The sequence below is a fragment of the Xyrauchen texanus genome, chromosome 1 (genome assembly GCF_025860055.1).
Source record: "Xyrauchen texanus isolate HMW12.3.18 chromosome 1, RBS_HiC_50CHRs, whole genome shotgun sequence".
NCBI lineage: Eukaryota > Metazoa > Chordata > Actinopteri > Cypriniformes > Catostomidae > Xyrauchen > Xyrauchen texanus.
Window position 1 is genome coordinate 49,641,180 of NC_068276.1, and position 105,344 is coordinate 49,746,523.

General features: G+C 38.2%; 6 protein-coding genes and 1 long non-coding RNA gene across 10 annotated transcripts; 3 read left to right on the forward strand and 4 right to left on the reverse strand.

Moving 5' to 3' along the window:
• Positions 1–4,733: 4,733 nt before the first annotated feature.
• LOC127643226 (uncharacterized) lies at positions 4,734–6,474 on the reverse strand. The gene is made up of 3 exons (XR_007970470.1): positions 6,085–6,474; positions 5,233–5,328; positions 4,734–4,995 (listed from the first exon to the last, which is right to left on the reverse strand). It is a non-coding gene; the product is annotated as an uncharacterized LOC127643226 (long non-coding RNA).
• Positions 6,475–9,122: 2,648 nt separating this feature from the next.
• On the reverse strand, positions 9,123–13,015 carry smim20 (small integral membrane protein 20). Its single transcript, XM_052130495.1, has 3 exons — positions 12,871–13,015; positions 12,219–12,275; positions 9,123–10,456 (listed from the first exon to the last, which is right to left on the reverse strand). The coding sequence occupies exons 1-3, from the start codon at positions 12,977–12,979 to the stop codon at positions 10,416–10,418; spliced, it is 207 nt and encodes a 68-aa protein (XP_051986455.1). The 5' UTR covers positions 12,980–13,015; the 3' UTR covers positions 9,123–10,415.
• Positions 13,016–13,267: 252 nt separating this feature from the next.
• plaa (phospholipase A2-activating protein) lies at positions 13,268–29,555 on the forward strand. Its single transcript, XM_052129754.1, has 14 exons — positions 13,268–13,493; positions 15,333–15,526; positions 15,674–15,774; positions 15,946–16,066; positions 16,300–16,467; positions 21,534–21,669; positions 23,390–23,559; positions 24,477–24,628; positions 25,569–25,788; positions 26,043–26,108; positions 26,209–26,277; positions 26,367–26,474; positions 26,615–26,785; positions 28,817–29,555. The coding sequence occupies exons 1-14, from the start codon at positions 13,345–13,347 to the stop codon at positions 29,383–29,385; spliced, it is 2,394 nt and encodes a 797-aa protein (XP_051985714.1). The 5' UTR covers positions 13,268–13,344; the 3' UTR covers positions 29,386–29,555.
• Positions 29,556–32,467: 2,912 nt separating this feature from the next.
• tdrd7b (tudor domain containing 7 b) lies at positions 32,468–70,681 on the reverse strand. Of its 4 annotated transcripts, none has more exons than XM_052134940.1 (18): positions 70,533–70,635; positions 65,964–66,200; positions 65,734–65,878; positions 65,079–65,156; positions 62,971–63,160; positions 59,708–59,790; positions 58,727–58,950; positions 54,232–54,791; positions 52,195–52,384; positions 51,877–51,988; positions 51,559–51,761; positions 42,757–42,891; positions 42,321–42,404; positions 40,892–41,026; positions 40,570–40,680; positions 34,697–35,211; positions 34,139–34,299; positions 32,468–33,807 (listed from the first exon to the last, which is right to left on the reverse strand). In XM_052134940.1, the coding sequence occupies exons 2-18, from the start codon at positions 66,168–66,170 to the stop codon at positions 33,587–33,589; spliced, it is 3,354 nt and encodes a 1,117-aa protein (XP_051990900.1). In that variant the 5' UTR covers positions 66,171–66,200; positions 70,533–70,635; the 3' UTR covers positions 32,468–33,586. The 4 variants fall into 4 exon arrangements, with proteins under 4 accessions (XP_051990900.1, XP_051990893.1, XP_051990906.1 ...); XM_052134933.1 differs by having other exon boundaries at positions 32,469–33,807; positions 65,964–66,170; positions 70,533–70,681; XM_052134946.1 differs by lacking the exon at positions 65,079–65,156 and having other exon boundaries at positions 32,471–33,807; positions 65,964–66,170; positions 70,533–70,681.
• A 2,096-nt stretch (positions 70,682–72,777) lies between these two features.
• Positions 72,778–91,424, forward strand: LOC127649686 (SH3 domain and tetratricopeptide repeat-containing protein 1-like). The gene is made up of 18 exons (XM_052134925.1): positions 72,778–72,931; positions 73,186–73,245; positions 74,133–74,263; positions 74,439–74,544; positions 74,662–74,802; positions 75,183–75,381; positions 75,466–75,542; positions 77,303–77,498; positions 77,951–78,081; positions 82,499–82,531; positions 83,371–84,284; positions 85,782–86,541; positions 86,986–87,166; positions 87,593–87,743; positions 88,470–88,592; positions 89,091–89,241; positions 89,581–89,777; positions 90,473–91,424. The coding sequence occupies exons 1-18, from the start codon at positions 72,778–72,780 to the stop codon at positions 90,737–90,739; spliced, it is 3,972 nt and encodes a 1,323-aa protein (XP_051990885.1). The 3' UTR covers positions 90,740–91,424.
• LOC127649726 (gametocyte-specific factor 1) lies at positions 78,482–79,447 on the reverse strand. The gene is made up of 4 exons (XM_052134957.1): positions 79,243–79,447; positions 79,017–79,100; positions 78,770–78,842; positions 78,482–78,610 (listed from the first exon to the last, which is right to left on the reverse strand). Exons 1-4 carry the CDS (start codon positions 79,310–79,312, stop codon positions 78,523–78,525), a joined length of 315 nt encoding a protein of 104 aa, XP_051990917.1. The 5' UTR covers positions 79,313–79,447; the 3' UTR covers positions 78,482–78,522.
• Positions 91,425–92,977: 1,553 nt separating the features above from the next.
• LOC127644343 (serine protease HTRA3-like) lies at positions 92,978–105,014 on the forward strand. Its single transcript, XM_052127484.1, has 9 exons — positions 92,978–93,673; positions 98,818–98,917; positions 99,205–99,427; positions 99,931–100,125; positions 100,812–100,844; positions 101,194–101,308; positions 101,429–101,486; positions 101,618–101,713; positions 103,599–105,014. Exons 1-9 carry the CDS (start codon positions 93,259–93,261, stop codon positions 103,765–103,767), a joined length of 1,404 nt encoding a protein of 467 aa, XP_051983444.1. The 5' UTR covers positions 92,978–93,258; the 3' UTR covers positions 103,768–105,014.
• The last annotated feature ends 330 nt before the right edge of the window (positions 105,015–105,344 follow it).

Sequence of the window (105,344 nt, forward strand, 5' to 3'; positions counted from 1 at the left end):
ACCTTCTCACAGACTGAAGTGGAGAATAAGGGAGAGAGATTACGAGGAGGAGAGAGAGGTAAAAGCGCATAGGGAATTAAAGTTATCCCTATCGGGTCTTGCATTGTATTGCTTTAGCACTTGTTGGCTTTTCCTCTTTTGTTAACTGTTTGGCTCACCTCTTCACCCATCCAGACTCCATTGCTGATCCTTGATGAATCATGCCAGTGGATTACAACAGATAATCAGATTGAAAATGTGGGTTGCGAACGCTCCCCTGTGCTATTCCCCGGCCAGAGCTCAGATTACAGTACCAGACATCTCAGCTAAACATCTCCTCTTCCTCCACACTCCACAAGTTTACATGGGCAAAGCACTCTCTCCCAACAACTAAAGAATCACCTAATTACACTTATACTCTGTTATTTTAAATGCTCTTCCATTCGCCCTGATTCATCCAAACATTGTTGAAAGAAAGGATCACAAGTAAATTAGTATTGCTGTGTAAATTCTCTGCGTGCCCACATACTTTAACAATGTCTCATAAAACGGTGCCTGCAAGTGGTTGTAAAAATGTTTTGGCCTGGTTGTACAGAGCATGAAAATGTGCTGGATTCTCTCTGAGTTCGTTTAACCCATTCGACATCCAAGTTTATTATCTATGGGAATTTCTTTTTTATGCATAAACACATTTATAGCTCAGTTGATAAACTTGTTTTTGTCATTATTTATAATAAAGTAGCATACTCATTTACCTTTATTTATTTATTTTATTTAATCTTTTGCCTTTTCAGGACAAGGACCCCTTGGAGGATAAAGAGATAATGCAGGGACCCGCTGATATATTGCATAAAACTGAGTGTTTTATTTGAAGCCTGGCCTATAACAACATGCATTTATTTGTTATAGGCCATTATTATCTTTTTGTATTTGAGTGTTTCAACTTCGAGCACTTTTAGCACTGTGGATTTGTAAATGATAATTTCTCATTAAATGATTTTTCACAATCTCAATACATACAATAGTTTATGTACATGCGTCACAGCAGAATTACGTAATTTTTATAATTTTTTCTAAAAGTCATGAAAATTCCCACTACAGTGTCATTTTTACATCTCCAGTACATCATAAATTCTGTATTGTTTTTAAAAGAGATCAATGGTGAAAATGGCAGTGATGGATTTTTTTAAATACAGTGGCCAGCTCCTTTGTCTTAGTAAAGCTAGTTTAATAGCTAACATTTGATTAATCCTAAATACACACAACTGAATAATATTTTCACACGTTTGCATAATTTGGTACAATTAGAGCTTGATTGGAAATAACATTCACAAGTATTTTATGCCTTGATTTTTTTTTCTCCAAACATCACTCTCATAGGTATTTTATTTCAAGCATGCTCTTCACTGTAATTTTTGTTGACTATACAAACATTTGAAGAAAAAAATTGAAATGATGCCATAAATAAGAGACAGTTGTAATTTTTAAAAAATATTATATAAATCAATTTTCAAACAATAACCCTCATATAACAAAAATAAAAACTTGGAAATCAGTTTATTTAGATGAAAATCAACACCTGGGATATGAAATGGGCCAAAGTTGAATGGGCACACATTTTTTTTTAATTATTGTATGGTGTATTATATAATGGGTTTTAGTTGTTTTATCTACTATTATATTTTAACCTGGATTTCACTATGAAAATTGCCTTAGATCCTGGCATGGTGTTAAAAACAAACAAGCAAACAATGAAACATTTTGCTGAACTTTAGCTTCTTCTTTGGTTGAAGTTAATTTAAAGGAATAGTTCACACAAAAATGATGATCCTTTCATCATTTACTTACTCTTATGCTCTCTGAAACTCAAATTACTTTCTTTTTTTCCGCACAATGACATTTTTATGGTTATTTGATGTTTGTTTGTTCATACAATGCAAGTGAATGATGACCAAATTTTCAAGCACCAAAAAGGATGTATAGGCAGCATAAAAGTAATCCACAAAACACCAAAATATAACTCTCTTTTCACTGTACATCTTAATTTCAAGCTCAACACTTCCTGGCACCATCTAGTGCTCTGTGCATGCGTCAAGCGCTAGGAAGTGTAAACGAGCTTGACATCATGATCATGCCTAGAGACTACTATGGCATACCAGTCATGATGATATAAGCATCAGTAAATGATGAGCGAGTTATGATTTTTTAGTAAATTATTCCTTTAGTTTTGTATTTTTAAATGCAACTTTTTTTCACAAACATTTGTTTGATATAAGCAATAAATGGCATACACCCTGTTGAAGACCTCTATTATGTAAACTCCTACACACGCACACGCACACACATACCCACACACAAATACAAACCACAATAAACCCAATGTCATTCATCTTAATTTTGATATATTTAAAGGGCATGCACATGCATTTCTTCATTCTTTTCTCTGTATCTTTCTCTCTCATCCCTCTGTTGCTCCACGCCACACGCAGCACAGTATGCCAACACCAGCACTGTGATCCCAGGCTGTGCGGCTCTTAACCAGAGATGACATCACCCACCCCTCCAGCCTCCCTCCATTTTCTCAAACAAAACCCAGTCCAAACCCAGATCTATAATTACAGTCCTAATCTGTACACTGCCAGAATCAGTATAGACCTCAGGTTTGGGGCTCAGCCAGCCTCGCAAACATGCGCTCCCAGTTTGGTCTACAAAAGGCCAAGCAGAATGGAGAATGGTCAATGTCTGAATCCTAATTTGAGGGCCAAGATGCTGGTTTAACCAGCCTGCCATGACATACTCCGCAGAATAAGTACTGAAACGATTTATTCAACATGAAATACAGGTAAAGCCGATGCTATAATATGATTGTATCAAAACTAAATTTTTTAAGTTCTAACAAGTTAATTTTGACAGTCATGCAGCTATCTTTGCACTGCGTATTACACAATCCATTTGCCATTCAGGACTCGTCTAATCACAATGTATGACTGACAATTATAGCTATACATGGGGGTTGGGGGTGCAGGCATTTTGAACACAGGAATTAAGGCTTCTACCAAACATGACTGTAATGATACCCTTTCAGTTGTGAACAGCACTTCACATTAAAATTCCCTATAACACACAGAGGAATTTGCTGTGCTTGTTAGTGATTGTTAATCCATGTACTAACATTCCAAGGAAAACACCAAAGTTGTCAGACAAATATATGACCATGTTGGTGCATGGTTACATTTTTCAGGTATACAGTGGCTTTGGGCTTGAGTAATGGAGAAAAGCTATTTATTTTGCTACATTATGGATTCAGTTACAGTACACTTCCTTCCAATAAGACCAATAAGTGCCACTCCAGCTATTAATCTTAAAACTTCCAATAAGACTAAAACAACATTCCAACTGTTTATCTGGAAACCTAACTTTTGGTCTCACTACTTCTAGATGGGCAATTTCTACACTGAAGTTCAATTTTGTTTCTTTTGTCATTTGATTTTCTCACCAGTGTTGGGGACTGCCTCGGATCCGCCTGGAGAGGCGCGGCTGTCGTCCGATATAGGGTGGAAGAGTGGCCGAGGAACAAGCTGCGCCGTATCGGAGAACTGGCGAGTAAGAGTAGCTTTTTTTTTTTTTTATCTCTCTCCTCTCTCTCTCTCACTATCGCTCTGCGTTGGCTTTTTCCCTCTTTTTAAATTTGACAGTTTTTGGGGGGGTACTACACTGTTACAGGAAGTACCCCCCATTTTAATTATTTCTGTTTCCCTCCCCGTGTCCCCTCCCTCGTCCAGGTAGATGGGGATGACCTGCCGGCAGTCAGCGCAAAAGGCGCGCCCTCCCCCAGGGAAGGGGGATGTACGTCAGGCCGGGGGCTCCCCAACCTGAGAGAAACGAGGGAGGAATGTGGCAGGGCGAGGGGGGGGAGCCGGGTCGTGATCATACACACCTGGTCCAGTATCAGGCTAATCAAGCCTATGAGGTTTAAAGGCCGACTGCAGAGGATCGTGCAGGAGAGAGAGATCGTTAGCGGACATGTCCGTCATGTGTGTGTTGTGTCTTCTTTTAAGTTTATCATTAAACTATTATTTATATTATCAAGCTGGTTCTCGCCTCCTCCTTTCCATTGAATACCGTTACACTCACTTATAGTATAAGTTTATTTGCACAAAAACAGCCAAACTTTTTTTTTCCACCCTCATTCTGATCCTCTGTCAGAATCGCTCGATTTTGGTGCTGCTTCTCCTTTAAGACTTGACAGTAAACACCCACTGTTATGACTGGCTCTCTGCTCTTGCCTGACCTGCTCTTTCCTTGTCATCTCAATGCTGACTGCTACTATGCAGGCTACAGGCGTGTTAAGGTAAAGTAGGCATTGATGTGTTGTTGTGGAGGCAGTCAAATGCAAACGTCTACCACAGTGTGACATCACAATGCTGTTTTTGCAGTGAGGAGGAAGTTTTGAGATCTGAAACTTACGGAATGTATTTATGGCCTCTTATATGTTAAAAGATCAAGGAAAATTGTATTTCTCATGTCATTATCCCTTTAAGTTAAGAGAAGCTTAGGAAGCTACAGCACAATTTCAAAGTAGCTTCCCTAACACAAGTTCAAAAGTTATCCTTATATAATATCCTGAAATATATCAGAAACCTCAGATAGAGTCAAATGTTTTAAACCACCACCAATTCTCTGGTTGCATGAGGCAGGAAAAGCTTTGGGTCTTTTTTTTAAATCTTATTTTATCTTTTATTCCAAATGGCAGTAGTCCTAAAAATGGATTTCCATCATTATTAACATTAGTCCAAAGGAAAAACCCATGACAAACACAACTCTTTTACTGCGAATGTTAAGGCTAATTTCTCCAGGGCAAACTTCAGGTGTGAGCAACATATGAGGGGTTCTTCCAAGGTCTAGCAGGCCAAGAGTGGACATAACTATGTTCCATTGCTTCTTCCAAAGTTCCTCTTCTTTTCCAAGAATCTCCAGTCCCTTCCAGGTCATATATTGTGCTGTCATGTACTTGCTCTAATGAAAAGTCATGGGAAACAGTGCATTAGTATATGTACACTTTTAAATACATTAATAGGCACTGTGTTAGTAGACAATACATACTGCAAGTTTATGCAGTCTGTGCATGTTTCTGCATATAGCATCCACTATATCCAGTATCTCTAGCATTATAATACAGTGGGTTTCATTAGCAAGCTTTTAAACTGATGTGTGATGGGGGATATCATTTTTTTTTTATGAAAACAAGCTTACCGTGCTTAGTAACTCAGCAACCGACCAATGAAAACACACTGTTGTCCAAAGCAGATTTTCAGTGATGAGAAAGGGGGGGCAAAATCTTCATCCTGTCTGTTTTGCATATTTAAAAAAACTTTCATTTATCTCAGAATATTTATTCAAAGACACACAATTCATATTGTGGTTGATTCCTCTTCTTCCATGCCAAAAATCCACACTTTCACCTAGACATTTAATAAATTGCCTGTTTATTGTTATTTAGCTCTTGAAGCCAATGCTGCAAACTCTTGCAAGGAATTATTAATAAAAGTCATTGGAACACATTAAATTATAACGTTAAGGTGGAATTTACTTTGGAATATCTCTTTGATTTGAAGTAGAGCTATTTGCATAGCTGAAATGAAATTTAGCCTGATGAAGCAACCCCTTGCTGTTTATCACCCCACTGACACAAATCTGAGGAGTCATATAAAACTTATATTGTACCATTTAACTGACAGCCAGGTTATGGCAGTCAGTCAAGCCAATCGTTCTTTTTTAAGAGTTTAGTTCTTTTTCTCATTTATTATCCCTCACAGATACAGATTCACATATCTAAGCCCAAACTTGCTGACACTCATAATCAGATGTGTCTCTGTATGCAAACTTACTCATGACTGCATTTATTTCTCCCCATTAAACGTAAGAAAAGTAATAAAATACACTTGGACTAAACAATGAGCAAAGTCTCTTTCAAGCTTAAGGGAGGACAAACTACCACAAAAAGACCAAATACATAATTTTGCAAGTCATATTGTCTTGATCTCTTCAAAGGCTATTTAAAGGGATAGTTCATTTAAAATAAAAATTCTGATATAATTTACTCACCTTCACGTTGAACGGAATGTGTATGACTTTTATTCTTCTGTGGAGGAGAAAAGGAGATGTTAGGCAATGCCATGCGAGTTTGGAATAACATAGGTGTGAGTAAATGGTTAAATAATTAAAAATTTTATGTGAGCTATCTTTTAATGCACAGCATTTATTAGACATCTACAGATATTCAGTGAAATTGCAAATAAAATATACAAAATGGAGAAAGTTATACCCGAAATACTTAAGAGACACAGATGCATTTTCCTTTCCATGTTCCCAGCATTACTCTGGTTCAGTACAATTTGTAAACAGCTCTAAACACATGCATACACCCCATTAGCTCTCCATTAATGAGACTCTCTAAAGATTCCTCTCCTGTCCTTCAAAAGCCTCTCCATTCCTAATCTATGCCATTAGGGCTAACAAGACCTCCCAAAGCTAATTTCCCAGACATTACTAAACAATGCTATATGTTTCTCTTTCTTCTGCAGGTCACATATAAAGATTTTAGAAGAATATTTCAGCTCTGTAGAGCCATACAATGCAAGTGAATGGTGACCAAAACTTTGAAGCTCCAAAAATGACATAAAGGCAGCATAAAAGTAAACTGTACAACTCCAGTGGTTTAATCCATGTATTTTTAAGCAATTTTTGGTGAGAACAGACCAAAATATAACTATATATAGTATATTAAATATAATATAAATATAATATGCCATTGCAGTCACATGCGCGATCATGATTTCAAGCTCGATTACACTTCCTATTGCTCTGCGCATGCGTCAAGCACTAGGGAATTTTATCAAGCTTAAAATCATGAAAGAGCCAAGATGAATAGAGGGAAAGGAATCATATTTTGGTCTATTCTCACCTAAAATCAATTAGATCACTTCATAAGACATGAATGAATTTTATGCTGCCTTCATGTGCTTTGTGGGGCTTCAAAGTTTTGGCCACCATTCACCTGTATTATATGGAGCTACAGAACTGAATTATTCTTCTAAAAAACATTTGTTTGTGTGTTGCAGAAGAAATAAATGTATACACATCTGGGATGGCATGGTTGGGAGTAAATGATAAGAGAATAAAAAAAATTGGATGAACACCTTTAATGTATATTATTAAAATTAGATTTATTAATAGATGGTTGTCTTCTTGAACTGAAGTGAACTGAACATATATATATATATATATATATATATATATATATATATAGTCCTGTTTTACCATACCATTGAACTCTCTTATTTTTCCTATTTTATCTCAGTACTCTGAACATAAACCCCACATGTCTTTATATCTATTGGTTTTGTCTGAGTCTGAACACTCATTTGTCCCAATGGAAATAATTTCTGTTGTTTCCCAATAGCTTTGTCTGTGGGGTCAGTCCAGTCCCATTGCTGTTAAAAACTCTGACAACTAGAAAAGTACAAAAGAGGCTTCAAGTTTATTTGTCTCTTGAGTTCATATCAGCAGTACAATCTGTGGACAGCTGTACAATAGAGCCTTAACAGAGACAGTAACTTATGAAACAGCCATCTGACTCCCTGCTGTTAGGGTTTAACTCTTTCATGACTCAAGCCTATTTTACTCCTTTCAGCAAGTAAAGGAGTTTGAGAAGACAAACTAAGTGGGAGCTCCATGCTTAAAATGAATCCCAGTTACAGAAATATGATTTTCCATGCTTTGCCTAAAGTAAAGGATTCTTCTTGAGGTATGTCTGGTAACTTCAGGAATGCTGCTCTGGTTGTTGAGGCAAAGGTTGTCATTTCCCCTTTGTGGCACCCTCTGCTTTCATGATAAGGCCCTGTTGTCATTTCAGGAATCTGGAAAACACTGCGTGAGTGGAATGAGAGGAATTTTGCGCCTTTCTCAGTGTCCAGTCTCTCCTTTTTCCTCTCTTCGCTTCAGGTCGTCAGCATGGCGCTGCATGGCCCTTAAGTTTTTCTTGTGTTTTTTTTGAACGGTGACCAACAATAACAACATCTCATAAACAATGGAGTTGGTTGATGGGGGGTGGTGGTGGGAGATGAAGTGTTGTTGCATTTGGCAGCTGTTACGCTGGCAGCCTCTCTGCTGAGGGTTAGCAATGTGCTCTTTGTGGTAGTGAGGAGATATTTTGTCAGTTCTTGGATATGCAGCAGGTCTCGCGGGACAGAGGACTCTGCATCCTCTAGTAAACTCCCTCACTCTCTGTTTCTTCCTTTGCTCCCTTTTCAAATGCATTCAGTTTAACAGGCACAATCCACCTTGAGTGTAACTTTTAAGAACAATATTTATCCTCAATCACATGTATCAGTTAAAGGGATAGTTCACTCAAAAAATTTTAATTCTCTCATGATTTACTCACCCTCAAATTGTTCTAAACCTGCATTACTTTCTTCAAAAAGATGAGAGGCTGTCAGTCAAAACTTTTTTTTGCATAATATCTCATCTTGTTTTCCATGGCAGAAAGTCACACAACATTTATTTTATTTTTTTAAAATCTTTGTTTGAATCCAATTCTTTGATTCAATCATAGACAGTGGTGTCACATGTTTGAAAAAAGTTTTCTTTAATTCAGATTATCATGTAGTATCAATTTAAATATTCCAAGTAGAGGGAGCCTAATTACATTTAATTAACCCAACCAAATTAGCCATGTTAAACTAACATTAATTAATAAAATAATTCTGTCACATACTAATTAGTTCGCTCATCGCTAGCATGCTGAATACTTGTTAAAAGGAAACACTATGCTTTGATTAGCATAGCAATTATTTTCTGAGATTTGTACCTGTCCTCAACCTAAATTTAAGCTCCACTATTCACCATAATGGTAACCTCCCAAACTCCAACAACAAGAACGCAGCACAACAAAACCTTAAACACTAACAAGTACAATGACACATTATATAACACTTAATTTTAACATTAATCTCCCTATTGAGTGCCATGCATAGCATGCTGGGCATTAGAAATCTCCTGCCCAGTTTCAGATAAACAAACCAAAAATATGAACACATTATTATCCCAACACAAATAGATTAATTAAAGCCTGAAAGCATTGAAACAACTCAGATTAATTTAATATGGGTAATTGAGTAATATGAACAAGGGTGGAGTTTTTTTTTTTTTTTTAAGAGCATACAGGTTTGGAACAACATGAGATTGACAGAATTTTCCTTTTTGTGTGAACTATCACTTTCTGCAGATGAATGAACTATCCCTTAATTCATCTGCAGAAATGAAAAATTTAGTGAAGTTACAAATGGTCTCTGGTTCTATTATGCACAATGATATTTTATGCTTAAGCCTCCATGGCTGAACCTGATATCATGTTTCGATAAAGAATATGTGGAGTTAACATTAGGCCAAGTCTGTGTATTACATTGTTGAGGATCCTTTTCATTGGACCCTCACACACAAAGCACTTCAGTAAAAAGTGTCAGGGCCTTGGGCTTCGCCAGTGCACAGGTGCTGCCCCAGTCATGTTGCCATGACAACCAGACTTGGTTGGCACACCGTTCTGGCCGAGGTGTGTGCTGCTCTCAGGGTACAGATTTTGTTTCAAAACTTTCAACTTTCAGTGCCAAAATAGCACGAGAAATCTAATGAAGAGCAAGTTAGAGCAACAATATTAGGGTAATTGCAAAAGATATTGCAAAATCAGGGCTGAGTTTAATGATGTTATGAAAGAGTGAAAATATACTATACACAATGTTCTCTGATATCAGGACAAATATCAAGAATAAAGCCCTGGTGTCCCTATTTGGGACGGTTTTAAAAGACACTTTGCACTTGAGTATGCAACAGGAATCTAAAACTAAAGTATGTCTAACAAGCTAATGTTATATATCCCTATTGTAGTACTCATGAATGTAGAAGAACTACAGGACCAATCTTTTCAAACATATTCCCACATGGTCCATTGTTGTCAAGGTGATGTGCATCATCTAGTGGTCAATCTTAGTAAATAAATAGAAAGCTTGAGGAAAGGTTCAAGATGCGGGTTTCATTCACTTAATACTCCACCATCCCATAAATACATTTGAGTTAATAAGCACTATGCTGTGATAGTGATTTATCCACAGAATATTTTAAGTGTTGACAAATATGTGCATCTTTAATTTAACAATTTAACAAGCAGGGAAAAAAAAAATAACAAAAAAAATTCGATCAGCCGTTCTGATTTCAATCAGCCCATTCTCCCTTACAAAACTCACACACACAGAAAGATTTTTCCATTCTTGAAGCCTCATTAGGTGCACGGTTGTACTGCATCAATGTTTGTGTCTCTTCCAAAGCACTCAAGCAGTGGAGTCTCAGGTTTCTTCTAGTACTTTGTTCCATTCCAACATGCATTATGACTTTGGCTTGAAGGGATCCGACCAGATTTTCACACCTAATTAAGAAAATGACAATTATATGGTGTGTATATATATGAGAGAGGGAGAGAGAGTGTCAGTATATTTGAAAATTATGTCTGTTCAATAATGTACATAAAATGCTCATTCATATGGAATAGAGACAATAAACTCAAACAATTTAGTGAATGATACTAGAATGTTCTAGTAAAGCTAAAAGGGTTAAAAATATGAATAGAGATACCATATGAATGACTTAAACCAATAATGCCAAAAATGTTTGTAATGAGGCAAATCATACAGGTTTCACTAGCTTTGACAATAGCAGGGGAAATATTGAAATATGAAATATGGGAAATATGCTGGAAAATATTGAGCAATATGTATACCTCAAAGCCAGGGTCTAAGAACAGTTCAAGGAACCAATATGAAAAATTATTTTGCTGTAATTTTCAATCGTTCCAGAGATGCTGGTTACCATTTAATAACTGGATAATTTTGTTCCAGTAATATTTTAATGAAACCAAAATCTAAATGGTTTATCACAGTCAATTTTCAGAATTACTCCACTTCCTGTTGCCCAAAAATGTGACTTCAGTCTTTTTAGTATAACATGATAAGCACGTGCTTGGACTTTGGCATGCTGTGACATGTCGAAGACCACGTATATATATTCATAATTACTACATTTACATGCACGGTTGATCCAGATGAAAGGAAAAATATAGAGGTAAAAAGCACATTTCTCGGTTGTTTCCAAGTCTTCACTGAATTATTAGATCAAATTATTAAATTATTGTTAGATATGATGCATTAATACAGATTTGATGATGCCCTGATTTGACTGAGAAGCAGATCAGTAATCAAAATAAATAGTTAAAATAAAATAATGAAGCAGTTATTAAATAAATTAATAAAAATAATTTGGCCTGCACAAGATGACGTTTAGTCCAGACATGCCCATGCAGTGTGTGTGTATGCAGGAAAGAGATTTTGACTATTAACAGATTTTAGATTTATTTTTAAAATATTTTTGAGAATATATTTAATATTAAGAATACATTTACTGAAACTGTATAAAATGTTATTTTATACAGGCGACTGTATTCCCCCATGGGTATTTTGGTGAGGCAAGTCCCTGTTTTTCCAGACCAGGTCTCTTGTTTCTCTTGCTAGATCTGGCAACACTGCAACTGTTATATCTCCCACCCTTTGCACATTCTATTGTTATTTTTTTTTTTTTTTAAAGAACGTTATTAACCATTCTATTATTTTGTTCTAACCGGTGACCATTTGGTAAGGAGGCTGCGGAATCCAGAAACATAAAATAAAGTACAGTTTCTGCTCAGAACAAACCAAAATGGAAAACATTTCATTTTTACTCCCTGCTCAAAACACTTTACATATGATACCAAATGTAGTTTATTTTTCGTATTGGTTCCTTGAACTGTTCTTAGTCAAAACAAAAACAAAAACAACATAGTAACCACAACTACTAAAGGTACCATAGTTACTACTGTGAAATCATATATGTATATGGGATCTCTTTCAAAAAGTGTAAGAATCTTTCAGAGTATTTCTGTAATTTTGTTTAATACCTTTCTTTATGTAAATGGTGTCAAATACCAAAATAAATTTAGAAAAGTTATATTAAATTAAAAAACAATTTTAGGAACGATAACTGCAATAATGGCACTTTGGAGGAAACCAAGGCTTGCAAGTTATTTTGTTTTGTAAGAGAATGCAGAAAGAGCATTATTTTAATCGGACAGACATCTGAAGTAAATGAACAAGACTCACCAACAGGCTGAACATCTGCTTGATTTATTCCAGCTCGATTCGTCTTCTGGACCTGCTCTGTTTACATAAATAAAGAAGTAGTGAATGTTTGCACAACTAAACATTTAGTTTAGTTAACGCTGCACTCAGTAATTTTTTTAACATGTCCTCAAAGACTAGACATGGACACTAGTTTTGCAACCAGCACCATAGTATTTATTTACTATTCACAATTAGCCATTATAAATGTTAGGTTACAGAGATTAAGTGAGTAGTATTTGGCTGGTCACGCAATTCAAATATGGCAGCCCCTATAAGGGGACCCTCACCATGTAAAATAAAACAGCTTTTATAAGGTAACAGATATGACTTGAGTCCTCATCTCATTTGATTGGACATGATTTTATACACATGTTTCAAATTTTCAATGAATTTCTTTAAGAGTAAAACTTTTTATTTGAGGAAGAAATTCTGAGTGCACCTTTAAGAAACTTCACGTTTTCGAGATAGCTCCACGGGCCCTTTTACATAGACCAGCTAGGAATGTTTTCACTAGCTAACCTGACATTAAACTGATTATGAGACTATTGCAATACAATGTCACATAATTTGACGTGACGTATGTTATTTAGGTAAATTTTGTAACACGCGAGCAACGTAATGATACACTTACTGTAATCTTCACTGTGAGAAAGAGGATGGAAAAATATAGGGTAAAAAGCAACTGCAACAGCTGCAATGAAACCTCCAAATATGAGCGTTATCTTTTTATTACTGGACATGATTGTTACATGTTCACCTCATCCGAGAAGGACAGGAAAAACCTCAATCATGCTGTTCCGGTGTAAAGTTCACATATTAACAAGTCTAATGTCCATTATTAGTTAGCTCTCGCTATATTTAAAAATACACTTTTATAAAAAGTAAATAAATATGCGGGATGAAAAAATATTGTACTAAATTTATTTTTACTAATTTATTTACATTTTAAAAGGTTATATTTTCACTGTATGTCATTGTGTTATTTAACAGCAGGACTTTTATTGTGTCGTGTGTTTTCCCATCATGCTCGAGTGTGTATGGTTTAGTGTTGCTGTGTCAGTGTGTGCAGTGCTCGCTGTGTTTCATTGACTCTTCATCAGTAATAATGGCCTGCAGTAACACATACAGACTGCGCTGTTCTCTCCCCGCACACGAGATGGATGTCAGGGGTCTCGCCGCTGCCGCATATCCCGACGGAGCGTTTGTGTCTGTCTCCAGAGACCGGACCGCCCGGGTCTGGGTTCCAAACTCGAGGTACAACATCACCAGCTTCTTCTACACATCATGGCTAGTAGAGTAATTCATATCTGACAGTTAGGCTACTTCACTTTTGGTATTCGTTGGTTCCTAAGATGAGTGGTTAACAGCAGTCCGAGTCTGTCAATGTACTGAAATGGGTTGCCAAATCAAGCGAATCGCAACTCAAGAGCATCTTAACGAGAAACGAAAGTGACATTGTTTTGTTACTGTCAGGGACCTGTATAACACTCCATTGACGAAACGATAACCTGTTCAACCAAATATGAAAATTCTCTCGACATTACTCGCCCTCATGACATCCCATACGCGTATGAATTCTTTCTTCTACTGAAGACAAATTAAGATATTTAGGAGAATATTTCAGCTCTGTATGTCCATACAATGCTCGTGAATGGTGACCAAAGATTTGAAGTGCCAAAAAGGTCATAAAGGCAGCATAAAAGTAATCCATACAACTTCAGTAGTTAAATCCATGTCTTCTTTAGCGATAATATAGGTGTGGGTGAGAAACAGATAAATACTTAAGTACTTTTTTATTTTTTTATTTTTTTTAACTATATATCTCCACTTTCACTTCCAGTGAAATCTTTGGATCTGAACTTTAATGTTCAGCATAAACAATGTTTTTTCTGCATCTTTGAGACCTATTTGGACATGAAAATGTCAAACCAAAATGTTGCCAAAGCGGATTTTGAATAGTATCTGACTACTCCAAGTTGTGGGTGACATCAAAGGAGTACTGTTCTGTCTCCGTGGTAAGGCATAATACCTGCGCCATCTAAGGGACTATTGGGACTGTACTTTGCTGAAGTAAATAAAACTGTTTAAAAATTTAAATAATAAAGATTTTTAGTGCGTGAATATCGGTACAAGATCGTGAGGGAAAATATTGCAATACACCAACAGATTGATTTTTTCCCGCACCTCTATTAAATATTGATCTGTTTCTAACTCACACCTATTATATCGTTTCTGATGACATGGAGTTGAATGAATTACATTTATGCTGCCTTTATGTGCTTTTTGAAGTTTCAAAGTTCTGGTCTCTACCATTCACTTGCATTGTAAGGACCTATAGAGCTGAGATATTCTTCTCAAAATCATCACTTTTGTTTTGCCAAGAAAGAAAGCCATACACATCTGGGATGGCTTGAGGTTGAGTATAGGATGAGATAATTTCCATTTTGGGTGAACTGTCCCTTGAAACTACTCTAGACATTCTCTTTAACTCTGAACTGAGTTCAATTCAACTCATTTTAATTAAAGTTCAGTTAAATTCAGTGAAGCTTAATTGTAATTACTATTGGTGTAGAGCATTGCCAAGCATTCCCTCCCTGTTGAAAAAAACAAAACAAAAAAATCTAAAACCAGTGTAAACTGGTTGTAGCTGGTCTCCCAGCCTTATCAGACCAAAAGTGCATAAAACACCTAAAACCAGCCAAACAACAAGCCTGACCAGACTAGGTGAGCAGCTAACCAGCTTTTTTTTTTTTTTTGCCTCTGCAGGGAGAGTAGTTTTACCGTTTATAGAATACATGTTTAATTTAAAATAAACGAGCCAATGAATGCATAAATAAGTTGATTTTTCACTACAAGTAGAACAAATTAATAAAAAAGTTAAACATTTTTTTTAAAACAAATGCATGAGGTCGTATATAAAATGTAAGTCAAATGTAAAATAAATGCATGGAATAAAATGCATAAATAATTGCTTAAAAAGTAGACTATAAGATTACATAAAAATTGAAAAATTGAAAATATAGAATGTGTTATACATAAAAAGATATGTACATAAAAAACATAACATGTTTCTCTCTGGGGGTTTTTCTGCAGTGAAACCATGGGCTTTACAGAGATGCATTGTATGAACGGCCATGCCAACTTTGTGTCTTGTGTGTGTATCATTGCGCCCAATGAAACATACCCCCGAGGATTGATCGCCACTGGAGGACACGACAACAACGTCTGTGTGTTTTCACTAGACCGACCAGACCCCCTGTTTACCCTGAAGGGTCATAAAAACACAGGTACTCTCATCTGCAGATGATTTTGCTTTATTATGGTGGTGAAACTGCATGCAGATAGTCTCGAGTTTGCATTGATAGATTCCTGTAAAAGTAGAATGGTTTACTCTTAAGATGCAAGCCATTCCTGCTTTTTGCTTGTGTTCACAGTTTGCACACTCTCAGCTGGCAAGTTTGGCACATTACTGAGTGGCTCATGGGACATGACAGCCAAAGTTTGGCTTGGTGAAAAGTGCATGATGACCCTACAGGTATAGTGACATAGTTCTCACCTCAACCGTATATGTTTTGTTTCTTCTGTGTAATTGTTTCCTGCACTGTACCTTTAAGAGGGATCTCAGACCTACCCGCATTAACTGCAATCAATATCTGTACAGTGTGAGGATGCATTCATGTGCTGAATGCTTTACCTCTCTTTTCAGGGACACACAGCTGCTGTTTGGGCTGTGGTAATTTTGCCAGAGCAGGGCTTAATGCTTTCTGGATCAGCAGACAAGACCATCAAGTTATGGAAAGCTGGTCGCTGTGAGAAGACCTACACTGGTACATTGGCTTAACTGACACCTTTAATGCTTTAACAAGGAAACAATCTTTCTCTGATGTGCATCACAGTAATTATGTGAAGCTCATTTCATTCCAGAAGACCTCCAGCAGGGGTCACCATTCATAGTGAATGTTGGGAGAATTTCTTGGAGGAAATGGCACAGAGTAATTGTTTCTGATTTTTGTTACATGATTTTGTGAGATGATTAAAATATATATGGTGTGTCCTGTAGGTCATGAGGACTGTGTACGAGGACTTGCAGTGATAAGCGATGTGGAGTTTTTCTCCTGCAGTAATGATGCCAGCGTAAGACGTTGGATGGTGACGGGTGAATGCGTGCAGGTTTACTACGGTCATACTAACTATATTTACAGCATTGCTGTCTTCCCCAATGGGCAAGGTGCTTATCTTTATTTTCTCAAAAACTCAAGGTTTGGCATGATATACAGTACCAGTTATACATTTGGACACACATACTCATTTCTAAATTCATTTTTCCAAAGTTATCAAAACAATAAAACAACACAACTTGAATTATGGGCATTATGCTGTGAACAAAAATATGATATTTTCTATATTTTATCTCCATCAAATTAGTCACCCTTTGGGGCCTGAGTAGCTCTGTGGTAAAGACGCTGGCTACCACACCTGGAGTTCGCTAGTTCGAATCCCAGGGCGTGCTGAGTGACTGCAGTCAGGTCTCCTAAACAACCAAATTGGCCCAGTTGCTAGGGAGGGTAGTCACATGGGGTAACCTGCTCGTGGTCGCTATAATGTGGTTTGCTCTCATTGGGGCGCGTGGTGAGTTGAGCGTGGATGCCGAGGAGGATGGCGTGAAGCCTCCACATGCGCTGTGTCTCAGTGGCAACGCGCTCAACAAGCCATGTGATAAGATACATGGGTTGACGGTCTCGGATGCGGAGGCAGCCACCCGGATTGAGGCGAGTCACTACACAACCACGACGACTTAAAAACGCATTGGGAATTGGGCATTGCAAATTGGGTGAAAAAGGGGGAACCCCCCTTTCTCTACCAACTTTATGAGGTATCCATCTGGGATGCTTTTACTTCATAAAGTATTGAAAAAGGTTCACATGGATTCTGGCCACTTGCTGGCTGGTTTTCCTTCAATCTCTTGTTCCAATCTTCCATTTAAATAAAAATATATACTGTGTGTGTAATATATATATATATATACACACACACACATATAGAGTTGTGGCCAAACATATTGGCACCCTTGGTAAATATGATAAAAGGCGGCTGTGAAAAATATATCCTTATTGTTTATCCTTTTGGTCTGTCATTCAAAATATTCACAAAAATCTATCCTCAAATAGATATCAAACAATTCTAAACACAACACAAGTTTTATAAAAAATATACCATGGGTACGGAAAGTATTCAGACCCCCTTACATTTTTTACTTTGTTATATTGCAGCCATTTGCTGAAATCATTTAAGTTCATTTTTTTCCTCATTATTGTACACACAGCACCCCATATTGACAGAAAAACACAGAATTGTTGACATTTTTGCACATTTATTAAAAAAGAAAAACTGAAATATCACATGGTCCTAAGTATTCAGACCCTTTGTTCAGTATTTAGTAGAAGCACCCTTTTGATCTAATACAGCCATGAGTCTTTTTGGGAAAGATGCAACAAGTTTTTCACATCTGGATTTGGGTATCCTCTGCCATTCCTCCTTGCAGATCCTCTCCAGTTCTGTCAGGTTGGATGGTAAACGTTGGTGGACAGCCATTTTCAGGTCTCTCCAGAGATGCTCAATTGGGTTTAAGTCAGAGCTCTGGCTGGGCCATTCAAGAACAGTCACGGAGTTGTTGTGAAGCCACTCTTTCGTTATTTTAGCGGTGTGCTTAGGGTCATTGTCTTGTTGGAAGGTGAACCTTCGGCCCAGTCTGAGGTCCAGAGCACTCTGGAGAAGGTTTTCGTCCAGGATATCCCTGTACTTGGCCGCATTCATCTTTCCCTCAATTGCAACCAGTTGTCCTGTCCCTGCAGCTGAAAAACACCCCCACAGCATGATGCTGCCACCACCATGCTTCACTGTTGAGACTGTATTGGACATGTGATGAGCAGTGCCTGGTTGTCTCCACACATACCGCTTAGAATTAAGGCCAAAAAGTTCTATCTTGGACTCATCAGACCAGAGAATCTTATTTATCACCATCTTGGAGTCCTTCAGGTGTTTTTTAGCAAACTCCATGCGGGCTTTCATGTGTCTTGCACGGAGGAGATGTTTCCGTCGGGCCACTCTGCCATAAAGCCCCGACTGGTGGATGGCTGCAGTGATGGTTGACTTACTACAACTTTCTCCCATCTCCCGACTGCATCTCTGGAGCTCAGCCACAGTGATCTTTGGGTTCTTCTTTACCTCTCTCACCAAGGCTCTTCTCCCCCGATAGCTCAGTTTGGCCGGACGGCCAGCTCTAGGAAGGGTTCTGGTAATCCCAAACGTCTTCCATTTAAGGATTATGGAGGCCACTGTGCTCTTATGAACCTTAAGGGCAGCAGAAGTTTTTTTGTAACCTTGGCCAGATCTGTGCCTTGCCACAATTCTGTTTCTGAGCTCTTCAGGCAGTTCCTTTGACCTCATGATTCTCATTTGCTCTGACATGCACTGTGAGCTGTAAGGTCTTATATAGACAGGTGTGTGGCTTTCCTAATCAAGTCCAATCAGTATAATCAAACACAGCTGGACTCAATTGAAGGTGTAGAACCATCTCAAGGATGATCAGAAGAAATGGACAGCACCTGAGTTAAATATATGAGTGTCACAGCAAAGGGTCTGAATACTTAGGACCATGTGATATTTCAGTTTTTCTTTTTTAATAAATGTGCAAAAATGTCAACAATTCTGTGTTTTTCTGTCAATATGGGGTGCTGTGTGTACAATAATGAGGAAAAAAAATGAACTTAAATGATTTTAGCAAATGGCTGCAATATAACAAAGAGTGAAAAATGTAAGGGGGTCTGAATACTTTCCGTACCCACTGTATATGTGTGACACAATTATTGGTACCCTTGTATTCAATACTCCCTTTGCTAAGATAACAGCTCTGAGTCTTCACTTATAATGCCTAATGAGGTTGAAGAACATCTGACAAGGGATCTGAGACCATTCCCCATACAGAATGTTTTTTCTTCTATCAGTTGGTATTTGATAGTCCATTATGCCATGTGTCCAAACAAGTAATCCAGGACCTCTAGCATAAAAACAGCCCCACAATGTTAAAGATCCACCACCATATTTAATTGTGGGCATGACGTATTTTTCCATATGTCTAACTTTCTGTATACGCCAAACTCATATCTGGTATTTACTGCAAAATAGCTCTGTTTGTGTTTTGTGTGACCATAGAATCCGGTCCCATTCAAAGTTCCAGTAGTGTCTGGCAAACTGAAGATACTTAATTTGTTGTTGGATGAGGGCTTTTTCCTTGAAACCCTCCCCAACAACTTGCTGTGATATAGGTGACATCTGACTGTAGTTTTGGAGACTGTCTGGCCCCAAGACCCAGCAAATTCCTGCAATTCTCCAGCTGTGATCCATAGAGAATTTTTGGCCACTCAAACCATCCTCCTCACCAAACGTGGAGACAATATAGACACACGTCCTCTTTCAGGCCAATTTGTAACATCTCCAGTTGATTGGCACTTCTTAATGATTGCCATGATGGTGGAAATGGGTATCTTCAATGCTTCAGCTGTTTTCTTATTGCCACTTCCAATTTTGTGGATCTCAACAACCTTTTGCTGCACATCATAACTTTATTCTTTGGTCTTACCCATTGTGATGGATGATTAAGAGAGTTTGGCCCATTTGTTACCTTATATTTATACTATGTGAAATAGGTAGTCATGGCTGAACAATTTCATGATCCTTGTCACCCAGGTGTCCTAAAAAAATTATAATATGAATGGGAATATACTATAGATATATTTTACTCGTAAGAATTTCTAGGGGTGTCAATAATTGTGGCAAACGTGTTTTGGAGAAAAATATTTATTTACTTATGTGATTTTTCCCAACTTTCAATTACTTTACTTCAATTAAAGGATTAGATTTTTGTGAATATTTTGAATGAAATATCAAAAGGATAAACAGCAAAGACATATTTTCCACAACCTTCTTTGCTTATATTTTCCAAGGGTGCCAAATATGTTTGGCCAATATTGTATATACATGCATAAAAGCTTTGTTTGGTAAAGAAATCCATACATAAGCACGATTTAGATTTGTAATATTTTGTGTCAAGCATTTAGCATAAGCCTTCAGTTCAAAGGGTCTTTAAGATTATGAGAAACATACAGTCAGGTCATGTGTGTTCAAAAGTTTTACTGGTATAGTACAGTGTTTCCCCTATATACATTCAGCAGCCGCGCACATTCAGAGTTTGGCGCTTTATACGCACTAAATGTGCTTCTCATCTGCAACACAATATTTTGTGGTGCGTTTGAAGCCTGGTTTTCGCACAAGCATTACAGAACCATTCACGGCAATTATCTGCTCTGCTATACACGTCAGATGCGCGGGCTTCCCTCGATATTGCGTCACAAAACTGATGTGACCCATTTTAATAATTTTGAGAATTTTCTAGTTTGAAGTGCTATGGAAGTCAAACCTCTCAAACAGTAGACAGCCCCGACATGCTAAACCACTCTTGAGGTGTAAAAGAGCTCTTAGGCTACACATCATTATCCTTTTTAAAATTCTTTATGATTTTACAGGAGTAACTGTGATATTTTGACAAAAATGTGATGGTTTCATATGAAATAATCAATTAAAATCATAATTTTTTTTTTTAAATGTGGCAGTTGTAAAGTTTCTAAATGTGTTTAGGCTACTATTGTTTTCATAACAAATACAATATATTTGTATTATTATTATTATAAAAATGACATAATCATAGTAATGAGGAACCATCCATGCTCCTACCTGTGCTTATGGCATTGCCCTATAAATAGTGTGGGTCGAAGCAAAACCAGTTGAGAACCACTGGTGTGATTCAGTAGTGTTGATAGGTGTTATATGTGTATGTTCTGTTAAATAAGCTTCTATTTTCAATTTGTATTTGTGATTTATAAAGATAGTGTAAGTAATTTTCATTATTTTACAGGTTTTAACTACAGCTCTCCGGGCTTCCAGAGCCCCTTAAGCGTCTAAAGCTCCCAGTATATAAACATACACATGACAAGGCGAACATAATAATAACCCATCTATAATAATTCTTAAGTCGTTTTAAGCTATTCCTCCACTGACGCGCCTAAGTACAGGTCTGGCTTGCGTGCTCGCAGACACGTACACAACAGCAACGCTGCTTAAAAAAAATCGTAGGGGTAACACTGCTGTATATTTACAAACTCAAGAGAGATGGATAGACATATACATATATTTACAAATTGTTTTATTGAGATCCAATATTGTTTTCTTTTACTCTAGACTTTATAAGCACAGGTGAGGACAGATCCCTAAGGGTCTGGAAAGAGGGTGAATGTTCTCAGACAATCCGTCTGCCAGCTCAGTCAGTGTGGTGTTGCTGTATTCTGCCTAATGGAGACATTGCTGTTGGAGCCAGGTACTCATACTATCTACAGTGAGGAAAATAAGTATTTGAACACCCTGCTATTTTGCAAGTTCTCCCACTTAGAAATCATGGAGGGGTCTGAAATTGTCATCGTAGGTGCATGTCCACTCTGAGAGACATAATCTAAAAAAAAAAATCCAGAAATCACAATGTATGATTTTTTAACTATTTATTTGTATGATACAGCTGCAAATAAGTATTTGAACACCTGAGAAAATCAATGTTAATATTTGGTACAGTAGCCTTTGTTTGCAATTACAGAGGTCAAACGTTTCCTGTAGTTTTTCACCAGGTTTGCACACACTGCAGGAGGGATTTTGGCCCACTCCTCCACACAGATCTTCTCTAGATCAGTCAGGTTTCTGGGCTGTCGCTGAGAAACACGGAGTTTGAGCTCCCTCCAAAGATTCTCTATTGGGTATAGGTCTGGAGACTGGCTAGGCCACGCCAGAACCTTGATATGCTTCTTACAGAGCCACTCCTTGGTTATCCTGGCTGTGTGCTTCGGGTCATTGTCATGTTGGAAGACCCAGCCTCGACCCATCTTCAATGCTCTAACTGAGGGAAGGAGGTTGTTCCCCAAAATCTCGCAATACATGGCCCCGGTCATCCTCTCCTTAATACAGTGCAGTCGCCCTGTCCCATGTGCAGAAAAACACCCCCAAAGCATGATGCTACCACCCCATGCTTCACAGTAGGGATGGTGTTCTTGGGATGGTACTCATCATTCTTCTTCCTCCAAACACGGTTAGTGGAATTATGACCAAAAGGTTCTATTTTGGTCTCATCTGACCACATGACTTTCTCCCATGACTCCTCTGGATCATCCAAATGGTCATTGGCAAACTTAAGATGGGCCTTCACATGTGCTGGTTTAAGCAGGGGAACCTTCCGTGCCATGTATGATTTCAAACCATGACGTCTTAGTGTATTACCAACAGTAACCTTGGAAACGGTGGTTCCAGCTCTTTTCAGGTCATTGACCAGCTCCTCCCCTGTAGTTCTGGGCTGATTTCTCACCTTTCTTAGGATCATTGAGACCACACGAGGTGAGATCTTGCATGGAGCCCCAGTCCGAGGGAGATTGACAGTCATGTTTAGCTTCTTCCATTTTCTAATGATTGCTCCAACAGTGGACCTTTTTTCACCAAGCTGCTTGGCAATTTCCCCGTAGCCCTTTCCAGCCTTGTGGAGGTGTACAATTTTGTCTCTAGTGTCTTTGGACAGCTCTTTGGTCTTGGTCATGTTAGTAGTTGGATTCTTACTGATTGTATGGGGTGGACAGGTGTCTTTATGCACCTAATGACCTCAAATAGGTGCATCTAATTTAGGATAATAAATGGAGTGGAGGTGGACATTTTAAAGGCAGACTAACAGGTCTTTGAGGGTCAGAATTCTAGCTGATAGACAGGTGTTCAAATACTTATTTGCAGCTGTATCATACAAATAAATAGTTAAAAAATCATACATTGTGATTTCTGGATTTTTTTTTTTAGATTATGTCTCTCACAGTGGACATGCACCTACGATGACAATTTTAGACCCCTCCATGTTTTCTAAGTGGGAGAACTTGCAAAATAGCAGGGTGTTCAAATACTTATTTTCCTCACTGTATATTGCACCATCTTCTGTGTGCCCTAAATGTGTAAATTAAACGTACACTTTACCCTGTATGAGTTTCACATGACGATAGCAAATGTCTTTTCCAAAGCGATGGCATTATCCATGTGTTCACGGAGAGTGAAGATCGTGTAGCAAGTGCTCAGGAACAGCAGGCTTTCGAGGATGAGCTCTCCAAAGCCATCATCGACCCCAAGACTGGAGACCTTGGTGACATCAAAATAGAGGACTTGCCTGGCAGAGAGCACCTGGATGAACCAGGTAACCTGCTCTCTTTAGCTGTTGTTTTTATTGTTTTAAAATGACATTTTATGTACTGTCATTCTGCCAAATTGGTTAAGGTCAGTGGTTGTCTTTTTTTTTCAGGCCCCCCTTTGAAACATGAACCCCCCCATATAGAGATATGTCCATTGCTTGTTTCTGTGTATGATGTATTAAGAATTGGATTAATAGTTTTTTTTTAATGCATCTGAGAGGGCCAATGTTAGTCTTGATTTACTAATGCATAAAACAGCAATAAATTAATTTAAGAATACAGCTTGTTTTGGATGTGTAGCGGACAAAGCATCCATTTGATCCACCTCAATATAAATATTTTAATTTAAATTCTTTTAACCTTAATTAATCACAATTACAATATCAAGGGAAATAGTCGAAAATTATGATTTTTGTCATAATCGTTCAGCCCTAGCTTAAATTTATTTTAAGAAAAAAACATGAAAACTAAATGAAAAGTTACACTCTTCATTTAAAAAGGATCTGAATGAAGGAACTTTTTGTTACTAGCCCTACATTGTTAATTTGTGTATACAGTACTTCTGAAATTACCACTGAAAAAAAGTGGACCAAATACAATTTAAAAATGCTGTTTTAAAAAAAAAAAGAAGCTAAATGGAGACCAAAATTCCTTTCACTAACTGGCTAAATTGCAGGGACGGATTATGACTTGCAAAGGCCCTGGTGCCAATTATCTCCAAGGACTCCCCTCCACCCAATAGTTTGTTGTTCATGCCCAAATGTTGTTGAGCGTGGGGGGGGGGGATCACCATACTAGGTCGTGCAGCCTTAAAGCCCAGGGCACTGGCCCCATTGGCCCGGTCGGTAATATGTATTCTTTGTTGATGTACAGAATTAATACAAAGTATTACATACATATTGGATGTTATATGTGTGTGTAGGTAACCGTGATGGGCAGACGAGGCTCATAAAGGAGGGTTCTAATGTCGAGGCGTATCAGTGGAACATGAGTGATGGCCGTTGGATAAAGATTGGAGATGTAGTGGGCGGGTCTTCTCAGCAGAGCTCAAAGAGAGTGATGTATGAAGGGAAGGTGAGACACTTAATATGCCTGTCAATCCAATGGAATAATTCATACACAGTAGAGCTATTATATAGCCACCATTTCATTTTGTTTTTTATAATGGTCAAATTCCAAACAGCAATTTTGCACCCTTTAAGGGCATTGCAGGAAGGGGACACCACAAGAAGGCGTGTTCTAAACGAAAGTGGGCAACTCAAGCCCTCCACGGAGGGCCCTTCCAAAAGGCTGTTACTTCAAGGAAGTAATTTTACCGTTTATGATCACGTGACCCTGGGTGGCATGTCCTCGGGATATATTTTAAAGCAAGGTTGTTGATCAGACATAATACATGTTCAAATGCTCGGGCAAGCGATATAGCCCCTTTATAACAGATACTTCTCTGCAGTTTACATTCGTCCTCAGACATAAGATACTAGACAGCCATAAGCAGAGAGATACTCCAAAACCACGGTCCATTTTTTCCTGTAGGCAAGTCTAAAACCTGTAGTTTATTATTATTTATTTATTAAGACCTCTCGTGCATCAAATAACTTTTGGCGAGAAATTTTCATTTATGCATTTTATATTCATTTATGTACAGATATATTACTATTATTATTATTATTATTCAAATGGCAACAGGTAGAGATTCCTGTTGTTAGAACAGCTGTGCTACATTGTCATGTAATGGTTCAGGTGAAGATAAAGTGGAAGTGATGTCTTTCATTACTACCTTCATCAAGGGTGTCCTAAATGGACACACATGAGACACCTAATGCCCTGCTCTCTTCAGAGTTCCCACATAAAGGGCTAAGCTCTTCGGAGGGAGTAGGGCATAGGGATACTCACTTCTGTTTGGAATTCGCCCAATATCAGTTTTCTATAATTTGACTCAAACACTATACATTTATAGGCCTAAAGGTTTAAATATAGTTAATATATGTTGTTTAACATCCCCCTCTGCTTAAAGGAGTATGACTTTGTATTCACCATTGATGTGAATGAAGGAGGTCAACCCATGAAGCTGCCTTACAATGTGACGGAAGACCCCTGGCTGACTGCACACAACTTTCTGCAAAAGAATGACTTGAGCCCCATGTTCTTAGATCAGGTGGCTAACTTCATCATTGAGAACTCTAAAGGCCACACTCTTGGGCCAGCTCCTGCCACATCCACAGACCCCTTCACAGGTAACCAGCAGAGCTTTGTGAGCCTCTGAACTAACCCATAACCACACTATCTGAAACTCAACATCATGTCGGTAGAAATTCCATATCAAGGCCCCAGACTAAAGACTAAAGTGATTGCAAATGAAATACATGGAGAAATATTATTGTGATGTGTACTTTAGGTTCGAGAAACATTCTTATTGATATTATTTTAGAACCTTTTTCAGTTGACGCTAAAGACTGCAGTGTGTTATAAATCCCTCCTCTCTTCTCAGGTGCAGGGCGGTACATCCCAGGTTCAGGAGCTGGCAGCCAGGGATTTGGAGGTGATCCGTTCACAGGTAAGCTGTTTTCACAAGCACTTGATATTTGCTCATTTGAAACCAAACTTTGTTTCTTTCTTTTTGGGAGAGAGAGAGATTTTTGTGTTGATTTGTGTAGGAGCAGGCCGGTATATACCTGGGGCAGGATCGACAGGCACAGTACCTTCAGGCGCTGATCCTTTTACTGGTAAAAAACATAAAAATGTACAGCTGCATTCACATTAACAAGCGCATTAATGGATTTTACACACTAATTAATTTCCTGATGCCCTTTAGGTGGTAGTTCCTATTCCTCTGCTTCACTTCAGAAAGCTACAACAAATGTCTACTTCCCCAACACTGATGGAGTTATGTTTGAACAGGCTAATGCCACTCAGATTCTTGGTAAGTGACATGTTTACACCAGAATGCCAGAATTTCTCCTGTATTGCCCCTTGAGTTTTCCCTTCTTTGGTGTGTGGAAATGTAGTGCAGTTACAGTGCTTTAAAAGACTTCTCTTTGCTGGTCATCCCCTATATGATAGGTAAGCTTCGGGAGCTGAATAACACTGCCCCTGAGGATCACAAGCTGAGTGAGGGAGCACTGCACTGTCTGGAGAAGTTGTTGCTCGTAGTTACAGACCTGAATCTGAGTCAGGAACAGCCCACTGCAGAGCAGATCAGTGTTCTCTGGAGGACCAGCCACTGGCCAGAGGGTACAGCTTTAAAATTAAGATAATGCTCCAGATATGTCAAAGCAGTTTAATTACTTTAAAGCAATAGTTCACCAAAAATGAAAATTGCCAATTTTTTCATCCTCCAATCGTTCCAAACTCGTTTGACTTTCTTCTGTGGAACACAAAAGGATAAAATTAAAAGGGTGTATTGAAATCGCTGATTTCAATACAATAGCAGTTGATAGTGACTCGTTTTAAAGCTTACAAATTACCCAAAAGTGTCATAAATGTAGTCCATGCGACTCACGTGTCATATTCTTCATAGACTTCTGAAGGAATATGATCACTTTGTATGAAAAACAGACCAGAATTTAAAGCATTATTCACTAAATGGATCATAAATCCAATATGGTGACACATCAATAATATCAAACTTCATTGGTTCTCGTGTCACAATGTTTGGTCACTAGATGCGCAAGAACCAATGAGATTTGATATAATTGACTTGAAATAGTACATTTTTACTTTGATTCTTTTTGTGAGTGAATAACGACTTACATTTCAGCTTAAATCATACGAAGTTATCATATGCCTTAATAAGACTTAGAATAAGATGCATGTGTTTCATGGACTTTTGACACTTTTTGGGTGTTTTTAAGATTTAAAGTGAGTTGCCACCAACTGCTATTGTATGGAAATCAGCGATCTGAACATCCTTTAAAATATAATTTTGTGTTCCACAGAAGAAAGCAAGTCATATGGGTTTGGAACAACATTGAGTATATGATCACATAATTTTCATTTTGGGGTGAACTGTTTAATAAAAATAACAGAAATGAACCAAGATTGTTTTATTGTAAATCAGAATAGTCTGTCCTGGACACAAGTATTCTACAACAGCTAGAGCTGTCACGATTATGAAATTTGGCTGATGATTAATTGTCTGTTTTAGGGCTCTTTAAGGACTTTCACAATTAATTGTCATTTAAATTGTAAGTTTTCTCTGCATGTGTGCTTCATACACCTTAAGAAATAATTTTTACATATATTTAAATTCAAATATATTTAAAGAAAATAATAAAATAGGAATAAACTGTGATTACCTTTTAAGCTTTAAAACTTATGAATGACATGAAAAATAATGTTTTAAATATCAAAATATTGCTAAACACTTAAAATATGTCTCTCTTTTTGGTCAATTTTACATTTACACTTGTTTGTGAACTCATGAATTTAATTTTAATTAAAAAATAAAATATTTTTTATATATTTATTATTATATATATATTTTTAATTATATTATGTGTAATGATAGCCAGCTGGTAGGTAGCTGTGCAGTGTGTAAACCTCACTCCCCTGGCCTCAAGTGGCGCACTAGCAACTTTAGCCTTTAGCCTCATCGTTAGTGTGCCTGCCATGTCGGAGACCCCGGTTTGAATCCCGCTTGGAGCAGGTCGAGTAGGACTGGTTACATATACAATAATAAAACATTTCTTTCCTAATTTCTAGACTTTCACACGTTATTTTAATGCTCTGATTAAACTCATGAAGCAAACCCTTTGAGATTTCGTTTCATAATTGTATCACTCCACTGAAATGCAGCATGCACCTCCTCCTCCTCTGTGTCACTGCATATCATTAACACTGAGTGTATGAACCAGTAGAATTTGTCATCAACACGATCATTTGATAGGGAATGCAAAGCACTCCGGTTTCACTTTTTAAGTTTATTCTTGTTAGTTTATATTTTCACAGGCGTTTTGCTTGAACCTCTGCTGACAGCACATGCATGAGATCGCTCTTCAGGACAGTAGTTGGTTGATGTCCACGGTGCGACTCAGTGATGCTCAGACTCTGAATTGACACTGAATGACACAAACGTGCCGTTCAAGGCATTAATACAGTATTTTAACTTAAAATTCCTTTATTTGGCATTAAAATGTAATTGGAATTTGAATGCCATCATGATTGCCTCAAATAACCGTGGTTAGATCGAAAATGGTTATTTAATAATCGCGACAGGCCTATCACAACAGCTCAATTAATTTTCTCATCTTATTCCTCTCTCAGATATAGTCTTCCCTGTGTTGGACATCCTGCGCTTGGCTGTGCGCCACCCTGAAGTCAATGCACAGCTTTGTGGTGGAACAGAGGGTGCCAGTCTTTGTAACCATCTCCTGGGACTCATGTCCCCTGAGGGCCGGCCTGCAAATCAGATGCTGGCACTCCGCACACTCTGCAACTGTTTTTCCGGGTCCCACGGCCGTGCTCTGCTGTTAGGTCAACGTAACTCTGTCTTATCCCGGGCTGGAGACCTCCGCACTGTTTGCAACAAAAACATCCATGTGGCGTTGGCCACCCTGGTGCTCAACTACGCTGGAAGGTTATACAGTCAACCAGCTGAGATAGAGGCAAAAGCACAGTGCTTGTCAGTGGTTAGCACTGCCTTAGAGGTAGTACAGGACAGAGAGGCAGTCTTCAGGCTGCTGGTGGCCCTGGGGACCACAGTGGCTGGGGACAGCACTGCAAAGGACCTTGCACGATCTTTGGGTGTCAACTCTCAGATTTCAAAATATGCCAGTGTGTCGGATCCTGCTAAAGTGGGCGAATGCTGTCGACTAGTACTTGATCAACTGTAGTGATGCCACAAATTGGTCAAGTGATTTAATCAATTTCTCCTTCCATCACAAACCTCCACAAGATCTGTCTCCCTTCTTTCAAATCTCTCAAACATCAGTTTGTATTTAAATTTTCACATTTTGATGAATGGATATGAATGAATGCATGATGTGAATAAACGCTGGTGATTAATCAATCTTTTTTTTTTTTAAAACAAGACTCATGTTATTGATGTATATCAAGAAAGCAATGCTCAACATCAGTATGTTAATGACAACATGAAATGGCATTCAAAATCCATTTTATTTCTGTAACGTGATATTTAATAAGAGAAAAGTAGGGCGGGACATGATTTTATCTATGAGCAATTGATAAGTGATGTCTACTGAAAAGGGAAGTAATTTCAGAGGAAATTATGATACATTTTGATAAAATATTATAAAGACAAACTTTTTTATTTGGATCCAGTATGTTGTTTACAAGCTGAAGTGTTTTAAAGGGATAAATCACCCAAAAGTGAAAATGAACTTGGAATTTACTCACCCTCATGCCATCCCAGATGTATGACTCTCTTTCTTCTACTGAACACAAATGAAGATTTTTAAGAAGAATATCTCTGCTCTGTAGGTCCATACAATGCAAGTGAATGGTGACCAAAACTTTCCAAAAAAGCACAAAGGCAGCATAAAAGTAGTCGAAACGACTCCAGTGGTTTAATCCATAAATCTTCAGAAGAAATATTATAGATGTGGGTGAGAAGTATTTAAGTCCTTTTTTAATATAAATTCTCCCTGCTCAGTAGGCGGCGATATGCACAAAGAATATGAATCGCCAAAAACTAAAGAACAATGTGAAAGTGGAGATTTAACGTAAAAAAGGACTTAAATATTGATCTGTTTCTCATCCACACCTATCATTTAGCTTCTGATCACACGAATGTAATCACTAGAGCTTTAAAAGTTCTCAACACCATTACCTTGAATAGAATGGACCAACAGAGCTGAGATATCCATATACAAATGTTCATTGTTTTCTGCAGAAGAAAGAAAGTCACACATCTGGGGTGGCATGATGGTGAGTATATGATGAGATTGTTTCCTTTTATTTAATTAGCATTAAATGTTCTTTAACAGCGTTTGCTTCAGATAAAGAAGTTAGAGATCAGTTAAAGCGGTGGATTTATTAGCCATACTCGCTAACATAGCCAGCATCTGCAGTTTATTCTCTCTCAATTGATTGGACTATTGATTGATTCTTATGTTTACTTTATAGATTATAATTGTCTGTACCATAGTATGTTGTCTTCTAAAAAAATGTAAACTCCATATTTAAAAATATATAAATGTTACATTATCACTGTTAAAGGAGACAATAAATAGATTACAAATAAAAAGTTAAACGATCGTAACAAATAAGCATCCCAGGAAACGATCTACAAACAATAAAAGAACATCACTTATAATGTTAATTGTGCAAAAGCAAAACAAATTTAACAGATTGATTCTTAAGAGTAGGTGCTGATAACCTGGTTATATCCTGCTCTACTCGAGGCAGAGAAACAGCAGGAGAAAGCTGTTGTTGTTGTTGCTGCTGACCCTGAGCTGCCTGAATATGACCGAAGCTTTGAGTCAGAACACTAATAAGATTCGTCACGACATCTGGATATTCTCTCTGCTAAATGTGACATGGCAAATCATTACATGAGATGACCTAGATACACGTACATTTACTGTGAGCATTGTAAGAACTTAAGTAGCTTGTGAACAGGTTCGTTGAGCAATGGAGGAGTCAGGAGACAGCGAAGCAGGTTTGAAATCAGCACTTTAATTTCTTTCACGAACATACGACGGTAACCGCCGTAGAAATGTAAACATAAACAAAACAATATCACACTCAGTCTGTGGAGCTTTCTGGATCCACACTCTCTCTCTCTCTCCCTCTCGACACTTGGCGTCCCTTTAAATGTCTTTCTCCGTATCACTACAACAAGACACAGGTGTTAGAGATAATTACAAACCAGGTGACAAGCCTTACCGCTCTCTCTCTCCCGCAGACTGACACACGACCACGCCCCCCATGCCACATAGCTGTATAACGCAGGGTTAAGACTAATAGGGGATGTAAACATTTTATATTTCAAAACTTTATTTTTAAAGACAGAACACATGCACGTTTGTTACGATCGTTTAACTTTTTATTTGTAATCTATTTACTGTCTCCTTTAACAGTGATAATGTTACATCTAAATATGGAGTTTACATTTTTTTAGAAGACAACATACTATGGTATAGACAATTCCAATCTATAAAGTAAACATAAGAATCAATCAATAGTCCAATCAATTGAGAGAGAATAAACTGCAGATGCTGGCTATGTTGGCGAGTATGGCTAATAAATCCACCGCTTTAACTGATCTCTAACTTCTTTATCTGAAGCAAACGCTGTTAAAACACATTTAATGCTAATTAAATAAAAGGAAACAATCAACTTTATATACCCGAGATCCACCTGCATGCGTTTGCTCAGCCATGATGTTTGATCCGTGTCTCAAGCTAATGACGTAACTTCCAGAGAGGCATCACTGAGCCCGTTGTACACGCCCCAATCCCCTGACTCCACCCCCACGTCAAAACAGTGCCATAAAGTGAAACGCAGAGAAAAGTGAAGCGCAAAGGCAAAACGGTATCACGAGCTCACACGTGATGGAAATGCAGATTAAAAGGAGCATTGCAAAATAATTAGTAGGCATTGCAAAGAAAAAGATGTGTGGCAAAATCATTGCTGCCTAAAAATCTGTTGCAGAGATAAAAAAGGATAAAAGATCTTTAGATTATTTTACAACAGTCATTGATTTTTGCAATTAATTACATCTTGATTTTTGCTATATTTTATTTATATTTTGCAATTCTTTATTTTTGTTTGCAAAACTTTATTTTTTTCTCTCGATACTTTATTTTACGTTTGTGATACTTAATTTTTGTTTTAAAATTTTTTTTTTTGTTTGCTCAATACTTTTTTTGTTTTGCAAAACTTTATTTTATTTTGCAATACTTTATATTTTTGCAAATATATGTGGCATGGAATTGATCCCATAGTAAACGCTGTTTTTCTGTGGTGCTATAAAAATTCCTGTGAGTTTGCTATCACAACAATATCAACTCAATTAATAGCAAATAACTCAATTAACAGAAAACAGGGTGGATTCGAACAGCTGTTTGAAAACAATCTTTATGCATGCAGAAATTACACATGTCAGTTTTAACTTTAAAGAAAATTACATATATTTCTCATATTTAAAAATAAGGCTACTACAAGTGATTTCTCTCCTTTTTATTTCTAAAATATTTCACATCTGTAGTTAAACACAGGTCAAATCCTACATCAACAATGTTTTCAAGTCTTAATTGAATAATGTCATATTTTGGTAATAAAACTCAATCATTTGCTATGCCTTTCCTATGAAAATAAACACATTTGATGGTCACATTTTAGCAAACCCCAAACATGCCTCCAGTATTCTATTAGTAGTTAATTAGTAATAAATTAAGTCCAAATACATAAGTCTGCCATATTCACAGAGGAAATGTTCCTCTTGCCTTGTACACAACATTTTAGATCCTTATACTACAAAAAAGGGTTTATGTAAACCATTTTTGAAATGACAAACTATCAGCTTGGTGCAAGTTAGAGCAGATTGTGCATTGCTGTCAAGTCTTTTTTGTACCATATAGTGTATTAGTAAACTGAAAACTTTTTTTTTTTGGAACTTGCTATACTAGAAGCATGAAGCATGCATCGCATAGTACTGACTTTCAAAATAAAGCCCGGACAGTCAAGTGTATATAATCTATTGAAACAGTTATAATAACTACATATAATTTGTAATATGTTATATAGCTTCAGGGATTTGTATAGCTGCATTTTTGATGATTAACTTTGCTGTAGGTCCCATGTAAGATGAAAGCTTGGCTTCAATGACATTTGATCTGTACAGCTTTTGCCAACCAAGCAGCAAAGTCAGGCAGCAAAAAAGTTCCTATAAATTGCAATACAACTGGCTTAAAGTTTAAACTCTACAGTTCACATTTTCTTACACAGATCTGCATCCAAGTCACGTTTGGCAAAGTAATCTATAGCATCCCAGGATAGAACTAATGATCGCTGCCATAAGAAAATTTCAATCTATTTTCACATTTCAACTCTAACAGCTATAAGAGGTTTCTATGCTGCATTAGTGAGCTCATCTGTTAATTCAGCCATGATGTCATGCAGCCAAATGTCTCTTTCCTCTTGTGAAGTGTCCACCAGGTAGATAAAAACCTTGCGGCCCCAGGGCTGTGATGCCTCCTGCACGGATTCTATCTGGGCCACCAGAGGCTTCTTCTCAACGTGATTCCTGAACACAATGGAGGCTTCCTCAGACCACTGCCTGGGCTTCAAACCTGGAAAGATCAGAAATGCCTTCAGATCTACTGTCCGTTTTTGTTTGATTGTTTTTCAATAGTCAGAACAGGATACAAAGTCATATATGAACTTATGAGTAACCAATGAGGGATAGTTCACTCAAAATTATGTATTAAATGTTGTAAATTGCTGACTTTGACTATTACTTTGCTTTAACTTCCATGTTGGAATTGAGTTTTTCCAAATTGTATGGGAACATAGGAAGAACAGTGTCTCTTTTGGGCCAATATATGGTGAATGGGTTTTAGAGCTGATGAACCACCCTTTTGAATAAATAAAAGACCCTTTCTAACAGAAAATTAAGTGTACCAGCCAGTTGAGCAGTGATGGCCTGGAAGGGGAGTTGGCAGAACTCCTGGATGAGGGGCCTGAGCTGGGTGCAGTTTACCAGCTCATGTTTACCATAGTCCAGCTGAAACACTGACACCATACCATTAGACAGGACTCCTTTCACCAGAACGCGGTACCAACTGAAAAATGAGATGGAGAATGAATGGTCATATGATGGCAAAGCAATACTGTACATACAACACACACAAGAGTCAAAATGCTAAGAGAGGTTCCTTGGGAAAAAATACAACCGTACAACCCTGCTGATTGAATTAAGATAAATACATTTAAATATGCTATGTAATTTAATATCTATTTAATGTCTATTAAAGGAATAGTTCACCCAAAATTAAAATTCTCTAATTTTCTTTCCCTTAAATTATTTCAAACATGCATATATTTTTCCTTGTGAGAAAACCCATAGGAGGCATGTTAGCCTCAGTCACCATTGACTTTCATTGTATGGAAAAAGATACAATGGAGGTGAATGGTGGTGACTAAAAAGCAGATGACCTAGAAATGACGAAAAAAACTTACTTGTTTTCCACCTTGGCAGCACAGACCTGGTTCTTCTCTGCTTTAAATGTCTTTTCCTCTATCTTATTATAATAAAGAATCATCTCCCCCATCAAAACCACCAATTTGTACATATCCTGCCACGGCTGTAGCACAAAGTGCCCAGGATGGCATGCCACTGAAACAAATACGTCCATATTCTGTCCAACTTCAGGCAACTCCAGCAGTGGTGGAAGAACCAGGTGTTCAGGTGGACAGCTTGGAGATGTGCTCTGGCTTCCAGTTGAAGATGATTTCCTCTTGGGTGTGTGTGGAGCTCTGTAACTTCCATCAGTGTTGAGGCTGGATGTCGGGATGGTGGCGGGGATTGTCAAGGATTTTGAAGATCCTCTGCTGCCTAAGAAAACATCCTTCTGGTGGTTCCACAGATCAGAGTTGGCCAGCTGTTGGTTCAAGCTGCAGCTTGTGTCATGGAAGTTCTTGCTTGTGAAGAGGTAAACATGAGCTAGCCGTTTGGTCTCATCCACCTTGGCGATCTAGAAAAAAAATTTAAGTATTTAAGTACTATTTTAATGCAGCAAACAGCTTTATCTTCTTGAAACTGCTTTTCCTATATTCAGTAATGGTTCCTGGCTCATATCTACTTGTGCTTCAACACATAATGAAAAGATGTGCTTCATATTATGCCATTTGGTTTTTGGTGTGCTATTTAATTAGCATGAAATAGAACTTTCCTTGATGTTTTTGATAATTGGTTGTGCTGTTTCTTAAAGGTGCAGTATGTAAGATTCAGAAACCCTTGTTATTAATTATACATGTGGCCATTAAGTGAACTGCAGCCATCTACCTGTTGCTCACGCTTGTGCACACACTCCATAGGGAAGCACGCATCGACCAAAACAATGACGTAACGTACAAAGATGTAACAGTACAAATCACTGAACATGATTCACCGACATCATGCTGACAGATGAGGTAGCATAATTAAAATTACACAGTTATGATTGTTTTACTACAAACTTTGATACTGTATATTATATTTGACTCTCCAATGCTGGAAAAGTGTCAAAACAAAGAGTGGATGTCTGACTATGCAAGACTGTAGTTTTAAGTAATCACATTTCTTTGCATGATACATTGGCTGCATTTATACGATAGCCTGTGTCGGTGTTAGCTAGCTAGCCAGCTTTATCAATAGCTGTTAGCAAAATTTGGTGGATAATGACAGTAGCTGTTTATAAAATAGATTGTACATTATAAATATGTTGACACAATTCAGTTTTGATGTGATTCTATCACAATTGTAATATTGATATATCGATGCACTCTTGTTTTATAATAGATTGTTTATATTATCTGTATAACCAAGTTACGTTACAAGAATGGGTTTTTTTGCATTATCTTGAACATTGTCTAGCATTCATTTAATGTATTATTTGTGGTTTACCTGTCTGAATAATTACAGATTAACATTGACATTAACCTAACTTTTAGTTTAAAGAGAAGATCGTTGAAATTATTTGAAAGTTACGATGCAATCTAGCAGGCAAGATGAAGTTAGCTAAAATTACACAGATCAATCCTTATGGCACTATATTTCACATGCTTTGCAGTTATGTAAGCTAACCTGTCCAATAACTAGAACGCCAATTCAGGGTCGGTTTTGATCCCCAAAACCGAATGTATGTCCCTCCAGTAATCAAATACCCTGCCGATGTTCACTCCAATTTTCGCTCTACCATGATCACGCTCCCGCTTAGCCAGACCGAATCCAGTAGATACATTTTTTTATTTTTTTTTGGCTTACTTTGAGTTTGTTAATACATACAAATTGTGCCATTGTGATTTAATGTGCTGAGTAATGTAATTTTTCCCACTGTGTCTGATATTAAAATCAGTGTGACACACTTCATAAAAGGCGTGGGCATTGTCGATATCGCTTCGAGATATTAAATTAAATTCTTCTGTCCAGTTAAATTTGCATGTATTTTGTTTTTTCACCGGAGTACTAGGAGTCTTCTCCTCCCATCAGGGAGAGAAAATCGGCCCAGGATTTTACATAGCAACTGGCCCAAAAGTTGTTTGTTGTCCTTTTCTGCATATCGCGCCGCCATTTTGTGGCCGTTTTGCATAACCTGGTGGCTCATTTTAGCTTATCGCGGCCCATTCGGCCCGTTTCGTGGCCGGCCCGCTCGGTTCTCCCAATGGCCAGTCCAGCCCTGCCTCACATCTACCAATGACGCTTGATTAAACTTCCCACGTCTACTACCTACGCAGATATCAACAGCGCAACTGGGTTGTAGGTTGCAAGGTTGAGGTCACAAATAGGTTGAAATATGTATGATGTGTCGATTGTGTGAGTATGATGCATTTAATACAAGATCTGGCAACTGGACAACCTTGGAATAATATAGTGATGTGATTATTCATATAACGAAGTTTGGGCCATACAAATGAGTTTCCCAGGAGAAATAACAAAACGGGAGTGGGTCGGGTGATGGGTGTGAAATGCGGGAGACTCCCGGGAAAAACGGGAGTGTTGACAGGTATGCGTTCACACATTGGCTAAAAAAAAGAGGCAAATATTACATGAAAAATTTTACATATTGCACCTTTAAAGGGATAGTTCACCCAAAAATGAAAATTCTTTCATTTACACACCCTCATGCCATCCCGGATGCGTATGACTTTCTTTCTTCTGCAGAACACAAATCAAGGGCGAGTCTAGCCCCTTTTTAGGGGTGCTTCAGCACCCCTAAAAAGGAGCTCAGCACCCCGAAAACTTGGAGTAACAAATGTTGTTATTCTAAATATGTTGTTCGTCTTTGACAAGGTTAAATAATGTCCAAAACATACTCCGTAGTTTGTGGTTTAAAATGTATGTGTTAAGGATGAAAATGAAAACACCCCCGCTTAGCAAATGGTGTCATCCTCTTCCCTTCTTCTTCTTCTTCTCCTCTTTACCTGCACCGCTCAGCACGACCATCATCCAGCGCGAAACACACGCAGAGGGAGAACCCGTTATGTAGTGTTGTGAATCAACTAAGTTGCTCCAAAGCTGTGTCTCACACTTCTTTCCTTTTACCTAGAGTTGTTTCGATTCTGAAACCATATCGGTGAGTACTGGAGTCAGTATCCTGAATCACCATGGTACACCTATAATAAGTGTTTATTTTCGGACTATTTTAGTCCAGCGGGTCGCTGCCGCTGTGGAGTAGCACAGGACCTGGGTGACTTGTCCATAGTCATAAACGGAGAGAAGTAGCGCCGGTTACAATGTTCTTCCGCAAGACGCATGCAGTTCTGTTTATTAACTGCTAGAGCGTGAAACAAAATCAGCAGCGTGACAAATAAACTGCGTACCTGTGTAGTGCGTGCGTGTGTCTCTGTTGGTAAAGTTTATCGTTAATTTGATACTCATTTTAACAATCAGGAGTCGTGTAAACATGACATCACGTGCGTCTTTTCTGGTCAGTCGTCATGGAAACATGAAGCCCTGGCGTTTGGACCAGAGTAAAACAAACATATCACTGTATACCACCAGTATGTGTGAAAACACTCACTGTGGCTTTTTAAATGAATTGTTATTCATACCTAGATTTATATCTGTTATCTTTCAGTTGTGGCTGACTATCAAACTAGACAATAAAAGAAAGTTTAATGTTTTTCTTTTGCTGAACCAGGCTTAACTCCTGAACTCCTAGCATTACTCACTCTCTGTGTGTGTGTGTGTGTGTGTGTGTGTGTGTGTGGCCTGCCAGTGAGCAATGGACATACGACAGTTTTTTAAAAGAATAAAGACAGATTCAAGTGAGAGACTAGGGACAGTCCATAATGACCTCTGTCTTGTTTTTTGTTTTTTTTGTTCTTCTGAAAAGTGTTAAGCTAAAGTAACAGATAATGCAAACCAGCTATCTGTTGTTGTATCAAATTACTTATCTAGGCAATGGGCCTAGATAAAAAATTTTTTTTTTTTTTTTAAACCCACAATGGAGAATACAGCTTCTCTTGTGAAAGGAATTTGTGATTTAAAAAAGTTTCTAAGCCCAATAATAATAATAATAAAGACATTTAAAATGGCACGCCTCTGTGTGCCTTTTGATCATATCCTTAGAATCTGTAAATGGTCTCCATAACATTTTTGTGACATGACAAACTGACCTCAACTCTCCTGCCTACAATATATTGTGTATGATTGTCAGTGCCAAGTCAGGGAGATGGAGAAGGAGAAAGGGAAAGGGAGAGAATGCAGGAAGAACCAGGTGAGGAAACAACAACAATAAATTGACATATAGTGAATAGTGGCAAGCAAAACAGTAACTACTCATACTCCTATACTAATTTATTGCCATAAGTAGCCTATATTACATTTACTTTTTGTAACATTATTTTACACCACATTTTTTCATAATAAAGGAGGAGGAAAACAACAGGGAGAGTCCATAAGGGATGAGAGGGAATTGACTAGTGAAAGAAATGAAGAGACAGAAGAGAGCTGTTCAGACTTAGGGGATAAGGACACTGGTCCTAAACAGTTAAAGCTGTCTCAATACCCTCATACTCCGTTTGGCACACAAAAAAGAGCCTTTCAAGAACCATTTTTTGTAAATAATTTACAGAAGATGAATTACATTTTGTTGTCCAAGTACCTGTTACTTTGTTCAATGACAATAAAGTTGAATCTAATCTAACCAATCTGAGACTGTTAATGCAAAGGAGGCACATGGAGTTAACTGTCAGGAAAAGCAGCTGAGTGAAGAAGGTTTTGTGTTTGTTACAGGGGGCTGTCTGTGTTAACTCTCACAATTAAGCTGGTGCTCTGAAAAGGTCTAAAAAAAAAAAATGAAAAAATAAATCTGGATTTTGGAGTTAGTTGAACCAATGTTAAAATTATAAAGTTATTTTTCAATAGACATATTTTTTGTTTTTGTGTGAAAAGAGGGTGGGTGGAGGCAGTGGGGCTCATTGTGTGCTCAGCACCCCTAAAACTCTGACCCTAGAATCGCCCTTGACACAAATTAAGATTTTTAGAAGAATATATCAGCTCCGTTTGGACATTGCAAAGTGAATGGTGACCAGAAATTTGAAGGTCCAAAAAGTATATAAAGGCAGCATAAAAGCTATCCATATGACTCCAATGGTTAAATCGATATCTTTAGAAGCAATATGATTGGTGTGGGTGAGAAACACAATATTTAAGAAATGTTTTGATATAAATATCCACCTCTGACCAGCCTCAACCAGTAGGTGGCAATATGTACAAAGAAATGTGAATTGCAAAACAAAAATAATAAGAAGAAAGTGGAAATCAAAGTAGAGATACAGTATATAGTTAAAAAAATGGACTTAATGTTGATCTGTTTTTTAGTCATTTATAATTTCACTTCTGAAGACATGAGAATGAATGGTCATATGATAGCAAAACAAAACATACAACCACTGGAGTCATATGGATTATGTTTATGCTGACTTTATGTGCTTTTTGGACCTTCTGAGTTCTGGCCACCATTCCCTTGGATTGTATTGACCAACAGAGCTGATACTTCAGCTTTAACTTTAAAGGTGAAGCCAATTTCACATAGAGGTCCTTCTATCTGGAACTGCCTAATCGTTCATCTAAAGACGTGTATATGTTCTCTCCTTATTTTTGTTTATTAATCTTGTTGTTTGTCCATATCTATTTTTCTACTTTTGTTTCCTCTATATCTTGTTTGGTTATTTGAAAGACTTTCTTTACTTTGTACAAGCCCTTTTTTTAAAAGGCCTTTTTGATATAAGCACTGTTCATCTTTTCTGAAATATGTTTGTTTTATTCTTATATCTTTTGTGCAAATAAAATAACACAACCCAAATGTTATCTAAAAAACTGAGTGCAGTATTAATATGGCACTGGCCTTCAAGCTGCAGTCACTGCAGTGGAAAACTGTGTCTCTCAGCCACTGTACTGCATCAGGAGTCCATGAGCCGACACTCACAGGCAGATCTGCCAAACAACACTTCAGTGCCTGCACAATGAGAAATAGTGGGGAAAAGAGCAGACAAACATTCTCAGTTATTACATCTAGGACATAATATGTCTAAATTACACAGTCACTCACTAGCAAAATAAACAGAAATTCCCAAAAGCAATGAACAGTTGTATCACTCATATTTCCTCCATGCTATTTACTGCTTGACTCATTAACCACTTTTTTTAGTGATTGGCTGTTGTCTGACCTGGGGCGGGGTGGATATGAGGTCACGTAGCAAAGGCGGTGGGATCTCTCTCAACTCGATGACCTCGACCGATGCCTGGACACCCACATCCACAAACAAGATGTCCAACACACGGCTGCCATGCAGGTTTGTTATCTATGGTAAAAGTGGACATAATAATGATCCTCAATATTTATCCTCAGGACTGAATAATTCAGTAATAAGTATAACTCTGAACTAGAGTTTTCTTTTTCTGAAGAAAATGCGAGTGGTGCTTGCCCCGAACAAAACTCGCTGCCATGATGCTAGAGTGTTCTGAGTGATGTCCAGGACATTGCTATGCAGTTGAAAAGTTGTCCTATATGGTTGTTAGGGCATTGCTAGGTCATTAATAGGGTTTATTAATTAGGGTTAATTAGTAACTTGGTACTGGCCAAAGAATCCTCCTCTATGATAATATGGTCCCCAGATATGGACTGAGCCCCTCTTTTAAAGAATGTCCATTTTGGTGATGACTTCAGAAAAGCCACAATCTACATAGTAAACCTGTTTCAACATCATATCCTAGTTCTATCATGTAATTAATACAAAAACAGAACAGCATTTTTATAGAAGATATTGCACAGACGTTTAATAGATCAAAACAGCCTGGTATCTACATTAGAAAAACTCTAAGGCTGGGGGTTGTGGGTGGTTGGAGATGAGATGGCTGGTGGACTTCAGGGTGCCCACTTTTTGATATGGGTACCCTGTGCCACCCTCAACAAGATGCCACCCCATGCGGCTGCCCATGTCGCCCATGCCTAAATCCGCCCCTGTTGATAACACTTTATAATAAGGTTCTATTTGTTAACATTAATTAATGCATTAGGTCTCATGAACTAACAATGAACAATATTTTTTGTACACAAGTTATAAATCTTGGTTAATGTTAATCTTGGTTAATAAATACAATAAATTTTTATTGTATTTATAAAAATACAATAAAAAGTTTAATTTAAATAATGTTTCAATTTATGCTGAAATTAACATTACAATTAATAAATTCTGAAAAAGTGTTTATTTATTGTCTGTTCATGTTAACTATGTAGTTAACTAACGTTAACAAATATAACCGTCTTATAGTGTTGTTGTTATGGTTGCTAATAATTTGTCTTACTAATATTATACAGTAAAATACTAACTAATAATTATACTTTTTAATAAAGGAACCAGTCAATGTTTTACCTTAGATAATTGATCATTTTAGATAATTTGCCCAATGAACAACATATTCTATAAATTCAAATGTCAAAACAAATGAAAAAAATAAATGATGATTACTAACTCCTCTTCTCAAATTAGTCTGTAGACTCTAGCTTACTCACAGTTATTGAACATTATCCTGTTCAAATAAATGAATCAACTGACTCTTCTTGTATTCACTCTGCCATTGACAGAGCAGACTCACCTCCACCCGGGACCATTTGCCTTTATAACGAGCCAAACAGCTTTTGCCACAGAATGGCCGGGAAACCAGCGACTCTGATGTGACCTTTCATAAGGGAAAGATATGTCAGCAGATTGTAACTACACTGCAACAGGACCAATCATAACATGAAGAAGATTTTCTGCACTTAAGATACAGTTATGCATTACTATTACATAAACAACAAACAATTAATAACTGTTTAAAACACCTTAAAACACATGTTGGTTGCTATATTAAGCACAATCTTACACATTCTATGCCAGCCGGTCATTGTTTACTAGGGATTATGTTCTTGACGCCTGGTAATCTGATTATAACTATAATCCCAATCTGTCCATTTTGGCCTCCTCAACTCCTCTAAAGAAGCCTCTTGCAACATGAGGCTACACATATAGATAATATACAACTGTGGTACCTGGGAATGGAAATAGTTTTCAGTCTTCTCCAGAATTTCGTTGAGTTTAGCCAGACCTCTGGAAGGCACCTGACAATAGATCGTCCCATCTGAGCAAACACTGGTCACACTCACATTCATATAGGCGCTGTTCACCTGCAACAGAATACACATTTACTTAATCAATTATGAATATTAAATATCACAATCAATATTAATAACACTACTTACAAAAATTGATGATGGTATTACCATTATTTTTTTAAACGGTACCATGGTAATTCCATGTTTCTTTGAACATGTTTCATGATATTCTTGTTCGTATTTTGGTATACCATTTGAACATCATGGTATGTAGTTAATATTCAGTACCATGGTAGAGTTAAGTAATTTTTATTTGTTTAGCGCTTTTCACAACACACATCATTTCAAAGCAGCTTTACAGGAAATTATGCATTAACAAAACATAAATAAAAATAAAATATGAAACTGTAATATCTATAATGTCTTACAGTGATCATTGTGTAGTTTTATTAAATATGATTGTGGTGGTGGCATAGTGGACTAAAGCACATAACTGGTAATCAGAGGGTCGCTGGTTCGATCCCCACAGCCACCACCATTGTGTCCTTGAGCAAGGCACTTAACTCCAGGTTGCTCCGGGAGGATTGTCCCTGTAATAAGTGCACTGTAAGTCGCTTTGGATAAAAGCGTCTGCCAAATGCATAAATGTAAATGACTGTAAAATGTGTACAGAAATTAAACAATAATTTATTTATTTAGAACCACAGTGAGCAAGCTTAAGGTGACTGTGGCAATGAAAACAAAACTCCATACGATGTTGGTTAATGGAGAAAAATAGCCTTGGGAGAAACCAGGATCACTGTGGAGGCCAGTTCCCCTCTGGCTAAACATCATGAATGTAATGCCAATATTTGTTATTTGTGTGCAGTGCAAATCGTGTTTTTAAATTTGTAAATTAAGTAGGTGTTAAGGTCCAGTATTTGGAAAATAAAAGATTAATGACTAATGTCTTTGAAGTCCATCCTGGATTAACAGCAGAAGTTTACATAGATGAATTGTCCTTTGTTAGTTGGCTGATGAAGGCTTTTGTTGGCAATTAAATGATAGTCTATGCATTCCATTTCAAGAGTGTAGTCCATCAATAGACAAAGGCGATGCAGGCAGATATAAATGATGAGGTGCATCGCAGTTCATGAGGTTCGGTGGGGTCCATCCTAAATCCAAGGTTCAGGCAGCTGCATATGAAGATGTCTTACAGTTGGAGTTGTCATCAGTTCATCTTCTGAAGTCAAAAATCTGAAGTGATGTCTGGATAGCACCGGTTGTAGTTTGTCGTCATCTCTCAGTGACACGTAGCAGTGGAGTCCTACACCAAGCAGTAACGGAGCTGGCTCTGGTAGTCTCTGGTATGGAAACAAATATAATTATATTAGCATAGATGCTATTACATTTTATGTAGTTATAGATCATGATAGATGTTTCTGGTTCTGGCAGACCTAACTAAAGCAGCCTAATTGTGAGTTGAAGGATAAATTAGGTGTATGTCTGGCTAAATAGATGAGACTTTAGTCTAGACTTAAACTGAGTGAGTGTGTCTGCATCCTGTGTTAGGGAGACTATTCCACAGTTTAGGAGCCAAGTATGAAAAGGATCTACTTCCTTTTATGGATTTTGATATTCTTGGAATTATTAACAAGCCAGTATTTTGTGATTGTAATGAACATGATGGAATATAGCGTGGTAGAAGGTCACTTAAGTACTGCGGAGCTAGACCATCCAAAGCTTTGTATGTAGTTAACAGAATTTTTTAATTAATACGGAATTTATCAGGTAGCCAATGTAAAGACGATTAAATTGGGCTAATATGATCATTTTTCTTAGTTCTAGTCAGCACTCTGGCAGCTGCATTTTGAACCAATTGAAGTTTATTTATTGATCTTGCTGGACATCCTCCTAGTAATGCACTACAATAATCTAGACTTGAGATCATGAACATATTGTGGCAGGGCGGAGGGCGGGGCCGGGTCGTGATTCTACACACCTGGTCCCTTATCAGGCTAATCAAGCCTCCGAGAGGGATAAAGGCTGACTGCGGAGGATGGTGCAAGTTAAAACTAGTTTAATACTCAATATTTAAACACATCTTGAGATCCCTTAGTTCGCATTTGCGCTCCTTCAAGTGTTTTGAACGCAAGAATGTAATGCATGTTTGTGTTGTTCTGCCTACTGAAGTGTTGTTTTCTTCACTGTATAAACTGCGTGTTGCCCATACAGCTGAAATTTCAATTACTGCTCTCTGGAGTAAACAGGTGGTACTACAAGTTTGCATTTCTCAGGAATCTTCCTTAATACCGTCCGGGGGCATTGCAATTAATTGCGTTAATCTTTTTAACACATTATTTTTTGTAAAACTAATCGCACTGAATTAACACGTTAAACCGACAGCCCTAATTTAAACTAATATATTCATCTGGTTTAAGCCAGGTTTCAGTCAAACAGAGTGCATTCAAACTATGATCTGTAATAACTTATTTTACAATTAGTGCTTTGGTAGAAAGAGATATAGCCCTACCTTTATATGATGTTTATCTTCAATTTGTTTTATTTTCAAGTTTGAACTTGATCAAATCTTTTCTAAATAATTTAGTGAGAGTTTTGTGTTTGGTAGTTCAGGGAACAGACAGAGTCTCTATATGATATCTAGGTGATACAGTCTCTGTGTGTTGTAATTTATGTGACCTATGTGACATCTCAAGGCAGCTAGCAGATGTTCGGATTAACCAGTTTGTTTGCTTCCCGACCTGGGCCCCAGTAAGTCAAATACTAGCATTATTTAAACTATAAGCCAAATTACTAGAGAGGAGAGCAACACCATCCCTGGAGGTCTGGACAACCCAAAAACTCTTCTAATTGTTTATAAATCCTATGATATTCTCCCGACACCACTCAGACATCCAGCGGTTCAGTGACACTAAACTACTATAAACCTCATCACTGCGACGAGTAGGGAGGGGGCCCGAGCACATTACAGTGTCTGACATTGTTCACAACTTCACACACCTCTTTAATGCTATCTCTAGTGATCTCCGACTGGTGAAGCCACACATCATTAGTGCCAACATGAATAACAATTTTAGAAAATGTATGTTTAGCATTAGCCAGCACTTGTAAATTTGATCTGATCTGTTTGCCCCCGAAATGCATTTAAAAATGTTGTCTGGAGTCTCTATTTCCACGTTCCTTAGAGAATCAATTGTAAACACTAACAGGAACAGGAGAGTGGTGACGCTTTGCTGAGCGAGTATGCTGCCGAGACGTCACCCAATCGCCCTGCTGTGGGGGCTCTAGTGCCTGAACCAAAGTGTGTGTTGCTTGCTGATCTACCTGCATCCAAAACAGTATCTACCGGCTTCTCTTTCTCACTGACCGCCACTAGTGTTCGGATGCGTGTCTCCAGCTCCTTAACCTTCTCTATCAGCCTGACTAATTCCTTACATTTATCACATGTGAATCCCTCACTTCTGATGGAATAAGCTATAGTGAACATGTAGCATGTAATGTAGGAAGCAATAACATGAGCAGATGCCATGACTTACCACAATTGTTTGTTGTTCATGAGCGGAGAGGGTTTGAGATCGACGTGGTGCCTAATCAGCAGATATTTCAGATTGATGCAATAATCCATTTGAAGCACAGTGGAGAAAACAAATGCACGCAGTTGAGATGTGAGATGTAGACAAGCGGAAAAAGCGGAAAAAATACAAATAAAACAAGAGACACGGGTGTGTGTGGTATATTACACACAGATGAAACGGTACAAAAGTGGAAAAAACCCAAAGCACGCAGTAAAATGGCAAAGGATAAAATTATGAATGTATAAGAATAAGCAATGCTAGCAAGCTACAAACACTTGTGTAGCGTGCCATCAGCAACAGTGAGTGTCACATAAAAAAACTGTAACATTTTGAACTATTTAAAACAAAGAAATGTTATGATACAAGATGAATAAGGAATATTTACAATCTAAGTCATAAATCCAAAAGGCGAATTTGTGACACTGACCATGATAACCCCTTTGCACAAAAGGCTAGATTTCCTTGCTTCCATTGAAGCACCCAAGATGCTTTTTTGCAACAGGAAGGAAGAGCGGTAAGGACTGACATCTGCAGGAAATTATCTCTAACATATTTAGTGTTGCAGTGAGTGAGAGCTGGAGATTCTCCAACTCTCCCACTAAACTTGGGTATGAATTAGCCGGCATTTACTACTTTATTAAGGGGAATATGTGCGGGATATGTCCTGCAACAAAGTGTATCTTTGAGAGTGATTGATGGTCAACACCTTTGGCCAGACTTGGCACTCACATATCCATATTTTGCGATTATCAAGGACCGGTTTAATCGAGTGACGGAGGATACTCAGACAAAGGAGGATAAAACCCAACCGCTAATATCACGTAGCCATCGGGAAATGTTATTCCAGATGGCTCATTATAATTCGATGGCTGGTCACTTAGGGAAAAAACACTGAACCATCTATTGGCCCGTTTCTAATGGCTGGGCATTCACAGAGATGTCCACCGGCCACACCAAGAGCCCCATTGCGCCCCCTTCCATTGATCAAGGTCCCCTTCAAAAGAATTTGTATGGACCTTGTCGGGCCCTTAGAGAAGACGGCATGAGGGTATCACTTTGTGTTGGTTTTGGTGGACTATGCAACGTGATATCCGGAAGCAATGCCTCTGTGCAACATTTCAGCGTGAAGTGTTGCGGAGGCACTCTTCAGAATTGTCTCCTGAGTGGGATTCCTGAAGAAAACCTCATTGATCAAAATACTAAATTTATGTCACGTTCACTACGTGAACTATACAAATGATCGGGTATTATGTCGATTCAGACCAGAGTTTACCACCCCCCAAACAGACGGCTTGGTCAAAGATTTAATCAGGCCCTAAAGAAAATGATTCTTAAGTTTTTGTACAAAGACGCTCGAAACTGGGACAAGTGGCTCAAGCCCCTTTTATTTACATGCTCAACGTCCTATGGGAAAATTGGGAGGAGGGGCCTTCAAACAGCAAAAACTAAATTAATATGTTCTTGACCTGATAGCAAAACTCCACACACTGGGGCAATTAACACAGAAGAATATGCTCCAGGCTCAAGAATGTCAAGTCAAGTCAAGTGGTTTTTATTGTCCAACCATATACAGTTAGTACAGTACACAGTCAAATGAGACAACGTTCCTCCAGGACCATGGTGCTACATAAAACAACATAGGACAAACACAGAACCACATGAGACTACACAGACTAAATAACATACCTATATAAAGTGCACGTGCAAACGTGTGCAAAAAGTACGGGACAGTACAATAAATTACTAAAAATAAACGGGACAATAGGCACAGAGAGAGACCAGTACACAGTAGTGCAAAAAGATGACAGTTTCTAAAAATGCCAAATGTAAACATAACATACTATGAGATGAGTGTTCTGCACCTCCTCTCTGTATGCTGACTTGTTGTTCTTGCCGATGAGACCCACCATGGTCGTGTAATCGGCGAACTTATTTATGTGGTTCAAGGGGGTCCCCAGTGCTCAGTGTGGTGGTGGTGGAGATGCTGTTCCCAATCCGGACTGACTGAGGTCTCTTAATTAGGAAGTCCAGGATCCAGTTGAAGAGGGAGGTGTCCAGGACCAGCAGGTTCAGCTTTCCAATCAGGTGCCGAGGAATTATTGTGTTGAATGCTGAGCTGAAGTCTATGAACAGCATTTGAACATATGAGTCCTTTTTATCTAGGTGGGTGAGGGCCAGATGGAGGGTGGTGGCGATGTTGAATGGTTTGGACAATACGCGAACTGCAGGGGGTCTAGTGAGAGGGGCAGCTGGGTCTTAATGTGCCTCATGACGAACCGTCTCGAAGCACATCATGATGATGGGTGTGAGTGCGACGGGACGGTAGTCGTTGAGGCAGGACACTGAAGACTTCTTTGGCAAGGGGACGATGGTGGTGGCCTTGAAGCACGTTGGAACGACGGCGCTGCTCAGAGAGATGTTGAAGATGTCGGTAAGAACATCTGCCAGCTGGTCTGCACATCCTCTGAGCACTCTGCCAGGAATGTTGTCTGGTCCAGCAGCCTTCCTTGGGTTGACTCTATGAAGAGTGTTCCTTCACATCAGCCGTGGTAAGACAGAGCACCTGGTCTTTGGGAGGAGGGGTGGTCTTCCTCGCCACCACGTCGTTCTGTGTTCAAACCTAGTGTAGAAGTCATTCAGCACATCTGGAAGGGAGGCATCTTTGTCACAGGAAACTGATGTTGTCCTGTAGTTGGTGATGGCCTGGATGACCTGCCACATGCGCTGCGTGTCACTGCTGTCCTGGAAGTGACTGTGGATTCTCTGGGCGTGTGCACACTTTGCCTCTCTGATGGCCTGGGACAGTTTGGCCCTCGCTGTTCTTAGGGTAGCCTTGTCGTCTACTCTGAAGGCGGAGTCTCATGTCCTCTGCAGCGCACGTACCTCTGCAGTCATCCACAGCTTCTGGTTGGAGCTGTGTATTCCTCCAAGTTGGTAGAGTCGCCATATGTTGCAGCCTCCCTGAATATGTGCCAATCAGTACACTCAAAACAGTCCTGAAGAGCAGAGAGGGCTCCTGCTGGCCATGTTTTCACCTGCTTCTGGAGCGGTTTTGTGCGTCTGACAAGCGGTCTGTATGCTGGAATTAGCATAACAGAGATGTGGTCTGAGTAGCCGAGATGGAGGCAGGGCTCCGCCCAGTATGCGCCTGGGATGTTTGTGTAAACAAGATCAAGCGTGTTCACCCCTCTCGTTGCAAAGTCCACATTCTGATGGAATTTAGGGAGCACTGTCTTGAGATTTGCATGGTTGAAATCTCCGGCAACAATAAACAGTCCATCAGGGTGAGCGTTCTGCAGTTCGCTCATAGCCCCATACAGTTCACAGAGCACTTCCTTAGTGTTAGCGCTGGGGGGAATGTAAACTCCGAGAACAGGCCGGCTAGGGTTTGTTTTTAGCCTAGCATGGACCCCCGCCCTCTTGCCGCGCTTTCGCTTCCTCGCACACCGCTTACGACGTCCCCTCCCCCGGGCACCGGCATCAGGCGACGCCGAGGACTAGAGGCCTGGTCTCCGCAGCAAGCCAAGTTTGCGTAGCAACTCCTGCTGATCATCATGCAGCGTGGTTGTTGCATGAATCTTATATTTTAACAGTGTCTGGCGATGGTAGACACGAACACCGGTTGCTCCGATGTCCATATGCCGTAAAAGTCGGGCTAAAAGACAAAAATAGCAACATTTTGGATCCGGAGTGGCCGCTGCGTGCTACCGCACCGCCATCTTGGGTCAAAGCTGGCTGTATAATATGGGTACTCGACTAGGGGAATTTACACCAGGAGATAAAGCTCCCCACATCGAGCTCTAAATTACTCCCCATGTGGCAAGGACCCTTTGAGGTCACACGGTGAGTTGGGGAAATCAATTATGAAGTGAAATGAACGGATGGGGCGGAGCACGTCAGATTTACTATCTCAACATCCTAAAACCGTGGAGAGAGGTGATCCTCGTTACTTTGGCAATGTTTGTTCTGGAGGGGGAGGAGCTCAGACCGGAGGTGAACTTAAAAGGCACTGATTACCTGCAACATCTGAGGGCTGTCCTGAGGTTGTTGAGATGGGTGGGACTCATGGCAAACCCAAAGAAGTGTAATATTGAGTGGGTGGAATACAGTATTGTTAAGACCACAGCAATTGCAGCCTGCCCAAGACTAAGACCAAAAAGGAGGCGACACAGCTCGTGGGGCTGGCAGGCTATTATCGTGCCTATTCAACCATCACCAGCCTGCTGACTGATCTGACTAAAAAGGGGCACCAGCTCCGGTCTAGAGGACGGAGCCGTGTCAACAGGCGTTCACACAGGTGAAGGCTACACTTTGTGGCAGGCCATTATTGCACTCTCTTCACTTCACTCTCACTCTAATCTTGCAGATGGATGCATAGGACAGGGGGGTGGGAGCGGTACTGTCCCAGATGGTGGATGGGGAGGAACGCCCTGTGCTGTGCATTAGTCGTAAGCTCTCGCTGAGAGAGACTAAGTACAGCACAATTGAGAAGGACTTTTTGGCCATCAAGTGGGCGGTCCTCACCTTCTGATACTATCTGCTGGGACATGCTTTCACCCTCTGTTCAGACCATGCCCTTCTCCAGTGGCACCATCACACGAAGGATGGCAACATGCGGATCACCCGTTGGGATCTAGTTCTTCAGCCTTTTATGTTCAAGGTGGTCGACAGTCCGGAGGTGCAGATGGCTGTTGCGGATTTTCTCTCTAGAAATGGGGGGTAAGTCACAGGTCGGATGGCTCTACGGCCTGAGTTGGTCAATGGGGGTATGTGGTGATGGGGGCATGGCTGAGCGATGTGGGAAATTATCTCTTAACAGCTGTTTTGTGTTGCAGTGAGAGCAAGAGAAGGATAAAAGGGCAGTCCAGACAACCGGAGGGGAGAGAGATGCACAAAGATGTATGTGTACAGTATACTGCTGAAAAGCATTATTTTGTGTATGTACACTGGAAAGTGTTGCCAATAAACAATCCACGTGTACTGTTAACCTGGTCCCCACTTACTCCTTCACAAGAGTGCAAGAGATCTTTCACAGAAAGTTAAACGATAACATTTTGGCATTATCACCTGATTCTATCACTCTATCTTGGTGCCAACACAATATTTAATTATAAGAGAAATGGGGGTTTAATTGACCAATCATAATTCAACTATATTTGCTTACCTTTAGTGTACTCTCTAAGGATTTGTCTTGCAAAGCTTTCATACAGGATGCATTGATGTTGATATCATCATCTTGTGATGTGTCATAAAGCACCACCAGAGGCACTTCCTCACGCTCTAAGATCTCAGCCAATAGGATTTTGCCACTGGCCATGGACTCAAACCACTTCAGCACTGCCTGTTCATGACTGAAAGACTCCAGGCCTGAAACACAGCAATACACAAACAACATTATAAAAATGCTACATTTGACACTGAATGCAAAAAAAATAAGTTTTTGTCTAAGTGCACCACATTCATACTTGAATGCAAAACTCACCAGCTAGTTTACATTTGGTGGCTTGGAAAGGCAATTTGAAAAACTTCTCATGCAGCTCTAGCAGTTTGCTTTTGCTGATGACTTCAGAAAAGCCATGATCCACATAGTAAACCTGTTTCAACATCATACCCAAGTTCTATCATGTAATTAATACAAAAAGAGAGCAGCATGTTTATGGAAGAAGATATTGTACAGATCAAATAGTTTAATAGATCAAAACAGCCTGATATCTACAGTACATCAGAAAACCTCTGATTCACTGTGATGTTCAATGGACTATAATTGTCCATGGGGATGTTTAGTGACCCCGTAACATACCTTGACTTTGTCAGGCATGACCTCACACACTTTTGCCCGCAGGATCTCCTCCTCTTCCTCAGCATGTACAGCAGTAAGCTGACCTGGTGAGGGTGAGGTCAGAGCCAGCTTGGTGTTGTCCTGTCTATAGAACACTCTCATTTCATCCTCCAACTTCTCTTGTGCTTTGGAGTAACCTTCACCAATGTATCTGCACATAAACACCAAAAGAGGTGTTTATCAAAGCATGACTAGGTTAAAGTGATAGTTCACCCCAAAATCAAAATGATCTTATTGTTTATTCACCCGAATGCCATCCTATGACTTTCTTTCTTCAGCAGAACACAAACATAGATTTTTAGAAGAATATCTCAGCTCTGTAGGTCCATACAATGCAAGTGAATGGTGATCAAACCTTTATAGCTCCAAAAATCACATAAAGGAAACATAAAAGTAATCCATAAGACTCCAGTGGTTAAATCCATATCTTCAGAAGCAACATAGTAGGTGTGGGTGAAAAACAGAACAATATTTAAGTCCTTTTTTAATCTAAATCTCTACTATGTCTTTCACTTCTAGATTTGAAAGTGAAACTAAGCAGGCACCCAATGTGACTTGTGAAAGTGGAGATTTAGAGTAAAAAAGGACTGTATTTTTAAACTGTTTCTCACCCACACCTATTATATCGCTTCTGAAGTCATGGATTTAACCACTTGAGTCTTATGGATTACTTCTATTTTTCCTTTGTGTGATTTTTGGAGCTAAAAAAGGTCTGATCACCATTCACCTGCAAGGTATAAGTGCAGAGATATTCTTCTAAAAATCTTTGTTTGTGTTCTGCTAAAGAAAGAAAGTCATACACATCTGGAATGAGGGTGAGTAAATGATGAGATAATTTTCATTTTTGAGTGAACTTATCCCTTTATGGGTGTTCTCACTTATAGAACCAAACTCAGTGCCCTTTAATTAGACCAAACAGTAAATTGAGTGAAATAGATCTCAGTTCACTTTGCATTCACATGGTCCTAGGCCCTAAAAGATGGTTCTCATTTTAGTCCATTTTACTTGTGACCTGGTCTCAAATCAACTTTCCATTCGGACAGTATTTTTTATTTAAATTTAAACCGGACCACTACAATATGGCAGCATTTACACCTGGCATAAAAATTTGTTTTCGATGATTGGATCGCTATTGGATAGCACTTGACCACCTTAAACGGCAGGAATCAATGCACCCATGATGCACTGTGTACGAATCTGATCGGATCACTAAAATCACATTTGGTGGTAGTCAGGGACATATTCTGAGCAGATTCATAGTAGATGTAAATGCAAATGCATTTTCATTATCCAGATACAACTAGGTAAGTAGGCTAATTAATTATATAATGAGGTTGTGCTGCAGTCATCGGTTGTCAATGTACCGTGTTGCAGGTTCTGCCTTTTTTTATTAATTCTCAATTTGAAAAAAATCAGACATTGTCTTCTGATTTATGATCTTCTCAGCCGATTTAATAAAAAAATCCCATCACCTCGTATCTCTTCACAAATCCCCACTCGTGTCTCTCTCCTGGTCTGTGAAGAGGCTCACGCAATACTCAAGTGAAACCAGGCTTCCATTGGACAGAGTGCATTTCAGATTAGTAGTATATTTAGTGTAACTGATTGGATCTCTATCCGATCAAAGTGGAGACACATCTCCATTTGCAATCCAGCTAAAGAATCTAATGAAGGGAGACCTTTTTTTTCTCTTACTTTTCCCATTAGATCATTAACTTTGTATTGCAACCAGTAACTGAAAAAAAATTGGCCTTATGTAAATTTTAAAATAAAGTGAACCAGGCGTGCTTTACATGCACAATGCACATTACAAGCAAACCACACCACGGACATGCTCAGATCACCACCGAAAGATACATTTTTAAAAAAGTGGACTGAATTTCTTAATTTGGGTTTCACATAAGAGTCGAAATTCATGCGAACTGCATTCTGCTGACGGCTGAAACAAACCAAGTTTGAATCTCTCATGAAAAGCGGGATGGTGATGTTTAGTCATACCTCAGAATGACACTATTAGTGTCATTTGCTTCCACCACCAAAACAGAAGGGTACTCCTCTCTAGGGATGACAAGAGGGGGCACAGTCTGGTTGCTCGAACACTGCTCTGTTGTCTGTGAATCTAATCCGGACCGGTTACAATTCTCATCCTCCATCATTTTAGCATACAGGATCGCTCTTTTGGGGTTGTCTGGCATGGGGTAGTCGATTGTACATATATCTGACAGCAGGGTGAGGTGGTCCAGCACAAACTCTGGTAGCTTGCATTTATATGTGTCCTGGTAGAGTTTGGGCAGGGCGTGTGCCCAAAGACCACTGCTGTATTTCAAGAGCAGCTCTCTAAGATTCTGCTTGAGGTCTGGGGATAGAGCCTTGGAGGACGCCAGAGTGCTTGGCCTGGAGGTGGCAGATGATCTTTGAATCTGAGGTTTTTTCGGAAGGGACTGGTATTTGTCATGTGTGGGGGGTGTAGCAGCTCTGGGTGGGGTAGTACTCTGGTGAATTTCTTTAGCAGGGTACAGTAGCAACTCTTGAGGTTTGCTGCTGCATGGTTTCTCAACCTGTAAAAGTTAACAACAAGGCAGCATTGTGATTCCAAGGACTGACTACGAAGAGCTTGAATTTGAACTTGGAATGTACTGTATATATAACATATAAAGGTGTCACATCATAAAAAAATTATCATTTATAATTTTGATTTTAATGACAAGTCCACAAATCCACCCTCACTCCGAACCTTAAAATGCAATGGGCTGTTTTGTTGCTGCTGCGCTTTTAAGACTTCTACGTAAATGCTCTCTTCAAATGTGAAATGAGAAACTGCGTTTTTCTGCATTCACTCACAAGCTGTGGATTAACAGTCAGATCATATATAACTGTTTATTTGCAAAGCCTTCATGTGATTGGTTCACAAACATTTGCACTGAAATGTGCCACATAAACTGTTATGTTCAGAATAAAATTACCAGGGAGCTTGTTGAAAAGAAATTTAAAGGTATAGTTCCCCCAAAAACGAAAATTCTCTCATGCATTACTCAACATACTGGCATCCCAGGTGTGTATGACTTTCTTTCTTCTGTAGAACACAAATGAAGATTTTTAGAAGAACATTTCAGCTCTGTAGGTCCAAACAATGGAAGTGAATGGGTGCCAAAAATGTAAAGCTCCAAATCCATTTAAAGGCAGCGCAAAAGTTCTCCAGACGACTCCAGTGGCTAAATCCATGTCTTCAGACATGACATGATAGGTGTCGGTGAGAAACAGATCAATATTTAAGCCATTTTTTTATCATGAATTCTCCTCCCAGCCCAGTAGGGGGCGATATGCACGAAGAATGTGAATCACCAAAAACTGATGGAGAAAGTGAAAATGAAAGAAAAAGGAATTCACCCATACCCATCATATCACTTCTGAATACATGGATTTAACTGTCTGGAGTACTTTTTTTCGTCTGCCCTTATGTAAATGTTGAAGCTTCAAAATTTTGGCACCCATTCGCTTGCATTTTATGGACCTACAGAGCTAAAAAATTCTTCTTCAAATCTTTGTTTGTTTTCAGCAGATGAAAGAAAGTTAAACACATCTGGAATGGCATGAGGGTGAGTAAATTAAGAGAGAATTTTCATTTTTGGGTGAATTAACCCTTTAAGCCTCTCTTTCCAAACGTTAGGATCTTACAGGTGGTCATAATAAATTTGTAGTCTGATCTCATGAAATTTACGTGAGCATTGCAACTTTTTTGCAAAACTGAATTTGCATCATCACACGTTTTGTTTCGGTTTCCAAGTGAAATATCCAGCGGGGTGTGGCAAAACAAAATGAGGTTGTAATCAGACAAGGTTTTTAAGGTGAATTTTAGATGGATGTTTTAATGAGTAAAACGTATCTCCCTAACCTAAAACTTTAGCCAAAATTTAATTGTGTCCTAAAAGACAAATGTGAGTTTAACAAAACAAACATCCTTACGCTAAATCAACACCTAACCCTAACCGATAGTATTTTAAATTGCCGATCCAAAATGAAAAGCACATTTTCAGAAGCAACTGTGTCAGTTTTTGTCGCTTCGATGGCACTTGCACATTCGAGTGTCTTTAGTCGACAAGTCCAAAGTCTACACTCTATCAGGAGAGTTACCAAACAAACTATTGAAATTGGAAAAAGTGTGTATATGTAGGTGGGTCTGTAATACAAGCATGTACTGTCTCACCTCCTTTTTGGACTTGGGACGTGGGCAGGCCGCTATTGCTGCAGTCTTATCAATTTGGGGACATACCTGCCCATGCCCCAAGTGGAAGCCCAGATAACGTACCTCCAACCGCCGAATTGCGCACTTTTTCGGGTTTGCCGTGAGCCCCGCCCGCCTCAGCGACTTCAAGATGGCTCACAGATGCTGCATATGCCTCTGCCAATCCTTACTGTATATAATGATATCATCTAAGTAGGCAGCGGCATATGCAGCATGCGGCCGGAGGATTTTATCCATTAAGCGCTGGAACGTAGCGGGAGCCCCGAACAAACCGAACAGAAGAGTGACAAACTGGTGTAATCCGAACGGTGTGGAGAAGGCCGTTTTCTCTCGGGATAATGGAGTTAAGGGGATCTGCCAATATTCCTTAGTTAAATCCAGTGTCGAATAAAATTGAGCCGCACCAAACAGATCGAACAGTTTGTCAATTCGGAGCATCAGGTACGCCTCAAACTTAGACACCGCGTTGACTTTCCGGTAATCAACACAGAACCGGACCGACCCGTACAAGAACAACCGGGCTCGCCCAATCGCTGTGCGATTCTTCTATTACTCCCATTTCAAGCATTTCCTCCAACTCGTCCCGAATCACCTTTTTCTTGTGCTCGGGTACGCGGTATGGCCGACAACACACAACTACTCCCGGTGGGGTCTTGATATGGTGTTGTAAGAGGTTAGTCCGACAAGGAAGAGGAGAGAATACGTCCGCGAAATGTTCTTGTAAGCTAGCCACCTCCGTGAGCTGGGACGGCGAGACAAGGGACCAGGGTGAATGGATCGGCATTGGACTTCACCTCTGGCCCGAGGTCCGCCCTCTCCAGAAATACCGTCGCCATGGACACGGGGACCGCCTCTCTCTATAATTTAAGGAGGTTGAGGTGGTAAATTTGACGTGCCCCGCCTCTATCCATTCGTTTAACTTCATAATCGAGATCCCCGACTCGCCGTGTAACCTCAAAGGGCCCTTGCCACTTGGCGAGTAATTTCGAGGTCGACGTGGGGAGTAATACAAGTACTTTATCTCCTGGTGAAAATTCTCATAGCTGGGCACCCCTGTTATACAGCCGGCTTTGTCTATCTCTCTTAAGCTTGGAGCAAATTCTGTTGTGATAACTGTCCCAGAGTGTGTAACTTTGCTCGAAGATCAAGAACATATTGGATTTCATTTTTGCTCTAGGAAGGTCCCTCCTCCCACGCCTCTCATATGACGTCAAGCGCCCCATGGGGTCGGCGTCCATACAGGAGCTCGAAGAGGGAAAATCCCGTGGAGGCTTGCAGTACCTCCCTGACTGCAAACAATAGGGGGTCCAGCCATTTGTCCCAATTTCTGGCTTCCTCGTGTATGAACTTACGAATTATGGTTTTCAGGGTACAATTAAATCGTTCAACCAGCCCGTCTGTCTGCGGGTAGTAAACGCTGGTACAAATCTATTTAATCCTCAGTAATTCATAAAGTTCGAATAGTTTGCGTGACATGCTGAGGATTTCTTTCGGAATCCCCACCTGGGAGATCATTTTGAAGAGTGCCTCCGCAACACTGCGTGCTGAGATGTTGATGACTGCTTCTGGATATCGCGTTGCGTAGTCCACCAGGACTAATATAAACCGATATCCGCGTGCTGACCATTCTAATGGCCCCACGAGGTCCATGCCAATTCTTTCGAAGGGGACCTCGATTAGTGGTAATGGGCGCAATGACGCTCTTGGGGTGGCCGGTGGATTCACCAACTGACATTCGCGGCATGTCGCACATCGCCGCGAATGCCCGGCCAATAAAAACGGGTCATTAAACGGTGGAGTGTTCTTTCTTGCCCTAGGTGACATTAAATCACCAGGTGATGACCCTTACCACTTCCTCTCTCCCCAGCGACAGACACATGACCACGTCTCGCTCCACATTGCATTAAAATATATAGTTTTTCAAAACATGCATTAAAGTAAAAGTGTTTTGATATCATAACATAGCATTATGTGAGAAATAGAGTGAAATAGAGTGTAGCACCTCTAGTGTTTATTTCACCAGGAAACTGCAGCGAAACATAGAAAGCGGCACATAAATGTCAGTTTACAAAAATGTATATAGAGTAACGTTCTATGAGACCAGGTTGTGAATTTGGGTTTCAGACTTGAGAAATCGATAGATTAAAAAATGTACTGTTTTTCAAGCTTTGGTGCGATAGATTGCCTTTTTTGACTGAGTGTGACTGTGTATGCTATCACCGAACATTGAATGGCCAAATCTAAACTTACAGTGCAGATGTGAGTCCAGTGTTCCAGGTCTTTAAGGGCTTCACTGTCTAGCTCTTGTTTGTAGTGATCCCGGTACAGCTGAGGCAGCTTGGAGACCCAAAGGCCATTGCTGTGCTTGTTAAGAATGTCTTTAAGACGGGACTGCACCAGCTTGGGACTGTACAGCGCAGAATGAAGCAGTCTAGGTTTTGCTGGAGTTGAGTTTTCATTCAGGTTAGGAGAGGCTAGAAATACCATGAATATTAACATTTTAGTTTAATAACCATTCTGCATGACAAACCATAAGGCATAGGGCAGTTAAAGGTTTGCTCTTGGATTGAATATACATACATACCTTCAAATGCTGTAGATTTAAAAAAGATAAGTACAACACAGTATGCTGTAAAATGCTTTTATCATTATTATAACAACATTTCTATTTCAGTCATCAAGTTATTAATTCATCTATTTACTTTGTCAGTTTTCAGAATTTCAACTGGATTTTCTCAGTAATTGAACCCAAAGCGGTTGGAAATGTGCAGATTAAAACTTTGGCACCACTTTGATTTTACTAAATAATTTAAGGCAGCAATTAAACTTAAGTTGTCAATTTTAGTGGCTTGAAATTATTCACAGTTCACACGTGCAGTTTTAACTCGCAATGAATCCCATGTAGCATAGAGTGTCTTATGCTTGCACGTATTATGATATAGCTGCCAGCAATTGAATCACAATTACAGTCATGTAAATAAATAAATAAAAAAAACCTGAGAAATACTTCTGTGAAGCAGCAGGAGCTTATTGCCTGTTTGACAAAGAAGAAGACTGTTCTCTTGTCATCCTTTAATGAATACCCCATGCCTGGAATGTTTCCTGGGACAGGATGTCAAGTTGCTATGGACTACAGGATAGCTGTAACCTTTAAAGGAGCTTCTCGAGGAGAAGGATGTTTAGGCAGTCTGAATATTTAACACAAGACTTCTCTGGCTAAAGCACACTCACCATTGCTCTGCTGTGGGTTTCTGGAAAGGTGGGCATGGACTTCTTTCTGGAATCTGGAGGGAAGGGTCATCCTTTTGTCTGATCTGCAAAAAATACAAAATAAAACAAAAATCAAGGATTGGAGGAATAACACAATACCCCATAAGATTTCATTTGTTGCTAGTGTAATTTTTCCAGTTTTATAAAACAGATGTTTCCAACTCTGAAATCTGACTGGATGAGCCACATTCAAAGTAATTGTAAAACAGCAAATACACACACAAACACACACACACCTTAATCCGGAAAGTTTCTATATTGTAATTATTACAGGAAAAAAGCTGCTTGTAACCTTAAACAGCTTAAAGTTAGGCTATTGAACTACATAACTTCGCAGAATAATTGTTCAGTATTATTAATAATTGTAAAAAAAATTATTCAACAGTGGTGTCTTTTGTCATATTGTTGTTACTACCATTAATAAAAGCAATAGGATAAAGGGGAATGGGTAGCTCAGCGAGTATTAACGCTGACTACCACCCCTGGAGTCGCGAGATCAAATACAGGGTGTGCTGAGTGACTCCAGACAGGTCTCCTAAGCAACCAAATTGACCCGGTCGCTAGAGAGGGTAGAGTCACATGGGGTAACCCTCGCGTGGTTGCGATTAGTGGTTCTCGCTCTCAATGGGGCATGTGGCAAGTTGTGTGTGGATCGCAGAGAGTAGCATGAGCCTCCACATGCAAAGTCTCCATGTTGTCATGCAAAACGAGCCACGCAATAAGATGCACAGATTAACTGTCTCAGAAGCGGAGGCAACTGAGACTTTTCCTCCACCACCAGGATTGAGGTGAGTAACCGTGCCACCACGAGGACCTGCTAAGTAGTAGGAATTGGGCATTATAAAACTGGGAAAAAAGGGGATAAAATAAATAAATAAATAAAAAGCAATATACTAAGCCATAGGTAAGCTCAAGCAATAAGATCAAGGTCATGGTTACAGTGATTTTATCAAGGTTAAAGGCCCCTGCATACTTCCTACAAAATCGAAGAACAAACGGGTGTGACATCATTAAAAAAACATCTGTCCAAAAAGAAGGTATTTTTGAGTTAATTTCAGTGGTTCGTAACAGCTTGCCAGGGCAAACTTTCAGGAAAACTTTGTACCGGCTACTAAACACTACTATTGGTTGATGTTCTCGATAGATGTGACATGGAGCACTGCCTACTTTTGAGGCCAACAGCTTCTTCAGTCAGTTAAGACCAGTCAACATGAACACACCAGCATGTAGAGTTCTTAGCAAGCTGGTGCAAATTTACCAACATCTATACCATTGTTCAAGTAGAGACATTTTCCAAGAACATGTCATGTGATGTGATTTTTTGTTGAATTAGCCTGCAAAAGGAATCAAATCTGCTCAAATACTCTTAAGTGCCTTCTACAGCCAAAAGCCATTTACACATCTGACCATAGTAAATGTATGCCTATAATCATTCTTTTATCTGTATTCTACCCATTAACACTCTTTCATACACCCATTTTTGCAGTATTATCAGGCACATATTATGGCCATGTATAGTGTGTTAGCACTTTAGCGCCATTAATTCAGAATGTAAACAAGACAAATTACACATTTTCTACTGCATATTTATTACTTTAAATAATCATAGAGTTGTAAATATAGCTTCTTTTACTGATTTTGTGAATTTTACTCAGAATGAATCATGAAGTCATTGATAACACATTTTATGTCATATTAGTTGATGTTTAACATGCAGTCTTTAGTGTCCTCATATTTAAATGGTCCTCTAAACACCTCCCACTGAAGAGAGGCGGATGTCTGATTGTTCGCCAACAGAATGTCATTGCTCAACTGTTTCAACCTTCTTTCTTTATCTCTGAAAGAAGAACTTTTGAAACTACTGCAGCAAATATTACTTAGGAGAATAACAATTAGCCTATCAACACTTAATAATAGTTTGTTATCTTCCTTATCTGTGATCATTAAACCTACCAGTCTAATAACTACCACAAAACAGTCAAGTACAGCATTAAGTCCAGTTATTATAAACTGAAAAGACAACAGGGACAATATGACAAAGTCAGACATTTTGGCAAACTACAGCAGTACATCCAGTTTGTTCTGTGTGAGTGTGATAAAGCAGGGGAATAGAGGTCTTATTGCATCCTACTCTAGGTATCAGATGACTCAAACTCCCCCTCACACTGTACCAAAGGGAAAGTGCTGATTCACTGTGGACTGGTTTAGAATGGCTAATCTGTGAGAGAATGGAGGAAGGATTACCAAACCCAAACACACCCGCCTAACCCTGCCACCGTCTGCACCCACACTGCCATTGTGTGTGTGCCACAGTAAGCAATACAGAGCAAAATTCTAAAGAGTGAGGTCAGCTGTTTGCTCTCAATAGTATTTGGCTGAAGTGACTGCACACACACACTACACACACATACACAGACAGCACCCTCAGTTTGATTGCTGTATAAGCATTGGACATAAACAACACTCAGCTGAAATGCTATGCTATTGCCATCAAGTCAGAAAATTTCATCAACAACAGACAAACAGTTGCAAAGTCTGAAAAGACAAAAATCTTATGATCTGCTTGAACACACTGTTCATTTACTAGTTCATAATTTGTATTCTTTGCAAGTAAATTGCTTTGGAACATGCCATTCACATGACACGTGACACTTAAAAGTAGCTTTTGTGAGATTTTGTTAGCATTTGCCATACACAAATGCAATATATTTTTAATTTTTTTACATTTAATAATTTTTCAATTCGGGGTCTATGATTGTAGGAAAACGTTTTAAAATAATTATGTATCAGACTAGTGGATATAGCTCTAAGCGTTGTAATGTGTAATTCCAATCAGTTATAAAAGATATAGCACACTGATTCAGAACAGTCTGAAGGTCTGTGCATAGTTTGGTGGATGTTGCTTGAAAGCTCTAGGAGAAGCTCCTAGGGATTAAAAAAAAAAAACTAAACCAAGTTTGTACAATTACAGTATGTTGGCTTTGTCAAGCCAACATAAATACAAAATTTTCACTCAATAGAAGCAGACAAAAATGGAATGCTAATTAATAATTTAATAGAATTTAATAGCTATTGCCGCTATTAACAATTAGTGAATTGCAGCAGCCATAATTACAATCTCAATTATTTTTTTTAATTGTGCAGCCCTATTTCCAATGTTTCATTATTTAAAAGCAGTGTGATATCTCCAGATTATTCCCCCTTTTACTCTTTCAGTTCATTACCTTTCGGTAGGAATGGAAGGTTTTCTTGTGGGTGTGTTTGGGGGTGTACTGTGGGGCTTGCCACCTCTCCCATCAGGCTGGGAGTCCCTCATGCTTCCAGTGCGAGTGTCTCCATGACCCCCTCCACGACATCCACCTCGCCCCAGACGTCCCCGATGATCAGGCTGTCTCAAAGACGTCCTTGGCTTGGCTATGGATGACATGAGACAATATATGTATTAAAAGAGTACTGCATACAAGATATTCAACTTAGAGGTAGACCGATATATATATATATATCTGTTTTATCGATCAATCACTGCTGATAGTTGAAAGTTGATTAAGTTGTCGTTTATATATATATATCATTTGTGATTAACAATCTAGCGGGGATTTGCTGTCTGTAAATCTTTCATCAATGACAATATTGATTCATATTTTTATTCACAATTAACATTTTGATTAGATAATCAAGTGTTTTAAATTGAAGCGATGGCATGATAATAAAAAGCTTAATTTGGTAAATACTTAAATATAGAGCATTGCAATGGAGCCAAGTCTCCATCATTTCAAAATAAGAGACCCTTGTGTGTTTTGGGCTTGTTTGCAATTAAAAGTCCCAAATCTGCACCAAGTTTTCATCTCTTCTGGTTACATAGAGATTTTGGTTGAACATTAACTATATACTCTGTTTGGGATTTTATTACTTTGGACTCTTGTAGCCTGTGTGTCTATGCCCGTCATAGTAAGGAAAGACTATAAAAAAGTTTAACATTCTATAAACTGATTTAAAAAAACTTTTGGCCAATTAATCAGCCTTTTCCACCACCTAAGTTATCAGTTTCGGTAAAATCCTCCCATTCAAATCAATGTTGATAATAACACACACTTTTTTAAAATCTATTCAAGCATTGCAAGCATGAAAAGGCCTATTCCCATTATCCATGCAGAATTTAGACTGACTCTGCTCCCACACTGTGGAAGTGATCAATAACCCATTTACAGCTCAGGGATTGTAATGTCTTTTCCTGTTTATAACAACAATTTCTATGTCTTTATTACAACACAGATCTCCTCACATGGGCAGTGTTATTATGGTCTTAAAGCCATGGCTGACTGTATTCTATCAACAAGATACAGCACTATACTAACAACAGTATAACTCTGTAACTACTGTATTAGTGCTGCAAAGCAACTGCATTACCGTACCACAAAGACTGCATTAAAAATCTATATAAAAAATGACTAAGTCAGTGTGTGAATGTATTTATTGTTTTGCATCAATTATTTTCTGCGTATTTTCACATATTTGATAATTTTATGATAATACCATACAAAGGACTTTGAAATTCAGAACAACACTCATAGGATTTTATGACAATGAACAATGGCGGTCAGTCCTATTAAGTAGACAACTTTTTTTGACAATTTCTGTGCTGAAATCCACAGGACAAAGTCAAAATTCTAAGCAATGCAAAATCAAACATTTGTCCTGGCAAACAAGTCAGAGTTCTTACAATCAATGCACTTTATCAGATAATCCATTTATATACTGTGCGTTCTCTAGCAAAAGAGCCTTGAAGTTTCCGGTACTCCACTGTACATCATTATCACTAGAAATGTGAATATGCATCAAAAATATCTCTCTCTGCTTCATTCAGTTCATATACTTCATAACATAGAAGAAAGAAATGCATCCGCACATCCTTGTATTTCATTACAAACTAACTATTTTATCATACCAACCAGACCCTAAGAATAAAAAAACCTTCTGATCTTACACATTCAACATGACATCATACCTGTCAACCTGAATGTAACAGAATGCCATCATACCTTCCAACTGGCAGTAAACCCAGCTGATTGCTTCCTAAAAGTACGAGTTGTCCCACCGGTCCAAAGGGGAGAGGAAAAAGCAATTTAATACCTATATCACTGCAAAAAGCTCTCCTGAGATAAGCATTCCACAGGCTATTAATTTCTAAAAGAGAGCAAACAGTGAGCTAAGGATAAAAGGACAGAGCAAAGCATTGCCACGGCAGCAGCAGCCTAGCCATTAAATAACAGATGAGGAAAAAGGAAAGAAAGAGTCTTTCCTCCCCAGTACAGTCATGCAAGCTATTCGCTACCTCTACACAAGGCTGCAGTCTCCAGACATCCCTCTCTCTCTCCTTGTCCCCATTGCTCCCTCTCTCTCTCTCTCTCCTCTAGGTCAATAGAGACGCTTGGTTACTGCTGTATCATAGCAAGCCAAAAACATGAGTCAATGATCCAGGGTGAGTTTAAGACCTGCAAGTGCTGGAGCTGACCTATAATAATAAAAAAAATATCTGGTGAAATATACACTTTATGTATTAATATTTATATATATTTCACCAGATGTTTTTTTTATTATTATTCAAGCAAAAAGATTAATATATTGTATATATATTTATTTATATTTATTGTAATGGAGCCAAGTCCCCTTCATTTCAAAATAAGAGTCCCAAATCTCTTCTGATTAATATATGGATTTGTTTTTTGCACACAAAAAAAATGCATTTGCTATATCTGTGTGTGTGTCATAGAAAGTAAAGATTAAGTTGTTTTTTTTTGAGAAATAAAATGTATAGAAATGTATTAAAATTAGTAATAAAATCAGCAAAATCCACTAGCGGGCGACCTCTTACACAGTAACTATATCTATGTTTTTACATATTAATGATACAATGCCATTATTTCCTTCAGACAATATCTGCATTTTGGTTTTATTGAGCACTCATACAGTACAATGATGTGTCGTACCATTCAGCACCAGAGGAGCAGCAGGTTTCACTCTCATTTGACAGTTCACCACTTGAGGCTGGCCAGTTTTCTTTGCTGTGCGCTGACGGGCCGCAAGCTTAGTAATGTGGGCCATCTCATTTCCTGCAGTAGCATGGCATACCACCTATGTGTTTTAAGTGAAGTTGTATCACTCACAAAAAACAGCAAAACTTCTGTATTATGTTGAGAGGTAAATAAACCAGTCTTACCTCTCCAGCCTGTCCTTTATCCAGTCTCACGACTGAGGGAATGCTGTTCAGGAGGGCATCCAGCGTGGCATAACCCAACTGTTTGTAGGGTATGACCTCACCCGTCAGGTCTTTATACTCTACCTGCAGGCGGGACAGTGACACGCCACTCTTACTGGGCTGGAGCACCGCCCTTAGCATCTTCTTCACCAATTCCACATCTGCCATCTTTAAAACGCCAGGAGAGATAGATCATTTCTAAAGTAGATATATGGGTTTACCATGTGGAAACACAGTTATGGGTGCATTTTTAACAGTATATGAATGGCTCAGTTAAAAACAATTGCACACAATGTTATTGTTTTAAGATATGCAAAGCCACCTTACAAAGCAGAGTAGGCTACACCGGTCAGAGGTCACACTTGATTTATAGACTAGATTTATAACTTTAAAGCTTGCATTGATCTTCTGTATCTTAAAGAGTGGTATTGATTTCAATGCAGTGAAAACAATTTAAAAAATGACCATATCAGACAGCCAAAATAAACACACAGCAGCAAAAGGAGTTGTGGATTCCATCGTGTTTCGTTTATTCACGTCAACACTTAGGGTGTAAGCCATACTATGGTTGTATGTGTTTTTTTTTGGAATGGCTATGGTGGTATTGATGATGTGGCAAATGGTTTTGCCAGTCACAGCCAGACAGTTAATGCTACACAAAAAGATCATCACATAACACATTTTTTATTCTTTTATTGGCTGTCAAAAATGGCTTCTGTTCAAGAAAGTAAGAGGAGTCAGAGCCAACCCCAGCAGTAAGCTATAAATCAGGGGGTAAAAAGAAGAAGAAGAAAAAAAGACAAAATCAAAGAGATCCCATTCAATGAGATCCCATTCAGATGCGAAAACCACATTGTATTTCCACATTTCCCGGTCAGGCCAGTGCTTCAGACTTTTACTTTCCCTGCCAAAATTTTCACTGGTCTCAAAACAAAAATAAAAAATAGCTGATAAATCATGTCTTAAATATATTGTTGTCGAAAGCTAAATATACACACACACACACACACACACACACACACACACACACACACACACACAGAAGTTTGGAATAATGTACAGATTTTACTCTTATGGAAAGAAATGTGTACTTTTATTCCTCAAAATGGCATTCAATTGATCACAATGTATAGTCAGGACATTAATAATGTGAAAATTACAATATAAAAAAAATAAAATAATTAAACTACTTCAAATAGTTCTCATCAAAAAATGCCTTCACGTGCAACAATGACAGCTTTGCATATCATTGGCATTCTAGCTGTCAGTTTGTCCAGATACTCAGGTGACATTTCACCCCACACTTCCTGTAGCACTTGCCATACATGTGGCATAGATGTCTTGTCGGGCACTTTTCATGCACCTTAAAGTCTAGCTGATACCACAAAAGCTCAATGAGTTTAAGATCCATAACACTCTTTTCCAATTATCTGTTTTCCAATGTGTGTGTTTCTTAGCCCACTCCAACCTTTCCTTTTTGTTTTCTGTTTCAAAAGTGGCTTTTTCTTTGGGCTACGTGAGGACATCTAGCGTCTATTTTTCAAACTAAAGACTCAGATGTACATATCCTCTTGTTTAGTTAAGCTTCATTTAACGAACCAAATGGATTTCAACTGTGTTTGATACAATGGCGAGTGATTTTATAGTATCAAATTAGCAATTTAGTATGATTACTCAAGCATAAGGTGTTGGAGTGATGGCTGCTGGAAATGGGGCCTGTCTAGATTTGATCAAAAATGACTTTTTTCAAATAGTGATGGTGCTGTTTTTAACATCAGTTTATACATGACTATACTTTGTGATCAGTTGAATGTCATTTTGGTGAAATAAATTAACAATTTCCAATATTTTAAATATATATATATATATATATATATATATATATATATATATATATATATATAAAAGATTTGTTCAAATATGTTTTCCGATTCATTCAGATAACCATTTCTGAAAATCACACTTATGGGGCAGCAAATCAACATCTTTCATGTGTTTTGAGTCATTAAACCATCGATAAAGCACAGAGGCCGAAACAAGTCTAATTATACTTTATTCAAACCAGCGTGTCTACTAAGAGACTTTATCAGTGTTTATAAGTGTTTTCAAATGACTACAAAGCATAACATTTTGTGAACTGCTGTGCATGACCATCAAGCAATATACAAAAAAGACAACATAGCCTGAAAGTAATTACATGTTTTAATTACGTCCTGATGTCATTGTAATGTCATTAGTCACTTTTACTCTTAAGTAATCCAGCTCCTTTCTCTCCTTGTTAAACGGGATTACCGAACTAAACGAGCGACATGCCTCCTCTGTCAATCGGTCATAATAAGACGCTGATCCTTGCTCATTCATAAATTGAATGAGGAAATAGGGCGTAATAGTTCAGTGGCTCAAACCAATGATATGCTCCATCACAGCCCACACTCCAATACTATTGGCTCACACTACAGTCAGTCCTTACATGTGGGAAAAGCAACCAATTAGTGCCTCACGATTCAAACAAGTGCAGTGTTGCGGCTGTAGCTGTTTAGAAAAGTTACGTGCTGTTTGCAAAGTCACATCATTTTTGAAAGTTTAGTTCGCTGTCCTTTTCTGTATATCACGGCACCATTTTGTGGTCCATTCTGCATAACGCAAAGGCTCATTTTAGCTGATCGCAGCCAAACCACCGGCCCGCACATTTCTCACGAAGGCCATTCCGCCCCTGATTGGCCCCAAAGTGCATCGGCCCACCGGGAAAATGTCCGGTATGCCAGATTACCAGTCCAGCCCTGCATCCAGTATATTATGCACTCGCATGTCATTGCAAACTAAATAGAATCCCGCTCTCTCGTGTCCGAGTGCTCGGTTAGAAGACTTTGTTCACTCAGTGTATTTTTCGTGCTCTCTCGCTCGTTGTCTGTTAACGCTGAAGTTATAAATGCAGCACTGGCCCGATCGGGCAAGTGACAGTTCTAGCAACTGGCCCGAACCACTCTCACACTGGCCCTGGGCCATCGGCAGTCCTTATTGTCAAGCCCTGATATTATTTAATTCTTACTGCAATGTTCATTCTGTACACTGTAAAAAGTGGTAGCCATTTTTGCCTAATCTAACCCATCAAATTAGTTTTGTTGGTGCAACCTAATTCATTCATGTTGATTCAGTGATGTTTAATAATATTTTGGACTTGAATAAAACCACTTGATTTAGATGTTACCACATGATTCTTGTGCTTTTTTGGTTTTCAATCTTTTTGTCAGTGTATAGTTCTGTTTCTATTACTCTCTTGCAAGTGTGTACACAAGAAATTAATTTTGGGTGGGCCTCAATAAAAATGGATAGGCCAAATTTTCACCCCAAATTTTATTTTGTACTATTTTTTTTTTACAAAATGTTCTTTAACAATAGAAAGGCGGCGCTTTCAAATAGTTCTTTCATGCTTTCAGAAATCAGAATTAAATTAAAACTATTTTTTAAATATAGATTTTATGGAAAAGAATAATCTGTAATATTCTGGGTGGCCATTCATTCATTGCCCACCCTGGCACACCCTTAGCTATGCCACTGCTCTCTTGTAAAATATCTATACAAATAAGGGTAGCAAATCATACAGTGTAGACAACAATAGATCCAAAAACTAGCCAACCATTGCAATAAATGCAAGTACTGTTAAATAGGGTTAGTCATGCCTGTAATTAACTGCATACCTCAACAACATAAATTACAAAAAATAAACATACCATATATTTCTTCCTTAAATGAGTCCATGTAGTTTACAAATCAAACCCACAATTTTAAACAGCATTTTTCTAATTCTTGCATAATAATTATATAGTTTAGTAGTTTGTATTACCTCATTTTAATTGAGATTACATGGAATATTTGTACCACAGGACTAGAAATGCAAAAAGCTCAAATGTGATTAAAAGTTACTTGGCAATCAGTTACAGCACTTACACACTTTCCTTTCTATGTATATACATTTCAACATAAAATCTTGATGTTGAAAAGGTTCACACACCTGTAGCACCACATACAATGAAACAGAAAGCAACTGACAGTGCATGTTTGCACTTCACGTTTGTAAAGATGTGCAGATTTCGGAGACACACACTTTTTCCTGGACAAACCGTTCAAGACGGTCGCCCTCAAAAACACGTGTAATCTTTATTTGTAGTTCGTACATCAGAGTAACATGCAAATGTAAAATCTTTACAGTATGTATGCACAAGAACTTAGACAGGGCAACTGTTGACGCGAGTGTTATCCACGCCCTCCTGCGATGAACAACGATTCTGTCTCTCATGTTTAAATAAGATTAAATAGGTTTAAAAATGAAATTAGAGACGTTTAATTTGACTGATCTGAACACAGTGATTAATCGCATTCTATTTAGTTCTTGGTTTTGCGCTCGCGCACTATCAATGATAGTTAAAGTTGTAGCTGCACTGATGTGACCCTTCTGTCTATTCCGCTTATCCAGTCTGCTGCTTCAATAAAAAAGTGTCTAATAACTTCCCTCCTGATCTCAAGTCTTACCGCTCTATAGACGTGTGTCGGTGAGTCCACTTAATTGACAGCGACTGTTTCAGTCACACTTGTCGCCGTGTCCTCCTCTTCGCGGACCGCCCTGTCGTGTCCCTGTCCCGCAGTGGAAGTGCTCGCACCATCCCCATCTGCAAAGATCCTCAGCACGCATGCGCACTACATATACAGTAATCCACATCAGCAGGTACACGCAACAGTCAGATACAGTGTACCTAATTCAGACCATTACCATACACAATATATAAATATATAGATATACGCACACACTGTTATCTATAACACCATATTTAGCCTATTGTAGCCTTGTGGTGTCTTCTCACTCATTTTTGCACATACTATTTAGCAAACCAGCAATGGGTTGTGTAAACATCACGTAGGTGGATGTTTCTTGACGTTCGCCCAGTACAATCATACCTACTAAAATTATTTAGATATATGTGACGAAAAGGATTCCACCAGGGGGAGCTTGTGGTTCAGAAATGCACAGTTGAGTCGCATTCAAATAGTTTGTTGTATTTTTCGAGAAATCATAAAAGACTGCAACCTCCGAAACTAATATTAATCCACCTCGGTACTTTATAACACAAAACCAGTGTGTCACTAAAGACTGTGGTTGAGTCCAGCCTGAACAGTGCAGTAAAGTAACAACAAAGGAAACCTTCAGTGTGCTGCTTTAACAGATTTTATTCGGAAAATTATTTACACCTGAATAAGCTATTAGTTATAAAACATGCAGTGAAGAGTTAAAATACGGCACAAAATGGACAATTCTACCTGTCCAGATCGCTCTCGTTTCATATCAAATAAGGTTCAAACAGCTAATTGGCGCCATCTTGCGACTCAACACGGTATTCTTGATTCATAATAGAATTCAGAAAAATCGAAATCGAAAGCATTTGTGGCATGATGTTTATTGCCGCAAAAAAATAAAAAAATAAATAAAAAAAAAATAATCATTTTGACTCGTCCCTCGCAAAATATCAAGGTAACAGCCACTAACAATGGAAGTGAGTGTGGTCCATTTGTGGAGAGTTTAAAAAGTAAATGTGAAGCTTATAATTTTATAAAAGCACTTACATTAATTCCTCAGTAAAAACTTGAGTATTATTTGAGCTGTAAAGTTGTTTTAATCGTCATGTTTACGGTCGTTTTAGGGTTTACAGCGTCACGTCGTCGTGGCAATAAAGTTGTAAAATTAGACAGAACTTTACACTGAAAAGTTTAGAAACCTAAGTCATTTTATCACACTAAAATAATGTTAACACTCACATTGTTCATGTCTTATGGCTACACTTTTAAAACAGTGTTATTTTAATTATGTGATTATTCATTGCCTGCCACCTTATTTTAATTCTATTTTTATTGTTATTTGTTACTATTATTATTTGTCATTATCTGTTTTGTGAATCTGAGAGAGAGAGAGAGAGAGAGAGAGAGAGAGAGAGAGAGAGAGAGAGAGAGAGAGAGAGAGAGAGAGAGAGAGAGATTCGGTTCAGCAGAAACAGATCAAATGCAGGTGTTAGTGGAGGACAATCATGCATCAGTTGCAGCAAAATTAATTTTTGAAGTGCACACCCTTTTTTATGTTCAAAATGTCTTGTTAAATGCTTATTTTATTTTATATGTTATAGTGTATATTGTTATTATAGTATTTATTTAATTTGATTCATTACATGGCACCTTCTATTTTATTGTTATTTGTTACTGTTTTAGAATTATTATTTGTCTTGTCATTATCTGTTTTGTGTATTAATGCTCTGGCATTATTGTAAAGACAATCATGCTAATAAAGTATTTACATTGAGAGAGAGAGAGAGAGAGAGAGAGAGAGAGAGAGAGAGAGAGAGAGAGAGAGAGAGAGAGAGAGAGAGAGAGGTCGCACCTTCAGTAAGTGCAAGTTATATTACACTCAGAATCAGTAAAGAAAATGACCACGGATGCTTCTTTGTTTCTGTAAACTCATTGTTTAAAAACGAATTAATGCCATAATCTCTTTTAGCAACACTTCAAAAGGTTTGGGCTCCTTACAGGGCTGATTCTGTATTCTGGACGTTCCCCTTTCAATTTTCAGTTAGGTATGAAAACAGGCGACTTCACAGCATTGTAATGAGGTGATATAATGTACGCTGTTAAAATCAGTTCCGCCAGCGGTGCGTTTTATTTGACGCTAGTGCGACGAGCGCGTGATTGAGAGCGCACAATCATACGGTTCTGCGCTGAACGGATCTTTGACGGGATGTCAGCCGCTACTCGTGGAAATTCATTTAAAACCGGGAACGGCGTGAAGTACGATCCGGAAAATAGTCGGTCGATACGTCGAGAGCTTTCAATTGAGTACTCACGCAACGAATTGGACAATATTATGGACACTTCAAAAATTAGAGATGTTGGTAAGGAGCACTGGTAAACACCACCATAGAGAATAATAATAATACTTTTTTTCCTGAATAGATTTGCAATGATCATGTTCTTTTATTCTCATTAAAACTGAATTGACTAGGCTAGAGGTTTTAATAACATTACATTTACCGATACATCATCTAAACCTTCAAGAATGCCAACTTGCCATACATGATTAGCCTATGCTCAATGTATCTCGACCTAACATCATCTGTGATTTTATTAATATTACTGATTTTTTCAGATTATAAAACCAAAAGAGGGAGTGTCAAAGGTACATCAGAAGAGGACAAAATACCCACAGGTATGTTTTTTTTTTTTTTTTTTTTTTTGACAAACCCTGTATGCAGTACAAAACTTTTTGTTGAGATCTTTTTTTATTTTGTGTTCAGATAGAATTGATCCAACTTTTTGACAATAAAATACATTTAAATGGTTAAAAACGTTTAACCTCAACTTAACTGGCATTACAGCTCATCACCCCCAGCCATTCATAATATTTTTAGTGCAAACACCTGACATTTTTGACTATGGATTGAAGCTTAAATTGCACTTACAGTGTACTGGCAACTCTGCATGGTTAATATGAAAAATATTTATCTGCATAATATTTTCGTTGAGATTATTTTCTGATTAAACCTATGATGTCGTTTACACCATTAAAGGGATTTATTGACATTTGCAAGAGTAGTATTGCAGCCTCATCACAGTGTAATGGTTGGATGTGCTTAATTGAACTCTGACCTGCACTGGTGACACTCAGGGGGAAAAAAGTAACTTTTAGAGATCATACCTTGGACTTTGTGAAGCCCATTGACTGTCACTTATTAACCCCTCAGTTAAACACAGCAGTGAAACATCACATGATTATGATTCAAAATCTAAACTATAAGTTAAACCATGAATACTGCTCTTGGAAATATTCAAAGGTATGTGTTATAGCACATGAAAGTAATATACATTTTTTTCAATATCTCAGTAGAACTACAATTGGAGTTTGCAGAATAAACGTGACTAGTTTGTGTCATCTTACAGGAAATTATCTGCCTATTTATCCCCAAATTACAAGCTAAATCATTTTCCTTACACATTTACAAGAGCTGACTGAGCGTTCTTTCATATGGTGGCTGTTGGTGTTTGATGCAATAGTAGAAATGGGGCATGTTGACTGTAAACCTTTTCCTGTTGCAGTGTTGGCTATGCAGCTGGCGATGGTGGAGGGGCCAGATCGACTTCCTGCTGATGAGGGCACACAGGAAGTACTGTGCAGGAAACTTTGTGTGCTGGAAGCTGACCTCACAGGAGTCAAGGACTTAATTTCTGTAAGGTCATCACTATTTGGAGTACATACAATAATCCAAACCTTATTAACATAAGTTTTCTGAAGTGTATTCAAATGCATTAAAAGTGGGATATCATTTGACATGGATGTAACATGGAGTATTATTGATTGATATGTTCACTACACACATCATATTGGCTTTTTTCGTCTTGTAGGAACTGTCAGCTCATCTAGTGTCCATCAACAGTGGGGAAAGAACTATATTTATCACTTTTAAAACCTTTGAAGAAATATGGAAGTTCAGCACATACCACAGAATGGGTCTGTTCCCATTTCAATGCCACACATATACTAGCCAGCAAGTTCTTTAAAAAGTGTTAGGTATGATAAGGATAAATACCTCTGATGGCTTACCATATTTTGGGGTATTTTCACCAGGTTTCTTGGGCCACTGTATGGAAAGTCTTCTTATGGACCAAGAGTTCTGGTTGATCTCCCTAGATCAGGACTCAGGAATTGAAATCTCACTTAAAGAAGAGACAGTAAATCTGATGTATAAAGGCTTTCTACTGCAAGAAGGTAAGAAACAGTGTGTTGATGAGCACAATATACATGATAGGTCTTGGAATACCAATCATTAGTGTTACAGTGAATGTAATGACTATTAAAAACAATATCTGGGGCGGCTGTGGCTCAGGTGGTAGAGCGGGGTTGTCCACTAATTGCAGGGTTGGTGGTTCGATTCCCAGCCCACACGACTCCACATGCCGAAGTGTTCTTGGGCAAGACACTGAAGCCCAAGTTGCTCCCAATTGCCGGCTAGTGCCTTGCATGGCAGTTCTGTCATCATTGGTGTGTGAATGGGTGAATGAGACAGTGTAAAGTGCTTTGAATACCACTAAGGTTAAAAAGGCGCTATATAAGTGCAGACCATTTACCATAATTTGTTTACTTTTCAGGGTCCTTCTTTGGATGCTGCACTGCAAATCAGATGTTCGATAGCTCTACATCAGGAAATGACCTTTACATGGAGAAAGGAGATATTGCCTTATTTGAGCCTCCATTCCTAGGATCGGGGTGGACAGTGCTGTCCCTAGCTGATGGATCTAGAGGAACCAAACCAAAACCAGCCCAGGAGCCAGTCATTCCCTTTCATGAGTATGCATACCATTTAACCATAGGCTACTGTTGTTATGAAACAGAGTGCATAACTAAAAAAAAAATCATTTTCTAATTCCAAAGGTGGTTTCTAAAGTCCTGCCCAGAGTGTATCTTAGTGGGTGGAGGGAAGGACATCAATGACCTTCCATTCCAGATTGGTGAGAAAATGGTGAAACAATGAGTTAGCTTTCATGTGCACCAATATGCTAATTACAACCATAAATCAGCTTAACCATGTTTAAATGAGACCTTGAAATTATCGAGTTATAATCAGTTTTCAACCTCAAAGCGCAAACAGTCATGCACACAACACTTGCGCACACTGAATGGGCCAGTAAGATAGACGGTTAAGGTGTTTATATGCAATGCTAAAGTGTGCTGATCTTTTTTATTTTTTTGCTTAAATCGATTATGACCCTGATAAAGGAAAGCCATTTAACATTTATGCATTTGGCAGATGCTTTTATCCAAAGCAACTTACAGTGCACTTATTACAGGGACAATCCCCCTGGAGCAACCTGGAGTTAAGTGCCTTGCTCAAGGACACAATGGTGGTGGGGTTAGAACCATCAACTGTCTGATTAACAGCCCTGTGCTTTAGCCACTACGCCACTAAGCTGCCTAAAGCGTTTACGTGATGTTGTCGGCTTATGGATAGTTAACACAACAATTAAATTATCATTTACTCACCCAAATGCTACCCCAGATGCGTATGACTTTCTTTTTTCTGCTGAACACAAACAAGGATTTTAAGAAGAATATTTCAGCTCAGTAGGTCCTCAAAAAGCAAGTGAATGGGTGCCAAATTTTAGAAGCTCCAAAATCCACATAAAGACAGCATAAAAGTAATCTATAAAACTATAGTGGTTTAATCTATATCTTCAGAAGCTAAATAAGTGTGGGTGAGAAACATATCAATATATAAATCCTTCTTTACTATAAATTCTCCTCCCTGGCGATATACACGAAGAATGTGAATCACCAAAAACAAAAGCATGTGAAAGTGGACATTGATAGTAACCTTAAATATTTATCTGTTTCTCACCCACACTGATCATATCGCTTCTGTAGATTCAACCACTGGAGTTGTATAGATAACATTTATGCATTCTTTATGTGCTTTTTGGACTTCCAAAAGTTTGGTAGCTCTTCACTTGCATTGTGTGGGCCTACAAGGCTAAGATATTCTTTAAAAAATGTTTGTTTGTGTTCTGCAGAAGAAAGTCACTCATATATGAAATGGCATTAGGGTGAGTAAATGTTGAGAGAATTTTCATTTGTTGGGTGAACCATCACTTTAAGCATAATCGGTTTAAGTATGTGCATGTAAATATGCTCATTTGCTCTTGTATTACAGTAAAACACAAATAAATCACTATTAAAAAAGAAAAGAATAACCACAGCTAGAAATTTCTATGTTCAACTTTAAGTTTAGTGACTTAGTGAAGTTGGAAGGGACCAGTCAAATAGATGGGACTATACTGTAAGGCAAGATTGACACTTTAAAGAAAATTAAAGAATAGATGAACATAAATGAAATAAAACATTTAAGAATAATATTAAAAATGGAAATTTCAGAGATTGGTCATTCTTTATTCAAAAGTATTAGGCCAAGAAGTTAAAAATTGTAAACAGTGAGAGCACAGTGATGGTCAGGAAAGTTGAAAATAATGGGATGAAGAAAGGAAAGGAATTCAAACTGCACTACACATTTTTAGGTGATTTATTTGTATATACATACTATATATATATATATATATATATATATATATATATATGATTTTGTTTCCAAAGAAACTATGGGATTTTTAAATGCCTTAAAGCTACAGAATACATTAGAACATAATTTTTTTAATAATCATTTTTTATCAAAGTCAAACAATTAAATTTAACATAATTGTAACTATACTTCTCACAGCAGTAGGAGTATGTGAGACCACAGAGGAATATGATGCCAATGGGCCAGATGAACTGAGCTTTCAGACTGGTGAACGGATCATCATCCTGGGCCTGCTGGTGGCATGTTTTGAATGGTTTATGGGAAAATTGGAGAGAACTGGGGAAATTGGGCTCGTCAAGACCAACCTTGTCAGAGCAGCTGATACTTTTTGTGAGTAAGTGCTTGAGAAAAACTCTCTGGAAAATAAATTCCTATTGCTTTGACTTCATGGATTTTAAAGGGATAGTTCACCTAAAAATGAAAATTCTCACATCATTTACTCACCCTCATGATATCCCAGGTGTGTATGACTTTCTTTCTTCAGCAAAACACATTTGTAGACAAATAGAAAAATATATTAGCTCAGTAGGTCCTTAAAACACAAGCGAATGGAGATTTCTCTTTTGTAGCTCCAAAAATTACGGACAGTCAGCATAATCATCATTGATACGACTCCAGAGGTTAAATTAATGTCTTCTAAAGCGATACGATCACTGTGAGTAAATAATTAGAGAATTTTCATTTTTGGGTGAACTATCCTTTTAAGCTGTGAAGAATTTGAACAGTGGTTTGTGTCAAGTGTAAACTTTGACAGTTTTATTCATGGTAACTGTGGTTATTCCACAGATCATCTGAAATTTTCTTGAAAGATGAAGACAGGCAAATTATTACCTTGGATCAGGAGAAAATTAAAGATGAGACAATTACTTTATTGAAGAGAACATGCCAGTGTGATGTTGGCACAAACTACAAACTTGGTAAGACAGGGATATACATTTTGACTTGCCATTAACAAATGTAGTTTTATTTGCTTCATCTCAAACAACTTTGAAATCAGTATTTGTGCTACGGAAAAACTCAAATGGAACAAATTAACTAACCTAATTATTTAGAATAAAAAAAAGGATGGAGTTTGTAGCAGACCAAACAGGTAGTATTACAGGTACAAAAGCAACTAGGACAACATACTTGTAAGCTTTTCTTTTTTCTGTTCTAAATTCAACTAAGCCAAGAACCTAAACCACCTGGATTTCTCCACCTTCGGGAAACTGAACTGAAGATTAGGAACATTTTTTGTCATTGCAAGACCTAGTGAACTCATCAAGTAACACAAGAACAAGTAACTAACACTCTTAAGATTCATGTAATTTAAACAGAGGCCATTTTAACAAGGAGGATTTAAAAGCTTAAAATAAACATCAATGCAGCTGCTCGCCCAGTTTCCAGGGAAGAACTCTCGGTGCCCTGAGAGCAGGGATCACAATGCTGGTAATGCTGGCTTTCTCCCTAATATATAGAAAGAGAAAGGTGCCATTTTATTTCTGTTGTAATATTGTAAGATTCCACTCATCTGACCAAAATGACAGATATCAACTATTTATGAAATCAAAACATACTTGTATACAGTTCAATGATACTGTGAGGTTTTAATAGCTCTACACTGACCTGTCCTGAGAAAGCTGAGATGTGGACATACCCCAGACAAAAGATGGCGTCATTGTTTCAAGCTTATCCACTTCTGTGACATATAAACATGATTTGATGTTTAAAAACTAGCATTTATATTATACAAACCAATCGAGACACAACTGTGGATGATGTTTGTCTTTGTTGTAACATCTGAAGCTTAATGACTCTCATCCCAGTCATTAAACACGGATTAAAAATCTAAGGCAATGGAACAGGGTCTTACCTTCATCCCAGTCTTCATCACAAACAGGGGCAGTCCAGGTACTCACCGGGATTTGAAACTTGCTATCAGTCTTGTCATTCTCCACTTTGAACATTTCAAAAAGAGGCTTTAGATCAGTTCAGTGTACCACTAAAATCACGTTCATGTTTGGAGGAGTCCCAAATCCCAAAGGTGTGATTAGGGTCTTTAAAACCAGTACCAGTTCAATGGTTTAACTATAGCTTACCATAGGTTTCATTAACAATGCACTGGTCCACACAGGTTGAGATGTGATGAGGCAGCTCATGTTTTCTCATCAAGTGGCGTGCATTGAATGGACATGTCCGCAATTCAACAGCCAATTCAGGGTGATTCTAAAAATGCCAATAACATCACAGGGACCTATTAGTACACAATACTTTTAAGCAGGCGTTTAATAAATGAGATCCAGGCTAAATCATGAATCCCAAAAAATAGTAATGTAAGAAATTGTAATTTGAACATGTTTGATCAAACACAAAACATTTTTTACTCTTAAGCAATATTAGTAATTTGGTTTGTATTTCCATTAGGAAATACCATTGCTTGCGATTGCAAGGCAGCAAAAAGTGTTAAATGACATCACCACTGCCAAGAGATTTTGATTGAGAGATTTCAAAATTTTTAAGGTACAGTTTACAAAATCCCAAAATAGCTTGCACACCTAAGGGGCCATTCACACCGAACACATTCATTCATGCTGTTTTTAAATAGTTTTCTATGTAAACATGGTAGACAGACCGTAGCACAGCATCTTGCTGTGCTTTCAGCATTTCGCGAAGGAGCACCAAGTTTTTTTAGACACCATGTCAAGTTATTTTTTACGTTTTATGCCGTTTGGCAAACCAACAAAAGGTTCATATACGCCACTGTGTCAGGTTAATAAGAACTACTTTTAAAGGTGCACTTAATAGCTTTTTTGTTTGTGTCATCTTGGACTTACAGTGACACCTATTGGCATTGATGCAGCAAAATTAATAGTTTTCTGTTACTGATGCCATTGTAGAAATGTACATCCAGCCATCATCAAACCATGGTCAACCCATTAGTCAACCCCTGAATGAAAGTGTCCAATAACAGGGCAGTTACTGACATTAAGCAAGTAGTAAAGATCACAACAGTCTGTATCGGAAGTAAAAATCACATACATTTTCTCCATAGACTAATAGTTTTCAATAATAAAATTTATCTGCGTTATTTCAACTTCCTTGTTTAAAAATCATGTTTGATAGTGGAATTCCTAGTGAACAAATACATTACCTATGGCCCCACAGATAAAGCACCACCAATCAGAGAACTGCAGCCAACAAAGCCCACAAAACATGCCATCAACCATAACTAGATCAAATTGAAGTTCACGGCTTTTTAACACTTCTGTGTACAAATTTAAAGGCTGTTTATTGGATCAATACAGGTAAACAATATTTTATGTGACTACGGATTATGGAGAGTTTATGATCTACTAGTTAAGACTTGCCTTAAGAACAGGTGGTGCAACCAAATTAAGCACTGACTTACTAGTTACACAGCTGGTGCAACCCTACCTAGGTCATGTTATCCATGGCAGCCCCCATGAGGGGACCCTCACTATGCAGATTAAAACAGCTTTTATAAGGTTACAGATATGACTGGATAAGTATAATCTTATGTCAGTGCTCATGATTTTATAAATCTGTCTCAAAATTACAGTTTATTTGTTCAGGAGTAAAACTTTTTTAATGAGGTAATAATTACTGAGGGCCCCTTTAAAAATGCGTCTCGAAACACCTGCGGCCTGTTCAATTCGATGTGTCTTGTATTTTGGTGTAAATTGATCGGCCCCCTTCCAAAAGTAAAATTTCCTTGATTGCACAAAATTGTGGAGGAAAAAATATATATAACAAAATGAAGTGGGAGGAATTTCAACGCATTTTTGTCGGCTCACTCCGTTTGGACTCCACACGAACCTTCCTGCATTTGATGAGGTGGTATGGAAAACGACAGGCCCGGATCAGATGATGTGGGTCATATGGGCACAACAGCAGTTTGTCCGGATTGCAGAAATCTGTGAAGCAAACAAACGCAATCCAATGTGCAAATGTATATAGCGTGGAGGAGCATATTACTCGCGCCTTATCCACAGCGTGTCTCTACGCGGTTTACCTTGAGGGTCTTCCCATCGCGGAACAGAGACATTTAACTCAGAACCACTCTCCCTCTTTGACTTTGTAAATGGCATCTCGCTACCAGCTCTCAGAAGCTCTGTTGACCTGTTAAAAAAACAAACACTACAAGGCAGTTCTATCCAACCATTTCGAAGCGGTTTCAGTTGTTGCTTTTTTGTTTTTCTAATTGTAGATAGATATACAAATTAAACACAGACAGCTTGAAAAACCACGACAGTTTTGAACTTACTAAAATCGGTCGGTTTTTTCACCGTGTAATCTGGTTCTTCCGATGGCAGTTCTTGCAGCAGCACCTGAAGTGCGAATTGACTTAATGAGCCACTTGAGGCGCTATAAAGACCCGGCAACCATTACAGGAAATATGTGTTGTTTTTCATTATTGACATACTATGTCCCCAGAAGTAGCGCAGCCAAAGATGGGCCGGGGTGCCCCTGGGTCACCCAAATTATACCCAGGCCCACCTAGAATATTATAAATTATTATTTTACTTCAAGTATATAATTATAAGATAGTTAAAATATGCATAAATTCTGATTTCGGAAAGTGTGAAAGAACTGTTTGAATGTGCCGTGTCTGTTGTTAAGGAAAATGTGGTTAGAAAAAATTGGGGTGAAAACTTGGTTTTCAGCTTTCAGGGGCCCAGCCACGGAGGGGGGCCCCAAGAGAGATAGTTCAACACCCCTGATAGTGCAACGAAGTCCGGAGGATCGGCCGCCAGAGATTGCATACCGGATATGGCGCGCTTATTGCCCACAACAAATACCAGCGCTTCAACATACACCAGCACGCGCATCTCTCGCCATCATTTGTACACTTTTACTCATGGATTAGATGAATCATGGCTGACTCTGAATAGTTTACTACCGTATAGTGACTGTGTAATATTAATAAAGTCTACAATGGCAACAGTAACTGAAAACTATTATGTTTGAATGATGCTACATTCATGCCTCTAGGTGTCAGTCCAATACGACATCAACAGAAAAATTACTGGGTCAACCTTCTACCTTCAACAGAAATAACATCATCAAAATAAGTTTGCAAATATGTGTGCAAGATAAAATTCACAGAACATGTAGTGGCTAATTTAACCACTAAATGTCCACCCTGTAATTTTCCACCCTGACCATGTCCATGTGAGTTATAAAATATTTAACATCTCCCTTTAATGCTGAAACAAAAACATACTTATAACAATATGTTTTTTAAAAAGTTTCAAAGCCAAATTGTCACTGATTTGTTGGAATAACAAATTTCTCTCCTTTAACGAACTATTGTTATTGTTTTATGTACTGCAGATCTGGTAAAAGAAAATCCAGGATTAGTTCAAAGTATGTGACTTTTCATTCATTCATAGAAACCATTTAATCTAATTATTTAAATACTTATGTTATGTTAAAAGCCAAAATTTTATATGTTGTGTAATTGAAGTAAATGTAACCATTATCGACTAATAAATGTTAAAGAGGTAGTTCACCCGAAAATGAAAATTCTCACGTCATTTACTCGTTGATTATGCCAATTCCCAGATGATTATGGCTTTCTTTCTTCTGCGGAACACAAATTATGATTTTAGAAGTATATTTCTGCTCTGTAGGTCCATTCAATGCAAATGAATGGGTGCCAAAATTTTGACGCATGAAAAAGCACATAAAGGCATCATAAAAGTAATGCATACTCCAGTTTTTTAATTCATATTTTTGGAAGTCATATAATAGGTGTGGATGAGAAACAGATCAATAATTATTTTTTTTTTAAGTAATTTTTTGCTTGAAATTCTTCTCCCTGCCCAGTTGGGGATGGTATGCATGAAGAATTTGAATCTCCAAAAACACAAGAAAGTAAAAATGATCTGTTTCTCACCCACACCTATCATATTGCTTCTGAAGATATTGATTTAACCACTGGAGTCTTATGGATTACGTTTATGCTGACTTATGTGATTTTTGGAGCTTCAAAATTTTGGCCCATTCACTTGCATTGTATGGATCAAAACAGCTGAGAAATTCTTCTATTTTTCATTTAAGTTCAGCAGATGAAAGAAAGTCATACACATCTGGAATGGTATTAGGGTATTGTAAGTAAATTATGAGAGAATTTTCATTTGGAGTAAACTATTCCTTTAAATTTGGGGGTGACTAAATTGTCTTTTTGTATTCTTTGTCTGCAGACAAGACTCTTCAAACAGAAACAAATGATCTTGTACAAAAAGTCAACCACATTTTGAGTGAATTCAATTATCCTAAAAAAAATGAGGCTCTTTTAAACAGCATCAAGCACCACACTCTGAAAGAAGATATTTGTACAGAGGTATCCCAGGGAACCCCATGTTTTTCTGTCTGCTCAGAGCAGGACGGCATGAGTGCAGATGAACACCATGCTCTCCTCTCCTTCTTAAGCAGCCGTGACCACCAGCCAGAGTACCTGCTCCTTTATAGTGCTTACGCTGAATTCCTCATCTCTCATTTTGAGGGTCACTCTGATGAGGAGGATATAGTGGTGTATTTAGGTGTAGCCCGAGAATTGGCACGAAAGAAACGGCTCTCATGGGCACAGAGCCGAATCTGTTACCTACTTGGGCAGCTTTGTGCAGGACGCTCAAAGTTCTCTCAGGCTCGAGTTTACTATGAGGAAGCTTTGAATGTACCCATGGATTGTTTCACAGACATGTTTCTGCTTTCTGCTGTTTACTCCAACCTGGCTTTCATCTACCTAACACAGAAAAGCCATGATAAATTTTTTGCCTTGTCAGAACGCTTTTCTGCTTTGTTGATGGCTGTCCCTGATTGTCTCTATGGCTGTGAGGATCCTGATGTATTAAAGTATGTATTGAAAAAAGCTATACTGGCCAAAAACAAGTCTGTAGAAGCACGAGCATGCTTCCTGCTGGCAAAACTCCACCTGAAGCTCAGAGATGGCATGAATGCAATCCCGTTCATTGAGAGGCTTCAAATCCTTGCTGATGAGATTCCAGGAGCATCTGATGAGACATGGAGCCAAGTTTTCCTGGTGTTGGCAAGACTTTACAGCGACCAGTGTATGCCACGCTTGGCTGAAAGCTGTGCACGCCAAGCAGCACTTCAGGTTTGTTCAAGGAAATACATTTTGCAGAACACTTTTATTGATTGTATAGTGTAGAGAGATACTCTCTTGCTGGTCACTTGGCACTTTGATCCTGCATGATATTGTTGGTTTTGTATGAATGACTTGTGATGTTCCTCATTCGAAAGTCACTTTTGAAAAAAATCATCTGCTAAATTATTAAATGTAAATGTTGTGTTTGGATGCTGATTTCCTGGTGTCCCCATCAGGCTTCTTCACAAGTGCGCATCTCAATCAGCTCCCTAGTTCAGTTTCAGTAGTCAGGGCTCTGATCAGGGAGTCAGCCATTTCAATGACTGTATCAATTGCAAAATAATTCTAGTGCACTGAAACGTTCATCCCTTAAAAATGCCTATAATGCTCCTGGAAAAACCAGGGAGAATTGCTGCTCACAATAGGTTTGTTTGAGATGAGTACGTTCTGTGCGGAACCAATTACCGGTGATCTCCAGTAGTAGCATGCCAGTTAAAAATCTGTCCGATTTGCTGTGATGTCATAACAATGTTTGTCAAAAATATTCTCGGGCTAAGTAGGACTGAGTTTGGAAAGGCATACTACCCATACTAGTCTTACTACTTCTGCCATGTCTGTCTATGCTAGAGTAGTATGGTAGTATGCCATTCCAAACTCAGCCTAGGTGTTATCCAGAAGGCCAAACTGAAAGCACGATGGGAAATGACATGGTGATGACAGCTTTATGCTCATTGGCTTAAACAACTGTGATGTTTTGTTCTCTTCTTAAATTGTTGATTTTTTAACTCTCATATAACGTATTTATGTGCATAAATTATGTGTGAATATTCCCAAGACTCAGACTTAATTGATGTAAATGTTATCTATCATATTTCTAAAATATCTCAAACACGTGTCTTGATTAAACTAAAAATGGAAGAAAAAGAGCCTTTAGGGTGAATTAAATAACAGGTGCACTGGGTGAATTGTTCATCATATACATTTTATTTAAAAGCAAAATAATTTAAATTGCATCCACTTTATCAACAACAAAGTGAGCGGGAATCACCTGATATCTGCCTTTGATCTTGTAGATGGCTTATCCACTACAAGAAGTGAGAACTGACCCACTTGACAGCACTTATTTTACTCTTATTATTTACCTGCCTACTTTCAAGGTGAGGCGTTTGGCATCTCAAACTAGCTTATGTTCCCTTACCGTATATGTCGTCATGTCTTCTGAAGTCTTTTAATCATCAGAAGTCGAGTGCAAGTGTAAATATATATATTTATACATTTTTTTGTAGAAGGTTTTTTTTTTCAAAAATTTATGAAACCAACATGGACACAAATATTACATTTCCATGTACTTAACGTTTGTTTTTAAAAGATTTCTCAATTTTATTACCTCAGACGTTCTTATTTGTCAATGACCCACAAACCAACATGAACTAATATGGGCATTCATGCTGCTCTTTTCAGAATGATTGGTCATTTATTCACTCATTAATGTATTATCTCTCATAGGTGGGTGCCACTGTGTCACACTGTCTTTGTGGTGTCTCGCTATTATTGGAAAATGCATCAGAGTTGTATGGAATTGCAGTCCCAACACAAGTGGCTCCGTACCTCACTCGTGCTGCTGCCTTAGTTCCGTCCAGCAAGGAGCCTACACTGGGTCATGCCCATGCCTTGTGTTTGTCCTGGCTCTTCCATAGGCACAACATGCCTGACAGAGCCGTTCGCTACATGTGTACCTTCCTCGACCACGAAAGTGTGTCCAGCATTGGCCAGTCAGACACTACTGCTGCTCTCATATGGTTGGCATGGCTGTACATCTGCAACCAGCAACCAAGCACAGCTCTGGAAGTTCTGGACGTTGTGCTCTCGTCGCTCCCTGAGCATTGTACCACTCAGCTGGAAGGTGTGGTTTACAACATGCGTGCCATTGCATACAGACATTCATTGGACATCCGACAAGCTGCTGAAAGTTACCGGGGTGCAATTGAGATTTGTGAGGAGTTTGAGGATAGGCGTAACTGGGCCATAGCGTTGGCCAACTTCGGATTTATGTGCTTGCAAGTGAAGGCGAAGAGGCTGGCAGAGGAATACCTCACCCAATCAGTGGAGCTGTTTTCAGAGCTTGATTATGAAAGGCATGAACTGTGTTTTATTTCAGTGCTTCTTGAGTTGGGAAGACACATAATTTCACAGGGGAACCATGAGAGTGGAAAGATCTACCATGAATGGGCCCTGCTGATTGCTATCCACATTGATGACATGGATAGTAAGTGTTCACCATAGTTATGAGTTCCACTTGAAAATGTCAATAAGGGCCGAGGTAGTGTTTCTGATACTTTTCATTACAGAGTTTATTAAAATGTGAAAGGAGTCATGACATTGCAGTTTTAATTAAGGTGTACCTTTAGCCCCTTTGTACCCTACTTTGATGGCTGTGCCAAGACCTCTTATTTAGCCCAGAACCTGAAAGGCACATTGATTAAAACTTAAAATAGTAAACAGATTTCAGATTTGGAAAATTTGTGGTGATAAACCAGAGCCATGAAATGTGAAGCAGAGCCATACGTTGTGTTATTTTATTGTTTTTTATGTTTGTATATTTTACATAATATCACTCAAATAACAGTAGTTATGTAACCACCAAAGTTTAGCCCCCAGATTTATACCTTCAAAGAAAAATTTAATCATGTCTACAAATTTGCTTGTACAGGCCAGCTGCAAGCCACTCGTCAGCTGTGTCACCTGTATGAAGAAGTGTGTCCAGATGAAGCACAGTGTATCATCTACAACGAGCACCAGCTGAACCTTCTACAGCAGACTGGAGACAAGAATTTAGAGGGGGAAATACTGGAGAAGATCAGCCAGCTGTACCTGAGCCTGGACACAGAGAAGTGAGAACTGCCATCCCCATTCTTAGAGTTATACAAATAGTGAACCAGACATCAAGAATGATTATCATTTTGGATTATCACTGATATTCTGAACATGAATAATGATAGATAATTTTAATACATTGGAGTTTAACATGCTCAGATATAAAAAGCACTCTTACCACTTGTGTGTATCTGGGAAGAACATATTGGTTTCTCTGCAAATTGTGAGGAAAACTGCTGGTGTATATAACATCTTGCCAATAGTATGCCATGACATATGGGGCCGTTTCTAGGCATAGGTGAACTAGGTGGTCGCCAATGAGGAGGCCGCCAAGGAGCACCCATAGGGATCTTGCCTAGGGCACCAAAATGGTCAGAAACGGCCCTGCTAGTACACATGATTAAAAATACATTGATAAAGTTATTGCTCATATTCTGCCTCAGGGCCAACAGGGCTGCTTTAGATTACACCAAACAGAGCCTGGGCATTTTCATTGACTTGGGCATAAAAAGGAAGGAGGCACATGCCTGGCTACGAGCAGGAAAGATTTACCACATCCTCAAACAGACTGAGCTAGTGGATCTCTATGTGCAGGTACTGTAACAACTACCTTCATTCAACATTTCTTTCCCTGCATTGTGTAGATTCATTATTACACTGTGTCCCATCTCGCTCCCTGTGATCAAAGAATGAGCGACAGCTGGTGGCTCCATTGCAACGAGGCACAAAGTCACTCTCCAGATCATTTGCATTCTCTGTTCATCAGTAGTGGAATATGCTTCCAACCCCCAAAGGATCTGTTGAGAACTTCTCAACATTCAAAAATCAGTTGAAGAAACATCTCTTCCATGAGCATTTTAGCAGTCGACAAACACAAGGCACTTCCGTTCTTTGTTTAAAAAAAAAACTTCTTTCTTCTTTTTCTTCTGCTCTAACTTCTGTACTACCCCGGCTATGATTAGACCTTAGCAGTGTGATAATATGGATATTGTTGGATTTTGTTTGACAAATTGCTAATGTTCCTCATTTTGTAAGTCACTCTGGATAAAAGCGTCTGCTAAATGACCAAATGTATATGTACTGGAACCAAAGGTGACCCAGCTTCTGTTTGTTTGGAAACCAGTTTGGAAACAGTCATTATTTTTACAATTCAGTTTAGTGCCACTAGTGGTGCAGAAATTACACACTTCACGATTTAATGAAATAAGTTAGACAAATCACGCCATCTCAAAATGGTTTGCAAAGCATTTCCATTATGATGTTGCTGGTGAACTGCCTGAACTTACCTTTAATTATAGGCCCTAATTGCTTGTGTAACAGGTAGCCCAGGACATAGCGCTGAGCACAGGAGAAACACTCTTCACCCTGGAGCTGTTGGAGGCAGCAGGGGATGTGTTCTTCAACAGCTCACAGGGCAGGGAGAAAGCCATCTGCTTTTACAGGGTAGGTCATGCACAGGTTGTTGATGAAGAGTAAGATTTTTCAGACTGTGAATGCCAGGTCACTGTTTTTTCCTCTTGTGCATTTTTTCACTATATTTTTATTCAAATACATCTAATATAATCACAACTCTTAAAGGGATGGTTCACCCAAAAATGAAAATTATCTCATCATTTACTCACCCTCATGCCATCCCAGAGGTGTATGACTTTATTTCTTCTGTAGTACACATATTAAGATATTTAGAAGAACATTTCAGCTCTGTATTTTGGGAGCTTCACAATTTTGCCACCCCTTCACTTGTATTATATGGACCAAAAGAGCGGAGAAATTCTACAAAAAAATTCAGCAGATCATACACATCTGGGATGGCATAAGGGTGAGTAAATGATGAGAGAATTTTCATTTTTGGGTGAACCATCCCTTTAAGCTTCTTTGTAACCAAACAGAATGAAATGTACATAATTCATTTTAAAGCATGTTTATCTGTTTGTTTGTAAGGACCGAGCCCTCCCCATTGCGTTAAAGACGAGCAGTGTGCGCTCTCAACTTCGACTGTGCAATAAGCTTTCAGAGCTTCTACTGCAGTTGAGACAGCATTCAGAGGCCATTGTGTACACTCAGACTGCTTTAGACATTAGCATGAGTCTGGGTAGGTTAACGACTATGTCCATGCACACAAACACACTATTTAGTACAGTATGTTTGTTTTTTAATAAACATAGGGCATCACTTCCCCCTTAAATCCTGTTGTCTTGGGCAGTGGCTCTTTTGTATTTTCGAAATCCAAGTTATTGTCTGAGTAAGCTTGTACTGATTTAAAATCCTTCACAGATCGTGGCTTCCAGCCAAATAGTTTGTCTGTTTCTGAGAATAAAGCACACATGGTAAACTCATGTTCATGTCAGTAAACACAGCCAAAACCTGTAGGAAAAGAATGTGTTCTAGATGGATAACTATCTTTTATCTTCTTCTTTGTTATTTCCTATAGCTGACCATTTAAATGAGCGTGTGGCATTCCATCGACTCGCTACATTGTACCATTGTCTGGGTCAGTTTGAAATGGCAGAGCACCACTTTCTAAAGGCCCTCTCTCTGTGCCCATCACCCCTACAGTATGACGAGGAAGCCCTGTACTATGTTAGAGTCTACCAAACACTGGGAGACATCATCTTTTATGATCTAAATGTAAGAGATCCTCAGATGTGGCTTCTATGTTAGCAATTTTTATAGTTCTAAGGCCAGATCGAGCCATTCATCATGTATTTTTTTAAATGAGTGTATGTCAAATTTGAACTCTGCTTTGTAGTGCTTACTCTTTATTGGAATAGTTCAACCAATAATCTGTCAAGTTCTTTTTGGATTTTCAATTGCACAATATAAATTACCAACCACTTTTGTTGTATGGAAAAATAGTATTGTGGACATTGTGCAAAATATCTCTTTTGGTGTTCCACGGAAGCAAAAACTGTTTAAAATAACATAAGTGTAAGAAAATGTTGACAGAATTGTCATATTTAGTCTACCTAAAAATGAAAATTCTTTCGTCATTTACTCACTCTCTCAAATTCCGTTCTGTAACACAAAAGGAGATGTTAGGCAGAATATTAGCCTCAGTCAACATTCACTTTAATTCTAATATTACATAAAACAACAAAAACAAAGATTTTTGGCCAATCTATCACTTTAATATCAGATTTATAGTTTTTAACTAAACCAGAAGATGGCAGTCTAAGTACATATTTAATTAATGGTGATTTATTGTCTCATTCACCACTTCACTCATAATCAAAAGTATTGTCTTGTGTTTGAAAAGTTTAAATATGTGCTAAAGCACTATATCAAGCTGCGGATCTATGTCTTACGTTTCCTCTGTATCCCAGGACCCATTTGATGCTGCTGGCTATTATCACCTTGCCTTGGCAGCTGCTATGGATTTGGGCAACAAGAGGTCTCAGCTACAGCTGTGCACTCGGTTAGCTACTATTTACCACAACTTTCTCATGGATCGTGAACTCTCATTGTACTTCTACCAGCGAGCACGGGCTTTTGCTAACGATCTTCACATTCGTCGCATCAACCTGTCTCCAGACCAGTACTTCAGGACCACTTCCCAGTACAAAAACACAATATCTGGGGCATCAAAATAGAACTGGATTCTAAATGGATATGACACTTTCACTAAACAATGTTTTGATTTGACTTGTTTGCTATTTTCTTTGTTTACTTCTTATTTACTAATGTAATGTGTACTGGTTGATTTATTCAATAATGTCTGACTCATTGTGACATATTGATTGATCCAGCAAGTGTTTAGTGGCGTGTAAGCAATGCAACATTCTAGGCATCACTTGCATTGCATTAAACCTTAAATGCTTGCAGTAAAAAAAAAAAATTATGAATAATGGTCCACTGATACCTCACTTTGGAAGTAATCAAGGTTTCTTTCTTTCTTTCTTTCTTTCTTTCTTTCTTTCTTTCTTTCTTTCTTTCTTTCTTAAGGAAAAGTAATGGTCATTAAAGGTAATCAGGAGAATTTATTGGTTTTGGTGTTATGATCTGTAATGTGTTTTTTTGTTTTTGTAACAGCATGTGCAATTTACCCCCTGGAGAGTGATGTCAGTGAACACATTTTTACCTCAACAAGGGCTGTTCTGTTTGTACTAAGTGCAGAAAATGACAGGCGTAGTTTTAAATAAACATGTTCATGACTTGTGAAAAACATGACTTGGCCCAAGCCCTCCTTGCTCATTCAAACAAACCCACCAGTTCTGCATGATCTACTGCTAAAAGGAGACCATGTCGGCACTGGTCACCTATAAAAGTGGTTGCACTGCAGAGACATGCCCATATAATAATATTTAATTGCTTAACAACACAAAGTTGCACACTTTGAATGCATAAAATTAACCTTGAGGCTTGAGGCTTTGACCACAGCACCACAGTAAAAGGATACTTTATTTTTCATCCTAATAATAAGTCTGTTGCCATCAGAAATTAACTTTTTCATTAAGGGGAATATTAGCCCCCTGACCCTGTGATTATACCTATATAAGGGTCTGAAACAGTGTCAGAAATTAACTTTTTTATTATAAGTGGTTAGTATGTGACTTTTTTAAATGATTATTAGGATAATTATTAAGATTAATTTCCAACCTCATTCTGACCCTCTGTAATACAAATAAATAAATAAAACACGGGCCGAGTTTGTAATGTAATACTACCATACTAACATTATATTTGCCATAGAAAGATATGACAGAAGAAGTAAGAGCAGAATGGGTAGTGTGCCATTTGGAACATAGCATTGGTGCTGTTTCTCCTTTAAGACTTGACAGTAAATGCCCACTGTTATGATTCACTCTGCTTTTGACTGACCTGCTCTCTCTCCTTGCCATCTCATTGCTACTGGGTGGGGCTATGGAAGTGAAAAGGTAAAGCAGGCATTGACATATTGTTGTGGTTGTTTAGGAAGTAGAGAAGTTTTTTTGGCAGCTTCTTTTCAACAAATGCTTTTTTCCAGTGAGGAGGAAATTTTGAGTTCTGAAACGTACAGTATGTTTTTATAGTACAATGACCTTGTAAATGTCAAAAGATCAAGGAAAATGTGTTTCCTCATGTCATGGCTCATTTAAGGGGTAATAATTGACTCTGGATTAGATTTCCAGGGGTATTTTTCACTTTGTGAGAGCATTTTTGTTTTCTAAACAATTAAAACAAAAATGTGTAGACTTCAATTTGATTAAGACAAATTTTCAAGATTGAATATTTATTACCTCTTACCCTAAAATGAATCAACATCATCTCTATATAGGCTACTGCCATAATATGCCTGACTGTAATATAATTGAAATACATTTATAAGATTCTACAAACAAAAAAACAGAATTATTTGTTACGAGGGACTTTTTTGTTCCCACATTTTGAATGTCGGGGCCATCTTTGGACCCCTGGTATAAATAATATGAATAATTAAAAATGTATGTTTTTTTCAGTAACATTAAATCAAGGTTAGCTCGTACTATACGTATTATGCAATAATATGTATGCCAGATTAAAAAATAAAAAACAGAGGAACTGATAATGGGTGTAGTTTTCCCCAACATTTTGAATTCTCACTTTGTCACCTTGTTGTTGATGTTGTTTTTTTATTTTGTATTTTTATTACTATGGTTGGCATCCATTCAGTTTATTGTATTTTTTAAAAATACCTCAATCAGATTAGATCAGTAAAGTGTGACAATCAAGAGACTAACACAATATAAATCTGCAAGAGAAAGTTGAGACAAACACCTTTAGTTGTTTGTATAGAGGAATTCCCCCGCCTCCTCTGCATGGAGAGAGAAGAGTTAACTTGATGATGTTCAGTCAGATGGCCAGTAGATGCAGACATAACAACCCCAGACACAGAGAGGCTCGACACACATTGTTTTAATAAGTTATATGTGAAATCAAGGGCATCTGCGCGTATCAAGAGATAGATTGGTTAGACAAGAAAAACTTCTATTCAGTATATTTTTCACTGTAGCTTCAGAGGAAACCGCACGTCTCATCTGAGTCACTTTTGCATTGGAATCTAATGCGTAATAGTGATCACCAAAGGACACTGACTATCCAGAGCTCTGAGAATTAATTTGTTTTTAATCTACCTACTTTATTTAAAACAGAAATGCAGGTCATTTTGTTTGTTTCAGTAGTTTCACTTTACATCAAGTCTGTCGTCGCGGATACTAAAGCCAAGTGTCCGGAGCGCTGTGTTGTGAGTACGTGTCCGAGCCCGAGCTGTCCGAGCGGGTATGTTCCTGACCGCTGTAACTGCTGTCTGGTGTGCGCGCCGGGAGAGGGGGAGCCCTGCGGCCGTAAGGACGATCTGCCCTGCGGAGACGGTCTAGAGTGCAAGCATCCTTCTGGAAAGAGACTGTCTAAGGGAGTGTGTCAGTGCAGATACATTAGTAAAGTGTGTGGTAGTGATGGAAACACGTATGATAACATTTGCCAGCTAAAAGCAGTGAGCAGGAAAGCTCTGCAGCAGGGTCTCCCAGGAGTCACTAACCTGCATAAAGGACGCTGTGAAAGCAGTCAAGGTAAGTGAGTTGTTTATCAAATATCAAGTGGAAGATACACTGAATCATTTTAGCCTAAAATGTGCTTTGTGTGGTTAAAATAAAAATATAATTCAGCATCACTGAATCAAGGCTACATAGGTTACACCAACATCATTTTAAGGGTTAGATCTGGTAGAATTATATTTAAATGCATATTTATCAAAATATTTATGTGCTTTTAGTGGGTCAACACATAGTGGTGATGTGTTTTAGGCAGGTGTGTGCTACAGGTTCACCCATTCTTTTGAAGCCACTTAAAGTTATTATACAAATCTAAAAATGTGGCACTGTATTCCACACCTAGAGTGGGTGACACCATTCAGCAGATTTTGAAATAAGGGAACATGGTAAACTGTCAAATACCCACTAACACTGCAGTGCACTTTCATTGTTCCGCCAAAATAAAAGCTCCAATTGAACGTGAAGTAAATAGGTCTATGACAGAAATATACTGTATGTATATACTGTATGAAACAAATACTCAAAATAACAATGCTAATACACTATATTATAATACAAACTTGACTAGACAATAATAAATAATATTAAACTGGGTTCCAAAATACAAGTGAGTGAAGTTGTAGTTTTTGCACACCTTGTTCATTCACCAAAATTCTTTTTGGTAAAAAACATGCCTTCATTATCTTTTACTAGATTTTTTTAATTGTTATTATTTCCAATCTTCATTAATCTCTTAGAACCGGTCGGATGGCGAAAGAGTGCTCCTAGTTTGACAGTTGCTTGGGGCCTCTGAATCATGACCCCGCCCCTGGGAATTAGATTCAAATTTGAATCACAAAAAATTGGTTAAACCTTACAAAAAATTTCATTGTAACCATGGCAATTATTGTTAGTAGCCCACTATAAAAATCATAATACAATAATATGGAATCTCCTTTAAAAATGTAAGAAGCTTTCACAAAATTTTATCATTTTATATTATTTTAGTCTTTTTTGATAACAGTTGTGGCTTAAAGTTTTATTGTAATAACATTACCTGTAGCTAGTAACTTTGGTAGGCCTATTTTAGTGGAAACTATGGTTACCATAGTACATTTTTGCAAGGAAATGCTGGAAAATTTCAAACGGAGACATTTAAATCATTACAAATTGACCTATACAAACAATTTACTAGTACCTACTTATTTGTCATTGTTTTTAGCCAACTATAAAATCATAATGGAATCTCCTTTAATCAATTTCAAAAGCTCTCAGAATGCTTCTGTAATTTCTGTCTTTTTGATAATATAGTAGTGATTAAAATTGTTTTTGTAGTTACAATAACTGTAACTAGTAACTATGGTATATTGGTGGAAACATGGTTACCATGGTACTTTTTTGTGAGGAAAGGTAACTTGGGACATTTGATTTGAATTAAAAATGGATTGATGCAAAATTGTACTATGATAACTGGTTTCCTGGTAAAATTTTGCTTGCGAGGGAAAGTTGGGACATTTAATATTAGAGTAAAATCTGCCGATTAGCTCACAGAATGACATGTATCCTTTAAATCATGTAGGAAATACTGACCACATACTGTTCCTATGCACAAACATATGCACTTTAGGAACTTCACTGAATTGCAGGCAATTAATTCCCAGTAGCAACACCACCATGAATAAGTCCACTGTTTATTTCCCTTTTACCTCTGCATTTAGAATATAACACCATTGATTTCCTCCAGCCACCATAACATAATTATCTAATAATTGGATGGTTCACAATGGGCACTTCGAACAGCTGAACTGTGACCTGGATTTCTCATCCACAGAGATTCAATTTAGGAAACAGAGCTGCTTTGTGCTCCGTAGACCAAGCACGATTTCCTGTGTGGTTCTCAATGGCGCTTGCCCTTTTGCTCCGATCTTGGACAAGACCTCATTACCAACGCCCCTTTATCAAAACAAGGAAATATAGAACTGGATCCAAATCTGCAGTAAAATGTTTATCTATGGTGTGTTGACGGGATGAGGGAGGAGGAACCTTTTGGAAGTGGATCCACCACTTCTCTGTGGACATGTTATCTGTGAGAGGTGACCTAAAACCAATGTGTAAGAAAATATCTGGTCAGATTTTAGGTCACTACAAAAGTGATGGGCAAGGACGTTTCCTGAAACTCTGGCTTGATAGTTTTACCACACATAAAAAAAAATCAACAAAAGCAGGTTTAAAGGAGCCAAGCTGGTATTAAACATCCACACATAAGTTACTGTTGGCCCCTGCAATGCCACTGGCCACACTGGTGTATATATTTAGTGAATTACAAGATAGTGGGGCAGATGGCAAACCTTAAAGCAAAAGAACCCACAGACAAGCCTATGTCAAGCGAGTCATTATAGCATTAAAAGTCACATACAGTATATTATAATGATTCATTTTATACAATTTAGGCCACTAACCTCAAAATAAAACCCTAAATGTTGCAATAATTGTCTCAATAAACCAGCACTTTAGAAACAGATGCTGCCTAAAAGCTTCAACCAGATTGTGTGATCAGCTGCTCCACTGATGTCTGGTTTGCTCTCTATTCCAGACTTGGAAAAAAAATTAATTAGGAATCTATTGAGAACATATTTCGACATTAAGTTTTGGTTTATGCCTGGCTGACTTTGGGTTGAGTGGCATTTCTCAGCATAATCTGTTATTGACGAAATGATTTTGTGCACATTGCAAGTGGAAATCGACTTATTTGGCAGTCATGAAATCTGATATGTCAGAGCTCCGTGATGCAGCCGTGATGGAATGTGCTTTTATATGGGCTTCTGCATTTGATTAATGATTAACAGTTGAGTGTGATTTATCGCATGCTTCCTTTGGTCTCTCACAGCTTCCAAAGTACTTGCTATAATGGAGCTTCAATGGATGCTGCACACACAATGCTTTGGAATATACAGTATAGTGATAGTATGTAGCTTTAGTTAAAAGAGAAGTGTGTAATTGTTCCAATGTAAAATAGGCTACTTGCTCCTATACCATCTTAATGTGCAGAGACATCTATAAGTAAGCCATTCATTCTGTACTTGATTCAATGTAACTCTGTGGAGCTGTGTTTGGCTCAAACAGTGAGGTGAGTTTGAGGCTTAACTACCGAAGGGTACCAAAGTAGAAGGAAGAGTGTTCAGGAAACCTGTTTGAAAACAGTTATAATTTTTGCAATTCTGATTGGTGCCACTTGTTGTGCAGATATTACAAACTTCACCTTTAAATAATGATGTTAGATGTGCAATTTATATATTCTCTAACAAAGGTAGAATAAATTGACTTATGGACTTATTGACTTAAATTAAACTTATGGACATCAACTTCACTTGCTACACACGTACCAGAATGACTTTTGGATGCCTTCAGAAGACTTGGAATAGGACGGATCACATGGACTCATTTTATGATATTTTGAGCCCTTTTATGCTTTAAAGTGAGGCACTATACACTACCATTGAATTGAAAAATTTAAACTGCAGTGCCCAATTCCCAATGCGCTCTAGTCCATGTGGTGGCATAGAGACTCACCTCAATCCGGGTGGCGCAGGATGAATCTCAGTTGCCTCTGTGTTTGAGACCGTCAATCCGTGCATTTTATCATGTGGCTTGATCAGCACGTTACCGTGGCGACATAGCGCTTCACGCTTCACACTATTCTCAGTGTGTATTTCCCACAGCCTCCACCATTGTGTCCTTGAGCAAGACACTTAAGGTTGCTCCGGGGGGATTGTCCCTGTAATAAGTGCACTGTAAGTCGCTTTGGATAAAAGTGTCTTCCAAATGCATAAATGTAAATGTAAATGTATTCTCTGTGGCATCCACGCACAAATCACCACGCACCCCACTGAGAGCGAGAACCATATTATAGCGATCACGAGGAGGTTATCCATTGTGACTATACTCTCCCTAGCAACCGGGCCAATTTGGTTGCTTAGTAGACCTGGCTGGAGTCACTCAGCACACCCTGGATTTGAACTTGTGACTCCAGGGGTGGTAGTCAGCTGAGCTACCCGGGCCCCCGGAAAGATGGATTTATTAATTTATTTAATGGGATCCTTTTGTACATGAGACTACATGAGAAAGAATGTCAGGAGAAATATTGTTTTGGAACCACATGAAGTGTACACTATGCTCAGAGGAATTAAACCAAATTTCAGATGGTATTAAATACTTTTTAATCTACAAATTCTAGGTTAGTAGGACAATCAGGCTGTGCACACAAAAGAATGAAGGGAGTGCATGTATTTGTGTGCCAACATGGTCACAGGAAACAGCAGTCAGCTTAAGAGAAAAACCACCCAAATATTTGCAGTAAAAAAAAAAAACATATAGCACTACTCTCTCTCTCTCTCTCTCTCTCTCTCTCTCTCTCTCTCTCTCTCTCTCTCTCTCTCTCTCTCTCTCTTTCTCTCTCTTTCACATACATACATACACACTTACTGTAAAATCGACACACTTGAAATGTGCACATGCACAAGGATTAAAAACCACCTACTGATTATAGAGGAACATTTCCTGTGTTTAAAAACAACTTTTCTACAGCTATCATCATTCCATGCCATCTGGATCTGCATGTCTGGTAATGATTCCCCTTTGGGCTATTCAGGGTGTCTATTTAGGAGTATTAAAATTTAAAGTGGCCAGTAGTTAAAAAAAGAAAGAAAAAAGAAAGAAAGAGAGATTGTAGGATTTAAAGGTGCACTCAGTCTTTTTTATTTTTTTTATATGTGATCATGGACTTACACTAACACCTAGGGGCCTGGATGCAGCATCATTCAAACACAGTAGTTTTCAATTACAGATGTCATTGTAGAAATTCACGTGAACCCATGAGTTAATGTATCTAATAACATGGTGAATAAGGAGATTAAACAATTAGTATTTCGCTGGTCATGTGATCCTAACATGACAGCCCCCATGAGGGGACCCTCTCCATGTAGAATAAAACAGCTTTTACACCATTTTTATAAGATCACTGATATGACTGGAGCCTTCATCTCTTTATACACATGTTTTACAATTACAATTAAATTCTTTTGGGAGTAAAACTTTTTTAATGACCAAAAATAAATAAATACTGAGTACACCTTTAAAATGCTGAGTGTCATTAATAACATGAGTAATTATTTCTGCTAGTATAGGTCCCACACACCCTAACAGCCAGAGGAACAAATTCAACTTCATTGCTGACGTGGTGGAGAAGATCGCCCCTGCTGTGGTGCACATTGAGCTGTTCCTAAAGTAAGCCCAAAACCAGATTTGCAAACACTTTCATAGTGAGGCAGCCCTCTTGGCAATGTTTTAATTCTGTGAGGTGGAGGTGCTTTGCAAACACAGCTGTGTGAGAGCTGCTGCTGTCTGTATGTGAACATGCTGAGGCTGTTAATTTGTGAATGATGTCATATAGAGTGTGTGGCATGGACAATGGCCCTAAAATGTATTTGGACACATAAGCCACATTTAAAAATGTATGAATGTTATTTTATTGCAAAACATAATGTCTTTACATTTTCACTTTTTCCCTCTAGCCACCCCCTCTTTGGCCGGACAGTTCCACTGTCAAGTGGATCTGGTTTCTTAACGTCAGAGACCGGGCTGATCGTGACCAATGCCCATGTGGTTTCCAGCACCACAGCTGTTTCGGGTCGTCAGAGACTCAAAGTACAGATACGGGATGGGGATGTGTATGAGGCCACGATAAAAGACATCGACAAGAAGTCTGACATCGCTACTATCAAAATCAACCCACAGGTGAGACAAAACTCTATTTCACTTGAGGACTAATCCTTGAAATAATAATAATTCCTTACATTTATTTAGTGCTTTTCTAGGCACTCAAAGCGCTTTAAATATTATAGGGGGAATCTCCTCAACCACCACCAGTGTGCAGCATCTACCTGGATGATGCAATGGCAGCCGTAGTGCGCCAGAATGCCCACCACACACCAGCTATTGGTGGAGAGGAGAGAGTAGAGTGATGTAGCCAATTCAGGGATGGAGATTATTAGGAGGCCATGATAGATAAGGGCCAATGGGGGGAATTTGGCCAGGACACCCCTACTCTTTATGAGAAGTGTCCTAGGATTTTTAATGACCACAGAGTGTCAGGACCTCAGTTTAACATCTCATCCGAAATACAAAGTCCAAAACCAAATGGTAAACCTTTACAAGGGTCTAATTAAAAATTAGTAATCAAACATGATTAGTTTTGCTGTGCTTGTTCAAACAACTACCTCTGACTACCTCTTTTGCAGAAAAAGCTGCCAGTTTTATTACTGGGTCACTCAGCAGACCTGCGCCCTGGTGAGTTTGTGGTGGCTATTGGCAGTCCTTTTGCCCTGCAGAATACAGTGACAACAGGAATTGTCAGCACAGCTCAGAGAGATGGGAAAGAACTTGGACTCCGTGACTCTGACATGGACTACATTCAGACTGATGCCATCATTAACGTAAGACACCAAAAACCACAACAACAGATGTTATGAGTCTTATTGGTTGTTACTATGTTAATATTAATCTAAAACCTCTGGATGTTTTTAAATGACTCTGCATGTTTGAAGTAGTGCTTATAAGTCATTTGTTCATTTCAAGGGCATAACCAGGAAATTACTTTTGGGTGGGCCTCAATAAAAATGGATGGACCAAATGTTTGCCCACATTTTATCATCAACTTTCCTTAGCATCTGAAAGGTGGCACATTCAAACAGTTCTATCACACTTTCAGAATTCAGCAGAATTTATGGGTGGACCTTGTCTAAGCCACAGGTTCATATTGTGGATGTATGATATTCGATTTGTGCCAAAAGTATTGAATTATTATTTATTTTTTAAGTATTTAAAAAAGTATACTATTTAAATAATTATTTTATAAAATATATTATAAAAACACTTTTAAATAGAAAAAAAAATACTTCAAGTAACTTCAGATTTCAAATACTTTCAATTTTAGACTTGGTTTTGAAATAAAAAGCATCTTATTTGAACAATTTTCTCTGCTGCTTTTTTTGCTGATCAGGATTTATGATTGCAGTGGCAGTTGAAATTTACACAACTGGCACAAATGTAAACCCTTATGGTTAAGATATTTTAAAATGTTTAAGCACCAATAATTAACATTTGTTTTTGTTTTTTTCAGTACGGAAACTCGGGTGGACCACTTGTCAATTTGGTATTTTTTCAGAATGTCATTTCAACTCCCTTATTCACTCAAAAATATTTTAACCTGTTTTTAAGATTTACACATTTCAGTTTCATAACAAAATTCCATCAAATTGAATTGCATTATCTTACACAAAATTAAATTAATAAGTTTTTCATACATTTATTCATTTTTCATAAAAAAAAACGTATTCATTTAATTTATTAATTTAATGTTACTCTCCATTTGATGGAACTTTTTTGAAATTGAAATCTTAAAAATGGGTTTTGAGTGTACAGCAGACATAATGATGAAATGTGTTAATATTGTATTTGTTTTTTTAAATAATAACAATAATAATAATTATTATTATTACCAGGATGGAGAGGTGATTGGAATCAATACACTGAAAGTAGCTGCAGGAATCTCCTTCGCCATTCCTTCAGACAGAATAATCCGTTTCTTAAATGACTCCCTGGGAAAGCAAAACAAAGGTACAAAAAAATTTGTAGTGGAGGTCACAGTGTCGTCTGGCTGGTATTATACATCTGTTTCACTTTAACTGGTCATTCTTGCTGAATTGAACATGGTAACAGACGTTTTACATGTTTCAGAGGCAAAATCAGTGAAAAAGCGTTTCATTGGAATTCGGATGCTCACCATCACAGAAGTGTGAGTGTCTCACACACTACATGAAAACCACCTAAACTTAACCTAAAAAATCCCTAGAAATTCCTGACTTCGACCATGTGCTGTTTAGTTATTGTGTGCGAATGTGAGGTATTTTTGTCTGTCTCCTTTAGTCTCGTGGAGGAGCTGAGGCAGCAGAATCCAGACTTCCCTGATGTAAGCAGTGGGATCTATGTTCATGAGGTGGTTCCTCACTCCCCTGCTCAGAAGTAAGCACCAGCCAAACCAGATGCTCTGTGGTCTTTCACTTGTGGATGTGGGACTTCAGAACTCCCAGCCACGTAGTTTATCTCAGTCTGTACCCAGTTGAAGATTACATGATATTGTAGATCACGACTGAAAAAAACTAAAAATCTAAATTACAGAGAGGTTTATAGAATAATAAGTTGCACATTAGGTCTGAATGAAATAGTGGTAATTTTCTACAATTATAAAAGACTTTGTAGTCCATTATGGGATGATAACGTTGGACAAAGTTGAGCATTTTGCTCTAGATCTTCTGGATTGGTATGATATGAATGTGACCACATTCACACTAACATGTTTCATTTGAAAACGCTTTGATTTTGCTGCGTTTAAGCCTCTCATCCAAAGTGGAACAGCATTTTGTCAGTAACGCATAACTAGAACTTCTTCAGCTTAGAACAATAGTCCCGTCTAATGAAAGGAAACTTTTACAGCTCAAGTAACCTCTGGAATACCTTGCCCCATAAACTTCCTTTTTTGCATTAATACATGCAAATATTGTGTGTTTTTACAACCTGAGAGACGAGTCGACATTTTTAAGTGGTAATCAAGAGTACAGAGATGAACTTGTATTAAAGAACATTCCTTTAATAAATTTGTTTAGAAGACATCAAAGGAATATTTCAGGTTCAGTACAAGGGTAGCTCAATTGACAGTATTTGTTGCATTATGTTGGTTACCACAAAAAATAATTTTGTTATAATGAGGCACTTACAATGGAAGTCAATGGGGTCCATTTTTGGAGGGTTTAAAGATGCAATCACAATAATTCTTCTGTCAAAACTTGTGTATTATTTGAGCTGTAAATTTGTTTAAATTGTTGTTTTACAGAAATGTACTGTTACATTATAATGGCAAAGAAAATTTAGTTAGTGATTATCACACTAAAATCATGTTAACATGCTTATTATTTACATCTTGTGGTTAGAATTTTGAAAACTGAGTATTTTTTACATTTACAGATTAGCCTCATTTACTGAAAGTGCCTCACTGTATCCCGTTTTTATTTATTTTTTAAAAGAAAAGGAGGGACGAGTCAGAATTTATTTTTGTTGCAACCAACTTTATGTCATAAATGCTGTCGACTGAGCTTAAAGGGATCATTCACCCAAAAATGAAAATGATCTCATCTTTACTCACCCTCATGCCATTCCAGACATGTATGTCTTTCTGTTTGTGCAACAAAACACAAAGAGTTTTAGAAGAATATTTCAGCTCTGTAGGTCCTTACAAGGCAAGTGAATATGACCGGAACTTTGAAGGCCAATAAATACAGTATTAAAGTAATCCATATGACTCCAGTGGTTAAATCCATGTCTTCTGAAAGTGATATGATAGGTGTGTGTGAGAAACGATATTTAAGTCTTTTTAAATGTAGATATACAATTTCACTTTTACATTCAGCCATCTACTAGTTGGGGCTGGTCAAAGATGAAGAGTAGTAAAAAAGGACATAAATAGGATATAAATATCTGTTTCTCACCTACACCTATCATATTGCTTCAGAAGATATGGATTTAACCACTGGAGTGGATTACTTTCATGCCTCCCTTTGTGTCATTTTTGGACCTTATGAGATTTGGTCACCCTTTACTTGCATTGTGAGGACCAACAGAGCTGAGATATTCTTCTAAAAATCTTCACTTGTGTTCTGCAGAAGAAAGAAAGTCATACACATCTGGAATGGCATGAGGGTGAGTAAATGTAAGATAATTTTAATTTTGGGTGAACATACCCTTCAACATGTATTGAACCTAGAATATTCCTTGAATTAATTCCAGCATGACACTGCGTACCTGCAAATTCAAGAATGCAATTGATAATCTTATTTGTTCACATGGATTTCAGAGGGGGCATTAAAGATGGTGATATCATCGTTAAACTGAATGGAGAGCCATTGATGAGCACCAGTGACCTGAAGGAAGCACTCAACAAAGACACCAAACTGCTGCTGGAGGTGCGCCGTGGCAACGATGACCTGCTTTTCAACATTGAGCCTGATGTCATCATGCAGTAACAATTTATCAGAATGTAAACAATGTAATTGACAAAGACATTGGCATGTGCAGTCATGTCCAAAGGGATGTTTAATGGAGCATCCTAAACACCAAGGACCTCTATTACAAGCAGAGAAAATCTAATCTCGAGTTTTTGTAATCTCAGTCATGTCAAGCCTGCCTAAGAAGGTTTATATGAAAGGCATTTCATATTAGCTTTGATACAGGTTTGAAGGGGAGAAATGGCTAAATATGAAAACGTACTGTATTTTGTAGAATAAGACAATGCTGGTGATATTTTTGAAGTTTCTGCTTTTATGCCAGAAACAGACAATCCACAATGAAATGTTAAAATGGGAAATGATATAGTGAAAAGATGACATTTCATACATTTATTGATCTTGTAAAAATATCCATATAATTATTATGAGATATAGTATGAAAATTATATATGTTGATAGCTCAACATTCATTACTGGACCTGCATTGTGGCACCAGTGGCAAAAATCAATTGCTGTGCAAGGATTTTAATGAGTTTTATAATTTGTAAATAATACCTGTCATAATGAATTACATTTTTATATGCTTATCTTGTTCAGTTAAATATGTGCTCTTTTATATAAGCAGAGATCAAAATGAATTATTTCATGTTTTTTTTTTTGTGGTTAATATGTCTACAGCATCCTTTTTTTTATGCAACATATCATAATTCATAATCCATGTCTTCAAATAAACTCATATGGTTGGTTCTCTTCAGCTGGATTTATGAACATTGAACCTACCTACAGAATAGAACTTTCTCAGAAAACAACAACTTAGCATATTGGTGGATCAACCAGTGCATGTTGAATTTGAACAGAGCAGTCAGTTGGTTAACTCTTTCTAAGAAGCTTATATTCATAATGCATTGTAAAGACATTTTAAATGCATTATACTGCATTCATAATGCCTCATAAAACGCCTTTGAAAAAGATATATCTTCTCAATAATTTTAACTAGTATAATTCATTATAATACTTAACCTATTCATAGTTATATATTAAAGAGTATAGTATATGACCTCACAATGAACATCCAATTTTATCAGCAGATATTAATCAAGTTTATTACGTAGCTCTCTGGAATACTGTATTCCTATTGGTCAATGGCGCCATCCAGCGGTCAGATATTGCTCTGTAACAACCGCACATCCGGGTTCTGCAAGCCGTCTCTCCTGCTTCTCAACTCACTTTGCAATCTCTACAAGTAAGCTAATAAAATAATTTCAACTCAAATCAATTTGTCATGTGCATTTATTTATAGTAGTCTTGTAACAGGCTGGATATTGAGGAATGGTCATCAGATTTCAGCTGTTCAGCGATTTCTTCTTGACTAATTACATTTCAGCGTAAATCAATGTTTCATGTCCATTCATTTGTTTACTTGGCAAGTAGTCTTGTAATAGGCTGAATAATTTCAACACAAATCAATGTTTTATGTCCATGTATTTATTTATTTTGTTAGTAACCATGTACTAAGCGGGATAAAGTACAGTCAGGCAGTTGTTATCACAAAATAAACCCCTTCAGGGTGATACAAGATCATATACCATTATAAG

What these genes read in the sequence shown, in the direction of transcription:
- smim20 (XM_052130495.1), bottom strand. Translation starts at nt 12,979, where the DNA reads ATGTCCAGTAATAAAAAGATAACGCTCATATTTGGAGGTTTCATTGCA. An exon ending in TTCTCACAGTGAAGATTACA is followed by an intron (nt 12,276 to 12,870) that starts GTAAGTGTATCA and finishes TTATGTAAACAG; the next exon opens with AGCAGGTCCAGAAGACGAAT. An exon ending in AGCAGATGTTCAGCCTGTTG is followed by an intron (nt 10,457 to 12,218) that starts GTGAGTCTTGTT and finishes TTTCTTAATTAG; the next exon opens with GTGTGAAAATCTGGTCGGAT.
- plaa (XM_052129754.1), top strand. Translation starts at nt 13,345, where the DNA reads ATGGCCTGCAGTAACACATACAGACTGCGCTGTTCTCTCCCCGCACAC. An exon ending in GAAGGGTCATAAAAACACAG is followed by an intron (nt 15,527 to 15,673) that starts GTACTCTCATCT and finishes TTGTGTTCACAG; the next exon opens with TTTGCACACTCTCAGCTGGC. An exon ending in GACCAGCCACTGGCCAGAGG is followed by an intron (nt 26,786 to 28,816) that starts GTACAGCTTTAA and finishes TTCCTCTCTCAG; the next exon opens with ATATAGTCTTCCCTGTGTTG.
- tdrd7b (XM_052134940.1), bottom strand. Translation starts at nt 66,170, where the DNA reads ATGGCAGATGTGGAATTGGTGAAGAAGATGCTAAGGGCGGTGCTCCAG. An exon ending in AAACCCACAGCAGAGCAATG is followed by an intron (nt 58,951 to 59,707) that starts GTGAGTGTGCTT and finishes TGGTATTTCTAG; the next exon opens with CCTCTCCTAACCTGAATGAA. An exon ending in ACTGGACTCACATCTGCACT is followed by an intron (nt 54,792 to 58,726) that starts GTAAGTTTAGAT and finishes TAACTTTTACAG; the next exon opens with GTTGAGAAACCATGCAGCAG.
- LOC127649686 (XM_052134925.1), top strand. Translation starts at nt 72,778, where the DNA reads ATGTCAGCCGCTACTCGTGGAAATTCATTTAAAACCGGGAACGGCGTG. An exon ending in GCAGCTGATACTTTTTGTGA is followed by an intron (nt 77,499 to 77,950) that starts GTAAGTGCTTGA and finishes GTTATTCCACAG; the next exon opens with ATCATCTGAAATTTTCTTGA. An exon ending in CTGAGCCTGGACACAGAGAA is followed by an intron (nt 87,167 to 87,592) that starts GTGAGAACTGCC and finishes ATTCTGCCTCAG; the next exon opens with GGCCAACAGGGCTGCTTTAG.
- LOC127649726 (XM_052134957.1), bottom strand. Translation starts at nt 79,312, where the DNA reads ATGAGAAAACATGAGCTGCCTCATCACATCTCAACCTGTGTGGACCAG. An exon ending in CATTGTTAATGAAACCTATG is followed by an intron (nt 79,101 to 79,242) that starts GTAAGCTATAGT and finishes AAATGTTCAAAG; the next exon opens with TGGAGAATGACAAGACTGAT. An exon ending in TCTCAGCTTTCTCAGGACAG is followed by an intron (nt 78,611 to 78,769) that starts GTCAGTGTAGAG and finishes TCTATATATTAG; the next exon opens with GGAGAAAGCCAGCATTACCA.
- LOC127644343 (XM_052127484.1), top strand. Translation starts at nt 93,259, where the DNA reads ATGCAGGTCATTTTGTTTGTTTCAGTAGTTTCACTTTACATCAAGTCT. An exon ending in CACATTGAGCTGTTCCTAAA is followed by an intron (nt 98,918 to 99,204) that starts GTAAGCCCAAAA and finishes TTTTCCCTCTAG; the next exon opens with CCACCCCCTCTTTGGCCGGA. An exon ending in AGACTGATGCCATCATTAAC is followed by an intron (nt 100,126 to 100,811) that starts GTAAGACACCAA and finishes TGTTTTTTTCAG; the next exon opens with TACGGAAACTCGGGTGGACC.